Source organism: Magnolia sinica, chromosome 1 (assembly GCF_029962835.1).
Source record: "Magnolia sinica isolate HGM2019 chromosome 1, MsV1, whole genome shotgun sequence".
Classification (NCBI taxonomy): Eukaryota; Viridiplantae; Streptophyta; class Magnoliopsida; order Magnoliales; family Magnoliaceae; genus Magnolia; species Magnolia sinica.
In genome coordinates, this window is record NC_080573.1 from 127114241 (window position 1) to 127258419 (window position 144179).

General features: G+C 39.1%; 9 protein-coding genes across 22 annotated transcripts; 2 read left to right on the forward strand and 7 right to left on the reverse strand.

Annotated features, from left to right (window-relative positions):
- Nucleotides 1-761: 761 nt before the first annotated feature.
- LOC131257795 (nuclear pore complex protein NUP85) lies at nt 762-19659 on the reverse strand. Of its 3 annotated transcripts, none has more exons than XM_058258701.1 (19): nt 19168-19659; nt 18316-18418; nt 15509-15628; nt 15268-15351; nt 14379-14450; nt 14197-14253; nt 9064-9183; nt 8701-8901; nt 7397-7507; nt 7268-7305; nt 6931-7087; nt 4257-4358; nt 4080-4136; nt 3718-3864; nt 3440-3510; nt 3216-3303; nt 2501-2557; nt 1669-1875; nt 762-1154 (listed from the first exon to the last, which is right to left on the reverse strand). In XM_058258701.1, the coding sequence occupies exons 1-18, from the start codon at nt 19548-19550 to the stop codon at nt 1681-1683; spliced, it is 2163 nt and encodes a 720-aa protein (XP_058114684.1). In that variant the 5' UTR covers nt 19551-19659; the 3' UTR covers nt 762-1154; nt 1669-1680. The 3 variants fall into 3 exon arrangements, with proteins under 3 accessions (XP_058114684.1, XP_058114691.1, XP_058114679.1); XM_058258708.1 differs by having other exon boundaries at nt 1625-1875; nt 15509-15619; nt 19168-19657; XM_058258696.1 differs by having other exon boundaries at nt 1625-1875; nt 19168-19657.
- A 7482-nt stretch (nt 19660-27141) lies between these two features.
- Nucleotides 27142-28434, reverse strand: LOC131257838 (early nodulin-like protein 7). Its single transcript, XM_058258752.1, has 2 exons — nt 28023-28434; nt 27142-27691 (listed from the first exon to the last, which is right to left on the reverse strand). Exons 1-2 carry the CDS (start codon nt 28201-28203, stop codon nt 27330-27332), a joined length of 543 nt encoding a protein of 180 aa, XP_058114735.1. The 5' UTR covers nt 28204-28434; the 3' UTR covers nt 27142-27329.
- Nucleotides 28435-36628: 8194 nt separating this feature from the next.
- On the reverse strand, nt 36629-62648 carry LOC131257806 (probable inactive ATP-dependent zinc metalloprotease FTSHI 2, chloroplastic). Of its 8 annotated transcripts, XR_009177648.1 has the most exons (14): nt 60939-62628; nt 59999-60171; nt 59632-59733; nt 59376-59540; nt 58622-58762; nt 56952-57110; nt 49244-49329; nt 48955-49033; nt 39205-39327; nt 39048-39104; nt 38704-38962; nt 37175-37262; nt 36900-37007; nt 36629-36718 (listed from the first exon to the last, which is right to left on the reverse strand). XR_009177648.1 is itself a non-coding variant. In XM_058258721.1 (12 exons), the coding sequence occupies exons 1-11, from the start codon at nt 62254-62256 to the stop codon at nt 38747-38749; spliced, it is 2619 nt and encodes an 872-aa protein (XP_058114704.1). In that variant the 5' UTR covers nt 62257-62628; the 3' UTR covers nt 36629-37262; nt 38704-38746. The 8 variants fall into 8 exon arrangements, 3 of the variants coding, with proteins under 3 accessions (XP_058114704.1, XP_058114716.1, XP_058114722.1); XR_009177642.1 differs by having other exon boundaries at nt 36629-37007; XR_009177645.1 differs by having other exon boundaries at nt 36629-37053.
- A 21272-nt stretch (nt 62649-83920) lies between these two features.
- LOC131257845 (SNW/SKI-interacting protein A-like) lies at nt 83921-112572 on the reverse strand. Of its 2 annotated transcripts, XM_058258763.1 has the most exons (3): nt 112554-112572; nt 86210-86252; nt 83921-86128 (listed from the first exon to the last, which is right to left on the reverse strand). In XM_058258763.1, the coding sequence occupies exon 3, from the start codon at nt 86067-86069 to the stop codon at nt 84273-84275; it is 1797 nt and encodes a 598-aa protein (XP_058114746.1). In that variant the 5' UTR covers nt 86070-86128; nt 86210-86252; nt 112554-112572; the 3' UTR covers nt 83921-84272. The 2 variants fall into 2 exon arrangements, with proteins under 2 accessions (XP_058114746.1, XP_058114753.1); XM_058258770.1 differs by lacking the exon at nt 86210-86252 and having other exon boundaries at nt 112539-112571.
- Nucleotides 92158-105456, forward strand: LOC131257877 (putative tRNA (cytidine(32)/guanosine(34)-2'-O)-methyltransferase). 2 transcript variants are annotated; one of them, XM_058258804.1, is made up of 11 exons: nt 92158-92310; nt 92437-92530; nt 94100-94149; nt 96386-96435; nt 96514-96622; nt 99302-99362; nt 99474-99526; nt 100638-100730; nt 102106-102169; nt 102941-103048; nt 105013-105456. In XM_058258804.1, the coding sequence occupies exons 1-11, from the start codon at nt 92284-92286 to the stop codon at nt 105255-105257; spliced, it is 954 nt and encodes a 317-aa protein (XP_058114787.1). In that variant the 5' UTR covers nt 92158-92283; the 3' UTR covers nt 105258-105456. The 2 variants fall into 2 exon arrangements, with proteins under 2 accessions (XP_058114787.1, XP_058114793.1); XM_058258810.1 differs by lacking the exons at nt 96386-96435; nt 96514-96622.
- Nucleotides 107738-112574, reverse strand: LOC131257886 (phosphatidylinositol N-acetylglucosaminyltransferase subunit C). Of its 3 annotated transcripts, none has more exons than XM_058258824.1 (3): nt 112539-112574; nt 108827-108966; nt 107738-108735 (listed from the first exon to the last, which is right to left on the reverse strand). In XM_058258824.1, the coding sequence occupies exon 3, from the start codon at nt 108727-108729 to the stop codon at nt 107824-107826; it is 906 nt and encodes a 301-aa protein (XP_058114807.1). In that variant the 5' UTR covers nt 108730-108735; nt 108827-108966; nt 112539-112574; the 3' UTR covers nt 107738-107823. The 3 variants fall into 3 exon arrangements, with proteins under 3 accessions (XP_058114807.1, XP_058114813.1, XP_058114801.1); XM_058258830.1 differs by lacking the exon at nt 112539-112574 and adding an exon at nt 109177-111868; XM_058258818.1 differs by lacking the exon at nt 112539-112574 and having other exon boundaries at nt 108827-111868.
- A 4525-nt stretch (nt 112575-117099) lies between these two features.
- On the reverse strand, nt 117100-119843 carry LOC131257904 (uncharacterized). Its single transcript, XM_058258841.1, has 3 exons — nt 119685-119843; nt 119465-119558; nt 117100-117857 (listed from the first exon to the last, which is right to left on the reverse strand). Exons 1-3 carry the CDS (start codon nt 119709-119711, stop codon nt 117706-117708), a joined length of 273 nt encoding a protein of 90 aa, XP_058114824.1. The 5' UTR covers nt 119712-119843; the 3' UTR covers nt 117100-117705.
- Nucleotides 119844-129781: 9938 nt separating this feature from the next.
- On the forward strand, nt 129782-132175 carry LOC131257859 (SNW/SKI-interacting protein A-like). The gene is made up of 2 exons (XM_058258781.1): nt 129782-129887; nt 129969-132175. Exon 2 carries the CDS (start codon nt 130028-130030, stop codon nt 131822-131824), a length of 1797 nt encoding a protein of 598 aa, XP_058114764.1. The 5' UTR covers nt 129782-129887; nt 129969-130027; the 3' UTR covers nt 131825-132175.
- Nucleotides 132176-138955: 6780 nt separating this feature from the next.
- LOC131257867 (UPF0481 protein At3g47200-like) lies at nt 138956-142799 on the reverse strand. The gene is made up of 2 exons (XM_058258792.1): nt 142537-142799; nt 138956-140668 (listed from the first exon to the last, which is right to left on the reverse strand). The coding sequence occupies exon 2, from the start codon at nt 140460-140462 to the stop codon at nt 139113-139115; it is 1350 nt and encodes a 449-aa protein (XP_058114775.1). The 5' UTR covers nt 140463-140668; nt 142537-142799; the 3' UTR covers nt 138956-139112.
- Between the last annotated feature and the right edge of the window lie 1380 nt (nt 142800-144179).

Here is a 144179-nt window from a genome sequence, read left to right on the forward strand (position 1 = left end):
GAAAAATTAATTTTGGATGGTTGGTCGGTCGCCCTGTACAGTAACGACCATCTGGGATGATCAGGTAGGCTAGTAGATTGGTCAATTTTGGAGTGGTTGCTTGACTTGGGCACTTAAGACTGCATCATGACTTACAGCCTCATCATATCTATTCATCAACAGGCAATGGTTATGAGCCATCCCCCCACACCCCCCGCCGCCCCCACAAAAAAAAAAACCTGAAGAAATTAAGGGAAAAGAAGTGGGAAAAAGTGAACTTAAGCTATGGAAGCATTCATTACAAGCGGGCCTAGCCATCACAGTAATGGCTGCCCCATTGAACTGTCAAGATCATCCATAGATTCCCAGTCGAGATGGTTAGCAACACAAAAAACTGCAACAATCGTGAGACAGCCGATTGTCTGATACTAAAAAAAAATCTCCCAGATTTGAAGATACTAAACCTTTGATCAATGGCCAGCAATCTGTTGTTTACATAAATTAAACACAACAATAGCCCACATTTGAAAGGTCAGATGTTCCAATTTGGGATTCTTGGGCAATCATTCATCCATAAGATAAATGATCTGTATTCACAAACCAATGTAGGGAATCATGGGTAACTTTTTTTTTTCCCCTAATTCAGAAGAATTTTCGGCAGTCCTATTTCACAATGCCCATAAATGCCTTCTCTGCATGCCAATACCATGCAAGGCAAATGATTACTCAAACTAAGAAAATGAAACCACTCGCCCACCCTGCAATAGCTACAAACTGATGCATACACACGGAGTATCATATAGATGCATATCCAGTGTATGAAAGATACATGCCGAGCAGCGAATAATGAAGTTCACTCCTAACCAAATAACAGAACAATGAGTACATACATGCAAGATATGCTTAATGGATCTATAGAAATTACATTGACTGACACCCTAATTGCTGCAGGGACAATGATAGAATAGATTTCAATCCCCTCAATCATCCAAAAGCCATAGATACATTGGCAAGAATGACTGTCGTACTAATGACATACTCTTGTAGAAGAAGCAGACAATCTTTAGGAGACATTTTCTACTCTCTAATTCTCTATCTTTCCAGATACTGGAAACATAACATCATATATGAGCTCTTGCCCATGATTTGGAGGTCAGGTCATAATTCATGTCATCCTGCAAATGGTTTATAGAGGTGGCTTAGAGCATAATTAAAGTTCAGTGATGTTCAAAATTGCTAAGAACCCTGCTTTGGAGATCAGTGGAGGCAATTGAAAAGTATCAGGGCAGCATCTACCAGCATGGCACAGATTTGTGAGATCCAGGGCATTTGTCAGGTGAGGGTCCACCGTGAACATTCCCTGGCCCAAAAACAGGGCCATTCATTCGTTAGGTAGCCCACATCATATATCAAACGTAGACCGTTGGACAAGTTTTTAGTCAATTTCTCATATGCATGAGGCCAACCTGATGAATGGACCAGCCTTATTTTTTAGACCACAGTATGTTCAGTGGGTTCACAGGATGTTAGCCCGATCTTCCCAGCCACATTTGAAGATGTGCTGAAAAGATTCTCAATTGCATTCACATTTCTCAATGGGTACTTGGCGATGGAATTCTTGGCGTTTTGATAGGTGCATAAATACCAGCAAGAGCAGCATGAGAGGCAAGTACGGAAGCTGTAAATTACGGAGATTAGAAGTCACTCCTCGAGAATAGCCCGGCCGAGATTTGTGGCCAGAGCCAGTCTGACAGAACTCAGGGCCTGAGGCGGCAGGTCAGCATCACAGAAATCTGGGCGAAGCCTAGCCAAGGACAGCTCTTGCAGTTTGCCCAACAACAGGTTGGTTTCGGAAACATTCAGCAGAGGTCGCTCCCGCCAGTTAAGAAATTTCAACTGAGTACACACGAATTCAGTTAGCAAGTGAAAACATGCATACACATGAAACAACCTGCTGAGACATTGCATTTGAACATCTGCCGCATCTAACCATTTACATTTGATTTTTCAACATTTCACAGAAAATCTGAATAAATAAAAACTGAGAAAATATTGTAATATAATCAAATTGATGAATAAAGCATCGGCAGCCAAAAATAAAAAGATTGTCTACACAGAGTGCACTGAGAGTCAATGCACACACAATCTCCCCCTGTCCATTAATCTTGGGCAGGAATCTTGACACACTTGAAAATTCTCATTTGAAATGCTCGTATATTCTAGCCATCCATCTTTTAATGCTGTAAGATATTGCATGCACTGACTCTCAGTGTTCAGTGTGTGCATTGAAGTCGTGCTCGTAAGAAAGGTTACTCTGAGGATAAAAAAAGATGATTACCAATATTCATGAAAAAAAAAAAAAAACGACTATTACCTATAAAAAAAATAAAGCAAGAAATCCCTCATCTTCATTTAATATTTAATCACCCTGAGCATTTTATCTAGTATTTTATAGCTATAGGCAGGCCTTGGACAAATGATCTTTTAACAAAAGGCTCAGGAATGCTATGTCACAACTCACCGAATCATGAAGAAGAGGCAGCCAGAAACGCTCTGGTGTTGATGGGTTCTTCATGAGCTGCAAACAATAACACAAAGGAATTGCCATCAATGCAGCTTTTTAAGGATTGCATTCATATCAAGGCAATGACCTCAAACTCCTCCATCACCAGACAAATGCAAGATCCAAGAGAGCTTATCCCTTTGAAGAAGGGGACTTACAAACTCCTCAAAATCTCTCTATGACAAACCAAAATACAATGCTGAAAATGTATTACTAAGAAGAATGAACTGAATAACCAAAATAAAATGCTGAACAAAAGGCCCATATGCACTGGTAACAGGGCAGACAACAATCTCCACAGGTTAAGCGAAATGTTTAACCTAGGAAAGAGACCTGAGCAGTAGTCAACCAGATTCGACATTCATTTCCTATCCCAGATACAGACATCCCACAAAATTTCGAAGACAGAGACACCCATTCTATGATTGACCCTTTGATTTTCTCAATCAGTGGTTCTGAAGAAATTTGGACAGCCTTGAAAATTCTATTGCTGGTAACTGCAGAATCTTTTAGATGCAAAATTTTATCTAGGCCATCTAGTGCTGGATAGTACTCATGCTAGAGCTTTTAGACATGAAAATGTGTCCATATCCAATACCATATTCCTACAAGAAAGATAAAAGCATGAAATTATAGGTTTCATTATATGAGAAAGTCACCATTGTGCATATACCAATATAAGAGAGTCTATAGCTTGTCGAGCAGCATCAGAAGCCTTTTTATCTTGAACCTTCTGAAGGGATTTCTTGAAGTCCCTATACCTAATAGTCATATCAAAGGTTAGAGGTGGTGAAAGAAGAATTGAAAACTGAAGATAATAACTCGTCCACCATGTATCCATCATGTACTGCGACTAGATATATAAATAGAGCATGAGAAGAGAAGATAGAGAAGTACTTGTGAAGAAACTCAAGGCCACCAGCGGTCCTGGCTTCTGAACCCATTAATTCAATCAATCCTTCCCATTGCTGTTGTAAAGAGCAGAGAAAAAAAGATGCCATCCAAAAGCCAAGAATTCAATCAGCCATGAAGTAGACACCATCCAAAAGCCAAACTATGCGACCTTTTGTGACATATTGGAGCATCATTGCATATAAACCTTTCTAAGGTGCCATCCTCTGTTTAACTCATAGAACCAAAACTTTCAGACCAACCCAATTCCAGATAAAACTTACCTTGAAACTATCATCAGAAACTGACTTTCCGACAAACTCGAACAGCTGTTGAGCGATTCTATTGAGCCGAACTTCATCCTGAGCTTGCTTGAGCCAGAAAACTCCAGCCCCTTTCCTACCATGTTTCCAGTGATGCATTCCAGCTATCTATTCAATGAAATACTGGCACTTGAATAGGAACATCATTTGTAAATAAAGCACATTCTTGCCAGCTTTCTCCGCATCAATCAATCAAGCAGTCAAAAGAAATTTTCGAATTTCATGTATAATAAAATGAAATAGAAAGGAGTTCTGGGAGAGCTTGTTTGTCTCCTCTACAAAGTGAAAGAATCAAGTGAACCCGCTTTCGAGTCTGGAAATACCTTCATAATGCTTAAGCTGATGTTGTTGAGTTCGTATAAACGGCAAATGTCTAGAGTCTGCTCAAGATGCACATTTTCCAATTTAGTCAGAAACATAACTCAAGAAAAAAGTCAAATACCAAACATGAGAAAAGGCATCTAGAAACAGACTTGGTCAATAGACCAACTTCAATTCACCTTTAGCATCATCTGATTGTGTTGTACAGGCTGTGCATACAACAAAATCTCCAACAAACCCAAACCTTGCTTTTTGCATGATGCTAAATAAAAAGGAGCAATCTGTACGGACGGAACAAAGACAGGGTTATCAGAACTCAGTGAAATACCCTGGGGAGAACATTAGTGGGAAAAAAAAAAAAAGATACTGGCAAGCATAGGATAAAACAAAAGGTTTACGCTAGGTTTGGATGATTAAAACGCATTTAACTTGATATAATATCTCAAACAGAATATAAAAGTAAGCATGCTGCAAAAAAACTAAACATACAGGACAACTTGATCTTCTTCTTACAAATTGTAACACGAAACCGGTGTTCAATGTGTCAATAGTATTGGATGATATATTGGTAGATACTATTGACATCACAACCAATATGAGATACAGGGAGAATTGAAAATTCCCCCATATCCCTGGATATATTGCATATATCCTGTGATATTTTGTGATATGATGATATCTTGTATTGACAATACAGTTGGTACGTGTCATTGATACTCAGTGTGTTTGAGAAAAAACAAAAAAAAAACATTTCTTCTAAATATTTGTTGGTGAAATTGTTCATAGCTACATTTAGGCAATTCCACTCGAGTTGTTTACCAACAAATCTCCTTTTTTGGTGGAGAATTTGTGATCTGCAAGCTCTTGCACGCAGCGTTGTGTCCATAGACATCAGTGATGGGTAGGTGAGATCTTCTTCCATGCCACATTACGGATATGGATCATATGGATATGGGATGACCAACTCAAGCGCTATGGCATGTGTCGCAGTCATTCGTCTATGGATATGGTCAGGAGCATGCCTACGGATACGGATGTGGATATGGCTACGGGAAGATGTATCCAATATACTCAGATGGGTATGGAGGTGCCCCAGCCACAGCCGATGATCAGAATTATTGTCTCTATGCATTGTGCACCCATGGGCACATTGGTCTAGTTTGGAGAGGATGAGTACCAGCAACACATTAGACAGTACATGGCTTGGTACCATCAAGTAACGAACTGTCGTGCATATAGACATAATCCCTTTTTTTTTCAGATATTTAACAGAAATAGAAAAACATGAGTAAATGCACTATGTCATTGGGGGATTTAAGGGTGGGAATCAGCAGTCATCATCAACTGGTTTTGTATAAAACCTGTGGATAGCTTTAAAAACCCGTTTTGATTTTATTTTTATATTGTGATCTTATATATTAAAATCAGCCTTTTTCTACACCTTTTTTTCCTGTCAAAATCATATTAAATCCAAACACTTCATTCACCAACTTTTTGGCATTTTCGTTTCTTTACCAAACTTGTAACCATTTTCTTCATGATTAGGAGCTAAACTAAACCCGAATTTTTCTCATACACTTGTAACCATTTTATTCATGATTAGGAGCCATATGGTAATTTGCTACTATGGTCAAGATTGGACTGAGTGTTGGAACAAAGATTCCTTTTGATCTTGGACGAATTAGATTCATCTATGGAAATACACAGCTTGTTCTCTACATGGATGAGCTAGGTTCATCAATAGAAACTAGCATTGGTAACATGAAAAGCTTCTTCTTCGTTTGAAAACTGCAATTCTTTTGAATTCACCAGTCCTATGACATGGTATTTCCATCTTATGTTAACCCGTCAAAACAATGGCCCACACATTAGCTAAGTTCAACTGCCTCTTGGTAAAGGGAAAAAGCTGGTGTCCAATTTGTGGTTCACTTGGAGATTGAATGCTTCTAAGGTTATAAGGTAAGCCTACTTTCATGAAAACTAATCATGACAGCCAACAAAACATTTCTACCTCAAGCGATCAGGCAATTATGATCAAAAGATAGCTTGCAAGAGCAAATAAACGTTTCAGGGCCATATATAATGAACTAATCACCTGTGATCGGCTGTAGGCTAACTGACAACCCACTTTTACAAGCATCTTGCCCTTAAAAATATCTTATATTTTCGAGGTAAAGGTAGGAACAAAGATTCAGAAAGCATTAAAAAAGCAGGTTGTAGCGCACGACCAATCACAGGTCATCAGTACTCTAATATAAAATGTACAAAGTAAATATCATATGAGATTAATGTGGCAGGATAAACTAACCTCGGCACCAATCAAGAATTAGTGGTGTTTTTTTCTTTTTAAAGATGGAATTACTATTTTCTACCAATCAAAATTAGCATCTAAACACTCTTAGCCTCCACCAATTCAAGCACATGAGATTACTTGGCATGGATCTCATTTTTTTTTTTTTTCACTGGAAAGATTCACTAAATCATGCACCAGGAAAGATTTCTGAATCATTTGTTTCAGCATCAAAATGCTGTCAGGGTTAATCATAAAGCCAGAACAGGTTTAAACAATGCCAACACAAGCATTACATGCAACAGTGTGCATCATTAGATATCCCTTTAGACTAAACATAAGCATCTCTGTTCATAAAAAACGTCCTACGCTGGTAATCAAGAAGCCTTAATTTTATATGCTCCCATAGTGGACAGAACCCACTGCATTCTGTACAAACTTGAAGCCTAAAGATCAATCACCCTGCTTCAAAGTGGTTTGCCAACTGCCTCAAGATTAATGAACTCCTATGCAAATGATTTTTATTTTTTATTTTTTTTTCCTTTTGAATGATGGATACTCACTTGCCAAGTTAAAGCATTAGAAGATAGAACTTGAGCATAGACAAGTCGATGGAGCTCCTCTATGTTGATTCCTCCCAAATTGTAGCGCTCTTCATGTAAAAGAACCTCAGCTTGCCTGTTATCGGCCATCAACAACTCTATAGCATGGACAACCATCCTGTAAAGAAGAAAAGATGTACAATTGAACATAAGCAAATAGTAATGATAGAATACCCCAGGCAATGGTCCAAATACATCCAGTTTATACTTGTCAACATCTCCACTAAAAAATTCCATGGATCAACCAAATAAAATTAAATAGAAACATATATAATCTGACAGAAGTTTTATGGCTCACCAAGGGCCAAATGATCTAGAGCATTCTGCCAGAACAACCTGAAGCATACAGAAAAGGAACACATCATTTAGCCAAAGAAACCACAATAATGGTGCATGTATGGTAACAGAGAACATAACCTCTTCTCACCTCAGTATTTTCCCCAAGAATTCCAAGTATAAGCCCCATCAATCTATGGGAGGTGGACACTGGTTTCAACTGCATGCATTTCTGAGCTAAGCTATGCATGCCTTCTAAACCCTGATACGATACAAGAAACTATATATCACTTATCAGAAAGGGGGGAGAGAGAGAGGGAGAGAGAGAGTACAGATGTCTACCTCAATTGTCAAAAACAAGAAAAATCAAGAAAGATTGTCATTACTATAACATCAAAGGCCAAGCACAATACAGAAAGGCACACACTGAATCAAAACAGCTGCTGATGCTACAAATATAGATTTGAATAAAATCATCAAAGCATCAAGTGCACTCATAACATCCTTTAGAGCCTCAGTCAACACACAACTCCATGTTTCCTGAGAACCGGTTTTCTTTACAAGTTGTGTGATAGATAAGGAACTGAATTTGGCTAGTGGACTTGAGAAATCCCTCACTCCCTCAAACAATTCCATGTTTCCTGAAAACTGATTTTCTTTACAAACCGTGTGACAGATAAGGAACTAAATTTGGCTAGTAGACTTGGGAAACCCCTCCCCCTCCCCCTCCCCCTCCCGCAAACAACAAACAACTTTAAGTTTCCTGAGAACTGATTTTCTTTACAAGCTGTGTGACAGATACGGAACTGACTTTGGCTAGTCCCTCCCTCCCTCCTAAAAGGTTTGGAGACCAATCCATCTCCATAAAGCAGATCAGAGGGCTCTCTTATACAAACAGCCATGTGCCTCAAATAAACGCTTCCTCCAAAGCTTGATCTTCTTCTCTGCTAGCATCTTCGGTTCCTACGATGGAATTCTCTGAATGATGTTTGGAGGACTCAAAAATCATTCAGAGCTTTCAAGAATAAGGTTTTTATAGGCATGATATATCTGAAAAACAATCTGAGCAGATGACTCACTAGATGACTCGATTAAGTTTCCAACCATAAAATCACATGCTTAACCAACAACATACCAATTCAGCTAGAGGCAAATTAGTCTTTATTTAATGGGAAATCCTTTTTAGAATGCTTTAGCATTATCCATAGAAAAGGAATTTCTAGCATCCTCAATAGATGGCTGTTTGAAAAGGGAAGTCAGTGAAAAAAACAGTCAATTAAAACAAATGCACCCACTACTCAAGGTTCCTGAATCCAAGCAAATAAATTGTTAACAGAAAAATCGCTGTAGAAGAAAACATATCCTTCAAACTACACAAAACATTAGAAACTTGGCTGCAGAGCATCAAACAAGATACAAAACTTAAAGAACCAGTGGATGTTGATAGATGCTAACCACTGTGAATGGCCTAACATAGAGAAAGTGGGATATAAACAGCTCCATCCAATGGCACGTTGCAGCAGCAAGAATGCTAGTATTTCCCAACATGACTTGTAACAGATTCTTCAAACCTTCCTTGGTCTGTCGGTTTTCACATTGAATCCAAAATGCACTGCAGTCTAGCTTGGCTATTTGGCCACGCCACTTCTCCCAAGCCTGGGCAAGGGATGTAAAAGTATATGGCCAGCCACAAGAAAGGGCACAGAAACAGAATACTGTTAAGTACAGAACAGAAAATCACTGCAAGTACAGAACAAAAAAACACTGCAAGTACAGAACAGAAAAACACTGCATAGTGCATACAGAAGGCAATCATACCTTGATAAAATCTGGCTTGGTTTTAAAGCATTGACCTAATCCTTCAGCAGCTAACTTAGGACGCATGCGTGGCATTGTCGACACAAGAACAACGACTGCTTCCACCAGTCCGTTTTCTGTCTGTTCCGAGTACACACAGTCAGCATAGCATGCAGGTTTTTCTTACCGGATACTTCTGCTATAAATGGCCATCAATTGCTAAAGATATTCTGAGTTTTTCCCCCCCTCAAGTATAAATTTATCTGGAGCATTAGTTAATTCATGCATTAAATTAAACCAGTAGGGTGTGAGTGTAAAAGGGATTACCTATAAATGCAGGTGCATTTAAGAGTTAAGACCACCCTTCAGAAATTATTTGAGGGAAAAGGAGGCATAATGATTTTATATTATGATTGTAAAGACCAAAAAAATTATCATGCAGTGTTGACAATGTGTCAAGAATCTTGCAGGGTTTCTACCTGTGTCAAATGCAGCACCAGCGTCGACATACACGTTAAACAACTTTTTTTTTTTGAATAGTCACGAGATATATATTAGAAAAGAAACAGGAATACAAAAAAGGAGAAGAGGAAGTTCGCCAAGAGAGCAAACTCCACTAGACTCCAAGAAAGAGAAAATCACATTCCTTAAGACCCACTACATTAACAGCCCATTCTATCAATAAACGCTTGGCCTTGCTAGCTATAACCACTTCCAAATTAGAGGTGGCCCCGAAGCATCTCCCGTTTCTTTCTTCCCAAACCAACCACCAAATGGCAATAATGGCCATTCTCCATAAGCGAGTCTTTTGCTTGCCTAATCTAACCCCATGCCAAGCTTTAAGGACATGGGACACGGATCCAGGGAAGCACCACATGATGTTGAAGCGCTTAAGGAATTCTGACCAAATCCGGGAGATAAAAGGGCAAAAGAGAAGCAGATGATCAATCGATTCTCCATCCTTCACACAGCAGAGGCAGACATTCACTAGAGACATCCCCCTCTTTCTCAAGTTATCTATCGTGAGGATCCTCTTGTTTCCAACCAACCACCCAAAGGAGGCATATTTAGGAGGAACAACTGAGAATCAGAAATGGAGAGGATGAGGTACTAACTGCCTTCCTAAAAGTTCTTTATTCATAATGTCTCTTGTTGGCTCTCCAGCAGAATAAAAAAATCTAAGCAGAGAGGGACCAACTCTCAGACCCGCTAAAGATATTCTAAATCTTCAAGATGACTTTTTCCTATGCACTTCGAGATTTTACAACAACCAGATCGTTGTTAACGCCTAAATATGGCATATTTATCCCCTCTATCACATCACTTTTCCCATGCAAATACATGCTAATATGGCTTAATTAGATTGGTTTTCTATTGACAAGAAATTTGAGAGTCTAAGTCAATTTTGTGCTTAAAACACCGATTTAAAGCTCCAAAGAAATTAAAGAGAAGAATTGAAGACTTAAAGCCCAAGGGATGAAGATCAAGCATATTCAAGTATGTGGACCAAACGAGATCAAGTGGAAGTTGAATGATGCTTGAAAACAAGTGAAGAAATCAAGGAAACCAAGTCCTGAAATTTTAGGCCCAAAAAGACAGTTATGAAACTGCAAATTCAGATCGACAATCGATCGACAGACATGGCTGATCGATCGAAAATGGTTGAATTTAACAGAAAACTCGTTGGACAATTTCATGTAGGGGCATTTTCACACTAGGCTCGAGTGGAGTGACTCGTGGGATGTAGGGGCACACTCAGGGTGGGCGGCCCGTGTGAGGTGGTACCCATGTGATGTGGGGCCCACGAGAGGGGTTCGGCCGATGTCCTAACCTATGAGATGTGGAGCTTAGGCTATGAGATAAAGGGATTAATTCGCCATGATCTGGATTAATTCGCCATGATCTATCAGTTTGAGCTTTTAGAGCAAGTGGCTAATTGTCCCGCATCACAATTTTTGGACCTGTCGATGCATCAATGGGTAGAGTTCGATCGATCAGCAGTTAACAGATTTTTGAATTATGGTCACTAGAAGTTATCGGGATCCATCAATCGACGGTGGCGGTGACTGTATAAGTTCACAATTTTTCAAGGGCAATGTGGAAATCTAATTTATTTGAAGGATTGTTTTAGATGTTCCTGGGCATCTCTAGGGTGATGGAGAGAGAGAGAGAGAGAAGGCTTGGGTGGAGCGGCAACAACGCCACCCTACCTCAATTTCCTTCCGAGTTCTAGTGTGTGTGTGTGTGTGTGTGTGTGTGTGTGTGTAAGAACTATGACTAGCTAATCTCTTAGCTAACGATAAGGGGTGAAGCTTTCTAGTTAGTTTTGATGTTCTAGTTTGTCGATTTATACATTGGATTTGAATAATGATTAATTAATTGAATTAAATTTAAATTTACTTTAAAGCTTTTGGATTATTTATTTCTGGATCTGTTGTGAACTTAGGGTACATCGGATGCTTTGAAGTGCAATTGCTTAGCTTGATTAGAAAATAAATCAATCTGTAAAATTCCTTGATCTAGTGTAGACTCCAGGCACAATAGATGCTTTGAATTCCCTGCGATTGATGTCTGAGTGCTTCGTGAGAGAATCGTTCAATTAAAATCATACTTTATTGTATGCTTGTGATTAATTTAACTATTTAATCTTCCGATTATAACAAATTAGAATTCAATTCTAATTGAGTTATAAAAGATGAATCAATGAATTAAACATTGAGATGGCTAGAAGTGAATCCCTAGATCCTTAGTGTTTGCTATTATTGTTTTTAACCCATCTTAATTCGCTGGAATTCTTAACCTTACTTTAGACTAATTCTATTTGTGTTCTCACATTCTTTGTGGATCGACCTCAGTCTCACCGAGTTATTACTACTGCGCAGTATTGCACTAGGGATTATTCAACAACATTACCATATTTTTGTTCCAACTATCCAAAAGACAACAGGAATTACACCTCGAGTTTGAAGCACAAATGGAACTTTTTTTTTTTTAATCCTAGTTTCTACACCTTTGGGCACTCAGCCAAATTCCTTCGCTGAATTGTCTTGATTGCATGTTTTGCTCTTGAAAACAAACTAGAGTTATTAGCTTATCTTTCTTTTCTGGTGATATGGTATGTCCAGCATCCTTTCAACCTAAATCCAGGGCACAACAGTTCTTCCATCCATCAAACAAGAAGCTATGCAAATATTGTTTCCTTTTATGTTCCATTGTCAAGTGGCTCGACTATCACTCCATGCTCCCCTTCATTGGTAGAATGCAACAGTGCTGATAAGGTGCATTATAGGGCTTGCATGTGTAGGCATGTGAATCATGTTGGTAAGCATGTATTGGTGGGTTGCCACCTATTTTGTGCAGGCAACCACTCGAGAATGACCTTTCATGTGAGTGGGTGCTTCATGCTTAGTGGTTTGCCTTGGAACTGCCCCTCCACAACCCTACTTTGCTTGCTCACAGTTTGCAGCATGCATGCAATAGCTTGGCTGGGGGTCAATGGCATTTGAGTGGAGTCAATGTGAGCCTCTGCCATGGCCGATTCCAAGAGCTGGGTTAAAATATGGTCAAAAGCTTCTTCAAGTAATTGCCAACATGGTCCCTCCATCACCTGATTCTCAACAAAATACACCAAATAGATCATGCCTCACCAACACCCCCCAAATGTTTTGTACACAGCCCAACAACCTCAACTATTTGCCACTCATAATATCCAAACCTTACCTACGGCTGGGCAGTGAGATCAAGTTGATCTCAACTATTATGAGGAAGAAACTCATCTAGCTGCACCAAACTCAACAAGAGCAAAACTGCAAAAGTGTTTGTGGATCAATAAGAAAAGCATTTAAGAAACATTGAAGATAAGTGGAAGAAAATGCAGGAAGTGGATTTCCGCCCGACAAAGTTCACATGTAGATCGGCAATTGTTGACATCATTGGAGCAGTTGTGTGAACTTTTTCTCAACCAATATTCTTATAACTTTGATGCAAAACCTAAGAAGGGTGACTATTAGCCTTGGGTCAACAAAATAATGAAAGTTGTCGTGCCTATATTGAGCATGGAGAGTTATGACTACTCAAATGTAGGAAAAAACAGGGGAAGAGGAACAAATGGAATTGATAGTCCAATCTGCTCATCCAAGTATTTCAACCTTTTTTTATCATTCATTATCAACCCAATTTCCATGTCTCAAATGAATCGGATGCAGAATTGAAGCTACCATCAAGGCTGGAAAGCAGATCTTGCAGCCTTTTCCCCTGCAAATGATGAGCACAATTTTATAAAAGGGCAAAGGTGATACCAAGACCAACGAAAACAGGGGAACCCACTGCTCTAAGGAGATCACAACTACAAGTCAATCAACATTTAAGCCTTATGAGTCATCTATACCATCATCTTCTCATTCACCACAATAACATGATTCTTCAGAGCATGTTTCTCAAACATTGGGAAAGCAGAATCAAACTAGGGAAACCAGAGCCCAGAGTACACCCTTGGCATTGCCATAAAACAAAATTTTAACTATTTTGATTGAAAATAAATTGATTTTGCTGAAGCAACTGCAGCCACCACCGAACCACTTGCCCCGACATTATGATGCTAATGTGTAGTATCCATCATGTTGACACCTAGAAACCATGGTGTGCCGTAAAGGTAACGGTGGTAACCGTTACACGTTATGGGGTCGTAACGGCTGTAACAGCCATTATGGAAAAAACTGACTTGTAATCACCGTTAACAGCACGTTAGATCCCCTATAAAGGCCATAATAGCCCCAAAATGGTCTATTACGGGACATATACAGGTTTTTCATATTTTTTAATCAATATTACAGGGCAGATATAGGTTTTTCAGGGGTTTTTTCAATAAATAAAAAAATAAAAAAGAGAGACCGTAACGGCCGTAATAGCCGTTATGCCCCGTATCGTAAAGGTAACGGTGGTGGCCGTTACGGCCACCATTACCGTTACGGAACACCTTGCTAGAAACAGCTTGCAGTTTCTTGGTTGGATACTAACCATGAAAATAACTTAGTGACTGTATCTAGTTTTACATTCATGAAGTGCATGGGAAACATTTTGTTTGATAAATCATAGTCTTACATTGATCGATCATGGCTAATAATAAGGAATCAGCATTGTTACAGTGTTACAAACCTCACGATGGGCAAGCTGATCCAGTTGATAAGACCCATGCAATCTCAATAGTTTCACCTGCAAAACAGCTCTATAAATATTTTTTTACCGATGTTCCATAATTGGCATTGTGTTGATCTTCCCATAGTTCCTGAGTGCAGATGAATAATTTGGCAGAAAGGCAAACCATTGAAACTCCTTACCACAATGTCAAGCCAACCAACTGCCAGTGCTGATGACATCCCTTCCCAGTATTCAGGATCATCCTCAACAATCTGTATGGTATAAACCAGTCAATACAGCTATTGCTTTTCGTAAGATTAAGACCACATCATAAAGGTATATGCAACCAAGTGGATGTCAGTGCATAAAGGAAGCAACTTCAAAATGCAAAGTGAGGCAAATCTGCAAGAAAAATATACATAGCATCTAGTGAAGTGGACAAATAGAGACTAGAGAGTGAAGCAATAAAGAAACTATATCTAAGCAATCAATCAAAGAAATAACTCAACAAGTTTAAATCAGCATCAAAGAAAGCACAGAATCAGGGAAACTTGGAGCAAGATTCTCTCTGAGTAAGAAGAATATTATTTCAGGCCTAACAGATCTAAGAGCTTGATCAAGCTTTTTTTTTTTTAAAAAAAGAAGGGTTTCTCTCCTTTAGAAACTTGACTCATAGAAACATCTATATAAATGTATTGAAGTATTAAAATATTATATTTAAATAATAAATGTCAATTATTTATGTTAATAATCCCCAAAATAAGGCAACCTAAAATTTATTATTTACAATAACATATCCCCAAAATAAAGATCAAGAATATCCGACCTTAAAACTAGTTTTTCATGGAGCCATATCAAATAGAATGCTACACATGTCTGCGACCCCATGTGTCGAGAGGGCACCATTCTAAAAGTGCCATGTCCTTTTTACATGGTTTCTATTTTTATTTTTGCATTGACTGTTTCTTTCATTATAAAGTCCAGTAAATAAGCTGCAATGCTTAGCTTCAGTTCTTGAATATACATTCCAGACAATGTCACTAGAGAAGAAGCATGGTTCCTTTGCAAGGGATTTATTCCAAGTCAAACCTGTAAATTGACAAGTTTCTTCTGCAGGTTCACAAGCTTTGAATGAACAGTTGACTCTGTCCTGGAAAGGAGACTATCATAATCCTGCAGAAAGAAAGTATAGTCAGTTTTTTGAGGAAATTAAAACATACAAGTCCTTTTTCATAGCAATAGATGCTAAAAAGGAGAAAAAAAAATTTTTAAAAAAAATTAAAATCTAAAAGCAATAGTGCCATGAAAGCACAGGAAGAAAGATCATTACTGCTAACCAATCAACAAGGTGCTCTGGGAGCCAAGACAGCAATTGCTTGTCCACATAAAATATTTCCAACAGCTCCCATGCTGCCTTCAAACAGGTTGGCTCCTCATCTGACTGCAGAAACTGGGCCTTTTCGGTTAGAAACTGTACTTTTTCTCAATCTTATTTAAAAAATAATAAAAAAAAGAAGTAAAAAAGAAGATAAAGACGAGCATAGAATAAACTATGAAAGCATTCTCATAAAAATGCAATTTTTATAAATTATAATCACTTGGCGTCATGGTTTCAATAATAGCCAGTATATTGGTTTATACTAGTAATGGCACCCCTACTACATAGCAAGGTATACAAAAATGATTGCATAACGGCATAGGCTGTCACCTGATACAGGGTGGTAACGGCCCGCATGAAAAAATTCTAACCATAACAGGCCCATAACGTTCCATTATGACCATGTATAACGGCCCAAGGCTGTTATGACCATATTAGTCCCCTTTGGGGGGCTTCTTTTTTTTTTTTTTTCATTTTTTCCTTCTCTTTTTGACATTTTTTCTTATTGATATTATTTTTAACCCATTTTCAACTAGATCTTTGAAAATTTTGAAGATTAAGACACTTGATTTAACCCATTTTCTAATAATAAAATATCCGGGACCGAATTTAGGAAAAAAAAAAAGGTAAAAAATCTTTTTAAAAAATATATATATTTTTCCTCAATATAAATGTATTGATTCAACATTATATTACCAAATTGACCAAATCTTGTTAGATTTATGTTCGATCTAGACATGTTTCTTTTCTTTTCTTTTTTTTTCTTTTTTTTTTCTGGTTTTTAATATAATTTCCAAAAAATAAAATATTTGGTTTGTACTATGTAGATTGTTCAAATACATGTATGGCATTTAGATATACAAATACATCTACTAAATCAGTGTTTTTCAACTCCTTTTCCATTTTTTGGTTTTTTTTTTTTTTTTGTAAATTTGGGTCCTTTTTTCGAATGAATGGTGGCGGATTTTTTTCCCCCTCATGGATATGCATTAGTGGGATAAATCCTATGGACTACATGAATTTTGGTACATTTTGGAGACATTCAAGTGCTCGGAAATTGGCACGACACTAGTCATCCAAATTTTATTTTATTTTTTCCTCAAATTTCTTGATGGAAATGGTGTCAGATGCCGTTTTGAGGCATTTGAGTGAACCCAAATCAGCTTGACATATTTATCCAAATTTGATTTTTGAATTTTCCACAAATTTATATTGAATAACTTTTTAGATTTATATTGTAATTGTATAATTGATATTAAAATTTAAAGATAGGAGTTTGATGTTAGAATAAGCCTCTCAAGTAAATAATATCATTAGGCGACCGGAGACAACATTCTTACTAAAGAATGACCCATTACACCATCATTCTTTTTTGGAAGGTGATAAAATTTATAAACATGTCCAAACTAGAAGAGAATATCATTTGGAATCCTCTTTCTTTTTTTCTGATTTTTTCTAGTATTTTCACTTTTTTTCTTAAAAAACTTTGACCATTAAGGCTTGTAAAGTAACGGTTCAACCGCCGGTCATTACTGTTATTGAATAACCTGTACTATAGCATGGAGTGCTATCCCATTCCTCAGAGTCTGAATGTGGCCAATCTTTTTGGCCAGAACTGTCACCCATAATGGCATTATGATGTATAATATCATTTTGAAACTTTTTGTCAAGAGAAACAATGTGATACTATCATGGAGTACCTTGTATCTTAGCATGCCCAGTTCCAACCATAAACATGTCTTGCATATTAATCCAGGCCATCAGATAGAGCATGGGTTAAAATCTTACACTGATCAGATGATCATAGTCATCCAATCACTAGACATCAAAAGAACAGTTGAACAAAATGGTAAATGGTGCAAAATTGTTTATTGCTTTTATACATAATGCAAATCAAGGGCCAATTGAGGAAGCTATCTTACGCACCCACATTTACTTGCGTTTCATACATCTATAATGTTAGAACAACTGTACTAATACATACCGGCAAGTAATAATCACCAATTCAGCGAGTTATAATGGCCATTTACAAAATTAAATGGAAAAAAAGTCACACCCAACAGAACTGATATAAAGATCCATATCAGCAGTAGGGACTGGCTCATATGAGCTGGTACATTGGAACTAATCCCATGCATAGGTGTTTTTGGGTGCAGATTTGGTTAATATGAGATAACTAGAAATGTTAGCTAGAACTTAGAACTGTGTTGATTTGTAGAGTGAGTTCGTGCAAGTTGAAGGGTCTAAAAGGGCATAGGGAAGGAAAGTGCATGGGGAAGGAAAGAACGTCAGTAGAGGCAATAAGAAAACACTTAATGACCTATGGTTTAACTGTAGTCATGGCTCTTGATAGAGTGGAATGGTGGAAAAGGATTCATGTAGTTGACCCCAATTAGTTGGGATTAAGGCTTAGATAATGGCGATGATGACAATAAGAAATGTTAGTTCTATTGATATAATTACATTCTTCTTTTTTCTTCTTTTTTTCATTTTTCATTTTTCTTTCTTTCTTTCTTTTTTTTTTTTTAATTTTTTGAGAGAGAGAGAGATAACAACATACTTCATTCAAAAAGCATTGAGACTGCCAGAAAAAACTACAAAAACACACAAACAATCGAACCTGAGACTGGTTATTCACTCTAAATTAAGTCAAAAGTAACCCAACTTTGATGTTTAGACATCAAATTTCTCACAAAATAGTTATCGCAATTTAAGTAAATTGGAAATCCAACCACAGCTAAATGATGATGCAGAATCACCTTCATAACTGTCCTTGGGTCCTCGATCACTGACATTGTAGGAGGCTTTGGAGATCCTAGAAAAGAACTTATGTGCTTGCTGTACTCCAAAACATGCTGCCACCTGCTGGTCCCAGACAGATAGGTTATATTCATGTGCAAATGTAGAATCAATGCAGTGCGCACGCACACATGCATGCATCTACATGCATACGAAGACGTGCAAAAATAAGCATGGGTGACCCATAGTGACAAATTTCACTCTTGACAGTTTCTTAGTTCAAAAAGTTTCTCATGTGGTTTTCGGATTTTAAGGCTTTCCTCAAGATATTGTCGGAAAAAATCTTGCCGAAAATATAAAATTGAAAGTATTTGTTATAAAATTACTAAATCATTTTAAAATTTAAATATATGTGCATCTAATTCTTATTTAAAAAATATATTAAAAAAATCATGTTGATATCAAGACAATTTCACGATAGATTCGCGGATAATTAAAAACTAACGAGAATATGGAAATCTTGTATTAACAACACAATATCTTAATATTCCGCAGAAATATCGCAAGATTTTCAAAGTCTAGGTGATATTTGTCGCAGTGGTGCCACCTAGGATGCACGGCAGGTGAAAGTCATGCCAATTGAACAATCCGAACCGTCCAATCAATTACTCTAGCAAACTCAATGCCAACCATTGGCCATTTTAAAATTCCATTTTCAGCCAACGAACCACCATACAGAAGTTTCCATTTACAATGGATAACAGCAGAATATCAATTTGGGTAGTCATAACCAAACTCTAAAACTTATATAACTCAATAAAATGAAAGAAAAATATAGAAAAAAAAAAAGAAAAAAAGAAGCAAAGGATTACCACTCAGTGCGATATGAAGACGAACCAAACGGCATTTTCGACACTGCTGAGACAGAAATCCGCTGGCTCTGAAGGAGCGCGAAAGCTGGAGCCGATCCGTAAGCGATCCTCCGCTTCTGCGCGTCGTCGATTTCACCGTCTCCGGCACTGAGCTTCACCTCGACCACTTTCCCGCCGATTTCATCGCCGGAATCCTCGGCGCCGGATTCCGGAGATGGTTTCCGGAAGAAGGCGACGAGGAGGGAGTTTCCGCGGGACCAGGAGATGGAAAGGCGAGCAATTGGGGGTTTAAGACCATGGTGGAGAGTGTGGACGACCGGATCTTTAACTTCCGGCGAGAAAGGAACGAGAGAGTCGCCGGGATCTGACGCACGGCCTGGCATTTTGCCGTGGCTTGAGAGGAAGTAGGGTTGTGGGGTTTCTTCCGTTATTAAAGGGTTTTAGAAGGGCTTGCCTGAAGTGGAGATGAAAGGGGCGGAGCCGAAGGGTTTTTTAAAGGAGGCGAGGCTAACTTGCGCGTTGGGGGTAAATGCGCACCTCACCGCAATGTCAACGGGCCGGACGAAGCTCTATCAAGCCCATTCGGAATTTTTCAACATACACCCAAGCATGACCCAGCCCATGCAAGCCAAAATACTCTCACCTGAGTCCAGCCCAAAACAGTTATCTGGGCCCAAGTCCAACGGTCCAGTTGTAATTGAGAGGGAAAGATCAGAGGCGTAGGTTGGAATGGTAGCGTGAAGAGTAGATGGTGATTTTTATGGTATAAATTACAAAATTACTCTTACAAACCCTAATGGGTTGGCCCAAGCTGATGGGCTGTTGTACACCGTTCAAACCTGACTGACTTGAGGAATGGATATAAATTTTAAGCAAGAATCTGATACTCTATTCAGGCCTAGCCCAAGGCAGACGAGGCCTGAAAGCCTGATGGGACGTCCTGGCCCATAGACATGATGTGATTTTCCTATAGTCTTACCTGCCGCAAGTCCCACCATGGTGGGGTCGTTACTCTTGCCCTAGTGGTGGACTCACAAGAGTTTTAAACGGGTCATGGGTTCAAGTAGCCTCATGGGATGAAATCCCACCATGGCGTGCTTGGGGTGTGTCTACGGAAAATAAAGGTTAAAAACAAATACTTGTGGGGGTGTGTCTATGAAAGTAAAAGGTAAATAATAAATACCATCCCACCATTCATCAGTCATGTTAGGACATGAGCTCAAAAATAGGGCGCGCACACACACACACACAACCTCGGTCTCAATTCGGGGTGCTCACATCACCTGCCTGGTGATATGAGTAAGTTCATAAAGCTACAGAAGTACAAAGGAAGTGATGCGGTTGTGGCCACGGATAATTCAGTGTACCCCGTGAAGCACATGGGTGACCTTGCATTCTCGCCCTTCGAACGGAAATGCCCCTATATATATATATATATATATATATATATATATATATATATATATATATATATATATATATAATTTTGATTTATTTGTTTGCTAATTCGCTTCATCTTGTTCTAAGATCAGATGCGGTTGTAGATTGCCTCACTTTTGAGCTCATGTCTTAACCTGAGCTAGGAAAACTGATGGATTGAACGGATGTTGTTCACATAAAGCTTCCTTCACCAGGATTACCAAAAAGTGGGACATATATTGACCCTCGTGACAAATCTTGTTTTTGGCAATTTCTCCTAACGGCAATTTTCAAGAAGATATCCAGATTTTGATGTTTTCTTATGATGTCATTGGAAAATCTCACTCCAAATAAAATATTGAACATATTTATGATAAAGTTATAAATAATTTGAAAATTTTAAAGATATGGGTAAAAGTGAATTAATTTCAAATGCTGAATTTATTATGTTAAAATTGCAATAATTGCTCCATAACATTTCGAAAAATTAAAAATAGTCAGGGTTTCAAAAATCTTGTGGCATATCATGGTAATATTATTCGATGAATTTTTAAAAGGAATATGGTGAAATTTTAAAAATCTCCACGATATTTGTCATAATGAGTCTGACTGGCTCTAGTGTATCATTTTTCCATTTAAGGAGAGAGTAGTCATTCGATACTCTGGCTGCATATAATGCTTAATTGATCAATCCAATGCTGCGTTGGATATTTTCATTCCAAATCGTCCAACACATGTCCACTAGAGCATTAGAACATTTCTCTTTTAGATAGAGGGGGCTAGACTCCCTAATTAGTTTTAGCACCATTTGAAAGGGGTGGTGACTCATCCTCTTTTAGCGGCAGTGACGTATAGAAGCTATAAAGAACATGAAGATAGTGAGTTCAATTGTGGATGGATCATATCTCTAATATCACTCTGATCAAGCAATACTACCCATCCAATTAAAAGTTGCTAAGTGAATGTAATGGTAAAATGATGAGTTATCCAATTTTCATTATCTTGAATTGATAATTCACAAAGTAAGAGATTGGGAAAGATGTTGATCATAGAATTAGAGTTTAATAGATACAGCGGAGACGTGCATTTGGAGTTTTATCTTGATCTCCACATGCCAATCAAATTAAAGGAAGTTTTTACGCATTCCAGAGTGTGGCTTATAACCATGCAATGTATGCCATTAAAGAGTTACCACCATTTTTTAGATGATGATAAATTAATATGGGAGCCTATGCCATAAGTAAATAATATCCCATCATCACAAGCTCCCAATCAACAAGCATCATCACACACATCACATGGGCCAACACGCCAAGACGGTTAGACACCTGAGATTAAGGTAGGGGACGACAAGAAGATTATTATATTTAAAAAAAAAAAAAAAAACGTCTCTGTTTAATTAGAGAGCTGCACGTTTATATTAAATGTTGACTGATGATGAATTTCTCTAAATGGTCCATTCTTTTCATGCATGGTGGCCTACCAAGTAGACCATCTAATTTTCTATGTAGCCATTTTTGCCTTGTGAACCGACCTGACTCAGGATCATGATGTGTTGAGGTTATGTCTTGGAAAATCAATGTTTGTAGTCCTCACTTATTAATGATGTTTTTACTCATTCATTGTCTTGATTAATGTGTATAGAGCATGAAATTCATATTATGTAAATGGATTAGAGAAATAGACTCATCTGATTGTCGTTGAGGACTTCAAATTGGACATAATGCCCACCGGCTATAGGAGTTTTTGGTCAATAGATCTCAATACCTTATTTATCCATGACCACTTAGTAAGTTATAAGATAAATATGTAATTATTCTTATTTTTATCGTCCTATGTGAAGAACTGATAATTAGTAAGGATGAAAGGTCTCCACTATCGAGTATGATAATAATATTAGGAGCATGAGTGTGCTGTGAAAATAAGCTCCTGGTGTTAGACATTTATATATTGAGGATTGTTTCAAGTCTTTAGACCAAGAGAATTATCATACTTGGAATAAATCGACTCATAGATGTGCTTGCTTTGATTAATCCTTAAACATGAGGACATAAAAAAGTTAGTTTCTCGATGACATGTACTTTAGCTCATTTTATGAGATCATCTTACAGCTAACAAAAGTTGATGTATGTAGACACATACATTAAGGTTCAATTGAAGCTCACATGATTCAATAAAGGATCTACTAAGTTATCCAAGACGCTACTAGTAGACATATCTTATGGTTTGGATTGTGAACATTGTTTTATGGTTCTAAGAAATTATTGAAAAAGGTAATTATAGACGCTGGATGACAGGCGTATCGCACTTACAGGTGCCTTTTTCAGAGCTTTCATATGTATTTAGGATGTGGGGGTATTATATTTGACTTAGAGTTGCCACTGTTCAATTACTTGAATTTTCACAGTCAACTAAACCTTGTAGAAATATTAGGAGAAAGAATCCTTCCATTCAGAGTGAGATTGCCTGGCACGATATGGGCAATTGGATTGAGTGGTAAATGATGTAATTTTGAGCAAAGGTAAGGATAGAGCAGGTCATTCGATTCAACGTGATTGCCAATGCATGTACGCTGACATCATCACCCCCTCTAACCTCGTTGTAAAAGATGGCGAGTGTCTACGTGGCAGACGACACATCATGCGCCACCCACCACGTAGATGGGCCCATCTTTTTTGTGGGGGACCTCTTAGGATGGTATTTCCCTCCTATTCCACTTAGCTCTGCCTTATTGTGGTTGAAGTGTTAATGAGTTTGAACTTTGTTTTTAATTGGGCTTAGACTAAACTTTTAAGGAGATTCCTATTGTGCTCTGATCAACTTGTCAGGCATAGATGGGGTGCCTATTGTAATATGCATGCTTTTAAGATTTTATTCATTCTAAATCTTTGGTTGCATGTCATAGTGCCCTTGCATAGGAAAAAGGTCTTTTGAACCCAATGCTCAAGGGTTCATGAAGTATTGTAAAGGCCACAATTAGTCCATTAAAGCTTTTCTATTAATTAGTTGAGATTTTTTCAACCATTAACTTTTATTTTTTATCATTGATTTATTTTAAACTGCCCTTGAATCTAAAAATTCAATTATTAAGATTCAATAATCCGTGTCATAAGCTAGCATGGGATATTGGTTAAGAATGATGGGTCATGGTGAGTAAAGGGCTTTGGCCAATTGGGGTGTATGGTTAAAGTAGAGTTATAGACTCTTAATGTATCATGGCATACCATAATTTATATGCTATAGGGTGATGAAATACCATAATCGGTGTCTTCTCCATTAGCCTTTGATGCCACTAACCCCTTTTGGCATTACTTTAAGAGAGAAAAAGAGAAGAGAACAGAGAGAAGTACATTTCTCATCACACGTGGAATTTGTGAGGTCCAAAGTTGGACAACTCTCTTACATTAGCTCGACCCTATCGATACTCTTTAGTTATCAACAGCTTTCATTGAGGTAATCCTGGCCATAATATTCATGCTTTTGTCTTCTAAAAATTTAATGATGTCTAAACAGAAAGGTTAATTGAGATTAAATATGGATTTTTCAAAATCTTTTATCTTCCACTATATTTCAAAAAAAAAAAAAACTAAATGAATGTTCATTGGATAGCTTTCATGGTGAATGTTTCCTAGCCAAAGAATGCAATTGCTTCATTTATCTATTGAGGCACATAGAGAGTTAGATGGCTACAAAAATGATAACCAATGCTCTCCCCTTCATGTGCAAGGACTACTCCCCCACTGACATGGCTCCCTAAGGGCCTGTTTGGCCGGGTGGATTGGAAGGGATTGAATGGTATTAGGGTGGATAGCATGGATTTCTAGGTAATGATGGTATTGTCAGCGGATTGTCTTGAGATCCATGGGATTGCTATATCCCTGGATTGCTATATCCAGCCTGTTTGGCATGCTCGGCCAATCCCAGGATTAAACCTTCCCATCGCTTCCAATCCCTCGAACCAAACACGTCCCAGGCAAATTTGAACGGAGTAGGGTGGATTAGATGGGATTTAAAGGTAATGATGGTGTTGTTAGTGGATTGTCTTAAGATCCATGGGATTGGGATCAGATCACCGACTCTGTTTGGCACGCTAGGCCCAATCCCGGGATTTAACTTCCAATCCCTTCCAATCCCATCCAATCCCTTCCAATCCGACCGGCCAAACGGGCCCTAAAATCTTAAGGGCCTGTTTGGATTCGCATATAAGGGTGTATGGTATTGTATTAGCGGTGAACTTTTACATTATACGATGTTTGAATAAGAGTTGGCGTCCGTGGGTTACCATGCATGCGAATACATTAGCATCTCAAAATTTTCAAAAGGTGGTAGTGTAATTTCAGACAGCACTGCATTGTGCAGTGCAATGTAGTCATTGCATTGTATTTTCGCTAGACATCATAACTATCTCTTTGAACGTTTTCTATCTATGGAGAATGGAAATATCCTACACTAGCATCGCCCTGCATCATCTACATTCCATTGCATGTGGGCATTAACCTTCTCCGTTTCTTCTCTGAAGGTCTGAGGTTCGTTATATAGTTGAATCTCTCCTCCAGCTCTTGGAAGGGTAGAGATTCAGTGGTCAAATCGGGTGGGGCCCACTTTCCTACGATCACCTTTCGCAGGAAGTTCCTACACTGGTATGGGTGGGGCCCACTTTCATGTTTGTGAATGATCCGATTCGTCCATCGGTTCCATGAATTCATTTTAGGACATATTGCCATTTTAGATGTCATACATACTATTAATAACGTCATTCCTATTGGATGAACTGAAAATAATTCAATGTTAATATAAATCAAAACTTCCATGGCCTTATCCCAATTTCAACTGTGGACGTCGAATTATATTAGATTATACATACAAAGCTTTTGAGACGGTTCAGTTTTAGCAACATGTACTAAAATTCAATCACAAAATGGATGGATGGGTAAGATTATTCACAAACATGACAGTAGGCCCCACCTGGGTTTCCATTTTGAGAACTTAAAAATAGCCACCGTCACACAAGTGCTATCAATATTATATGTATATACAATACGTAGCCCTAATACGTCGTATCCAAACATTGATCTGTACTAGAATTTGTATACTTACCCGAATAATACCTCCAATACAAACATTGATTTATGGCAAGTTGATTTGGATGTATTCTAAAATTGATTGAACGTATACATAAACAATAGTTGAATACAATACAATACACATATATACACGAATCCAAACAAGCCCTAAAAGGGGTTGTGACTTTGTTTTCAAGTAAAAGAGATTGTTCTACAACACTTAGGTACTAGGAAAGCTATTCCCATAGGAGTCCAGTTTTGTGTTTAAATGCTAGGAAAGAGTTGTTGGGCAAGGAGAGATGCCTTCTTTTTCTTTTTTTCACTGAAAATTTACAAACCCATCTTAATTTTTAAAGATGGAAATCATAAAAAAAGGCAAATTTTAAAAACGGAGTTCCAATGAAAATTCAATTCCCAACATTTCCCAGGACCAAAACATAAATAAATGGTACCTAACGCCTTTGAAGATGGACTGCTACTCGATTAAAATTGGATTGTGACGCAGTTTGAGTGCATTTTATTTTGGGAATCAGATTGGCTGATGTACCACACACCACCGAACTGGCTGGTGTGGGTACGCGTGACACTTCTCCTGCTCCTACCTGTACTCACCATTCAAAGGAGATCAAAGTTATATGGCCCCAAAATGATGTATTTATTATATCCACACCGTTCATCCATTTAGAGAGTTCATTTTATAGCATAAGCCAAAAAAAGAAAGTCATATCCAAATCTCAACTGGACCACACCACAAATAGCAGGGGTAGAATGATTCTCACCGTTAAAACATTCGCAGGGCCCACCATAACGTTTATTTTCCATCCAATCCGTTCACAAGGTCACACAAACCTGTATGAAGAGGCAAAACAAATATCATATTGATCCAAAACTTCTGTGATGCTCAAAAGGCTTTCAATGGTAGACGTTCAATCCCCCGTTGCTTTTTGCAGTGTTGTCCAATTGATCTTTGCACCCATCTTAATTTTCGGATCAAGCCTTACAACGAGATCGCCAAATGGACTGACAGCTTGGATATAACACATACCTAATGGTCGGACCCACAGAACTTGGTGACGTCAACACACCAGCCAGTTCGGTGGTGTGTGGTACACCAGCCAATCCGCTTCCTTATTTTGATCCCATGAACCAGTCCTACAGTTCAAGTTTGAATAACAGACCCAAGTAGAAATGGGTCGATCTCAGGCTGACGTGGCCCATTGACGCCCGTACCTTTCATTGCCATGCACTGATCATCTACTTACATCTACGACAACAAGCGTTCATAGAATGGGCCACACATCTACGTTGGGGATGGACTCTTCATAATTTAATTTAAATGACCTGCCTGAATTTCAGGCCGTGGGATCCAACTAATGAATATAGTACCATTTTGGCATGTGCGGGCCCTTTCACTGCGAGGCCCACCGTCCATCCATTCAGATCACTTTCCCACATGCATCGCACGTGCCATCTACTAATGCTTATAAAACACATACAAGAACATGGTTATAATAACATAGATTAAAACTAATAAGGTTCCAAAGCACCTACTTACATATAAATATAATGAAATGACAAAAACATGAAATAGCACCGTCTCTTTTAGATCGATCTCAGCCATATTTCGATTCCCAGAGATTGAACCATGATCGATGAAAATCTAAATTGTGGGCCACACAGCTAAAACAGCCACACGTGGCCCACGAACGAGATTGGAAGGGTGATCAGAGCCATTAACACAATAGGAGATGTAGAGATGGTTAAGACCGCCGAGCTTGGAACGGGAGATGGTGATGGTGCATTTGTCCAGATGGAGGGTCGGTGAGGAATAGGCGATGGATGGAGCGTGATGACATCGACAATCAATCTCTGACCATTGTTGCAGTGATCATGGGCCCCACTTATGAAGTAGAATGGGCCAGGCCTATCAAGCTTAAAAACGGTTTTCCCATCATTGAAAGAAGAGATGGGATTGGTTGTATTGCAGTGGTAGTAGCTTCTTTTATCCACAACAAGAACCGAATCTTCCTTGTACTGGAAATCTGTAAAGTGAAAAGAGAGAAAAAGAAACCATTTCTTTGAAATTTGAAAGTGCTACAATGCAATGCAATGCACCGTGCGCAATGTAGATACCGCATGTATGGTTTCACTAACGTGCATTGTGAAGTGCTCATGAGTGTTGAGCATGTGGATGGTCCAGATTAATGGCCAGGATGTCATCAGGTGGGACCACCTTGGATCACTTCAAAAATGGGATTTTGTGTTGGGATTCCCAACAATAATATCAGGAACTCTTCTTGATAGACCATCATGCATGGATAAGAACACTGAAAGAAGAAATGAGAGAGGAAAGAAGAAAAAAGAAAGACTTACGCAGAGTATCTCCAACTTGGAATCTAATCTTGGAAGCCCATCGAGTGTAAATTTGGGTATCGTTGGAGTCGGGTTGTCGCCAACCGATGCCATCTCCGACACTGAATTGATTCGAAGCTCTGACGAGGACGGTGGAAGTGGTGGCGAAGAGGACAATGAAAAGGCCAAGGAAAGAAGCCATGTTCTTCTTTATTGATTGCAGTTCAGAAGGTTTGAGGCAGAGATTAAGAAGTTAATGGGTGATGAATGATGACTCTAACCTTCTGATTTAAGGCCTAATCGGAGAGGATTTGTTGGATGCGACTAGAAATGGTTTTAAACGTGTTGGAAGCAGTTACCGTCAGTTGATGGCAGTTAGATGAAGGTGGAGAACGTGGGTAGTTTTAGTCGCTTGGATATAATAGCCGTTTTATTTTTTAAATGGGAAGGGAGGTGACTTTGCCAGATGAATGCATCCTTAAACGATCCTGATCGAGCATTTGGTGGGACTTTACACGAATAGGGATCTGTTGAAAAGAGCGTAACAATGGGACCATCCTAGCCATCCATTTTTCCCATTTAAAATGGACCATCCATTGGATGCCATCTATCCTATTTACGGACACGGATTGTGGAGTGAGGAACTCACCAAGCTACAGCATTGTGAGTAAACTCTGTGGGGCCCACCGTGATGTATGTGTCATCATCCATGCCATCCATCTGTTGTTCTAGTTCATTTTAGGGCATAAGCCCAAAATTGAAGCATATCCAAAGCTCAAGTAGATCACACCACAGGAAACGGTGGTAATTGAACATCCACCATTAGAAACTTCTTGGGCGGCTACAAAATTTTTGGATCAAGCTTATATTTGTCTTTTCCATTCATCCATGTCTGTGTGACCTTATGAACAGGTTGGATGACAAATAAACATCACCGAGAACCCCAGGAAAGTTTCAACGGTGGAGGTCACTATCCCCACTTTTTTCTATGGGGTAGTCCACTTGAGCTTTGGATGTGCTTCAATTTTGGGCCCATGCTCTAAAATGACCTGGAAAAACGGATCGACGGTGTGGATAATGACAGATATCATGGTGGGCTCCACAGAGTTTACTCACTATGCTATAGCGTGGTGAGTTCCTCACCACACAATACGCGTCCCCTATTGCTGCCATCTTATCCTCCCAATCTGGAGAATTTTTGGTGAGTGGGCCATCTACAGTGGGGCACACAGTATTAACTGTTTGGATCACTGAACCATGGGCCCATTTGGCCTCCTTCTCAAAGAGTTTGATAAAATCTTCAGGTAGGGGTGGCGATGGGCGTGGCCAGGACTGGGGTGGGGTTGGCCCGAATGATCAAAAGTTTGAAATAAATCCAAATTTCAGAGACTTTTTAAGATATCATAGATGGGTTTGATCATAGAAACATGCCCCAAAACTGTATGTTCAATGGGAATTGCTCACTGGTATTGTTGAATCATCCATTCCTTTTATACAATGGGGACCCACTTATTGGACTGCGAACAGTCCGGCTGGACACCGGGCCAAGAAATGAAGCTCAGGCCCAAGCCCTGGCCCTACAAAGCCAGCAACGAGGGCCACGCTGCCCGTTGCCACCCCACCTCTAACTCCACGAAACCTCGAATATGGACTTAAGCCCACATATAACATCGACCTTTGGTGTGATATTGATGAGGTTCCTGACTTCCAACTATTTTGAGAGGAATGTCTCCTTGGCACATTTTAATTGCATCACAAGATATTGAAAGCGCACACATTGTTTGTATTGCACTGTTATTGTAATCAATGTTTAAAATATCAACAATATTTATCTTGTATCTCACATGTGCAGCACCAAACCCACAATGAGTGTAATGTATTTCACATGTTCAATTCAATTTTCGATACTTTTTTTTTTTTTTTAAATCATGTTAAATTAATGTCAAATTATTACAAATTCATTATTTTTTTATTTTTATTTTTCATGTTTTGGATAAAAGTCATGAAATGATAACTTGAATTTTAAGATTTGGAGGGGATAAAACTGAGTTGAAAATTGAAAAAAAAAAATTTCAAAAATTTCCAATTTTTCACATATCGATTGCAACCTTTATATTCAAACATAAAATTAAACATATATGTAACTTGATCAAGTAATTTGTTTTTTTTTTTTTTGCTTTTGAATGTATTATTTCTGTTTTCACGTCTTCTTACATTTATAAATTATATGAATAAATTTTGAATATACTTGGATCAATTTAATCAGACAATGCATATATTAGGACTCCATACAAAAAAAAAAAAAACAACTTTTTTAACAATTAATGATGTTTTGTTGAAAAATTCAACCAATTTTCCAATACACGGTACAACCAATATATCCCATACAATACTCAATACATATCAATTCATATCCGTATCCCAAGGGTGCGATACGTAACACGATACCAATATTTTAAACAATGATTGTGATCCCATGCATACATTCCCATGCTTTGAAATAGACGTGAAACTGCTTCAAAACTCTATCAAAGTGTGATGGATGATATACACGTAAGCAGGCACTTTAAAAAAATTACTTAGAAATTGCAAACTTGGCACACCAGCAATTCAAATTAAACTTTCCAAATTATGTGTCCCAGTTTAGATGTACCATCAACCAAAAATTAAATTATTTGATTATCTGACTATTGGATTTGTGGACATCTCTTAAAGACTGTTAATCATGAAAAGTATCCAATGGTCCTAATTAAACAAATTAAGAGCCTACGATTCAGCCATTTGGGACTGTTGTTTTAGTGATTGTGGCTTCCACAAATTACTTGGTTTAATCTGATTTGATGTTGCCAGTGTATCAAGCATCACATGCTGCCAGAGTATCAAATACCTCTGAAAATTTGTATCATATCACCAGCGGAAATAACCGCAATATATTCCTGACAAGATTAGCCTCCATTTGCTAAAAAACAAGTTCTTTTTGCCTTTGTCGCAATTCAGATTGCAAGCATATGTCACGGCATTGGGGCTCCAATGCTGAGGTGGTCCTGAGATTGGAACTGAGCCCGTTTGGTACTACAGTAAGTTATATGGTTACATAACCAAGATGATCCTGACATTTTATTTTCGGAGTTTAAAGTGAGCTTCTTTTCAATGTCATACACAGCTATGGTTCATCTGTTCGGCTTCCATTTCTTACAGTAGCACCTATATCATAGAAACCACAACGCAGAAGGTTCCGATCATCAGACCATCTCAACATTCGGGTCTGACGGGGCAACACATGGTAGGATCCTGAGTCGTGACAGAGGCAAAGCAGACTCTTAAGAAACATCGGTTGGCACTAATGAAGATTTTACTGACAATCCTCAGGATTCAGTGAATTTTGGGGCCACTGTCCATCCATAAGTACCATTGACCCAATGGACCTGGAAATTATCTAGACTGGAAGATCCCACGCCCCTTTGAACGAGGACTACTTTTCGTGCCTTGTCTCAACCATCCATTGCCAGTCCACCATATTAAAGGATTAGGATATTCCTATCCGGGAGATTACAGTCGCATTCCTAGTCCACACTGATAACCATGGGTCCCAACTGCCAAATGAACGTCATAAGCAAATTTATATGATTTCCTACAAAATAATATATATATATATATATATATATATATATATATAGAGAGAGAGAGAGAGAGAGAGAGAGAGAGAGAGAGAGAGAGAGAGAGAGAGAGAGTAATGGTCTCCTGCGTACCATACCGCAAGGAATTTATGTCCGAGCCTTCATGTAACCCATAAGATAATTGCAAGCAGATTTCACGCAAAAGCCTTTCGTTGAAAGATTTTGTGCAAGGATTTCGTGTGGGGCCCACTATGATATTTGTGATAAATATAACCCGTCCATCTATTTTTTGAAATCATTTTAAGACATACGACCAAAAATGAGGAGGATCCAAAAATTAAATGGGCCACATGAGAGGAAACAGTGGGGATTTAGTGATCACCGTTGAAACATTCGTATGACTACAAAAGTTTTGTATCGATTTATGTTCCCGGTGTTTTCATTTCATCTCAGTGAAAATGACCTTATACGGTTTGGATGGAATATAAACACTAAGGTGGAGCATATGAAGGTTTCAACGGTAAGCATTCCTTTCCCCACAGTTTCATCTCGTATGGCCCACTTGAATTTTGAATCCTCCTCATTTTTAGTATAATGTCCTAAAATGATATCTAAAAACGAATGAACGGGTTGGATTTCCCACAAAGATCACAGTGAGCCCCACACAAAATCCTTCCAGATCTTGGAAAGGCTTTAGCAGGAAATCCGTGTCCCTTAGGTTTGAGAAAGGGACCGGCTACTCCCCCGCCACCAGCCAATGGCGGGTGGTCGGTGCTATGTGGGTCCCACCATGATGTATGTTTCATCCATGCTGTCTATCTGTTTTTCTAGATCATTTTATGGTATGAGACCAAAAATGGGGTATATCCCAATCTCAAGTGGACCACATTACAGGAAACAGTGTTGAATGGACGTCAACCATTAAATTTTTTTGGGGGGCCATAAAAGTTTTTAATCAAGCTGATCTTTGTTTTTTCCCTTCATATGGGTCTGTATGACCTAATCAACAAATTGGATGTCAAATAAACAGTACAGTGGGCCTTAGGATGATTTCAACCATGGGCATCACTCTCCCCACTTTTTTGTGGTGGGTCCACTAGAGCTTTTGATCCGCCTCATTCTCTGGATACTGCCATAATATGATCTCTCAAAATGGATGGATGTGTGGATATAATACATCATGGTGGGACCCACAGAACTTGGTAATGTCACTTCAGCTACTCAACCTCTCATTAGGTAATCCATGTCCCACTCCGAGACGGAAGCGGGTGTACCACACACCAGCTATATAGCTGGTGTATTAACGTCAACAAGTTCCGTGGGCCCCATCATGAGGTATGTGTTATATCTAAAACGCCCATTCATTTGGCAAGCTCGTCTTAAGGCTTGAGCCGAAAGATAAGACAGATATAAAGATCAAGTGGACCACACTGCAAAAAGCAGTTGGGGATTGAACGTCTACCATTGAAACCCTTTTGGGGGTCACAGAAGTTTCTGATCATTATGAAATTTGCTTTTCATCTTCATCTATGTATTTGTGATCTTATTAACAGATTGGATGGGAAATAAACCTTATGATGGAAAATAAACCTTATGGTATGCCCTACAAATGTTTTAACGGTGAAAATCATTGTCCTTGCTGCTATTTTTGGTGTGGTCCATTTGAGCTTAGGATATGATTCATTTTTTTGTTTAATGGTCTAAATTGATCTCAAAAAATGGATGAACAGTGTGGATATAATAAATAAGCATGTAACTTTGATCTCCTTTGAACCATAAGTACAACTCAGAGCTCGAGGCGCGTCGGCGCTTGTCTAAGTGCGACACGTATCTACACCAGCTATATAGCTGGTGTGTGGTACACCAGCCAATCCGCTTCCCTCCTAGACTGAAGGGGTTTGCTTAGCTTATTGAGTAAACTGTGTGAGGTCCACCATGATTTATGTATTTTATCTTCTCCATCCATCCATTTTCCCATATAATTTTATGGCTTGATCCCAAAAATGAAGTATATACAATGTTCAAATGGACAACACCACATTTTTGTTTTCCATTCATCCATGCCTGTAAGATCTTATGAATAGGTTGGATGACAAATAAACATCACTATGGGGCCTAACAAGGTTTCAACGGTGGAAATCATTATCCTCACTTTTTCCACTGACATGATCCACTTGATCTTTGGATATGCTTCAATTGTGGGCTCAACCCCTTAAATTAGATGGAAAAATGATGAAACACATACATCATGGTGGGGCCCACATAGCACCGACCACCTCCCATTGGCCGGTGGCGGAGGAGTAGCCAGTCCGTTTCTTAAACCCAGCAACACGAATTTCCTACTAAAGCCTTTCCTACAAAGATCTACGAAGGGATTCTGTGTGGGGCCCACTGTGATCTTTGTATGAAATCCAACCCATCCATTCGTTTTTAATATCATTTTAGTACATTATACGAAAAATGAGGAGGATCCAAAATTCAAGTGGGCCATACGAGATGAAACAGTGGGGAAAGGAATGCTTACCATTGAAACTTTTGTGGGCTCCACCTTGATGTTTATATTCCATCCAAACCATTTATAATGTCATTTTCACTAAGATGAAATGAAAACACTGGGAACATAAACCGATACAAAACTTTTGTAGCCATATGAATGTTTCAACGGTGGTCACTAAATCCCCACTGTTTCCTCTCATGTGACCCAGTTAATTTTTGGATCCTCCTCATTTTTGGTCGCATGTCCTAAAATGATTTCGAAAAATGGATGGACGGGTTAGATTTATCACAAACATCATAGTAGGCCCCACACAGAATCCTTACACGGGATCTTCCAAGGAAAGGCTTTCGTGTGAAACCCACTTGCAATTCAAAGGGTGTCTCCATGAGTGTGGGAAAGAGGTTTTTTTTTTTTAAGACTCCCCCTCTCTCAATGTAGTTGAATTCCAACCGCTCTCCTCATCTTACGACATACATAAAGGCTCACACATAAATTATTTACGGTATGGTTTGCAGGAGACTATTACTATATATGAGTAGCGGTCTCCTGCGAACCATCCAGCATGATACCTTGGTGCGGTCCAATTCCCACCGCAAGAGACCCTTGTGATCGACTACCAGCATGATACCTTGGTGCGGTCCAATTCCCACCGCAAGAGACCCTTGTGATCGGCTACTGACTGGTTGACTAGCGAGACTACTACTGAATTTGTGGCCCCACCATGATATATGTTTTGTATCCACACCGTCCATTCATCTGAAGAGATCATTTTAGGGTGAAATCCAAAGAATGGGTCACATCCAAAGCTCCAGTGGACCCCACTACAGAAAACAGTGGGGAGAGCAATGCCTTCGTTAAAAACTTCTAAAGGCCACAAAAAGTTTTCGATCAAGCCTATATTTATATTTTCCTTTCTTTAATGTCTTTGTTAACGTTGAACAGGTTGGATTTTTAAAAAATATCATGGTGGGCCTTAGAAAGGTTTCAACGGTGAGCATCAATCTTCCTGCTATTTTTTGTGGTGGGGTCCACTAAAGCTTTGGATCTGCCTCATTCTCTTGCTCATGGCTTAAAATAATATCTCCAACTGGATGGACATTGTGGATACAACACATACATCACAGTGGGGTCCACAGAACTTGGTGACGTCACTTACGTAGAGTGAGGTCCGGTGTTAGGAACCAGATTGCGTAGTAACTCACGCTTAGCGTACTGAGGAAACTCTGTGAGGTCCACCATGTTTTATTTATTTTATCCACTCCGTTCATACATTTTAACAGATAATTTTAGTACTTGAACCAAAAACTGAGCTATATTCAATTTTTAAATGGACCACACCACAGGAAACAGTTGAATTGAATGTCTACGGTTGAAAAATACTTAAGAGGGCCACAAGAGTTTTGGATCAAGCTTATATTTGTTTTTTTCCCTTCATCCGTGTCTGTATGACCTTATGAATAGGTTGGATGAAAAATAAACATCACTGTGGGGCCTAGAAAGGTTTCAACGGTGGAAATCATTATCCCCACTGTTTCCAGTGGTATGAACCACTTGATCTTTGGATATGCATCAATTTTGGGCTCAACCCCTTAAATTAGATGGAAAGACGGATGGACGGCGTAGATAGACCACATACATTCAACGTTGCCCAACTTTGTTTACTCAGTACGAGAAGAGCGTACTGAGTAACTCAGTACGCAATCTGATTTCCGTACGGATTGGCTTGGCTGGTTGTCGGTGCTCTATAGGCCCCACCATCATGTATGTGTTTCATCCACTCCGTTCATCCATTTTTAAAGAAGGGAAAATATATATATATATATATATATATATATATATATATATATATATATATATATATGAGCTTGATCGAAAACTTTTCATGGCCTTAAAAAGTTTTTAACGGTGGCATCACCCTCCCCACTGTTTTACGTAGTGGATCCACTGGAGCTTTGGATGTCACTCATTCTTTGGATTTCACCCTAAAATGATCTCTCCATATGGATGGACGGCATGGATACAAAACATATATCAATAGTGGAGCCACAAATTCAGTAGCAGCTAGCCAATCCGTGCCAGCACAAGAGTCTCTTGGGATGGGAATTGGACTGCAAAGGTACCATGCCGGATGGTTTGCAGGAGACCATTACTCTCTCTCTCTCTCTCTCTGCAAAGGTACCATGCCGGATGATTTGCAGGAGACCATTACTCTCTCTCTCTCTCTCTCTCTCTCTCTCTCTCTCTCTCTATATATATATATATATATCCATTTTTCCCAACATATATGGACTGTTCCATAGATGTTTGATGTGGAAAAACTAGCATGCCTTTCTAGACCCAAAATCCAACATCTCAATTGGAGTTAGTCTAGACAAAGCTCAAATCATCTGCCTCCACAGTAATGACAGTATGGTACATTTTGGCATGGTCCTCCTGGTTTCCCTGACTTAATGTGTGCTTAACACACGGGAGATTATTTTTCAACATCACAAACCGAAATTCCAAATGAGACATACGTGAAAACAGGAGCATACGCCCATTCTGATTCACATCCCAGTAGAAATATTGAATCCGGTACAACCTTCATGGGAAAGAAAACCGCCCTACATATCCAAAAAAGGATTTGAAGTTTTTCAAAGCTAAGCTAGGATTGAAGTATCACAGGTTAGAGAGCGTATCAGTTTAGGTTTTGGGACTTGTCAATACCTTGACAAAAATTTCTCAGTCTTTTTTCTTTTTGAATGCAATGAAAATAATTGAAAATTCCAAAGGAAGGCAATTTACAAGTCTTCAAAAATCAGCCAGTCATGCCTACTTTGCTGAATTAAGAGAGCCACCACAGACAACTAAAGATATCTCATGCAAAGCTTGTTGGGACTCTGGGTTGCACCGCTGCAAAAGAGGTCAGGAGTTGATAATGCAAACGTGAATGGATGACCTTGAGAGAAAAAATGGTGATGATTCAAATGCTCCATAAGACTTTCACAGCATGGACAAACCCAAAAAACAAGTAATGGAAAAAAGAAAAAGAAAAAAGAAGGTTAGTGGGAAAGAGCTACCGCATTAATTTTAGCAATTGGACAAGGCCCTATTGCACAGAATGCCAGACATGAATCCGACCATTACCTGAGATTGTCATACCCTGACCTGCAAAAGAACAACACATTCTTCAAATTCATAAGAAAAAAGGAAAAGGTCGCGCAAGCAACTTTGATTCTAGAATGAAGTTTAACATCATCGTGGATTGTTGCATATCAGTGTGTTTTTTTTTATGAAACGAAGCAGGAATGCAGTTCTTGATGGTGTTTTGTCTACTGTCATCAACTACCCAACAACCCTGGCATGCTAGCACCCCTGACCTTCCAACCTCACAAACAGTCCACATTTCTATCAATAATGTGATCATGAATAGGGGCTGAGTCCCCTTCGTCAACCCCTTTATTAGCGCACACAAAAAAAAAAGGCAAAATCATCAACCCAAAATTTGAAGCTGTGGATTCTGTAGTTAATATAGATATTTACAGGTGGGCACAGTTCAAAAACCAGACTGCATCATCTAAGCTCTATGATTAAAATGGAATTTTTCCTGTTGAATATAGAACGTTGCCCGTCTTGTTTTACCACCTATTATCAGACCATCAGTAGCACACAAGGTATGCTGTATCGGTAACAATGGCCGCAACAGTCACCACTGCTACTGATACGGATGTGTATTGACCGTTACAACCCCCGTAATGGTTGGCTAAAAAATTTGCCCGAAAAGATCTGAAAAGTATTTTAAAAATTCAGAATACTTTAAATATTCCAAATATGTATATATTTTTTTAACATGTTTATGATAGCGTAACAGTCCACTCTTTGGTGAGAGTGTTGTGTCTGGTTATACGGTGAATTTATGAACACAGTTGTGTTTCTAATATTTACACATCACAATCAAGCATTAGAACTAGAAATCAGAAGAAGAAGAAAAAAAAAAAAAAAAAAAGAAGAAGAAGAAGAAGGCATAAATACCACTTTTTTCGATTTTTTTTTTTTGAAATGGCCCTCGGAACTTCTCTTCGCCCAAATCACTTTAATCTATAGTTTTAATCCTAAAAACTATAATAGTGGTCGAAATCTCCTATAGAATAATTTAGGAAAGTTTTTAGAATGAGAAAAGTTGAAAAATGAGGACAAAAATGAATTAAATAGAAAAAAGTGACCGTTTTTTAACCATTATGGGGCAACGGTCATTATGTCTTGTAACAACCGATAGTCCCAAAAAACCAGCTGCCCTGTTTCATCCCTGTATCACGTAACGGTCTCGGCCTTTACCTATACGTATCGGCCTTTACGGCTGTATCGTAACAGATACAGAACACCTTGGTAGCACGGTAAGATTCTCTTATTGGTGTGGTTTTTGGGGAGTGATTCCATGGTCTGGCCCACCAGATCAATGGTCAAGGTAAGTGAACCACATCCAGGCCACATGATAAGGAGCACATGCCTGCTGCACGAATTATCCTCGAAGTAAGAGGATAGAATCTAGAGAAACCAGATAACCAACAAGCTCATCTCATTGGCAGAGAACAGAAAGTGAAACATTTACCATGAGGTGGCAAGCACAGCCAACAAAATGTTCTCTTGGCATCTCATGTACTGCTCGAAGTAACAGCTTCCTTCTTGGACATCATCATTTCTTGGAATTGTGTGCGTTTGGCAATCCTGATGTCAATGATATTAGGTGGCAAAGGTTCAAGGTGGCCATTCTCCTTGACCAACCGAAAGAACTCCTGCTTGGTAAGACTCTTCTTCCGGATGAGTTCATCAACCACAGCATCCATGAGACTTCGATTGCGCTGTAGGATCTACAAAAGGTGCATGAAATACTAATTGCGGGAATTTATGACAACCATTTGCAACCAGCAGGTTTCTTTCACATATAATAAGTACCTGTTTTGTGCGTTCATAACATATATTCAGAATGCGCAATGCCTCCAAGTCGATTTCCTGTTAATGAAAAAGATGATACCGTGAGACCATATGCAAATCATTAATAACCCAATCACTACAAGAAATACAGAAAGAAATGCCGATCTGTCCAACATACATTAAGCCGATCTGCGACCCAAAAATCGGATAACCCATAATGTTTCTCAGAAAGGCCACCCAGAACGTAGCTTCGTGCAGCTGACCTGGCATTATCTGCTGTTTCTGCCCAGATGGTGCTCAACTGCAGAATACATTTTCTTCGCATTACAAATCTTTCATGTGCATCATAGTAGCTGCTGGACTAATAAGAACATAAAGCCCCAAAAGTACAAGACACCCGTGTCTCCTGTTATTATAAATAAACTCAAAATTGATGCTTTATCCTCTCATATTAAGCCAGAAAGAAATCAAATCCAAACACTTTAAGCAGTGAGAAACTAATATTTTAATCATCAAAGAAATATAACAACAATTAACTGGTTCATCAAAGCTAGTAAAAGAGAAGAAAGTAAATTCTAAAGCTACAATAGGAGATAGTTCACTTGCAATGAATCTTACCATGTTTTTTTGGGGAGAGAGGTCAGATTTTGGAAAACAAGGAATAAGAGTTGATGAAGGCTGCTATGTTATCAAGGCGAGGAATCGGTGGACCATCTTTTCGTACATTGTCCGTTTGCAAGAAGGCTATGGGATAGTTTCTTCATCTTATTTTGTGTAGCATGGGCAATGCTGAGTTCTATTGATCACTTAATTTTGATGTGGCATGGTGGGGGAAAAGGGGAAATTGGAATAAAGGTTTGGCAGTTAAGTCTATTAGCAGGGATTGGGTCCATATGGAAGGAAAGGAATGAGAGATGTTTCAGGAATCGTCGGAATCAAGTATAGGAGGTATTTTGGCAGGCTAAATCATATGTAACGGAGTGGGTTCTTTCAGTAAAAGTTTTAGGTCAATTTCCTAATAGTTGGCTTGAGCTTTAACTTTACGTTGTTTGGGGGTGCATGTATTCTTTTGGCATCGGCCTCATATCAATAAAATTATCAATGTTCAATAAAAAAAACAGTTGATGATGTGGTCACAGAAACAGTAATTATTAGAGAAAATTAACTTATCATTCTTACATCGATTAATTGTAACTTATCATTCTTTCATCAACAAATTAATTTACATGTGGGCATTAGTTAGGAAGAATTTTTTAGCAAACTGCTACGATCTACGTAGCAATTGGTTACTGGTTGCTGAAAGTGGGATAGGACATAAAAAGAAGCTGGCATCATCAAAAGACCTGGTGAGCTCCATCAAACCTAGTTTTGATGGAAATTGATACGGTGGCCAACTGGTATTGGCGGTGCGAATAGAGATGGCAGTTGGAAGTTGTTCTTGCACTTCCCAGGCAGTAGGTATCAAGGATTATAATGAAGTTGAAGGAACAACATACTACAAGGTTTAAAAATTTTCAAGGCAATGTTGGACTCTACAGTGGAAATTGATTCAATCAGTGCTTTTTTGCATAACCACTAGCAAGAGTAGTTCATTTTCTAAGGTGGATCAAGGGGGTGCCGGGTTAAGAAGTTTGGAGGTAGTGAATGCAGCCTTGCTAGGAAAATGGGTGTGGAGGTTTGGCGTGGAGGAGGGGAGTTTATGGAGGGACGTGGTGGGTAGGAGTGACTTGGTCCTCATTGATGTATAGGTCTTCTTGCCTTTGGAAAGTGGTAAATTCGATTAGAAGGTATGGGAAGGGGTGGGGTTCGCCTTAGGAAATGTGATGCGGAACCAATGCATGAACTCAAATAATGTGAGAGATCAATCAGCAAATTAATTTCAATAATTAAAAATCACAAGCATGCTAAATACCATCTCACATTCCATGATTCTAACAAAAAGTTATAAAAAATTCAAACTTAAATTAACGAGCATACGTCCCGCATGACATTAAATACATGAAACTAGGATCTAATGGATGTAGGAACATCCAAATAGCATAGAGATTATCCTAAATTAAAAGGGAAAATCTAAAACTACCTAGGGCTATCTCGATTTGGGTGTGGGTAAGGCTAGGGTTTAGGGAAATCGGGGAAAAGTTGAAATTAAAGTTTAATTGGGTAAAGGGAATGGTTATTTAGGCTTTAAGTAAAGGGGAATTAGAGTTCTGGATGGTTGATGTCTAGGGATTTGAGATGAATGAGGGGAATTTGGGTTTGAAAAAATTGTTGAAACTGGGGATTTTTGAAAACGGGTATTAGGGTTTAGGTTTGGATGAGGGAATGGAGAGGGTTTTGATGGGAAAAGATAAGGAAACAAAAAGGGATGAAGGGGGACCGTACAGCCAGCCCTACGGGCTCACACATGTGGTCATACGGTCACACACGTGGGTTTGGTAGGGTAGGGTTTTGGGCTCCAAGGTTGGCTTTGATATGGGAACAATGAAGGAGAAAGATTGGAAGAATTTGGAAGGGGATGTGAGGAATCTGAATGAGAGAAATCGAAAGCTGTAACAAATACCTTGTAAAGAAGAAACTCAAAATGGATAAATGAGAACCTCGCGCCCTCGTTGATGGAAGATCGGCATCGCACCAATCACTCTTCCAAATCACATGGAAGACTTCTTCGCATCTCATGAAGATAAGAGAAAAGAAAGAGAATTTTCTTCTTTCTTTCTTTTTTAAAATGAGCAAAACACATAAGAGAGGTCCCACCCCCTCTTTATATAGTCTTAAGAACTTTAGAAAATGACAAACTAGTCCTTGTTTTATGTCTTTTAACTAAAATAACCCTAGTCTATATATATATATATATATATATATAAAACCACTCATAAAGTGTCCAAAGCATAAATCAAACATAAACTAGATCCTAAAACATGTCCTATGATGACAAGAATGGTCCACGATGAACAGCCTGATCATGTAATCCATGCGATCCAACGATCCAATCGCCGCGTCCTGCAAATCCAACAATCCAAATCACTCTTTAAAGCAATGTGCATTTTCCCAATGTGGGGTCTTCTAGATGCTCCTACATGCACTATGGGGTCTTCAACACAAATACTCGCCTAGCCACAAAGAAACTGGGACCCGCCTCCTCCTTTGGTACGTACACGAAGGCATACGCAATGTGATGTCCTCATCAAAATGGCTTGAAGATTAGGTTATGAGATGATATATGAGTGGGGGAGTATTTGGGTGAGGTTTTTCCTAGGCTAGCATGGTTATCAAAGGGGGAGGGTACAATAGTTGCAAGTTATTTTTCCTTTCAAGTTGAGGAAGTAATATGGGCTCCACTATGAAGAAGGAATTTAGACGATGAAGAGTTTGAGTTGGTAAATTTGTTGAAGCTTCTCTCCAAGGTGAGGCCGGTGCAACCAGAATCGGAGTCGATGGTGTGGTTAAAAGAGAAGTTAGGAAAATTCTCTGTAAAATCTTTTTTCAAGATGCTTAGTGGAGGGGGATCCAATGATGGGGTTAATCCATCCGTTTTTGTTTGGTGTAATGGTGCACCTCTAAAGGTGGAGGCTTTAGCATGGCCTGTGGGATGTGACAAGGTGCTCAGGATTGATAAACTCCGCAAAAGAAAGATGGTCCTCCCAAATGTATGTGTCATGTGTCTTCATGATGAGGATTTGGTGGATCACTTGACTTTGCACAGCAACCGTGGGAAAACTTTCTAAATCTCTTTGGAGTATCGTGGGTGTGACCAAAATTTATTGGGCAATTCAACATGATGTGGCACGGTGGTGTTTCAAGCAAATTGCAATCAAAAGTTTGGTAGCTAACCCTTCTTGCAGGGGTTTGGTTCCTATGGCTAGAAAGGAATAATCAGTGCTTTAGGAACTGGACAGGGTGATTGGTGGAGGCTTTTGGTAGGGCTAAATTGCATGTGATTGAATGGGCAAAGGCATCAAAGGCTATTGATCATTTTCCCAATAGTTGGTTTGAGTTGTAATTGTTTTTCTTTTGTTTCTGTATAGTGCATCTCTATATATTCTGGTTGTGGCCTTCTTTTTTAATAAAATGTCTTGCAATGTTTAAAATAATAATAATAATAATAATAATAAATTTCGAAGGTGTATATCAAACAATTCTTTCTTCTGCAGCTTATAAAATATCCCTCATAAGATCACTCTATTACACATCAGTTGTGAGTTTTTGGATTATTGTGGACGACGGATTAAGAATTGTGTTTCATCTGCAAAACTCTATGTGCTTATGAATGGTTCACAGAAAGGTTTTTTTGGGGGATCTAGAGGGCTAAGCCAGGAGGACCCATTAACTTCAATTATCTTTGTCATGGTGGATGTAGTGTTGAGCAAAATGACGGATAAAGGGGGAAGGGAAGGTCTTTTGAGAGGCTTTAGAGTGAATTAAATCAGAATTCCAAATCAAACACTTATAGTTTGCATATATACATTGATTCTTTGTGACAAAGAAAGTCAACAGTTAAATTTGGAATGCATTCTGAGATGTTTTGAAGCAATTTCAGGCATTACGGTCAATCTGTCAAATGGCATCAAGCTGGGGATAGAGAGGTAAGTACAGGGTGTAAGGATGACTCTCTCCCATCTACTTATCTGAGATTGCTGCTATGTATTGAGATACCTAACAAGTGGTCGTGGGATCCCGTTATTGAAAGGGTTCAATGAAGATCGTTGGCCTGGAAGGGGAGATGCCTATCATTAGATATGACATGGTCCACTCATCTTAAATCACTTATGTTGATGAACCATATGCTAGTAGTAAAGAAGAGAGTCTGCTATCAAAAGCAGCGTTGATTAAGTATAGAATGCGCAATAACTGGTAGAGTGCAGCCGCTTCTTCTAGATAGGTATCTTCAAGGATCTGGAAAATATCTTATCCTTGGAAGATTCTATTGATAACAGCATGTGTTTTTCTCTAGGATATGGGAGTAAGATAAGGTATTGCGAAGATGAGTGCCATGGCGATTACCTGTTTAATAGCAAGCTTGCCTCCTCGTATGGTTTAATCTCTCTCCATGAGGTTAGTGTCAATGAGGTATTGATGTAGAGCAGATCACGGACACTTTCATGTCCAAGATGGATCAGAGAAGGCCCGATCAGAGGCAGAAGTCATCAAGACCGTCAGAACCTTAAAACAGGCATATCTCGCAAACCGGAATGAGTTACTTGACGTACCATATATGATTTTGGGGTAGGACGAGCTACTTTATCCAACCAACCCAGCTATGCCGGGTTGCCCATTCCAAATTTGCGAGATTCCATCAGATCGACGGTCAAATTCCATGATTATTTCCGTTTTTACTATTTATAGTAAGTTTTAGTTTGATTATAACTCTTCATCTGTTGGGCTTTAGGAGTTGTGTCCAACATGAAAAGTGCTTAGAATAATTAGGAGAATAACGTGGTTAAGCCACATAGGACACTTACTATAAAAGTAAATTTACTATTTATAGTAAGTTACGAATTTTAGGGAGTTTTAGTTATAGTTTGCTTCTGATTTCTCTCCCATTGCTTGGTATCCCTATTTAAAGGGTTGTGAACTCATTTATTTCATCTATCAATCAATCATTCAAGAAGTTTTTCATATATCTTAAAATAATTTCTATTTCTTTTCCTCGTGGATTCGAGAAGTCTCTGTGAGGAGTCCAAAGAAGCTCCGTGGATTCGGAGTAGAGGAAGACGGTGATCGACCTCATCACGTTCATCCCTGCGTCAAGTATTCAAACGGATTGGAGAGAAAATTGTATGGGTGCCTCTCTAGTCTTTTTAGAAGAAAATTAAGGGAGGAGGAAGATTTTATTAGGTTCTTAGCTTGTCTTGAAGGGGGTAAGAATCAATCGGGAAGAAAGGGCAAGAGGGTGTGGAAATGGGCAAAGATTGGATGGTTCCATGATGATTGATGGCAGAGGGGTAGAGCCGTAGAGGACCAGAGGTAGAGAAGCTTCGACAAAGTGGGTTTAGGTTGTGAAGCACAATTCAAAAGAGTTATTGCCTTTGGATGGATTGTGGGCAGAAATAGAATCATCACAATTGAAAATTATGCATCAACCGTTGTTGCATGTGCCTAAGGAATGAGGAGACAATCAGTTACTCATACATTGTGCTTTCACTTCTATGGTATGGGAAAGGCTTTTACAGGTATTTAGGGTGGCATGGATGATGAATGTGCTGATAGAGTATTAGAGGGAATTCATGGCAAAGAAAGAAGAGTGGATTTTGAGCTTCCTCACGACAATATGGTCAATCGGGCAAGGGATCCTTTGCAAACTGGATCTTGAAAAAGCATACAATCATGTCAACTGGGCATTCCTTTATTATATGCTAGAGAGGATGGGCTTTGGATTCAAATGGAGGGCATGGATAAGAATTTGTCTCTTCCCCTAAATTCTCTGTATTGATTAATGGGTTTCCTTTTGGCTATTTTAGGACATCCAGGTGCCTCAGGCTAGGTGACCCCCTATCCCCTTTTTCCTTTTGTCATAGTGAATGAAGCTTTAAGCAAAATGTTGACGAGGGGTTAGGAGGTAGGCCCGTTTAGGGGGTTTGTAGTGGAGAATTTTCCTTATCCTATTAGCCACCCACAGTTTGCAGATGATACGCTTCCTTTTTGTGAGGTTGATGACAACATGGTCTCCTTTCTGAGTATGACTACATGTTGGTTCGAGATAGTTTCAGACTTGAAAGTCGATCTTTCAAAAAGCGAAATTTTTGGTAGTTTCAAACCTAAAAGTCAATCTTTCAAAAAGTGAAATTTTGGGGGTTAATTTGGCCCCTCAAGTATGTTCTTCCTTTGCGGATTCTTTTGGTTGTAAGGTGGTGTCTCTTCCCACTCTTTATCGGGGTTTGCGATTGTGTATTGGTAGGCTGCCCCCTGGTTTTATGGGACAAGATTGTTGAGAGAATGGAAAGGAAGCCCTCTACCTATAAAAAAAAAAAAATTTGTTATCCCTGGGAGGAAGATTAAATTTGATAAAGGCCTCCCTCTCTAATCTCCCAATCAACTTCTTGTCCCTGTTCCAGTGCCTTAAGTTTGTGGATGGTGGATAAAAGACTCTTCCCTTTATTGGGCCTCCTACATTTGGAAAGGAATAGCCAGGGTGGCCCCGGTTGCTTTGATAGGGTTTCCTTCTTGTTGGGAAATGGTTCACAAACCAAATTCTGCCTGGACATGTGGTGTGCTTACCCCACCCTAGTTGTATCTTTCCCAGCTCTGTTCACCATTGTTCCCAATTCTAATGTCTTGGTGTGGTGGGTGACTATTTTTCTATGGATCTTTGGAGGGGGTTGGCTACCCTCCTATAGAAATATATCGGATTCAAATTTGCATGAATTTATAGGCCTTCTTTCCTGATTGCAGGTTTTCTCACTCTTCACTGGCCTTTTCGGTTGGATCTCTTTATAAATCACTCTCTACGCCAGCAATTTCCTCTGCTTGCTGCCATTCAGGTTCCCTATGGTTTTATAGGGTGCTCCCTAGGGTTTTATAGGGTGCTCCCTAAGGCAGCGGCGTTCGGGTGGCTAGTGGGGCAGAATAGAGTGCAAACAATTGATAGCTTGAGAAAAAGAGGTCTACCTCTCCCGAATGTGTCTTCTTTGTCTCAAGGCGGAGGAATCAATGGATCATCTTTTCATCCATTGCAACTTCTTTTCGGATATTTGGTGGAGCATTCTACATTTAGCTGGGGCGTCATGAGTAATGCCCGAGTCAATGGATCATCTCTTTTGTATGTGGCACGCCGACTTAGGAGGAGCTCTAAGAAAAAGAAAAATGGCATATCATCCTAATGGCCTTTCTTTGGACTCTATGGGTTGGAAGGAATAACCGTTGCTTTTGGAACCAGAGTTCTACATCAGCAAGAGTGTTCTCGAGAGTGTTAGTTTTGTTTAGGGACTGGGCTTCATAATCATTTGTAGTGGGTCTGCTAGGGGGTCTGGGGTCTTTGTATTTTCTTTATTTCTTCTTTTTTCTTTTTATTTCTTCTTTTTTACTCGTAGCTCTTTCCTTTGCTTAATAAATTTCTATTCTTTCAATATATATATATATATATATGGTCAATATGAAAGAAGAGGAACGTAATGGAAGTTTCAACAACCGTGAGACGCCAGTCACCCAAGTGATAGATAGGACTCATAATCAAGAGTCTTTTTGGGCTAAATCTTTGAAAGAGTTTGCAAAGGCATTGATGAGAATGTTTGGGCTGTGATGGGTAGGGAATTGAACTTGAGGTTGCAGGGCTATCCCCCTATTTAGTTGTGAATTTGCCTTGCGAGTTGGGGCCTTGTTTAATAAAATTCATTTACTGATAAGAAAGATCATTCCATTACACACACATGTCGGTTTTATCCATTTTTATTTTTTTTTCCCTATAACCTTACAAGATTAGGGTATGGCACATGTGATGCCCGTGGAGTGAGGAAGGGATAGAGAGAGAAAAGGGACAGAAATTGGGAGGGAAAGAGAAAATAGGAGAGAGGAGGGGAGTGTAGTCCTCTGCAACATATGTTTCATGCATCACGTGAAACATCCAAGTTTGTATGGCCCAACATGTTTTAAATGTATATAATCCACTCTGTCCATCAGGTTCTATACTTGATGTTAGGTACTGAGATAAAAAATCAGCTAGATCCACAACTCAGATAGGCCAAACCACATGGAATAGTTGGAATGGAATGCCAACCATAGGTTTGTGTGTGGGCCAACATATGGTGTATCTTTCATCAAATCCGTTATTTAATCATGTCCCAACTCACCAGGATGAAGAGAAGATACAAAAATCAGCCTGATAAAAACTCAAGTGGCCCATAAAATGTGAACTTAGCAGTTTTGGGAGCAAATTTACATTGGTGTGGCTCATGTGAGTTTTTAATCCAGATTATCTTTTGTACGGTTCAAATAATGATTCTCACCTGATGGACAGAGTGATTTTATATATACAACATGGTGGGCCCCATAGAGAGCTTGGCATGGTCTCCCCTTAGTGCCAGCTACATGGGCTGCACACATTAAAAGAAGAAGGAAGTGGGTTCAGTCTAAGCTGTCCTTGGTGTGGTCAAATCTCAACCGTTCCTTGCCAAGCAGTTACATTTTTATGAAAAATTTACACACCCTTAAACAGTGTTTTGAACATCAATTGTGAGGGCAAAAATGTCCAAAGCTATCGGCATTATATAAAGTAGAGATGAGATATGTTGCAGATATGGTCTGTTAATTTTTAGCTGCATGTCTTCTGTTTCTTGCTTTTGGTAGGTACCTGGATTAGGCACTAGATCCAAGGATATGAGTAGAGAGCCATAAGAAATTAAGGGCCTGTCTTTTTTTTCAAAGCCAGTGTAAATACACTGTAAATAGGTAATTATTACGTTTTCACCGTGTTTGAAAATTCATAGGAATTTGTGCCTTTGAAACCGGTTCAAAAGAGATAATTTTAATTTTTGAACTGTACGGTAATGGATATGATATATCCGTTCCGTCCATCTCTTTTACTACAATATTTTGAAGCATGAGACAAAAAATGAAGCAGATCCAACACTCAAGTGGCCTACACTAAAAGAAACAGTGGCCCCACAAAGTTTTTAAGGGTAAGTATTCGATTCCCTTTTTCATATGGCATGGTCCACTTGAGTTTTGGATATGCCTCATTTTTTTCTCATGCTATAAATTCAGCTAGCATAATGGATGAACGGTGTGGATAAGCAAAATGCATCACAGTGGGACCCACAGATATTTTGTAATGTTCTCGGTTTTCGTTTCAAAAAAGTAGGTAGTCACATCAGGTACGGATGAAAATGCTGTAAATGCATGAGGAAATAATTATTACTCTTCTACATGGTATTTACCAGTGCACTGGAAAATCAAACAAGCCCTAATAAAGCCAGAATGGTGTATGTTACCTTACCTTATCCTCACCATACCAAATTTCATCTGCTGCACGTGGCGCTAATTGAACTGTGATATGATCCAGGAGAGATTGTCGACTGCACAAAATAAAAAGGAAAAAAGAAAATAAGATTGAGATGATACTTTCAAGTAGTGAAGGAAAAGAAATGCTGCTAAAAAAACTCCCTGATGATCTCAGACACTATCCCCTTTTAAAGGGCAATTAGTACTTCTATTATTTGAAGAAATATTCCAAAATTGGGGCTGAGGAAGTTTTTGGAAGAAATTTAAAATACAATGTCACCCACCTAAGCATCCCTTCTTTAAATTTCATGTGATCCATCTTCACTCGCACGTAGCCTAGTTCTCTGCCAGCCCTAGGTGATATTGTGACCTATTCATAACAATCATGACGTCATGATGTCTATCATTCAATTTTATTTTTTTAAAAAAAAAAAAAAAACAACAACAACAGCAATCATGATGTCATTAAATTTACAATTAGCACATAACTCTGAATACTACTGATATGCAAACAAGCAGAGGCAAGAGGAAACAAGTTTTTGAGATAAGCCATATTGGTAGACAAACCAAACTCATAGCAACAACTAAATCAAAATTTTCAGAGCTCTCTATGTAACATTTACAAGATTCCCTTGTGTGGAAGCTGTCCAGCTCGGGAGTTTTCTCTGTCAAGTCTCTTTCCTCCTCGATCAACCATTCTTCCTGCTGTCATACGGGTGCAATTTCGTCATACGGCATTCTTCCTAAGGTGGCGGCCTTTGGCTGGCTAGCAGGAAGAAATAGAATCCTCACAGTAGACAATTTGAAAAAGAGAGGGATGGTCTTGCCAAACGCTTGTCTTCTATGTCTCAAGGGTGAAGAAACTGTGGACCATCTCCTCATCCACTGTCCCTTTACTTCAGATATCTGGTGGAGCGTTCTCCATCTCACAGGAGTGTCCTGGGCCATGCCTTTCTCACTTGACCAGCTCCTCTGCCTGTGGCATGCGGAGGATGGTGGTGCGATTGGGAAGAAAAAATGGCGCTCTATCTTCACTGTTGTTCTTTGGGCAGTGTGGGTGGAGAGAAACAACCACATTTTTAGGAATCAAAGCCTCTCCTCTTCTGCTGTTTTCTCTAAGGTTCTCATTTTCTTTAGGGATTGGGCGCCATGATCCTATCTTGCAGCCTCAGGGTGTGGCCTTTGTATTTGCTTCTTTGTTTTCTTTTCTTCTTCTTTTTTTCTATGTTCTGTTTTGTTCTGTCCTTGTAGTCCTTCTGGCTGGCTTTTGCCGCCCTTCTAATAAATTTCTTATCTTTCAAAAAAAAAAAAAAACACACATTTAGTTATGGAATTAACAAGCATTCAGTAGAATTTGGGATGAGAATGTTAATATGATTTCTGAACACAGTCCATCTCCACTGATGAGAATATCAGAAGCAAATCATGCTTATAGTAACTATGTGTATGATTCAACCTCTCCATGCCTAGCTTGGTTGGGAAATAATGTCAACTGATGATTCCTAGTAACCTTACTCTTTCACTAGTACTCATGGCATGCATGGTATTGATGACTTGGTCCTGCTCCATCAAAATCCATGATCGTCTAGCTCCAGTAGTTCCTTTAAAATTTGTCTTAAATGGTCATCGTCTCCTTCCATGCAGGTGTGAAAAGGCTGCCCATCAAACTCTGAGAATGTACAAATGCCCTCTATGGACATGGAAGTGAAACAACACAGTCAGCAAATTTGATTCAGGTGGCAAGGATGAAAGAGAAAGGGGATTGATAATAAAAATGATTAAACCGAGGGAAGTATCTTCCTTATGGGTTTAAGGTTAAGCCTCCTCTCTACAGTTCAACCTCAAATGAAAAGGCAACACAAAGAGGCTTGTTGCGGAAAACCCCAAAGACACTCCACACTCCAGAACTCAAATCCAATGCTAGATACATGGTTCACTACCCCTAATAAACAAAATCAAAAACACATCTTGAACCATTAAGAAATATGCCTCATGCACATATTCATTACTGATAAGCAGTTGTTCCAATCAATAAATCATATGAACTATTGCATGCAGGTCTTGCATAGTTGAACCACACATGAGATTATGGAAAGGAGTTTTAAGACATTAGGTTTAATTTGTGCACATGAAGCATGTCTTGAAACCCAAATTTTGAAACTGACCTGTCTATTTAGATTTCAAACACTTTGGGATTTTCTGAACTTCCATGTTAAACATTCGAGTTATTTTTTTTATTTATTTTTTCTCAAGAGGTCATTTGAGTTATTATCTTGAATTACATTACCACAGAAGTTAAATGCCCTAGGTCATTTGATGATAATTACAGGCCAGTCAAATGAAAAATATAAAGTTTGTCCACGTTGCATATATGATGTAGGATGATGGAAACTACCCTAGGATGCAAGATGAGAGATTGATTTACACATTAATTTCAGTAATAAACATGTAAAATTAAACATAACCACATAATAGATACGAAAATTCAGATGTATGACACGAAGTTCCTATGTTATCACATACGCGGTACACAAAAATATAAAATAATTCAAGAATGGCCCACTTGGAAGTAGGGACTTCCAATCTAGCATGGATAGTGCAACAACCACGTGGATAAATGATTATGAAATCAAAATTCTGATTTAGGAAAAGTTTAACAAAAAATTAGACTTTCATTAGGGTTTTTGGTTCATGGATGGAGGTTGATGATTGGGGTTTTTTTAGGAACTCAGAGGATCTAGGAATTATGGAGGTTTGGAGGAAAATCAAAGAGGGAAAACTCCAAATGGGGGCCCACATGTGGCTGCCCATACAGACGCATGTGTGTGCGTATGCACATGCGAGTCCACATGTGTCTAGGTAAAGGGAAAGAAATAGAGGGAGGATTGAGTGGGGTTTTGATGGGTTTAGAAAGTTATAATGTAAGGAGGAGGAGGAAGACAAGAGAAGAAAAAGAATACCTTTTGAAGAAGAGAAAGATGAATGATGCACCCTGGGGAATCTACCACCAAACAAGCTTCTACCCTTCCACAATTCAATTGGAATGGAGGGTTTCTCACAAACTCTAAAACACAAGGAGGAAAATTCCTTCACACAAGAGAGCTTCTCTCTTTTTTCTTTCTTCTCAATAGCACCATTAGGGTTGGACCTCCACCCCCCTGTGCTTTTATAATTAAAAATTCAAAATAATTACAACTATGTCACTCACTTAAGTGAAATGACCCATCATCCAAGATAAGAAAACTAAAACACTTATTATCAATCTCAACCATCAAATAAATCCTAAAAATAACAAAAAAAAAAAAAAAACATAAATGAAGCAAGATCAGAGTCCATGAGGCTCAGATCTAAAAGATCTAGCAGCACGATGGCCTGATCGACAAGATCCAACGGTCAGATCAACACAAAATAAAAATCTTATGACTACAATGGTCTCTTGCGTAGTCCACATACATCATCCCAAAGTGGGATTTTCCTGATGCATGTCCAATGCATGTGGGGTCTTCAAAATAGCCCGGCGGGTCCCATCTGGAACTTATCTCTCATCCACAAAGAAAGTTGCGTTGATGTGGGTGGTTGTCTCCATCTCTGGTATACCTGAATAGGTCCTTTGATGTCCCCATTAATATATGTACCTTTCATGCTAAGCCAATATGCATCTATGCTTTTTCACATGGGCTTTATCTCATTTTCCAAATACTCATAGGTAGTGATGAACCACTAAGCATATTACTGCAGCATATCCTACTAGGTGATTCATAGAAGAAAATGATTTAACACAGGACATGATTTCGTATGGAGTACTTCCCAACAAAATATGACATGAATCAACAAATGTTACTCATAAGCACAACCATAAGCTCAGCTAGGAAGATTTCTGCTTTACAGTCTTTTGATGAAATTCAGTCACTTTAGCGATTTGAAGAGGGGGGAAAAAAAGAAATCCATTCATGTAGAGCCTCCTAACAAGGATGGTTAGTTTCAGTAAAGATCCATGAGCATGCTCTACTCGTGGAAGGACCCAAGCAGTAAGGGTGCAGTTAGTCATTTGGTCTCTGATCTGATCAACTAATCCAATTAAGTTTGCTTCGCATCATAAGCATCAATATGAACATTAGGAAGTGAGCAAATGGTCAATGCTTAGAAGATAGGATATTCCCAACCCCAAATAGCTGGGACAAGGCTATGATGGTGAGGATATGATATTGACACATCAAATCACGATCCAGGGATAATCTAGGGATTCTAGATCTCCTTCTACAAGGGTTTCTACGAAGGGCCCCAACCCGCAGATCTTCCAAAGGTTTATTCAAAAGGCCGGATTAAATACCCTTGGCGTCTAGCATGAGGATCTTGGGGGAGCAATGGAAAAGAAGAAATGAAAGTGTCTTCTCCTTGCAGTTTGCTGGGCTATATGAGAAGAAAGAAACAATAGATGTTTCAGGAATAAGAGTGTTTCTTCAACGGGCTTTTTTCCAGGGTTCTTGCCCTCTTTAGGGATTGGGCTCCTTAAGGGTTTTTTGGCCTCATTTGCCATGCATGGGCTTGCTGTTGTTTTTCTTTATAGCTCTTTTAGTTTTTTTTTTAGTCTTGTTCTTGCTGTTTTTCCTTTTCTTGTAGGGAGAGGATCTCCCTCTCCTTCTGCTTTTATTAATAAATTTCTCATCTTTCAAATTTATTTATAATTTAAAAAAAAAAACACCAAAGGAAACTTTACAAAAGAATAATTCTAGCCACATAGAAGGTGTAACAAAAAGAAATTCTTAAATTCTAAAGACTACTTGAATCCTATAATAGAAAAACTAGAACTAACTACACAAAATTCCAGAACTGTCCCTGAGATCAGGCAAAGGCTAACCTACTTAAATTACCATTGTGTAGAAAACAAAATATCCATCAACTCTGTGGATTGGACTGCCACATCACGAAGATAAATCATCACCATCATCTAAGCCTTATCCCAATTAATTGGGGTCGGCTACGTGAATCTTGTTCTGCCATTCCATTCTAAAGGGCCGTGCTTTCAATTAGATCATAGGTTGTCAAGACTTTTCTTACTACTTCTATCCACGTTCTTTTGGGCCTACCCCTTTGCCCTTTTAGAGATTTCAGCTTGTGCCAGCTCACTCCTAACTAGCACAATTCTTGGTCTAACTTGCACATGAGTAAACCATGCTAGTAGACTTTCCCTCATCTTATTACTTATTGATGCTACTCGTACGTTCCCTCCAATGCATTCATGTCTAATTCTATCCTTCCTCGTCTTGCCACTCATCCATCTCAACATGCTCATTTCAGCCACACTCATCCTATGAACATGTTCCTTAACTGCCCAACATTTTGTCCCGTAAAGCATGGCTGATCTAATAGCTATCCTATAAAATTTCCCATTCGATTTGAGTTGCACATGACAATTACATTAAACTCTATAGGCACATCTCCATTTCGTCGACCCAAATTGATTTCTATGGGCAACATCCCTTCTCAATCTCTCCACTCTCATGAATTATTGACCTACGATATCGCAAGTGGTCATTTTGGGAAACTTCTTGGTCAGCAATCGTAACTAATTCCTTGTTTTCACTCCTATTGTTACTAAAATTACACTCCATATACTCCGTTTTAGTCCAATTAATTTTAAATCCTTTAGATTCTCAAACACCCCTCCATAAATCTAGCTTTGCGTTTATGCCCTCCCGCGTCTTTTCAATCAAAACTATGTCATTTGCAAATGATGTACACCATGGGATCTGGATTCATATTTAAAATCATGTAAGTTATCTTATTTACAATACAATGAAATAGATATATAACCTTTCTTAGAAAGGGGCAAAAAGATCCTGTCGAAATCTACTTGGGAAAGGGTTATGTGGTTATTGGGCACAAAATAATGGAGCTCAAAGTCCACGGGAAATCAACCATGTCCAGAAAGCCAAACAGGACCATGCTGCTTCCTCTTTTTCCTTTTTAACATAAAACTTCTTCCCCATAAGAAAATGTCCCTGTTCAAAGTTAAAATACATAGGTTCACTATGTTTGGGTGAATTATGATTAACCAAAAGGCTAAGGTCGTCCTCTAGCTTTTAGCACTCCATTAATGGGTGAGAGGGATTCTATGGTATAGAAAATTGACAAGTCGGGTCGGTTCTTTGCCCACTCTTTTTACAAGGCTCTCCAAAAGTCTCCAATGGGTGAGAGTAAATCATACAGCCAAGATTTTGTTCTATGGCGCTCCCCCCTTGAGGTTGCGGCTTTTGTTTGGCTACTGGGAAGGAAGAAGGTGCTAAATATTGACAACCTCCAAAAAAGATCATTGTTGCTTCCCAACATTTGTGTCATGTGTATGGAAAACACGGAATCCAGTAATCAACTTTTCGTTTAATGCCCTTTTGCTCGAAAGGTGTGGGAGGGCTCCTTGTAGTCTTCAATATGGCATGGGTAATGTTGGGGACAATAGAAGATCTCCTCTTGGCTTGGCACGGAGGGGTTATACAACAAGATAGAATTTTTTGGCAGTTGGTCCGTATGGTAGTTCTCTAGGCTGTTTGGGGGGAGAGAAATAGTCACACGAATCACATGGCACGCACAATCCTATCCTATCCGAGTCCAAATTTACCCCGGCACCTTCATCTGATCTTGTCTTGATTTGCAAAAATTGACAGCAGCTCATATCCATCATGTTTTCAAAATACAAGTGGGTTGATGGGGGAAGTTGATTAGGAGGATCAAGTTTGATGGGGACCTCAGTCTTAAGGGCAAGTGATATATGCTTGTTGTATAGTTCATTTGGGACGTAGCCTTGTGTTGGCTTGGCGTGATCCTTTAATAAAATATCATTGTCTTTTTATATTTATTTAAAAAAAAAAAAAAAAAAACATGTGACATGAGGTGGTCCTTTCTTCTACAATTAGAAGCATGGTCTTAAGACTAGGATGAGTCAGATGACTTGAGTCAACTCGGATCTGGTAGTACTCGATCCTGTTCGATACTGTGAGTTTGGCCAATTCAGCCCCGACTAGGGTGAGTCCCAACCCACCTTAGGGCTGAACAAGTCAATCCGAATCGCTGAGTCTTTTAACCAATGATTAGAAGTAATCCGTAAGCCGAAAACAGATACCTCAAAGAGGACATGCTGAAGCAAACAAAGAAGAATAAGAAGAAGAAAAGCATCCACTAGATGTACATTTCCATTTGGTTCGGTGTGAACATAATGCAGGGACATCTTCACACCGGGCACGAGTGGGGTGGCCTGTGGGATGCAAGGGCACACTCAGGGTGAGCGGCCCATGTGAGGCGGGTGGCTCATGTGAAGCAGAACCCGTGTGAAGTCGGGCCCAAGAGGGGGGTTCGGTTCAGGTCCTAACCCATGGGATGTGGGGTCCTGGGCTATGAGATAAAGGGATTAATTCGTCATGCTCTATCAGTTCGAGCTTTTAGAGCAAGTGGTTAATTATCCTGTATCAAATTGGTATCAGAGTGGGAGGTCTCGTGTTCGAGACTCCTTACCGGGGGTGATTAATGCAGGGGCATCCTCACACCGAGCTCGAGTGAGGTGGCCTGTGGGATGCAGGGGCACACTCGAGGTGGGCGGCCCTTGTGAGACGGGTGGCTCGTGTGAAGTGGGGCCCACGAGGGGGGTTCGACCGAGGTCCTAACCCATGGGATGTGAGGCCTAGGCTATGAGATGAAGGGATTAATTCGCCATGCTCTATCAGTTCAAGCTTTTAGAGCAGGTGGTTGATTGTACTGCTGGTATCTCCATGGGTTTAGGGAACATGACATCCATTTAGGGAATATGACATCCATTAGGCCTAAAAAATCCACATGATAATTAAATTTGTTTAACAATGTAGAGCCGGTAGTGGAAAGCCATTTTCATGAATATAAAAATACAATTTGTAAACTATGATGTCAATGCCATTTTATTTTTTTTGGAGGTGTGAATGTGATAAGTAGCACCAAAAAAAACCCAAAGTTGGATGCTGGACATACAAACTCAATGTTCTTTAGATCAGGAAAATTCACAGCTACAACCGCCATGGCTGCTTCATTGAGAGCTAGCTGCTTCCACATCTCCAAGCTTCTGTCCTTCTTATCAAGCATTCCTCTTTCTTCTATTTGTGCAGCTTGTAGCAAGTCATCAGTTGTAATCTGCACAAAGAACAAGAGAACCTTTATCAAGATCTGCAGGGAGGGATCTAATAGAGTTGCAGAATTAATATGACATGGAAATTTCTTTTCTTTTTCTTTTGTTGGAACAATTTGAAATGTCTTCAAAGTAAAATAAAGCTTTTTTTTTCTGAAAGATAAAATGAAGTTATTTTGAGTGAAAGATTTTATCATCCTGTGATAAGCTGGAATATTTCCTGTACATGCACATCTAAAGAAATTAAATGACCTTAAAGATATCATACAGAATTTTCATCTCCCATTCCACCTCAGGTCTCAACAAAGGAAGGATTTTGTCCATAAAGTGCACCCCCACAACCGCCAACTCTATTTGTGCAACTCCCCATGGGAGAGGCAGAGGCAATGTCTTAACGAGAGAAGCAGGTGGAAGAGGGAGTCGATACTATTTACTAGGATGCGGGAGTGATCAATATGTAAACACCATTAATAGAAAAAGGTGGCATTATTTAACGAAACTAGCATCAAATTTTGACTAAATGAAAATTGTACAAGTGGGGAAATGGTGATATCCTTAAATTAAATATTCTTTAATCTTCTTATTAGCTTAAATTAAAGAGTCTTCAATCTTCATATTAGCTTGTGAATTCGCCACCAAACGCTTGAAATAGGGCAACCTTTTCTTTTCAGTTCCATGTTAAAAATAAAGCACACTGTAATATATTTCAGGCACACAAGTGCAGATTTTCCTAAAATTTTGGCATTGCACCACAGATTCACAGATCAAAATGAAGTATACCAGTTTTTGGTCCATAGTATTTCTATAGAAACTCTGCTTTAAATAAAATTGAAGCTTATGGTCATTTTCATTTTGGCCATAGTTTGACTTTTCTGGGTTTTTCCCCCCTCCTCCAGCAGCAGTAATTTACAGGTATTTCAAATGTGCAGATTTCCAAATATCATAAAAAAATTCAACATAAACTTTTGTTCCATTCAGGTTTTGTAGCATTTCATTGCCAGTCTTAGACATCCACTCTGTAGACTCTAGCTTATGAAGTGCCCACTCGAGCAGAAAAAGTTTACTTGGAGCATTTAATTGCAACAGCTCCATGTAACATCTGAAAGGTTGGAAAGTGCACTCTTTATCAAGAGAACATCTATGGACAAGAATAATAGTAATTATAACAATAGGACTACTGATTAAAAAAATACTTATAATAGTACAACTTAGTTGATTCATAATGCTTTTAACAGGAAATAACTGTGAATTTCAAGCATCGGCTTCAAATCACTCGCTAACCATGCATCCCACGAATAGCTTCTGCCTGCACTCCACACACTGCATGCAACTTCAGATTACTAAGTGTGGAAGGTATTACCCATGGGCATTGAGATGAGAACATATGAATAAGATGAGAATGCATGATTGCATAGCTTAAACAAAGGCTTGCATTCAAGATCTTTTATGGTTGTCAGGAACTCAGCCACGAACAAATAAACATGAAGTAAAAAACTTGGAAGGACTTGAGACATACCTCGGACCTACTGTCGCGCATCATATTGATGGCAGCAATCTCGATTATGTTGGCTAGCTCAGCACCGACCATTCCCTCAGTCATACTCGCAACAGCCATATAGTCTACATCATCAACCATTGGCTTCTTTCGGGCATGGACCTGTGCCCAGAAACATTCAGATGTTACCATTTTTATTTTTATTTTATTATTATTATTATTTTAATTATTACAGAAGAAGAAGAAATAATAGCAGTGCTAGAAATTTCTATTAGGATTCATGAACCTGACCCCAAATAGCTGGGGCAAGCCTGTGATGATAATGATGTTTACATATTAGAAATAATATATATGTGCCATTATCAGATATTCCACAGATGGTATATCTATCAAGAGACTGTAGTGTCTTTGCCTCTTGGCTGGCCCATGGGCAATATGGGAAGAGTGGAATGGAAGATGCTTTCAAAATTCAAGCCACATTTCTGATTGGGTGACTTTGAGAGTGAGGGGTTTAGTTAGCAATGTTCTTTTTTCAGTTACAAAATTCATGAAGTTCATGATTTCCTGCTCTCGCTGAGCAAGAAGTGTACATCAAACATTGAACCACATCTGAAGGTACTTAAAAGCCACAAGAATGGGTCAAAAAGATGAGAAGCTACCTGTAGAACTTTCTAAGACCAAATACAAATAATATGTAGTAATGTGACTCATGTCAACCTTAAGCATTATAAGTAACCATAAGAAATTAGTGCATAATGATAATAGCAAGCCCTACCTTCAGAATCTCAATTCGACCTATGAGGCCAGGTTTAGGAATATAGATTTTTCGATCGAATCGTCCAGGTCTCACGAGTGCTGGATCAAGAATATCTGGTCTATTTGTGGCAGCAATTGTGATCACATTGCCTCTTCCTTCAAACCCATCCAAGCATACAAGAAGCTACAATGGGTACAAGCAAACAATAAAGTCAAAAGTATAGAACTTATGTGATATTCCACAGATGGTATATATATCAGATATTCCTACCAACCTGATTGAGTGTAGCATCACGTTCTTGTCCACCAGAACCCTTGATCAGACCACGCTCTCTCCCAACAGCATCCAGCTCATCAATGAAGACAACAGATGGTGCCTGCACAAATTAACGTGTTGAAAATCATTTACAAAATAACATACATATCCAACACCTGATGAAGTAGCCCAGTCACTAGCCGGAAGTATCAAAATTAATGTGACTGAAAGAGCAAATACTGTGATGCAGAGGAACCTCAGACATGGTGAAAAAATTGTGCAAGCATCACCATACTTGAAAACAGAAGATACTTTGATGCAGAGGAAGAAGGCCAACACTCATGAATATGGAAAGAAAGCTTTTGGCTAGAGCACTTTGCACGTACATTCTCTTTTGCTTCTTGGTAAAGTGCTCGCACACGGGAAGCACCAACACCAACATATATTTCCACAAACTGGGAAGCAGAGATCGAAAAGAAGTTCACACCTGCCTCGCCGGCTACAGCTTTCGCTAACAGTGTCTTGCCTACTCCAGGGGGTCCACAAAGAAGTATGCCACCTGAAGAGGCAACATATCACATGACGAGACATCTCAAGTAAAAATGAGTTCACTGCAGAGAGGACATATAATAAACTATAATAGAACTTTGAATGTTAACCAAATCTTTGGTAAATCACAAGGCTTAACATTTTACTGGTTTGTTATGAAATTCACCACCACAATTCAAGGCTAAACATATCTTTTGCCTATCTAGGAAGGGATGTGAATAGCTGGGCCGATGTTTTGGCCAGAGGTGGTAAGTCTCAGACTTATTTATGTATTGGGAATTTGTTCCTATAAAAGAATGTATGTGTTTGTGTGTGAATCCCCCTCACCCGTTTTCCTAGTTATTTGTGGTTAGCTTTACAAATTGTGTTTCCCCAGTCATCGAGATACGAAGCTGGAATTCTCATGATTGCTTGGAGAAGTCAATGGCCAACTGCCTACTTGACATCAATCCTCCTCCACCCAGGCTGGGGTGGCTGCATCGAACCAAGCAATGTTCCTTATATGTAAGTATATATGTGTGTTGGTATGTAGATACACACACACACAAGGGAGAACCGATGATGGGAACTCACAAAAATATTTGGCATCAGTTATAACTAACCTTTGGCTCCTCGAAGTACTTTCCAAACGAGAAGCATATGGAATAAAATATGCAATTGGAGCAATTTCATATTCACAAGTTTTTTTTTTTTTTTTTCGCAAGTTGAATACTCATTCCGAAAAAAATAAATAAATAATGGAGGTTGTGATTGTAATGAGTAAAACAAAATCCGAACCTGGTATTTTCACTCCACGGCGACGGTACATATCTCCATGTGTGAAGAACTTCACGACTTCTTCAAGTTCAAGCCGTATCTTCCCGAGCCCTGCAACATCCGTGAACTTCACATCTACACCTCTCTCCAAGTACTGAGGCAACCGTTTGCTGCGGGCCCGCCGGACACGGGCCCCTGATTGCATGAATTTCATAATCTGACGGTATGGGTCCTTCTCATTCGCCTCAGTCTCGTCTCCCTCATCCTCTATCCCAGCCATCTCCTTCTCCAACTCCCTCATCTTCCTCTTCTCCTCAGCCTCCGCTTTCTCAATCTTCCTCCGATCTTCATAGTCCTTCTGGTTCCTCCTGTAATTAAACACAACTGTCCGATAAAAAATGAAAAAGAAAACAAACCCGAGTGCAGTCGCCACATTCTGATCGCGGGCCAGGTTGGCCCACACCAGTGCCATGTACTGATAATTCTTCCGCGCCTGACGCAGCGACTGCTCGTACTGGGCCTTCTTCAGCTCCCTATTCCTCTTCCTATCCTCCACCTTCTTCTGGGCCTTGATAGCCTTCTCCATCATCTCCCTCTCCTCCCGTACTCTCGCCAGCTCAGCCTTACGTGTCCGCTGCAGCTCCTTTCGGGCCATCTTGAACTCCAATGCCCGCTTTGACTGTGGCTTCGTCTTCACGAATGACAGCAGAAACAATGGAAACTTTGACAAAAACCCCAAATACGGCGACGGGACCTCTGGTTTCTTAATTGGTGGAGTATATGCGCTAACGCAAGCAGAATTTAAATCCAACTGATCCCACGCATCCCAGAACTTCGCATCCCTCTCAACTGACGGAAGGACAGTTCTCAAAACCCTAGAATCATCTAGAACTACTAGAATCGCATCCGGTCGTTGCTTCAGATTCAAAGATGGAAGCTTGATGATGTGCTTGAGCTTACCTTCTCGTTTCAAATTGAGGATTTCAGTGTACGGAATCCGATCGGCGACGGTCGGAAGATCGCGGGACCATGATTTAAGCTCTTCGGGCGACAGAGCTTCGGTTTTCGGAGATTTTCGTTTCTTTTCAGTTGTTCTCGTGGCAGCGGCAATGGCGGGAGAGAGAGGGAGGGAAGAAGAGATTATGGTTAGGGTTACAGAGAGTTCGAGCAGTTTGGAGGGGTTTCGTTCCGGTTTTCTGCGATCGGACGGTTCGGATTGGTCTGAAATGCAGGAGATTGAAAATGGAGGGTGAAGATGGCGTTTCCGGGTGGGGATTTGGAAGGGATTTATAGGAAAGAGAGGAGCAAATCGGGAGGAGGTAAGGGTAAAGCAATCCATGATTTTATTTTATTTTTTAGGGGGGAGGGGGAGAGGTATGTATATTTTCAGAAAGGAAGGGGTTTTTTGTGAGGGTTTTGGAGAAAGAGGGGGTTATATTCCATGGTATTTTCGGAGAACGGGAATTGGTGTTTCTGGATTTTTGCCGTTGATGGAGAATGGAGAAGGTAATCTGTGGTGTTGACGATTATCGTTTCGCGGGTAATGAGAAAAAGGAGAGGAGAGGGAGGAAGGAGGCGAGAGCGAAAAATTACCGGAATGCCCTTCTGAGATTCTCGACTGGACAAAGGTACTCGTGCCTCACGTACGTGCGGACTGCTGTGATCGGATGTCGGATTGCCTCTCGCTACTGGACGGTGCTCTACGATTTCTACCATGATGCATGTGTTATCCTGGACGTTCATCCATTTTTACAGCTCATTTTAGCGCATAAGCCCGAATTTGAGGCAGATCAAAATCTCAAGCGGACGACACCATAGGAAATAGGGACTCAGTTTGGCTAGTGACGCTGCCACTAGCCAGGTGGCTAGTGGTCGGTGCTCGGTAGGCCCCACTGTGATTTATGTGTTTTATCCACACCGTCCATCCATTTTTAAATATCATTTTAGACTTATACGAAATGAGGCAGATCTAAATCTCATGTGGACCACACCACTAGAAAACAATAGTTATTGAATGTCCACCGTTTAAAACCTCCTGAGGGCCGATTGTACTGTTTATCTGACATCCAGCCTGTTGATTATGTCAAGGGGAAAATTAAATATTAACTTGATTCAAAACTTTAGTGGCATCTATGAAGTTTTTAACAGTGGGAGTTCAATCAACGCTCCATGGTCCACTTGAGATTTTGATCTACCTTATTTTTATTTGCATGCATAAAATGATTTTTAAAAAAATTGATGCCCAGCATTGATGAACACATACATCACTGTGGGGCCATAAAGCACTGCACATGTGTGAATATCAGAATTGAAATTGCGGCCTCAATTCAAATGAATCAGACAACAATAACCCCAAGCGTCAAGATAGACATACATGTCATGTATGACTAAGATCCGATGAAATTGGTTGTCCATTTAGTCATTCGCTCAACGTGTAAAATTAGATCAAGTGATATTCAGAACGTGGGGTTCGGGTTCGTCCTCCGATAATGGGTTGCACATTCATATTTCGTACGAAATGACTTTTTTAATACGAATAAAATGAAATAGAAAAAATGATTCTTACAATCAATCACAAAGAATGGTTGCAGAATGCCTTTGCGATGGATAAATTGAATCCTGCGAGCGAGCTTAAACTCAAATTACAGCTAAAAATTAGCAACTACTTGGTTACTACTACATATTACACTACGAAATGTAAAACAACAAGCTGAAAAGTAAAGAATGCACTAAGAAATGTAACTTGCTTAATAGGGAAAAATAAAATATTACACTATGGAATGTAATTTGATCAGTAAATTGACTAGAAAATCGAAAGATATATTTGGTTTGTTTTTGTTAGTATAAAACATTTTTCCTTCTTGTGTTGCTCTTATATTTATAGCTTTGATCCAATCATTCTGGATCTTTCTCACATGCTGATGGTTGTTGTAGCTGTTCTCCACTACTTCCAACTCTTATGCTTCTCATCTTTGTCACTTGTCCTATAACCATTCGCGCACGATTGCTTCTTCATCGGCCACTTAAGCAATACATAGCATCATTTAATACACTTCAACTACGCTTAACAAGAAATCTTCTCCGTATACATCTATAAATCTTCAAATGCACCATGCAGATCCGTAGGGAATGGCAATAATAGGGATGAACAACATGTAATGTGTGCGGATGTGCGAGAATCAATCTAGCGGCTCAATTTAAACCTATCAACCATGACTCGAAGCACCAAAATATGCAAATACATGTATAATATGAACCTTTCTCTCACAAGAAATGACTTTTTAGTCTAATATGAACCTTCCTTTCACAAGAAAGGACTTTTTAGTCTAATATGAACGTTCCTTTTACAAGAAAATTTTTTTTAGCGTACCAATGCAATCAGATAAAAGGAAAAACTCACAATCAGTCTCTTAAAAGAACTGCTGGATATTAGATAAAAGACAAATAAACATATGAGTGTAGACTTGGATTGTAACTAAAAAATATAGCTAAGAGTTTTCGTTACTTGATTATCGCTACTCTAAAGATAAAATGAGATAAAAGATAGATTTGTTTTAATTTAGTTATGTGTTGAATTGTAGACGATCTGTAGACTTCCACTGTTATTTATAGAGCCATGCTACTTAGCTTATTCTTCTAAATATTTATGTGGTCGAAGAACATCTTTCTAGATCCTTCTCTTGTCTAGATCCTTCTCCTACTACGTGTCTTCCTTCTAATCGTTCTCCTTCCATCGATTGCATTTCGCTTCCAGTTATTTAGCCACATCTTGCAACTCCTCACACTCTGCTTTTGACTTCTTGGCTAGGTCGTCCGCTTTCCAAAGTCTTTGGCCGCATCCTGAGAATCTTGATTGTACTTAAATACCCTCAAAGATCTCCCGCATACTTTATCTTTCCATGTAAGAACATGTGTCCTTTTCTCTTTATCTATCTCAAGAACGCTCGAAATAGGGTACATTATTGCCTCCAAGTCGTCTCACCTTTGGCTGAAAAAGTGAGAGCGATGTTGATTTGTTGTTTAGACAATAAATGTTATTGTTCGGCTGAGCAAAAACATCAATTTCACCCATCTTGGTCAAAAAACATCAAATTTGTTCGTCTTGGTTGAACTTGACCATTTTAGTTGAAAACACAACAAATTCGGCCATTTTGGTTAGACTTGAACATCTTAGTTGAACAAACATCAAAGTCAGTCATTTTGGTAAAAAATAATCATAGTCGGTCATCTTGGTTGAACTCAACCATCTTGGTTTTAAAATATTAAAATCACTCATCGTGGTTGAAAAACAACAAAATTGGTTGTCTTGATCAGCTTCAACTATTTTGGTCAAAGATCATCAAAGTCACCCATCTTGGTTAAACTTGGCTATCTTAGTTGAAAAAAATTAAAATTAGTTGTCTTGGTAAAAAAAAACAAATTCGGCCATCTTAATCAAAAAATAGCAAATTCGGGCACGGCAATGAAGATTGTCAGTCAATCCATTCCGAATAAGGCTTATGATAGATTAGAGTGGTAGTTCGGGGGCGAGAACTTGACCTATTACTTTTTAAACCAATTACATGATTCAGATGGTGTGGTTCAGCCACCGGCGGTGGTTCCATACCTACCTGCCCCCTAATCCCCTCCCATCCATCAATTTCTTTCTTCAAGGAACCTCCCATTCTGATGGTTTAAACTCAATAGGTAGCGGAAGAATCCGTACTTCTTGCACTAGAGTACGAGGTCTTATCATTAAGGCGCCACAGGTTCTTTCAACAAAGAGAGACATAATCCGATTCATGTTTTCGACATGATTGACCATCCATTTGCTTAATGTTTCAACCTAAACTCATGACTGTTCAGCAATATGCTGGATTATTCTTTGTATATCGAGTCACATTCATGATTAAGGTTGACTGTGGGTAAAAATAGTATGTAGGGAGACGGTCACCATCCAAACTTTTTAACTGGCTTTGGTACACGTAAATCATGTATGGGCCTAATATTTGGTCCAAATGTATAACTTGTCCTGAGGAAGCTAAGGGTTGAAGTGGATTTCAAATAAAAATTATGGTAGGCCCGGTAAAAAATTAATGGTGGACATGCTCTCAAAATTGTTTTATTTTTTGTGGCCTACCAAAATTGCGTGACAACCTAATTTTTGGGATCTAGATATGGCTATGTCTGACTTAACTGTTTGTCAGAGTGGATTGTCCATAAACATCACTATGCGCCTGAAAAAAATAAAGGGTCGGGATCCACCTCTTCCATTGTTTGGCCTGGTTTGGCCTACTTGAATCACAAATCTATTTATATTTTTAGCTATATCATTAAAATTCTACCATTCACATAATGGTTGGAGTGGATTTCACATGCACATCACGGTGGGATGCCAAGCCCACTCCGTCTCCTGCGGTTTGGAGAGATTTTTGAACATTGATTTCCTTTTAAACATGAGAAATGAGAAGAATTTTAAAAGCAGAGAGAAAGTAACAAATTAAAAGAAGGGAGAGAGTGATGAGAGTATAGCCTTGTTTTGAAACATTATTTGCTATATTTTAAGATTTTTATAGTTGTGATGCATTTGGATGAAGCACCGTATGTGAGAGATCTAGTTAATGCATTACACCAAAATCGTTATTTAGGAATGGTTTTAAACTGTTCCTAAATGATTCAGGAACGGTATAGAACTGTTCTTAAATGAGGCTTCGCAGAAAAACAGGAACGGTTCCTTCAAGAGCCCAAGTGCTTTAACAACAGATGGGAAGCACGAACCTACTATGACTGAGAAGATGAGATCGAAAAAGAGGGAGATTGTGAGAGGGAGAGAGGGAGAGGGAGATCGAGATCAAGAGGGAGCGAGAGGGAGACGGTTGAAATGAGGGTTTAGGCAAATTTGGCGTAAGGAAATGATGAAAATATTTCGGTAGTCTATGGCAAATTTACAGTAATGTGACTCTCGGGCCATGTGAGGTCCACTTAGAGGGTTCTAATAGAATCCATTCTGTCCACCTGTTTCAAAATAAAACAATAAAACACAATACTAACAAATAAGAAGATCCAACACTCAATTGGAACACACCAACAAAACAGTGGAAATAACGGTAGAAAACAGTGACAAATTTGAGTATGGTTCATTACCGTTTCAAATCAGAAACGGCTTAAAGTCGTTCCTGAACAAAAAGGCCCAACCGTTCCAGTTTAAGGTTTTTGGTGTAGTGATAAATCAAGTAGGGCACCTTGTAAGAATATAATGAACCAATTTTTTTTTCTCTTCCAATCAATAGTATAGCTTTTTTAGGAGAAATTTGGAGTGGTTAGAAATGCATTACATAATTAATTTAAATTTAACTTTCATGTGTGGCTTAAATAACTAGTATATTTAAATAAATTTTAGTAAATAATATCTAATTAATGGGTCCTATTTAATGAACGGGCAGGATCTTTAATATTTGTTACCATCTTACTTGAGTAGGACATGATATTACATCATCTATTATCATCTTTTATGAAGAAGCATTACATGTGAATCAAAAGAGACATTTATATTATTTAATGACAACTAATTGAACTAATTTGAAAGGTCCAACTAGTCGTGTGTGAGCATTTCTTTATAAGGTGAAAGTTGGGCCTCGGGCACTCACACAATGTGTGTATATATATGTGTGTGTGTGTGTTATTCATAACCCCAAGTGTAGGGTCGTGATGTAGTAATAATCTCGGTAAGACTGAGGTCGAATTCATAGGGACTAATCTCGTGTGTCTTCTGAAAGCAACTAGAACTAGAACTAGAAGATGAAAAACTAAATCTAGAATATGTGAGAGAATAATTATGAAAAACTTAATAAAAAACTCGTGAAATTCAAAAGTGGAAAACTATGGATTTAAAGATCTACTTGTAAAGATCATGGAGATTTATGCTTGATTCACGAACACAACTGGAATCAAAGTCTCATCTTTATCAAATTAGAAGATATTTCATTAAAAATCAAATCTGAACTTCGTTTAATCTAGTTCTTAATGGATGAAAGGTATTAGAACTATAAGTGATTCCATCACAAAACCATGCCCATGAGACAGAGCAAATAATAGAATTTACTAATCTACAGTTAGTTTGAGAGAATTATGAGAGTTAGGGAGGATTCCATCATTCAACCATGCCCAGGGGATGATGGTGAACAACAAGATTTCCTAAAATCACAATCTTAATAATGAAAAGAACATACTCAAAGCTATCGCAGATCCATTATAATTTAAATCACAATAAATCATTAAAAACTAAAAATATTCTTTATAATCAAACTAGAATTAAAGAGAGTTCAATATAAACATGAATCAAGCAATAGAAAACATCTCATTACGTTACAAGCTTCACTTCTTAGCCCTAGCTAAGAGGTTTAGCCAACCATAAACATGATTGATTAGGATCTCTTAAGAAAACTTAAACAAAATCTAAGGGAAGGGAGGAAAAACTCTTGGTGACAGCCTCTCGACGCCTTTTCTCCCGGCTTCCTGGTGCATCCGGCAGGAGAACGGACCAGCCGATTGCTCACGTTCTCTCTCTCCTCTTACTGCCCTGGCCGTTGCTCTCTCCCTTACTGTCCTCTTCCGAGTGCTGGGTGAGGGCCTTTTATAGCGTTTGGGAAGGTTGCTAGGTCGGTTGCACTCCTTGCACCGACCCTGTTTACGCAAGGAAAAAATCTAAAAATCTCTTACGTAGGTCCCTGTTTTGGTGCAGCGGAACTTGGAAACCGACTTGCGTCGGGTCGGATTTGTGGTGGCTGATCGTCCCGGATTTCTGATCCGACTTCGTGGACAGGGTAGGGACTCACGTCTCATGAGTTTAGACGGTCAGGATCATGTTCCTGATTCCCTGTTTTAACGCTCATCGCACCGGATCGCCTGTACTTCTCGGACGCTCGCAGTATGTGTATTGCCGATTGCGGTGATACCTGCAGGGCCCATATTCTCTGCTGTTTTGGGAAATCAATTCCGTCCATTGGATTCCCCTTGGAATCCCGGCTCCGGAGAGTGTGATATGGGTCGACCTTGTAGTGGCCCACGGGATCTTTCTTGCTGTCGTCCCTCTTACGTTTGAATGGTCGAGGACCATCTTCGTTGTCCTTCTGCAATTTCTTCACCTAGGTCTTGATCAGACGGTACTTTGGAAGCTAATGGACGGTCCGGATCGGACGTTTGAGCCGACATTGGTGGCCCATCAGGACCGTCCGCAGGTCCCTGTTTCGGTCGTTTCGCAGCGGGAGGAAGGATTTTTGAATCCTTTGCGTGGGGGAGCACGGTCAGCGTGCTTTGACCGGGAGTCCCGGTCCAGTTTACTGCGGCTGTGCCGTGTTATGTACGCACTCCATACTAAGTGGGGTCCGCTGGGATGTTACGGAGAAATCTACTCCATCCATCTGCTTTCCCATCTAATAATAGGGGTTGAATCCAAAATTGAGGCCTATCCATAGATCAGGTGGGTCCAAATCAGTGATTAACGGCTGATTGGATGATCTGTCCACTGGCTTTAGTGATTCTTGAGCATTAAATCTATGCTTTTAGCATCTTTTTCAATCCAAGCTTTTGAATTCACCTTGCAACACAAACATGATTAAAATAGAACATTAAGCATTACCACGTGCATTAAACCATGTAATAAGTAGGGTCTAATATGCAATGTTTGACCCTCAACATGTGTACATCTGTGTGTGTGTGTGTGTGTGTATAATTTGATGCAGGACAATTAATCACTTGCTCTAAAGGCTTGAACTAATAGAGCATTACGAATTGATCCATTTATCTCATAGTCCATGCCCCAAATAAATGGGTTAGGTCTTTGGTCGAACCCTCCTCGTGGGTCCCAAGTTCATGGGTTCCACGGGCCACCCACCCCAAGTGTGCCCCTGCATCCCACAAGTCACCCCACTCGAGCCCGATGTAAAAATGTCTCCGAATTAATCACCCCTAATGAGGAGTCTCAGACACAAGACATCCTGCTCTGATACCAATTTGATGCAGGACAAATAGTTATTATGTCATAAGTATCGCATCATATATATATATATATATATATATATATATATATATATATATATATATATATATATATATAAAATGTTTAATGTTTGTCATGTGAGCTTGATGCACATTTACTACAAATATGGGCCATCATTTCCTTGATTGGTGTCGTGATTCCATGATTTCCTATTTCCCAGTCAAAGTTAGATGATCCACCCCACCATCATGGCAATCCATTTTCAATCTCTTGCTACTAGTGAGTATAAATGTTGTATTATATAAAAATAAAAATAAAATGTATGTATTGTACCCTATTTTTGGAAATTCTAGGAAAGCCAATAGGAAAGAGACATGTGGCAACATAGAAGAAATAAGAAGGGGATAAAAAGATCTTTAAACATCTGAAGTGCTTTTTGCAGGTTTACAGCTGGCGCAATCCTAATTCTACACATTAATATATGGTTGATAGGATGATCGACACACAAGAAGCGCGATTGAGCTGTTTAAGACAAAAAGGCGACCGATGACAACTAAAACAAAACCTTGGCCGACAAAGGCAAAGCAAGTGGCCGAGAGGCATCTGGAAGAGGAATAGTCAAGGAAAAAAAAAACATAATAGAAAGAATGATGTATAGAAAGACGCTTAGGAGAAGAGAGACAATAAAATAGAAGGATCTAGAAAGATTGTTCGACTACTGTAACCGTTGCAATAATGAAGGATATGAAAAAGCAAGCTTCAACAAAGCTCTATAAATGACAAGGGAATGTGATGGAGAAAGAGATCCAATATCCAATATCAATCAAAACATAACAAACAAACAAACAAGCTTATCTTATCAATTTATTTTTTATCTCAACTTATCTTAGGATTAACGATATTCTAGTATCGGTAATTCTTAGCTATAATATTTAGTTGTAATCTAAGTCTACGCTTATATGCTGGATTTATTCTCTATCCAATTCAAGAGATATATTCTTGCAGTTGCTCTTAGTGACCGATTGTGAGTTTTTCATTTTATTTGATTTACACTGGTATTCTGAAAGTCCTTTCTTGTGGAAGGCACAAAGTAACTCATCTTCTAAGGAAGAACCTCACCCTCCAATTATCACTTGATTGTTATAAAATTTTGTAAGTGGCTGAGTACATGATCGATTTTTTCATAATATGGTTATATATGTTCATATTGGATATATATGCTTATTTTGCCGTTTAGGGTCAAATTTGATCAATTCAAATTGTGTCGCTATATCGATTCCGGCACGCCTACATAATTAAAAACAGACTGAGCAACCAACATTTGGTTACCTTAACATTTTGATTGACTTAAGTTTATTTGTTGGTGCAGTAATTATCTGGAATTATGAGCCAAAGGGGTGCTCGTAATTCTTCAACAATCGCTATTGCGGCTAATGAGCTTCCCACTAATGGGGAGGAAGTGCAAGTCCAATAAGTACCTGAGCAAGGAGATACACCACCTAGTTTGGTGCCTGTTCCTCCAAACCCAGACAGACCATCGACATCTTGGGTTGAACCTCTTGAGATTATGTCAACCGGATTGGTTGATGTAGAGAGGGGAATTTAGCACATCGCAAAACTATTGTGGATTCAAGCAGAACAATCGCGAGTATAGGTTGAGGCTTTCAATAGGTGGATGGTTGGTCACATCGAGATCATGAATCGGCTAGTAGCTTTGTTAGCTGGTAAAGCATTTGTTGCACCTCAGCAACATGTCGATGCAAGTTCTAATGGAAATCGAGCACCTGTACCACCAGTTCAGCCAATGCCACAAACACTTCCATTACAACAAAATTTACCACTTGGTTTTAACTATGGTCTGATTCAGAATGTGTGAAATTCACTGATCTTATGGAAGGCACAATCTAAGAATTTAATCACATCCATTCACAATTCAGCATAAAAACCTTAAACATTCATTGAAAAATGAATTAAATATTAAATATCCATTAAAAGGTTCATCCCTTAGCCTTAGCTAAGAGATTAGCTAAACATGATTAACATCTTAAAGAAAAATAGAAGGAAAGCAAGAAAAACAAACTAGAAATGAAGGATTGAAGTAGAAGGACGATTCCGCCTCAATTCATACATAGGATAGTCTAAAACACATCCTTAAATAGGAAAAATTCAAATGGACTTTTGACCTACTTCAGAATTCTACACTTTTGTTATGCTTTGGTTACACCAATGGTAACCTTTGGTTGCACCAAACCTTTCCTCGGTTACAGCGAATGGGTCTTCCGGTTGTAGCTAAATTTCCTCAATATTCATCTGAAGTCTCTGTTTCCCTTAGTCGGACCAAACCCTCTTTCGGTCGCACCAAATTGTCGAGCCAAATTAAGTTTGGTTGTATCCGAATTAGGTCTGAAAATAATAATTTCTTGCTGGACTATTCTTGGCACTTTCAGTCGAACTAAACCAACCTCAAGTGGGGCTGAACAATCTATTATTTTTGTTATTGGACTGTGTAATTTTTCAATCTTTTCTCCATTTTTTGTACTTAGTCTCCTTGGATCTTTGGCATGCGAATTCTTCAATATTGACCTCTAAACATCCAATTCTTCACTTGATTAGTCTTTGAGCTTAATCCTTCCTTCTAAATCATAATTTCATCTTTGTCTTGTAAATTACCTTGTATGTACAAAACATATATTAGCGAATCAATTTAGCACTCGAATGCATGGAACTAATGCAATTCAGAGGGTAAATATGTAATATTTAGGCTCGATCAAGTTCTGGTCGACAATGGAATTGCTGTTAACATTCTACTTAGCAGGATGATGGCGAAACTTAGAAAGACTCGAGATGACCTCATCCCGAGTGAGGTTATAATGAGTAATTTTGCCTAAGGAATAATGCAAACATAGGGTGTTTCACCGGGAACTAAGAGGGTCCTAGCCACTTTCTTCGTGGTTGATACTTCCTCAAATTACAATGCCTTATGTAACACCTCGTACTTTTTCGCACTTGGGTATTACAATGTTCGATATCCGTTGGGGCGGATTTAACGAGTTTTGCTCCAAAATATTTGTGAAACCATATCTAGACAAGTCAGATAGGTCCACTAGGTTGGTAGAATCCTTTAGTTGTTGCTTCGTACATGCTACGATAAAGGTGGTCGAGCACGAAAGGGGCAAGGGCAAGTTGGCATCCCCGAGCGAGCGCCTCGGCCAAGCAAATATATTCCTTAGTGATTTGCAGAGTGCTCACACATAACAGAAAACTATAGATCCACATCTACAAGAACGTTGTATATTCTTGTTCATCTACTTCATCCCGAGATTTGCATTAAAGAGCCATGAAGGTAAAATATGCATTGCTGTTCTTGTTTGGGGGAATAAAGGGATGTGGATTTTTTTAGAGCGAAGCCCATGTAGACAGGATCACCAAAGGGAAGAAGGTGAGTAAATGCACATACATCCAAAATTGATGGACCACATCTGAAATGGAATGTATTAGTTGATCGACTCCAGAAAGTCGATGCTACTATAAGAAGGATGTGATTGGCTGAAAATTCATGTAGAGAAAGTTTAATACACTCGTAAATTCCTACTTGCTTCCACATATCATTAGATTGTGCTTCAGTGCAAGCAAACCATTCAGCCCATCCATTCATCGGTTTCGGCCATGCTCATGGAGACTTGAATACATTGGTGGGATTCGGAAGACCGTCCGATTGGACAAGCAAAACCTCATCAGGGCACTTCGAAAAGCTGTGTTTGATTTTCTGAAGGTGTTCATATGTGATTGCTGGATGGAAAGCAGTACCAAATGTCAGCACTGTGGTGAGTAAATGCACATACATCCAAAATCGATGGAGCCATGGGGCCGCATCTGAAATGGAATGTATTAGGTGATCGACTCCAGAAGGTCGATGCTACTGTAAGAAGGAATTGATTGACTGGAAATTCATGCAGAGAAAGTTTAATACACTCATAAATTCCTACTTGCTTCCACGTATTACCATATTGTGCTTTAGTGCAAGCAAACCATTCAGCCCATCCATTTATCGCTTTCGGCCATGCTCGTGGAGACTGGAATGCATTGGTGGGATCCGGAAGACAGTCTGATTGGATAAGCAAAACCTCATCAGGGCACTTCGAAAAGCTGTGTTTGATTTTCTGAAGGTGTTCATATGTGATTGCCAGATGGAAAGCAGGACCAAGTGTCAGCACTGTAGTGCCTAGGTCAGTTAGAGTATTGAAGAGGAGATCATTAATCACACCAGATGACAAGAAATCAAGGTCTTTAATGAAGCATTTCAAGTGAAAACGACCCCATCTTCATGCAGTGCTGGCTCATATCGAAGTTGCAAATTGACTTGCTGATGCTCCATAACCAAATTCCATTCTGTGTTCTCAAATGTTTATTCGATCTAATTAAATTTCCACTCCTACCGGGCGACTCTCTCACAAGCATCATCCTCAACTTCTTCAGGGATAGGTGGCCAAGAAGAAACACAATAACAGTTGGAGACAATCCGAATTCCGATCCCAATCACAAATGCGAAACCCAGCATTTGCTCCACCTATTTCACTCAAGCTTCGTTCTGGAAATCAATCTACTCAAAGACAGCCGGCTAGTAGGAGAGAATGAATCATTCAAGCGATTTCCATGCGCGACAAATTTTCGTGAGGCAGGGATGAAGTTCTAGGCAGGTAATGCTAATAGCTTCTTAGATATTAAATTTGGAAAAGGGGTGGTCGAAATTCCGCCCTTATCCATTGAAGATGGTATGAACTCAGTCTTCCTAAACCTCGTCGCCTTCGAACAATGCTATTCTTATTGCAGTAACCACATTACCACTTACACCACCTTCATGGATTGTTTCATCAACTCTGCAACAGATGTTGGGATTCTATGCCACAATGGAATCATCGCTAACTGGTTGGGCAGTGATGAAGAGGTAGCTGATCTCTTCAACAAGCTCGGCAGAGATGTAACCATTCATCCCCACGATTTCTATCTTTCAGATATTTTTAAGGGCATAGATGAGTATTACAGGACCCCGTGGCATGCTTGGCCTGCAAACTTGATGCACAAGTAGTTCAATAATCCATGGGCCATCATTTCCCTGATTGGTGCTGTGATTCTCCTTGTCTTTACATTCATACAAACATTCTTTGCTCCATTTTCATATTTCCGCCCACCATCACAGACCCATGCTTGAACTGGAAGATGTGCTATGGACGATTCATTTCCTTTTCAATTTCTTGTTTCTCAGTGGCTTAATGTTCCATTTATCAAAGAAAAATGATGTATTATGTCTGAAAATGATTTCTATATTTAGCATCTCCAATGTATGAGTCCTTTCATGGTAAGGTTTTTTTTTTTTTTTTTTTTTTAAATTCTTCTTCTTTAAATGTGCTTGCTTGTTGAAGATTTGGATGATTAAGATTAAACTCCCGACAGAATTAAAACTTGTATGTATTGCAGAGATGGACTGTAAAAGTGGAAGAGGTTTCCTATGGTAGAGAATGGCAAAGAAATGTCTCTTGGAAATGTCATCTTTCATTTCTTCAAGCACATGCCATCCTTCACTTCTTCAAGCACATGGCGTTGATGAGCTTCGAGGGCTTTGCGTCATGGAGCATCCTCAACTTTTTCAAGTATTTAGCTGAGTGTCTTTAAATTCTTTTAGTACTCAGTGATCAGCTACACAAAAATCATAAGAGTCGGTTCCAATTCCAACAGAAAAGCCTAGCAAGGGTAACTTCCTAATCTAAATTACCTGTTACAATTTTTATTTTTATTTTGAAAGATAACTGATTAAATTAAAGAAAGAAACGGAACTACAACAAAGTTAAAATCTGCTGAGGGAGCAGAAATTAACTAGGCCCCAAAAAGTGTAAATCTACATCTTTAAGAACATCAAAATGGGAGGCCCATTCAGCAATAAGACATTTGACATTGGAACCCACTAAGTGAGACGGTTTTGATTCGTTTCGGAAGCATCGGTTATTTCTTTCTGTCCACACAGACCACCATGTGGCAAGAATCGCCATCCGCCATAGCCGAGTTTTCGAGATGCCTAATCTGATACCATGCCAAGCTTTCAGGAAGAGATCCACGTCTTTGGGAAAACACCAACTAATTTTGAAGCAAGAAAAGATATCTGACCAAATGCTGGAGACAAACAGACAGTGAATAAGCAAATGCTCTACTGTTTCTTCCGCCTTTAAGCAGCACATGCAAACGTTGGTTAGGATCATTCCTTTTCTTCTAAGGTTATCCACAGTTGGGATTTTCCTGTTCCCTGCCAGCCATCCAAAGACCTGTAACTTTGGGGGAACCGGGTACTTCCATATGAAGTGAAGGCCATGAGAGATTGCTAAATATAAATCTTAAAATCTAGTTAGGGGTAATTAATAGATGTGTACAGATTTACAATCTAATACTCCCCATCAAGGTGGAGAATGAGCATTGAGAATGCCCAACTGGGAGCTTAATCAACCGGAAGGCTCCTTGCCTGATGGTTTGGTAAATAAATTTGCAAGCTGAAGTTGCGATGAGACATAAGAAGGCTGAATTAACCCTGATTGAATCTTTTCATGAACAAGGTGACAATTAAGCTCAATGTGCACATTCATGAAAGATTGGATTTGCAGCAATGTGAAGGGTGACTTGATTATCACAAAACAGGAGGGTCAGCTGAATATTTTGAATATGAAAGTCTTGAAGAAGATAAAGAAGCCATGTGAGTTCACAACTGATAGTAGCCATGGAGCGATACTCAGCTTCAGCCGAGTAGCGAAAAATAGTTGTTTACTTCTTTGTTTTCCATGATAGAGAATATTTGCCAAGAAGGTGCAATAGCCAGTGAGAGAGCAGCGTGTCATGAGACAACTAGCCCAATTAGAATCACAATATCCCTTCAGACACAAGGAACTAGAAGAAGACATAAATAGTCCTCAGCTTCTTTTTTTTTTTAATAGATAACAAAATAATTTTATTGAAAAAGAGAAGAGAACATAGAGATAGGAGGCTGGATGACTGAGATAGCTGACCAATTAATCTCCTAAAAAGAAAAGGTTACAATCCTGAAATATATCAGAAGAAGAAGCCCATTCCCATTCGACTAAAAGATGAATCACCCTGAGAATTGTAGCCTGCAATGATTTAGAAGTATCGTTAAAGCATCTATTATTCATTTCTTCCCACACGGCCCACCAAATGGCCAGAAGGGACATTCTCCATAGCTTAGATCTTTGCTTCCCACATCTTACTCCATGTCAGGCTTGAAGAAGGCCATTAGCAGACTCCGGAAAGCTCCAAGGGACCTTAAAGTGGACTAGAATGGCTATCCAAATCTGATATGTGAACTGGCAGTGAATAAAGAGATGATCCACCATTTCTTCTTGCGCCATACAGCATAAACAGATGTTAGTGATGATCATACCCCTCTTTCTCAGATTATCAACTGTGAGAACCTTATCCTTGCCAACCAACCATCCAAAAACTGCAATTTTGGGGGGAACTTGGTACTTCCATCCATGATATAATGAAGTCCCTTCGCTTGGAGTAGGGCTGTTCACAAGATGACTATAAAGAGATTTCACAGTGAATTTACCATTTTTGTCCAGACGCCAATCTAAATTGTCTGCCACATGCTGATTTGGGCTGACGCTGTAAATCCGATTAAGGAGGGCAGCACATTCTTCAATCTCCCTATCTTGGAGAAATCTTCTACACTCTATGTTCCACACCACGACTCCTATTATCGAATAGCAAGCATCCACTGTGATGTTTTGATTTTTGACGATACGAAAGATACGTGGGAAAGCGACGCAGAGGGCTATCTCCCCCATCCAAATATCTACCCAAAACTGAGTACGTTTGCCATTGCCAACAACGACACCGGCACATTTGATAACCTCTGCCTTGGTGGAAAGAACTCCTTTCCAAAGAGCCGAAGCTTTGTAATTGGAGGAGTTCTTTGTCCACCAACCCCCATCTGAGCGTCCATATTTGCTTTTGATTAAATCATTCCAAAGGGTCACGTCCTCTGTCCCTAGTCTCCATATCCATTTACCTAATAGAGCTCGATTCATTTGTTTTAGATCTTTTACACCTGCTCCTCCTTCTTGAACACTCTTACACGTTTCCTTCCAACTGACCGGATGAAATTTTTTCTTATTTTCCTTGCCATGTCATAGAAAATACCGTCTAAGCCTTTCCATGATTACCAAGATCGATGCCAGGCATTTGAAGAGAGACATAAAATAGAGGGGGAGGTTTGACTATGCCGCCTTGATTAGAGCGAGCCGACCACCCAATGAGAGATATCTGCTTTTCCATCTAGCGAGATAAGAGCCAAATCTGTCGATGACCTTGTCCCATAAAGACTTCAGGGGTTTGCCAATACACAATGGAAGACCCACAAATGTAGAAGGGAAGCGTCCCACTGAACAACGGAAGAAGGCTGCATGGGACTTAAGCTCGTCTTCCTCCATGTTTACCCCAAACATTTTGGATTTAGCCATATTAACCCGGAGACCCGAAACAGCTTCGAAACATCTTATTATAATTAGCAAGTTATTAATTTTAACCTGATCAACTTCACTGAATAATAGTGTATCGTCCGCGAACTAAATATGAGAGATCGGAAGAGAAATTCCTTCCACTCTAAACCCGCTAATGATGCCTTCAGACTGTCCTTTTGAGAGCATTCTAGGAAAGGCCTCCCCCACAATAAGAAATAAGAATGGGGACAATGGATCTCCTTGGCGCAGGCCCCTGGAACTACGAAAGAAACCTTTGGGGGATCCGTTAATTAAGACAAAAAAGAACGTCGAACCCACACATTCCTTTATCCATGTTCTCCATTTGTCTCCAAAGCCCATTCGGGTTAACATATATTGAAGGAATTCCCAATCTACGTGATCATACGCCTTCTCTAGATCCAATTTGCATAGAGGACCCTTAGATTTGGATCTATGTCTCGAATCCAGGGATTCAAACGTAATGAGAGCGCTGTCCACAATCTGACGTCCTGGTATGAATCCACTTTGATTATGAGAGATGATTGATCCTATCACCCTTATTAATCGAGAAGCCAAAACCTTTGCCAAAATCTGGTACGGCCCCCGAGAAGACTAATCGGCCTGAAGTCATTAAAGGATTCGGCCCCCACTATCTTGGGAATCGGCACTACAAACGAAGCCCCAATGTCTTTGGACAGCCCGCTTCTCTCGTAGAATTCAGAGATAAATTCCATCACATCTCCTTGAAGCATATCCCAAAAACTTTGAAAGAAGGCGATTGGAAAACTGTCTGGCCCGGTGGCCTTGTCTCCACCCAATTTATCAATAGCTCTTTTCACCTCAAGAGACGAGAAAGGGGATTCCAGTACAGAGGCGTCCTCTTCGGTGATGCGATCAAAATGGAGATGGTCTAATTTAGGCCTTGTCCAACCCTCTCCACGAAGAAGGTTACTGAAGTAGCGGGTAGCCTCCTCGGATATGCCATCCTTATCTTCAATATGGACACCATCCAACACTATACTCCTAATCTTGTTCACTCTAGCATGCACTCTAGCCATGCAATGGAAAATTTTGGTATTTTTATCTCCTTCTTTGATCCACTTGCATCTTGATTTCTGTCTCCAAGAAATTTCCTCTTCCTTCATTCGATCCGAGTAGGATTGAATCAGCTGAATTATTTTGTGTAGAGTCTATGAAGTATTTTGTCCCTCTTCCACTGACTGATCAATCGATTGCAGTTCGGCCAGAATAGCATCAGTTTCGGAATCTCTTTTTAGGAACTCTTCCACTCTCCATTTCTTGATCTTTCCTTTAAGAGTCTCAACTTACTATAAATAGTCATCAGCTTGAAGTTTCTTTCAGAAAATGAAGAACACGAAGCGATGTATCCTAATGAGGACGTTGCGGTTTGTTCATGAACTGATTAATAGTCTGTACAGAATATACAATATTTGGCCTGAGTAATAGTAAGATAAAGAAGACGCCCAACCAAGCGACAATATGGAGTTAGATCGGTGAGAAGTTTACCTTCCTCACCAGAGAGTTTGGAGGTTCGATCCATAGGTAAGTCTATCAGATAGGCATCAAGCACACCAAGTAAACCAACATCGGATAAGATATCAATAGTTTATTTATGTTGGCTTATGTAGATGCCTCGACAGGAACAAGCTATCTCAATTCCAAAATATATTTAAGTGGTTTGAGGTCTTTAATGTAAATTTAACGTTGTAAGAAAGTCTTCAAAGTGGATATGGCATTGTTATCATTACTAGTTACAATAACATCATCAACATAGACCAAGACCGTAGTAAAAGTGGTGCCATGATGCCTGATGAAAAAGTAGTAGTCGGTCTTGGACTGAATACAACCTGCACAATATAATGCTATGGAGAATTTAGCAAACCATTGTCTTGAGGCTTGTTTGAGCCCATAAAGAGTGTTGAAATTTGGATGGTTAAGATCAGACTCCGACTGAACTAAACTAAAGCTTGTCTTGCAAAGATGGGCTGTAAAAGTGGAAGAGGTGTCCTAAGGTTGAGAATGGCAAAGAAATGTCTCTCGCAAATGTTGTCCTTCACTTTGTCAACCACATGTCGTCCTTCACTTCTTCAAGCACATGGCGCTATGAGCTTCAAGGACTGAGTGCCATGGAGCATACTTAACATTTTCAAGTATTTTGCTAAGTGTCCATAAATTCTTTTAGTACTTGGCAATCAGTTGCACAAAAATCATAAAAGTCGACTCCAATTCCAATTAAATAGCCTAGCCAAACAGCAACAATACATTTTGTTACAGCAGGAGTATTGGCTGCTGCAGATCATTTGATCAGAAAGAAATTTGGATTGGGCACACTAGACAATAAGAATCACCTGAAATATAAATGTAGTAATTACCAACCTATTACAGGATCAATTCAGATTAGCTCTAGCTCATTTAGAAAATGCATAACTCCATCAATAGGAATCGTCTTTCCACCTCAACCTTCAAGTTTTGGACTCCTGTTTCTCTCCAGTTCCCTACACTCTGTTTTTTTTTTTTTTTTCACTAGGTAAACATAAATCTCATTAAATGAAGAAAGAAAATACAGCGAGAAGGGCCCTACCACAAGAGACAGACACAAACTAGGCCATTAAACCCATACCAACCGAAGAGGCCAAGGACAACGGCCCAATAATGGAAAATAGATAAACCCAAGGATGACTAAATCTCAAAGCATGACAAATGCAGCTCCACTTTGAACAAGCCTACAATCCAGGGAGATAAATAGACCAAACCAACCAAAGGCATCACAAATGTAGCTCCACTTCAAACGAGCCTACAATCCACGGAGACAAATCGATTCCAAATAGAAACACAATGAGCTGCATCGCAACCAGATAACATAGGCATGAAAAAGCAGCCCATGTGGGGAGGAGAGGGGCGGTTGCGGGCGGGAATGGCAGCACCATGAAGACTTCACAAGAGCGGCCAGACTTAGTCATAGCTACTCTCTGCCAAATCGCAGAAGCTCTAAGAAGCAAAGAAGAATTCCAAACACAGCCCAATCTGAATAGCAGGTGATCCTAAAACCCCTATATGCAGGGATGTATTGGAATACATAAGGGTCCGGAAGAATAATCCAACACAATGTACAGAAGAATAAGAATTCCAATTACCTTTCTCATAGAAGGGCCCAAAATCAGCACAAACCAGCTGAGAGTAGAATCTTCCCGCACAAACTCTGCAATAGAGATTTCATTGCCAACCAAGGGGGCCAAAATGCCAACTACAATAGACAAAATCAAAGGGTCCAAGGACCAATCAGATAACAAGGAAAAACAAAAGTACTGGTTCTGTATTGTATTGCTGCCTTTACCAGATGAGAGTCCTCCAAAAGCCTGCAATAGGAACTGAGGAATAACCACCCAAAAGGGGTAATGGAAATTCTGCCTTTACCATCAAACCAACTTGCTCGTCCGAGTGCTATTATTGCCGCAGTCACCTCATTACAGCTTACACACATTCACAGATGGCTCTTAAATCCCTTCAGATGGCATCAAGCTTCTATGTTGCAATGGAATATTGGCAATTGGTAGGCAACCATGAAGAGGTGGCTGACCTCTTCAACAATCGAGGCATGAGTAGCCATCTATAATAAAGATTTGTCCTTCAATCTCTGCGACATATGACACTATGGCAAGTTTGGCATGTGAGCTTGATTACCTGGTTGGTTTCCCCTAGTTCGCAGTCAAAGTTAGATGACCCACGTTTTGATTATCCACCATCACTGCCATCCTTTTCAATCTCTTGCTGCTCAATGACTATAAAATTCTACCCACAGGATAAAATGTTATATTATATTTGAAACAGAAATGTATGTATAGCATCTCTGATGCGCAAGTTGCTTCGCAGATAGAGAATTTCTTTTAGACAAGGATATTCTGAGCATATAGTCCACCCACAACGGTTTTCATTGGATCAGTGCCCTGGATCAGAAAACCATGAATCCATCATGTATCTGGTACATAAATCCTATTTATTCTTATGGCCCTTGCGACCAAGGCCATTGTTCAGATGGACCCACTATGGATGGACCTTGTCCCAATTCTTCACTTGATCATTAGTAATTGTTCAACTGCAAATAGACAATTAAGAAGAGGACAAGAATGACCTACCATTCAACTGAGAAAAGGCCCAATGGCAACTGTGATCCTCCAATAGGAAGTTTTTGGGGCATGGTCCAGGCCTAACAAATCATCAAACCATGGGCCCCACTTGTACAAAATTCCAGGCTGTTGTTGCATGTGTCTGAGTGGAGAATTGAGAGGATTACGTGAACCTAGACCCAAGGATATCCACAGTGCATTTGATTCTTGATTTATATAACTGGAGCCCATGGTTCAGCAATCCAAATGAATAGGCTGCAGCAAGGCTGACCATGAATAGCCTTTCTTCAGTTTAATGTGGGCCATTGATGCACACTTTTGAGTTGGTCCTGCAAAGAACCATACATAACTAGGACAAACTGTTGCTAATTAGAACTTCTTCTATACCATTCCCTGCTCATTGTACATGATGCAAACATCCATGGCTGTTGATTTGGTGGGCCACCTTGTCAATAGGGAATATGCAAAAACTCAACAGCAATTGCATGAAGTAGTGGCCTGCGGCTATAATAGTTCCTTTTGCAGCACACTGATCAAAGGCCGACCACAGCCCAACTGCCGCTGTCCACTGAGCTGGCATATCCAACTGGTGGCACACTAAAAGCGACACTCCAGAATCTCCAAATCCCCAACTGAATTGCTAAGCACAGTAATATATTCACAGGAAAAGAAGAACAGCAACAACTACAACAGTCCACAACAACAAGAAGAAGATACCAGCTGCTTGGAGATTGGAATAGCTGAGTACTTCCAAATCTAAATGGAACTCCATCACCAGGATTTGCAAGCTGCCAAAAGGGGGTTGTCTGAATTGCTGATAAAAGTGAAACAATATGAGCCACAAATTGCCTCAAACCTGTTCCGATTGATTTCAAGTTGTGATGAACGATCGATATCATTGAATTGGAGCATCCGAACTGTGAATTAGAACACTCAAAACCGCACATGTAGAGTAAATTAGGTAATTTAGATTTGAATCACTGAGCTTAATCCCCACTTCACAAACTTAAGAACCGAATATTATAGCCGAAGATTCTCTGGAAAAAGCCACCAAATATCAAACTTGAAAGCATGCATCCTGCTAAAGCTAGTGCTCGCTCATAAACACAGGTTGTCCACTCGTTTTCCAAAGTTTCTCAGAAGGATTTTTATTAGCGTCTTTTTTCCCCTTCTTATCAATTAGGAGGCGTGGGATTGAAATTGAGCAAAAACAAGCGATAAACATGATGTCAAGGAGCATGATTTTTCCTCTCTTTTTTTTTTTTTGGGTGTTAAACGTAGCCCGTGATATTTTTCAACCAACGTATTAGATTCAGCTACAATATGAAAGATCCATCTAGTTCAAAAGAGAAAGAAAGCTAAAGAAACCACCATTAATATATCATTGTAGCTAATACAGTAAGAATACAGCATTCCACAGATTCTTACTCACACCAAAGTTCATTTCAAATGTAAGAAAACATACATAGGTGGGTCCATTTAGCATAGTTGGACATCAGAAGATCGAGCCAATTGATTTGCTGATTTGCCTGGTAGAGGGCAATAGGTACTGGCATGGAACAGCATGCCAGTCCCTAAAACAACCTCTTACAAAGAAAACGCAAAATTCCCTCCTCGAACCTAGTCAACAGATTTCAGACATCAGGAGAGCAAGAGCAAGCTAAGATAGGCATGGAAAAGGATTTTATCTGAATGAACAGCTCAGCTGTCTTCAGTGCCCCCTTTCAAACCCAATTCGAGTTCTGCCTGACCCTCCTCCCTCATAGCCATCTCTCATTGAAGACCCTGCGCTTGCCTTCATAGTCCCTCCACTCCCTATTTTCTCCATCGCCTTCTTACCCCCCTTCTTCACCTCCGTCAAGAACAGGTCCAATCCAAATGGATCAGCCTCTTCAACGTGTTTGTCAAACTCAACCGGCCTATCTCTAGGACCTGTCCTCTCAGACGCACCTCCAAATGCCTTGTCAGGCTTGAACCGATCTGTCTTCAGAACCTTCTCGAGCTGCTCATCCGCACCTCCATACATTTCGGCATCTGCATCTTTCTTAGGCCTGTACAGGCTAGACAACGTTGATTGTGCTGTAAAGAGACCCTTGTCATATATATTGTATTGGTCGTCCGTAGTAAAACCAGACTCCATTCCTTTCTCCTGGTTAAATAGCCTCTGGTCATACATGACTTCACCCGTGCGACCTGCTCCGGTACTAGCCATCCCGAGTGCAACCTTCTCGCTAATATCACGATCTCTATCCCTGGTGATCTTGCTCTTCTTCCCCATTGCAGCATCCTTAGCCTCCAACCTTCTCTCCCTCTCCCTCTCCCGTCGTCGCTCCTCACGAACTTTTTCACGCTGCAACCTCTCTTCCCTTTCCTCCTTTGTCTCCCTTGGCATATCCTTCACGCGCTCATTCTCCATTCTGATCTCACCTCCCTCAGCCATGCTTTTCTCAGCAGGAACAGGAACGGCCGCAGGAGGTGCACCACCAGTTCTTTCCGACCGTGCCTTCTGTGCCAGAGCCCGCAATTCTTGTTCCTTCCTATCCTTTTCCTTCAACAACAGTTCCCTCTGAACTTTCGACCGCATAGCAACAGCTTCTCTAGCTTTCTGCTCTGCAACATACAATGCTTCTGAGAGCTTGGCAAAGTTGTCATTGATCTGAACATCCTGAAGACCCCTTCCGTCTGCCGCAAGACGCTTATCCAATGGGATAGTGTAACCTTTCTGATTCTTCCAATTCGAGATGCACGGTGGGATTTTCCAGTCTTGCTGATCTTTTACAGTAACTGGACGAGGTGGAGAGTGCATGACTGGAACGGGCGGGGACCCAGATGCCTTTGGGACCCGCTTGTGCTTGAACTTGGGTGGCTCGAGTGGATCCACAGGCATCTCCACCATTCGTATAATCCTCTCCTTCGCACCTGAATTGAATGCTGCCGACTGCTGCGAAGGCTTGTACTTAATAAACTTAGAATCTGATGACTGTGTTGGAACATTCTTCGGCTGGGCCGCACTCAATCTGACATTGACAATTTTCTCCAAAGCAGCCTTTGTGCTTTGGGTCGTCTCCTCGATCTCCTTCTCTAACTCTTCAGATTTGCTCTCTTCTTCAGATATCATTTTCGGGATGAGGTCCCTGTGCTGCGAGTACACAATCTTCGATGCATTCTCATTCTGCTTAACGATCGCATCAAAGGCAATGTTACCTTGAGAGTCAACGGTGAGGGGAAGGATTTTCGATCCGGGCTTCTCATCCTTCCTGCCCATTCCAAGTGGGTACTGGGCAACATGAATCTCAGGGAACGCACCGCCATCCCCAAAATCCTCAGGCTTTCGGGGGATGAAGCCTGACCGCTTCCCATAGGGAGGGACTGGATTGGTTTTGACGACGACAGAACGATCGGACACAGAGGAATTGAAGCGTTCTTTGAACCATGGGTCCTTTGAGTGGTCATAGAATGAAGATGATGTTGATTTCGCAGGCGGGAGGAGGTCCTTGAGTGCCGCCATGGCAAGATCGTTTGATCAGTGGAGATCAAAACCCCAATCCAAGCCTTGAATTTGATGACCTGGGCAAAGAAAGAAATAAAATAAATCAACTCATGCCAAAAAATCCAAAACCGGGATTGAAAAACATATAAAAGAAATACCTGCTCTGAAAGCGTCTCTCTCTCTCTCTCTCTCTCTCTCTCTCTGCTCTGGCAAGTTAAGCCCAAACCCTCATTCGTTTTTCGTTTTTCTTTTTTCTTTTTCCTCTCCTTCAGTTTTATCCTTTCGCGCAAGTGCGGAACGGCGCTGCTTGGCAGGGGCGGTTTCGGATGCCTAACTGCGGGACCCACGTTGATGTACTTTCCTTACATCCACACCGTCCATCCGTATTGAAAGCTCACGATCCCAACACTGAAGCTGATCCAAATCTTAAGTGGGCCACACCACAAGAAACAATCTTAACTAAATTCCTACCATTAAAAACATCGCGAGTCCACTGAAATAGTTATTTGCCATCAACCTATTGACAAGGAAATCGGACTGCGTGCTGAGTTTACAGTATGCTCTTATCGTACGGAGTAAACTCAGTTGGGCCCATGGTGAATGTATGTGGTTTATCCACGCCGTCCATCCGATTTTTTTCTGCTCATTTAATAGGTTGAGACCAAATCAAGAGCTCAAGTGGATCATACTATAGGAAACGGTGGGAATAATGACTTCCACCATTGAAATCTTGCTAGGCCCCATGGTGATGTTTATTTGTCATCCAACCTGTTCATAGGATCATACAAACATGGATGAAGGGAAAAATCAAATACTGGCTTGATCCAAAACTTACGTTGCCCTAAGAATTTTTCAACGGTTGAAGTTCAATTCACACTGTTTCATGTGGCGTGGTTCATTTGATCTTTGAAAATTCTTTATTTTTGGGATCGTGACTTAAAATTATATGGTAGAATGAATGGATTGAGTGGATATACTATATAAATCATGGTGAGCCTTGAAGAGTTTACTTGGTATGCAATCCCACTTCTCTTAAGGCAACAAAGGATTGGATGAATAAACCAAATAGATATCATCTTGATCCAAAAACTTTTGTGGCCACGGTAAGTTTTTAATGATCAATTACTATTGCTTCTTGTACTTTGGTCATATTAGATTCATATTATTTTTAAATTTTTTGGATCATGTCCTAAAATGAGCTTTCAACATGGATGTGAGAAAAATGCATCACAATGGGCTTGATAATTTGGGATCTCACACACCTCGATAGATCTACTTTAGTTTGACTAGCGGCATTAGCTAATAACTAGATCACTACTAGTTGGTGCTTTGTAGGCCTTACCATGTTGCATGCGTTTTATTCATTTTATTCATAAATTTTTTTTATATTATTTTAGGGCTTGATTCCAAAATGAGCAAAAGAGACAGATCTCAATCTTAGGCGTTCATGATTAAAAACTTCTTAGTACCGATTATAATGTTTATTGATGTCTTACCTCATGATTAAATACATAAAGACTTAGATGAAGGGAAAAACAAATATTAATTTGATTTTAAACTTGTGGCCCTCAAGAAGTTTTTAAGTTACATATAAGCGGGCCCACTTTTACATATTTTTTAATACGCTGGCCCACTTTTAAGACCCAACTAATGATTAGGTTTCCTCAAAAATCAGTCCAACTATTCATCAAAGTGGGTTTAATAAAATTCCCTACTTTTATTCAAGTTTTTTTTTTTTTTTTTTGCATCGATTTGATTTTTAAACAAATCTATACTCTAGACTCAAGTTGATGTGAATAAACTATATCTTAACCATAACTAACTTACGGGTTATCCAAATACAAAAAGTAAGTTATCTATAAGTAAATTACAGCTTACATCTAGATAGAATTACCTGTAACTTTTTTTCACTTGTAAATAGGTTACCAGTAACTTATAATTTCAAAAACTTATAGGTATCTGAACGCAGCCTAAATGACTTATATGCCGACATTCTAATTTTTCAAAGATAAGGGAAGAGGGGAAAATGCACCTTTGTGCTCTCTTGAACTATGACTGGTCGAGTGTCCATCCCACTAGATGGACGGTACAGAGAGAGGCGTACATGGATTTGGAAAATGAGAAATTGGTGATTTCAAGAGAAGGGGAAGGGTTTCTTGCAGGAAGAAGTAGGGATTTCTGACTCATTTACCTAACTTTCTTCAAATCTTATCTTCCTCACCAGGAGTCAAAATGGCAAAGATATTATCTTCCTCTAAATAAATCTAAAGTCTTTCGCTTAAAGTTACTGTGTTAGGAAGCTAGGTGGGGCCCAACAGTAAGTTAGGAAATCATCACTATATGCTTTAAACTCTATGGAGCCCACCATGATTTATGTATTTTATCCACCATGTCCATTTATTTTATCAGATAATTTAAGGGCTTTAGTACAAAAATGAAACGCATCCAAAGCTCAAGTGGACATTATGAATTGAATGTTTACATACCGTATAAAATTTCTTAAGAGCAAAAAAAGTTTTAGATTAAGCTATATTTGTGTTTTCCCTTCATTCATGTCTTCCTGATCTTATGAATAGGTTGGGTGACAAATAAATTTGTGGGCCCAATGGCGGAAATCAATATTCCCACGTTTCTTGTAGTGTAGTTCACTTGAGCTTGGAATATGCTACAATTTTGGAATCAACCCTTAAAATGAGTTGGAAAAATGGATGGACAACACGGAAAAACCACATTCATTCTTAGTGCACCCAACGAATCTTGCTTAGTACGATGAGAGCATTATGAGTAACTCAAGACACTATTTGATCCATGTGGATCACAAATAAATAATGTACAAGGTAACACCTACTCTCTAAACTGTTTTTCTTTACATGGGCACCTTAAGTTATAAATATAACTAAATTTGAGTCCTGCATTTTATATAATTACCATAGTGGTCTCTAAAATAAATCAAGAGTGAATGATCTTCTCTAAGTATTTCGAGGGTAAACGTCTCATTCAAATTGTTTCCATTTCAATGGGCTGTCTGAATCATGAATGCGGTTGATTTTTATACATTACAATTAAAATGTAATGATTCACCTGATGACTGATGTAGATATCACTAAAACAATATAATGCGACCTACTTTAACCAGCCACATGTTAAGACAATAGCGAAGGTTTTATGTAGATAAGTGTATGAGACTTAGTTAATAAGTTAATCATTTTAACATTCCATAACTAAAAATTATTTTTCCCTGAGTGCGTTTCAATATCATACTTAGAGCCTGTTCGTTAACGCTGAATTTTTGTACTTAACGCAAAATTTGAAAAATGTTTCATGTTCAGTGGTGTTTGTTAATGTATAAGAAGGAAAGCGCTTCACGATTTTATGTTGAAAATTTTCCGTGATAGGAGTCCTTTATGTTGAAATTTTTCCGTGATGGGAGTCTATCTTAACCGGGAATGAAGAATGCGCTACGTGATAAATATTTTTTTAATCCAAAATTATCCTTTGCGAGAGAGATTTTCTCCCTTGCGTTATACACATCCCAACTTTTAACATGGGGCACTTCTCTAAGCCCACCATGATGTATGTGTTTCTTCCATATTAAAAGATCATTTTAGGGCTTGATATAAAAAATGAGAGGAATATAAATCACAGGTGGACCACACCACAGGAAAACAATAGTGATTGGGTATCCACCATTAAAATTCTCCTAAGGCCCAATGTACTGTTTATTTGACATCCAATCCGTTAATTAGGTCATATAGACCCAAATGAATGGAAAAGTCAAAGATCAGCTTGATCCAAAACTTTTATGGCCCCCAAAAAGTTTTTAATGGTCAACGTTCATTCAACACTATTTTCCTGTAATGTGGTCGATTTGAGATTGCGATATACCTCTTTTCTGGTCTCATACCATAACATGATATAGAAACATAGATGGACAGCATGGATGAAAAACATATATCATGGTGGGGCCCACATAGCACCGACCACCTGCCACAGGCTGGTGCCAGGGGAGTAGCCAAGGATGGGATACTGACAGGTTTCCTTGGCAAGGATTCTGTGTGGGGCCAACTTAGATGTTTGTGAGAAATCCAACCCCTCTATCCGTTTTTTAAGCTCATTTTATGATGTGAGACCAAAAATGAGGAGGATCCAAAACTCAAGTCCGCCACACGAGAGGAAACAGTGGAGATTTAGTGATCACTATTGAAATATTTATATGGTGATAAAAGTTTTGTAACGATCTATTTTTTTGGTGCTTTCACTTTATTTGAATGAAAATGACCTTATAAATGGTTTAGATGATATATAAACAGCAAGGTGGAGCCTAGGAAGGTTTCAACGATAGGCATTCCTCTCCCCACTGTTTCATCTCCTATGGCCCACTTGACTTTTGGATCCTCTTCATTTTTTGTAGCATGTCTTAAAATGATGTCAAAAAATAGATGAACAGGTTTGGCAAGACTCCCTGCTGACTTCACCAAGTTTTGTGGGCCCATCATGATGTATGTTTTGTATCCATGATGTCCATCCATTTGGGAAGATAATTTTAAGTAAAGGTTCAAAGAATGAATCAAATCCAAAGCTTCAGTGGACCTCACTGGAGAAAACGGTGGAGAGAGTGACGCCCACCATTAAAAACTTAAATAGGCCACGAAAGTTTTTGATCAAGTTGATATTTGTTTTTTTTTTCCCTCTTTCATGTATGTGTTAAACTTGTGAACATGTTGGATTTCAAATAAAAATCATGGTAAGCCTTAGGAAGGTTTCAATGGTAGGCATCAATCTCCCCACTGTTTTTGTGGCAGGTGAACTAAATTTTTGAATCTACTTGATTCTTTAACTCATGCCCTAAAATTATATCTCCAAATAGATGGACGGTCTAGATAAATCACATACATCATAGTGGGGCCCACATCATCATAGTGGGCCCACATAACTTGGTGATGTCACTTCGGTAGCGAGTCTCACCATTTGTCTCAGCATTGTCTCATGTGGGCCTTATTTGAAGGTTTTGTTGCCAACGGTGCTCAATTCTACACGACACATGGTGACAATCTTCTTAGGAACTAAGGGCGTGATATTTTAATTTTCTATTAAGTATTTTAGTTTATTTAAATTAAATATAATGAGTTTATTCTCAATTAATAAAAAAATATTTCCTTATAATGTAAAACATTTTTAAATAGGAGATACATGTCAAATTAACATATTTCATACATTTCATATGTTTGTTAACAAACAGGTTGTTTCAAATTTAATACTTAATTTTCAGACTTCAACCATAATTACACCCAGTTCCATAGCTCGAATGGTAGACTAAGTGGAGATGCCTCGTTTCAACACTTGAGGTCTTGGTATCGATCCCTAGTGGTGGTGGCTAACATGGAGTGTGTGTACTGACATGGCTGCTCTAGATTTCAGGCTCAGGCATTAGGTTTTAGATTCAGTCTTCATATTTCAAATTCAGCCATTAGACTTTAGATTTAACAAATGGGGCCTTAGTGTTTCGCATTGATTGACTTCCTCTTTACTTTTTCTCTAGATATTTTCTTTTAAAAAATTATTTATACAGTTAGAGCACCGAATAAAAGAGGCTGGATTCTTCTTTATCACAATGGACTCGCTTTTATTATTTGCTCTTAAAGTAAGTCCCTCTTATACTGGATTTGAAAATAGATCTAGTGATGGATTGATCCGCCAATCAATGTATTTATTCTCTTGTTTAGTTAGTAATTATTTATAATTTCATTGTAGTAAAATAGTGACCATGTGTTACTGGGTTGTTCCAGCCCAAGATATTTAAACCATCCGTGATATGGGCTCACCTATTCGCATGGTCTACATTTTGGACTCAGATCCATTTATGGTGGGGTCTGATCAGATTGACTAAATCCATCTGTGCCCCTAATTAAGAAATTCCTCCAAATCAGTCGATATCAAATCATTGCCGTCCACTATCAGATCCATCATAAAATCAGCTTGGATTATTCAAACATGCCCACACTAGAAATACATGGAGACGTGTTGCAGCAAACCTCTTCTTCAACCTAATCCCAACCGGTTCACTTGAGTGGCCCGGCTCTGCGAGTCGACTCGCCCGGACCCGACCTGACCCGTCTGCTTAGCAACGGCGCATCCCTCCTACAAACTCAAGACCTAGGTGCTGAGGGTGGTTTGTGTATCCTCAGCTTCTGTTGCTAGCTTTTTATCTTCCCGCGGCCGCAGGAGAGAGCTGATGGGAAAGGCTTCCAGAGATAAGAGGGTACTCTTCCCAAACTCACTTCCCTTCTTTCTCAAATCGGTGCTTTTGTTTCCGATTTTTTTCTTTTATTTTCTTTTTCTTTTTCTTACACAGATTTTTAAATATTTTTTTGAAAAATCATTTTAGGATATATATTACAGGAAAGCAAAAGAAGAAGGATGGCGCGCTCGGAGTGCCTTCAAACTCCTTCAAATCGACGAAGAGTTCAACATCTTCCATGGTCCCCCCTTCTCTCTCTCTCTCTCTCTCGGGTTGGAATAAAGAGGAACTGTTTGGGTGCCACTTAAAAATAAGTTCATCTGATTTTAGTTAATCGGAATTATGTATTACAGATTGTCCAAACATACCGTGAAATTTAAGAGTGAGGGAGGGATTTGAATTAACCATTTCTGGATAAGGGATACAATAATCTGATGTGGGGGAGTGCCTGTGTTGGATAGGTGGAGTCTGTCTCGATCAATCTGGATCATCCGGTTGCTTTTTCCCAATCAGATGGTTCCCAACCGTGGTTAAGAGCCTGCAAATTGATGATATGAGAAGGGTATTAGCGAGTATGCATGTAGAGTGTCCAAGAAAATTCATTGATCAGACCGTTAGGATTGTGGGGTCACCTCGGCCTGTGAGCCTTGGCAATCCAATGCAGGGCTGTCCAGGTGGGGAACAGTCTGGATCGATCAAGATGGCCCACCTCTAAATACAGGCAGGCATCATCAGAATCATTACACTGGAACATTCAACTTCCAACATTGTATTTTAAAATTTGTATGTTTATAAATGGGATTTCATATATAGCAAGAAACCACATGGATCATACATTGCATTTTGAAATTTGTATGTTTATAAATGGGATTTCCTATCTAGCAAGAAACTATATGCATCGTCCTCACAAACCCACTGAACATGATAGAGAAGTCAACTCTCTCAATATGTTATTTCATCTTCTGTCTTTCTCCAATATGTAACATGCTGTCAGGATAGCCTGTTGTTTGCCCAATGAGACTGTGATGACAATGACGGGTTTTTGGTCCTCCTTTGAGGATGGCAGCTTTTAGCACATTCCGGATCTGTCAAACAACCGCACTCCCCTAAAAGGCAAATGGCGGGATGCGCCTTTAATTCGATCCACATTTGAGGGAACATCCAAACAGGCCCTTAATCATACTCCATGTGCATGGCAATGCCAAATAGGATTCCCATGGGATCCCGATTGAATTGCAAGACTTGAACTGTAAATTATAGGATATTAAGAACAGTGGAAGCATTTTGTTCACGGTTGCCACGGACCACTTATTGCGCTCAGATTAAATCATGGTTGAAATAAGAACCAACCTTCCCATTCTCATCTCAACCAAGATCTGGGTTGGAAGAAGTGGGAGAACACTAGCCTACCTAATGCAGGTTGTGTTTCGAGTGATGTGCCAAACACCAACATGTTAAAGGTGCTTGAAAACCCTGCTACTAGCCATGATTTGGCAGTACATTCAAATGCTTCCTGAGTTTGCTTGCTTCGGTGGGTAATCCATAGACAATTAAGTTCAGATCACTATGGTATCAGTGAGAGGCTGAACTTGGTGCACTGGTTGTTTTCTTAATGGAAGGATTGTATCTTGCCATTTCCTTTTTCCAGAGAAGTCTCTTTCTTTTCTGTAATTCACTCAAATTTTCAAGCTTTGACTTTATGCATAACGACATCTGTTATTCTTCCTTTGGCTTTGTTGTTCATTGTAGATATTCTTTAGCTTGCCGCCAGTATATCGGTATTTAAGTCTCAAGGAATCTTGATGTGCAGGAGTGAAGCGTGTAGTTGATCTTTGTGCAGCTCCCGGCAGCTGGAGCCAGGTACCTTTAAGCAAGGAGCAACTAGCTATATTGTCCCTTTGGAGATTATTTGATTCACTATATTTCATACATGTCATCATGATTAAACTACCTGCATCTTGATCCCAACTTTTTTTATGAGTCCAGTTATTTGTTCTATTTGGTTAGCTTTTGAGATTAGAAGAATGTGGAGTAGATTCTTGTATAATTCTGCTTATCTAACTCCATGTTCCTGTTGATTACAACTTGCAATTCCTTTCTGTAACAAGATACCATACTTGCCAGTGCCTGTAAATAGAATCTTGTCAGTTTGGAATATTGGAAGTATATATGCTTCCTTTCATTTTATTTGAACCCCTGCAGTTCAGCTAAACTGTTCATAGCAGGTATCGGACCACTGAACGATTTCTACCAAAGAGTTATCGGGTCTTGATGCAGCAGGAAGTGAATAATGTCCTGACTCCTGACGTGCCCCTTCCGCACGGGGGGTTACAGTGGATGGGGATGCCCCAAGATCTCTCAGACAGCAACAACCAAATCTTTGGCCAGTGGCATATAGACAGTTTAGGAAAATACAGGAACTATTTGGAAAGGTCATGGATCGTACACTAGGATCTTCTGATCTGGAATCTTCATTCAATGTGGGTCCCTTCAGATTGATGGTATGGATGTCGAACCATCAGTCCCACGACAGAATGGGCACATCAGGAGTAAATTTTGAAACTGATATTCCCCATTTTTATTTCTTCCTTTGAAACTTTTTTTTTTTTTTTATAAACTTTATATATATATATATATATATATAAAATGAATAAATTTTGTTAAATCTAGAACAAAGATGCAAAAGCTACAAAATAGGGACAGAGTCATAGAGGATATAGTGACTCTTGTCAATCGTCACTCCTTAAGCAAGTGTATATTAGAGTCTTCTGCATGAAATAGTTTTATCCAACAACTCTATTTTAGGGTCTTTGGTACAGACTGGGTTTGTCAGACCACTGAATCGGGGGTCTTTTGTCCCGATGGGGTTTGCGCCAGCCACCAAACTGGGGGTTTCCACTCTGCAAACCCATCCACCTCCTTTTGAAGACTTAGAATGCGTCATTAAATCAGTAGGGCTGCTACTCTCCATATCCAGTGACCCTTACAATCCAAAGGGGCTGATGCCACAGCTCTCGAAACTAGACCCACATTTCCAATTTGACTGAAGTTGCCACTCATCTTCTGTATTTCTTTTGCTTTCTTGACCCGTAGACTAGGCCAATTTTGAGCCTTCGTCCTATCGGCTTGCTACCTTGTAGCTTGACCTTGCAGGTTTACACTCTGGGCTGAGAGTGTCCTGCTTTGAGGCTTATGTTTGAGACTTCCACGCCGATGAGGTTATCGGGCCACCTGGGTTGGGATTTTCTTCACCATGGGGTTCATCCGACCCTTAGATTAAGGTTCTCTGCACACTCTGGGTTCATTCAACCTACTAAATATGAGGTCCATCTCACCCCCCAGTTTGGAATATTTTATACCAACAGGGTTGTCCAACCACCTTAGGCCGGGGGTTTGCCATCTTTGGACTTGTCGATTACTAAGTACGAGGTTTGATCTCACATAGCCAACAACACTTGAAAGAAATGATTCAGATTTTTAGACAGGTTTGGCACAAAATTGTTTGTTTCGATTACCATCACAACATCTTGTTTCTAGACTCTATATTCCATTGGATGATCCAAGGGATCTCCAAAACATTCTGTTTTTTTTTGGTTTTGGATTGGTGGATACCAAAACATGGATATGGAAAGCCAAATGTTACATTAGAGGAAAGTTAAATGTGCAGAAAGGAATCCACGTTAACTTTTTTGTTTTATGACACAAGATTTCAATGGAAATGTCAAAAGGTGAATGGTAAAAAAGCAAGAGCTGTCTCTGGTAACTGTGGAAATCTCCATGTAATATTTATTTATTTTCCTGTCTTATCCTTTTTTTTTTGGAAATGGAAATCATCCTTGTTCAAGGAAAACTGTGGAAGTGGAAACAATTTCCACAGCTAAAAATGTTTTTGCAAACAGGTGAAACGTCACATCTGAGTGAATCAATTTCTGTTCCACATCTGAAAACATGATTCCACGAATCCAAACAGCCTAAAATGTGAAATTTCCACATCCTGTTGAAATTAGACATTTTAAAAGTAATTGATGTCTGTGTTGATTAAAGAAATAGTGGTATAATGTTGATATGTAGCTGATTTCAAGTATCTGACCTGTAGGTGTTGAGCCGAAAATTATATCTTCCAGCCAAAATTACACCTGAGGCAAGGTGGGGTCCCAGCCAAGTTAAATCATTCTGTTGCTTGCTGGCAATACCATAATTACCTAACTTTGTACTGTTGCACAGGGATGGCGATCTTCCTCTGATTGTTGCAATTGACTTGCAGCCAATGGCTCCTATAGATGGTGTTATTCAAGTGCAGGGAGATATCACGAATGCTCGAACAGCTGAAGTGGTAAAAATGCGGGCATATTTCTTATCATTCCACCTGCAGTTACATAAATACATTATGTTCTTGGATAATGCTGTCTATAATCTGTTACTTTATTAATGGTTGGGTGCTAAAGAACTTGTAGTAGTTTAAGATCCAGGTCTTGTTTCTTGTCCAAACTGGTTCTTGCCTTCTTGATTCTTGTTTGTAAGGTTGCACATGGGCTAAACTTTTTCAAATTAAAAAAAAAAAAAAAGGTTGCACATTGGTTAATATAAAGCATCATTATCATTGTCATGGTCATCATAGCCTCGTCCCATCTATTTGAGGTAGGCTTTATGAATCTAGTTTTGCCATCGAAACGACAATTCTCATGGCAGCTTAGCAAAAGTTCAATGACTGGTTGCTAACTTGACATACCCTTCTTTACCTGGGCTGGGGATCAGCTGGTTTACTGCCACCAGGCAGAGTAATAATGCAAATGGCTCCACTGATTCCATGTATAGGGGTCCAGATAACGAGCTCTTCTTAGCTTTTTGATTGGACTATTTGAGTTTTTTTTTTTTTTTTTTGGAAGATGCTGAATTTATTAGAAGGACAAAAGGACCAAACAAAACAGAACAGCAATATACAGACATTTACAGGACCCAAGGCCACCAGCCACAAAGAAAAAACAAGAAATTACAAAGCATCCCAAACAGGAGAAGAAAGAGAGCACTCTTGCGGCTAGTGGCAGACTGCTACCCACTCCATAATAGAGCATTTTGCCTTGCGGAAGACTCCCAAAGGGCAGCCCAAAATATTGTTGACTCACTGATTATTCCTTTCCTGCCAAATCACCCACAGACCTGTGAGCAAAGCCAATCTCCAAACGCGGCTTCTAACTTTCCCGACCCCTCCGCCGTGCCAAGCCTGAAAGAAGTTGAAAATGGAATTTGGCAACACCCAAAAGATTTATTTTTTTTTTGGTTTGTTTGAAAGATGACAAACGGTATATATTAACAAGGCGCTGCAGCGATGCAAAGAATACAAAGAACATGAGGCAAATAACCACCCACTATCTATAAAAAAGAAAGGATACATGTTTTCCCCTCCCAAAGAAGAAGCCCGTTCAACAACCAGGCTCCTCCCACTAAGAATAATCCACTCTGGAGAATGCCTCACATTTTGAAAGCATCTCCCATTTCTTTCCTCCCAAATCGACATAACTGCCACACGCTTTTTGATGCAGGACAATTAACCACTTGCTCTAAAAGCTCGAACTGATAGAGCATGGTGAATTAATCCCTTTATCTCATAGTGCGATTGTTGAGGAATGAAGCATCTTATAGAATGAGCAAACTGTAAGGCAACCGGAGCTATCCAAATGCCAACACATCTTGTCTTTTTCGCCATGAATTGGATGGCAAAGCTTAATGTCATTAAGTAAAGAGACCATATCCACAATCTCCTCTTCTAGTAGGAAAAGTTGGCAAGGAGGGGACCACACCAGTGTTACCACTCATCGAGAAGCAATGGGCCACGAAAACATTTTGATCCACAAGATTCCAAACATCAAAAAGAATTTAACCCAAACCTCCCTTGAAAACTAACTATGCATGACGTGGTGGTCTACTAATTTGTTAACCTTCCAATAAAGAAAGCAATCGTTGACTAGAATTAACCCTCTCTTGTGAAGATAATCAATCATGAGTACCTTGTTCCAACCCATTAACCAAATGAAAACCACAACTACATGGGTCTCATATCTTACAATATTTTAATTGCATATCCAGGTTCATGTCATGGGTCATGCCTGGTTCCTCTTCCAAGATTCTTTGGGCATGGTATGGTGGGTGTATGGTTAAGCATCTCAAATCGATTTGGTTCCTCGTTCTCTCGGCCGTATTGTGGGCCATTTGGTTTGAGCGGAATAGCCGTTGTTTTCGGAACAACTTCAAGGCGGAGGATGTATTCTTTTCCTGCTTGTAGGCTTCCCAATAAAATTTTATTTCCTCTATAAAAAAATTCCAGGCTCATGATGGCCGCAATGTACAGTTTGTTTGTTTGTTTATTTCTTTCTTTCTTTCTTTTTTCCCCTTAATAGGATTGCCGTGATCTTCTTTATCTTGAGTTGGGTTTGTATTTGCACCCATTTGGTTTGTTTTAGTCCTCAAGGTGCCATCCTCCCTTGATCAACTATTCTGCTCTTGGCATGCGGAGCCTGGTGGAATGTTAGGCAAGAGAAAATGGCGGTGTATCCTGTTAGCAGTGCTTTGGGCAGTTTGGGCGGAGAGAAATAATCGTGTTTTTAGGAACCGGAGCCTCTCCTCCACAGCTATCTTTTCTAAGGTTCTCGTTCTATTCAAGGATTGGGCACCATCAGTTGGGTGCCTTTCTGGGATGTGGCTAGGAATGCAACGTTTTTATTTTTTTTCTTTTTCCTTTTTTTTTTTTTTCCCCTTTCTTCTCTTTCGTTCCCTCTTTTCCCTTTGTAGGGCTTTTGCTCCTTTCGGCAGTTTTTCTGCCCTTTAATAAAGTCACTTATCTTTCAAAACGACAAAAAAAAAGGGTTTGATGTTGCAAGATAAAGACTTTTTAGTTCTGCCCCACTATTTATTTTAGCATGCCAGTTTTAACGGGCTTTTCCAGTGAAGTGATACAATAATCATGACTAGAAATGTCGAACCAGAATCATTTACTTGATATTACATGTCTTTTCAGGTCATCAAACATTTTGATGGTTGCAAAGCTGACTTGGTTGTCTGTGATGGCGCACCTGACGGTTAGAAAGAGTTGCTGTTTACATTTGGCTTAGCTTTGCATGTTATTTTGTTGCTGTTGCCAATGGTATTAATGCATGATTTTAAGTAAAGTTACTGCTTGCTGAATGCAGTTACTGGACTTCATGACATGGATGAATTTGTTCAGTCACAGCTTATACTAGCGGTGAGTCTAAAACCTTTTTGTTATTGTTATATAACTTCAGTGCCAAACTTTCATTAACCAGATATTATGGAATGAAGAATGTGTTAGCCTTTAGTAACTTTTCTTTTTTAAAATAAATTTATAGCTTTTAGTCGCATTGGAGCGAGGGAATGCGAAGAGTTTGAAGCTCTCTCTCTCTCTCTCTCTCTCTCTCTCTCTCTCTCTCTCTCCCCGTGAAAAGAATACTGCACATTTTGACAGTTTCTTTTGGCGTTGCACGGGATGTGAATATGATGCTTATAAGATTGCACAAAACTACTTAGGGTTGCTCTACTTGAGCTTCAGAATCTCACCCTTTTTTTTTTTCCTTCTATTTTTTACTTTGGGATCGGTTTAGAATCTCATCACTACTGGATGCTTGGAGTCTTAAAGTAGCTTATTCTGTACTTTTTGCTGCTTCTCCTTCACCAATTCCTACATCTTGCATCTTTTTGCAGCAAATCTGAACCACAAATACACCCTTTGGTTGCTGAATTGTCTCCTGCATCTAAAATTATCTTAAGCTATAAATTCAAGTATGAAAAGTAAAATATTACAATAATGTTGGAACTCTGACTTCTACTTTACCCACGGCACTTGCTATTTGATCCTAGAGTTTTGCTAGGCCCACATGTGGTGCCGACCTTGTATTTGACATCTGAGCCACGCATCAGGTGGGGCCCATAATGTAAATGACCTGGCCCAAACATCAGATTCGCATCTGCTTATCAAGTCAGCCACATGTGTATGTTCAATGTGGATCTTTGGAAAACCTTAAAAAAAGTCGGTTGATTTCTTATATGTGTGCCCTACTTGATGAGTTGACTACCTGATAGATCAGGTCAGCTATGTGTTGGGCACACCTGATGCATAACCTAGATGTCCCACACAAACACCTGTTTGGCACATTTGGTTTCATGTGGAGATACATGTGGACCTAGAAAAGCTTTGGATCCTCAGCCAGCCGCAAGGACATTTCTAATTGTTGCTTGCAATCTAAATATGTGCATTTATGAGTGATCGCTTAGATGCAAGATTGATTGTGTAGATTGTATGATATTTATCACATAGCTGATGGTTGAGTTGCATGCAGGCTCTAACTATTGTTACTCATGTACTTCGAGTGGGTGGTAAATTTATTGCAAAGATTTTTCGGGGTAAAGATACAAGCCTCCTCTACTGCCAAGTAAGATATTTTTCTCATTTTCTTTTGCCCTAAACATACAATTCAATGAGTTAGGAATTTCATTCACGAGACTAGAGTCTTTGTGTGGATTAAATAGAGGATTTATTTTGCTCAATGCTCGCTTACTAGTTCAAGATTTGTTGTTACCTCTCCAAAGCCCATTTTGCCCATTCTGATTCTGCTTCTCAATGTTGGCTATCTTTCAGAGTTAATTAGAAATTAAAATCCTTGCTGTAGGGTCAAGGAACCTTCCCCAGCTCATGTGGGTCCCATCTTCTCCAGCTTAACACACTCCCCTGCCATTTTGCAGGGTTCTCCTGTCAAAAGGCTAACAGCATCCCGGAAAGCACTGACATCGGAATATCTATGAAGCTGAAGCTTAGAAATCCTATTGTTAGCTTTTTGAAGGAAGAAATGTGCAAAACAACAGGGGACTGATGAACTGGCGAAGGTGGGGCTCACCTGGTTTGGTAAGATTCCATCTGAGGTATCCGACCAAACTAGCCCATCTACATGGATGTAGATCTATTCTTTGAAAATTTGGGGTGAATATGAACACTAGCAAGTGTCTTGCACTGCAAAGAATGACAAAACCATATTTTATAAATGTATAGAATCTTCAGCTGCAACCAAAAGTGACAAATGATGTTTGAGAAGTTCCATTATGAGCTTACAGTCTTTGAAGAAGCTGGAAATTGTAAGAACGAGATCTTTAGTGATGATGGGCCAACATGTGGAAGAATCCAATAAAGCTGTATGGGGCGCAACGCTATCTTCTTCTGTTGAGAACATGAGTCTCTGAGGGCAGGGGACTTCATTAGACTTGTCATCAATTGGATTGGTTGCATGCTAAAAACATTGAAGGAATATCATACAAAATTTAAACTTTCTTCTCCTGCTCATTAGCTAACAAACCTTCAATGGTTCTGTGAGGATATACGATTTGTAGAATGATCACCTACAACCGGTTGTTTGCTACAAACCATGTTTTTATGCCCTTCAGAATCTTGGTTTCCGATTTTGCCCATGAAAAATCACATATTTTCAAGTGCAGATAGTTGTAAAAATGAGTTGTATGTGAAGTTAATCTACAACCAGTTTTAGGTGATCTGTCCTTGATTTTGTGATTGCTCATCTTGCTCTGACTGTGGCATGAATTATGTCTCAGTTCCTGTCCTTCTGTGGCTTCAGTTGGAATCTGGACTCTGGGCTCTAGATTTTCTTCATTTTACATAATAATGAGGTTACACTGGCGATTTTTAGCTGGTTATTTATGTTGCATTTTCAGTCTTTTTATTTCATGCCTTTGTTAACTTCACTTTTTACTGGATGATTTGACACTCTCCCAGGGAATCACCTTTCTTTTTCTTTGCAGCTGAAACTATTTTTCCCTGTTGTGACTTTTGCAAAACCAAAGAGCAGCCGCAACTCCAGCATAGGTGAGTAGCTGTCTTCTTTTGCTTATGTTTTCTTCTTCTGGTAGCTTTTATCAACCAATTTCCCTTGCTGGCATTATATGATCATTGACTGGAGGATATGCATACTATACATCCTCAGGGTCTCAGTTCCTATTAGCATGGCCCATGGTCCAGGATTGCTGATTTGACAGGTTCCACCATGTGTGCTCCATGCTTAATTAATCTCCCCAATGGGACATTCCTAACCCCTCAATCTCTAGCTGCTAATCGACAGGTAAGAAAGATTACAGCAACTGTCGACATTCAAGAAAAAATTCAAGTGAAAACAATGCCAAAGATTGGATGGCTAGGATCTTCTAATCTAGGGGGTTCAATGGGGCATGGTCAATCCATGGTGGGTCCTAATCTAGGGGGTTCAATGGGGCATGGTCAATCCATGGTGGGTCCATTAGATGGTATGGCTTGGATCACCAAAACCATGGGTTCTATAAACTGGGGGCCCGAGGATAGTAGAGTATACTGGTGTCAGGGATCATATAATGCCTCATTCTGTTGAAACTCTTTGACAATATCCAGTGTTAAATAATTGGAAAGCAATCTTCTGATATCCAAGTTTGAATTGGCCAAGTCAATGAAAAACTTGCTCATTCTATAAATGATGGGATGGTGAATTTTTTAGTTGGGGATTTTGAGTTCCAAATCAATCATCAAGTTTCTAATATTTGCTATAAGAAGTGGTATATGGTTTGACCACATGGCTTAAATCAGCTTATTTTATCGTTTGTGATACAGAAGCATTTGCAGTTTGTGAGAACTATTCGCCTCCCGAAGGATTCAACGAGAAAGATTTACATCGCCTCCTGGAAAAGGTGGGCAGTCCTTCCGGAGAAGATGATCTAGGTAAACCAATAATCTCAGATCATATCTGAATCCAACTTATCAGACATCTTTCAATCACATTAGGTTGAAGTTTATTGGCCTTGATGTTCACAAACTAGTTGACTTGGAAATATTGGCCGCAAATTCAATTTCTGCAAACCAAGAATTCTCAGTTTGGCCTCAAATTCAATTTCTGCAAACCAAGTATTCTCGGTTTGGCCTCACTCCATGTACTGCCCCAAACTCATTTTTCCTTTTCTAATGGAAACATTAACCGACTGAGGTGACAATTGAGTTGATCTCTTTTTATAATCTCGGCAAGTTTCTCACTTACTCGGATGAGTCAAAATTGAAAAACCGATTTCTGAGTCAAGTCCAAGTTTTTAAGTGTAGATTAGGCTACTGGCCCATCTTCTGGCTTTACGTCTTTCTTGGCCTTTAGGTGCCTGTTTGGATAGGATGAAAAGGGTTTGCACTGATGAAAATTAAGGAGTTTTCCCTGATTGGATGATTACACCTGATTGGGAATGCAAACCACCAAGTAAATGTGTTTCCCTTTCCACCTGTAAAAAGGAAAATGCTTGCATACCTTAACTAGGTATCAACCAGGATTACTTTCTTTAGCATGGGAAAATGACTTAACGTGCATGGAATCTACCCCATCCATCAGGTACACCACCCCTTGTTTGGTCTTGATCTAAAAAATCAGGCTGATTCAATGCTCACATGGGCACTCCATAAAATTATAAAAACTCTTAATTCATGTGGTATGGCCCTCCTGAGTTCTGAAATACTGTAATTTTGGAATAAATCTTTTGTCCTGATGAGGTGCATCAGATGAATCAATTGGATGGTGTAAGACATGATTTTTTTCTGAGTAACATAGTATGGGTACATATGTATAAACATGATTGTTTTGCAGCACTTGTATAATATTGGGTCGGATTCCACACTTTTGCATGCCAATCCAAACAGATGAAATGGAAGGTGGAAGGGAAATAGTTTTACCTAGGGAATCCATGATTCAGTTTCACCTAGGGAGTCCATTTCCCCCTCTTGTTTTCACACTATCCAAACAGGCCCTAAAGTACAATTTCTTTGTACTTTTGGTAGATTATGAAGCCCTTCCTACTATAAAATGGAGAATAGCTGACAAAATCCTCCTTGGTACTGGAGATGATAGAGATACCCGTAGAGAGTGGAAGTGGTCTAATATGATTTGAAATTATCAATGGCGCCCTTGTAATTTCATGCGCACTTGTATGTATATTTTAGTTCATTAAGGTTCTAAATTCCCCTATAGTTTTGAAACTTCTAAAAGTACCTTCAATGTATTTTAGGGAATGGTCCTGCACTAGACACTGGGCAAAGTTCTGTTATCTCTCGTCAATGTCAATGAGAGACAGTTGTAGGGGGGCTATCTTTGCTATTTTTAGCATGTGTTGGGAAGTACTGAGGCCCCAATCCTATCAGCACAAGATATTGATCAGCTATATGAGGTTCATCAATAGCAATGTCACCCTCCCCAATCCTATCAGCACAGGATATCGATGAGCGATATGAGGTTCATCAATAGCAATGTCACCCTCTGGATCGTTCCCCATGTCATAACCTGCTGGGATGTGTAAGCATGATGGTTATGCTGGGGTTGTCATGTTTGACACCTTGAATCCGTGGCTGACACTAGCAAATATGTTCTATTCCAAGTCATATCATAGAATCAAAGTATTCTACATAAAGATTATTTATCCCTGCCATTTAGAGGCTTTTCTTGTTTTAGTTCTGAATCTGGTTGGTGAAGGTAATCTGTAAAGAACACTCATCTGTTTCACAAAATCCAGACACTCGCCTTCACTCAGCTGGAGTTTTGGACCAATTTCTTAAATCTATTTTGTAAGAGTTTCATCTTAGGTGGCCAAGCAATTAGTAACTACTAATTCATCATGTTCTATGACAGCATGGATTTTGATAAATTTCCATTGCAGATTGCAGTAGCGGGTGGCTAGAAGGGCCAAATAAGGTTTACATTCCATTTTTGGCTTGTGGAGACCTCAGTGGCTATGATTCGGACCGTTCATATCCCCTTCCTGCTGTTGCGGAAGGCACTTCTTACCAGAGCTTGGATCCAGTACAGCCCCCAATCGCCCCACCTTATAAAACAGCTCTGGAGTTGAAGAAAGCTTCCAGTCATGGAATCAGAGAACTTGAAAAGCTGTCTCTAGATTCCTGATAGTATGTTATTTCTTTCTTCCTCTTTCCTTTGTTGGCAATTGTCTGCCTTGGGAAGGAAGTTTTTTTAAAAAAAAAAAAATAATTATGTCTAACAGGGAATTTGGTAAATGTTAATGATCAATGATTATTTATCACAGATCGTTAATCATTGTCAACATTTCCAATTTTCATCTATTTGTAATGAGGTCAAGTTGCTAGATCTTTTTATTTATTTTACTCTGTTAGGAACTTGGAAGATACTTATGTTGACTGGTCAATTCCCAGTGGTGCAGGGTAATTGAAATATCTAAAATACCCTCCCTCTGCTGAGTGTGTGTAAAAAGGAATTTGACAAGGTACGCTAGGAACATGTAACCCTAATGTTGTGGCTGTTGTGCTTGAATCCTTGTATGATCATAAAGATCGTTGTGACCCGAATATTACGCACCTCGTCACTCTGAACTGGTTAGGCTAGGATCCTACCCATGACCTTGATGTTGTGTGACCCATATCCCTAATCAGGTAAGCTAGGTTGCGGCCTCAAAAGACAATGAAATACCACACTATGATGGTCTTAGGAAAAGAGCTTTGCTAAACCCAGAGTTGTACAAGTCAGCTAATGCACCTGCTACCAGGTGCCAACATGGCGGACAGGTGAAATATCCAATCCATCAATCAGGTGGACGTTACTGCTAAAAGATAAAGGTGATCTATTCAGTAGGTGTGCCCTGATATTAGAAATAAGTTGACAGGTTAGAAAACTTGAGTTGATTTTTTTTGTTCACAATCATACATTCGTTCCCTTAATTATGTTCCACCTAACTAGTGGACTGACCTGATTTTTCGGATCTGCATAGTAGTACCCTTCTGATGGATGGCTTAGATATCGCACCTGTCTGCCATGCTGGCACTTGTGGTGGCATGTGCAGTAGCTGACTTCTACAGGTTTGTGGGCTTAACAATTAGAAAAGTATTGTAGCTGCGCACATGAAAAAACTGTAACGGTCCTAAAAGTGTTGAAGTGTGAAACACTCCGAAAGTATATTTATCACAACCATTTCTGCTGAAAAGCTGATGTAGGACAATTAACCACTTGCTCTAAAAGCTCGAACTGTTAGAGTATGGCGAATTAATCCATTTATCTCATAGCCCAGGCCTCACATTGCATGTGTTAGGACCTCGGCCGAACCCCCTTCGTGGGCCCTAAATCACATGGGCTGCCCACTTCGAGCGTATCCCCGCATCCTACAGGATACCCCACTAGAGCCCGGTGTGAAATGCACATTAATAATCCCTGGTGAGGAGTCTCGAACACGAGACCTCCCTTGTGGGCCCCAAGTCGCATGGGTCACCCACCCAGAGTGTGCCCTACATCCCACAGGCGACCCCACTCGAGCCCAGTGTGAAAATGCCCCTGCATTAAAAGCACCTTTTTTTTTTCCAGCACCAGCCATTAGAGGTTATGGCAATATTGCACCAGGTATAATTGATCAACCGGCTGATAATGTACTTTTTCCCATCCAGACACAACCCGGGCAAAGGCGGTAGTACACGACAGACATTTTTCCTGGCTGTTATATTACTTCATTACATTTTGCATTCCATTCAAGGACTGTAAGTGAACTAGTTCAGTTTAGTTGGACGTGTGAGATCTGTTTGGTTCGTCAGGTAGGGTGTATTGTCAAGCATGCCATGGACAAACATAGTATCATCCGATCAAAGACAGGTAGGCCACAGGTATGCCTTGGAGATGGCCTATTGGTCATCTTGTCATCCGATCAACTACTTTGGCTTCCTTGTTGAGTAGACCAGTTTTTTTTTTTAAATGACCAGGGCAACCAGCTCCATACATCACACGTCCCATGACAAAGGAGATGGGCAACAGCAGTTTATCCCTTCTTTCAATGTATCTATCTGCTCATACAAAGCCTGCCTTTCAACGGTCATAAGTTACAGATGTTGGTTCAAAAGAAATGTCCATTGATCAGATTACCAGGATTGGGGTTTGGACCATAGTGTATGTTAGAGATGGCCCACTAATTTGAAGGTTAATTTCATTTTCCATGGTAAAATAAATAAAGAACCATATGTCACTGGCTCATTTGTAGAGCTGTTAGAGACAGTTTAGTGTGTGTGAGTGAATCAGTTCCACCCCAGGTGGTCTTAACTTGTAAACCTTTCTAAGCACCAAAAAGAAAGAAATAAAAAATGAGAGTCATATCTAATATTGAAGATAAATAATCATTTGGATGGATGTTACTGCCTCTGAACTTTTATTCTTAGATGGAAGTAATGCTCGTCGAGATATTTTCCATTAATAGAAACATTAATGAAGTTCATTACAAACTTAGGACATAAGTACCACTTTCAATAAAAGTTACGTTACTAACCCTTTAACCAATTCACAAATCAGAGAAAGATGAAAACTCAACCAATCAGTACAGTAGCGAAATAATCATCAAACCCACTTATATGATGCTAAAAATTGAAAAAGAATCATACCCAAATAATAAATGAATTTGAATTTCTGTTTCTTGTTGGTCTCACCATACAGAAATTTGCAACAATGATGCAAAGGTGACTGCTTAATCTGTTATGTCAAAACAGAGCTTTGCCTCATCCCAAGGACCATTTATCTCCACCTTGTATTCCTGTATCTTTATAAGCCAGTAGGGACAGACAACTGTAATGAAAAGCAACAGACCCAAGAACAGAGCAAACAGCAACCGATGCAATGGAAAAACGATGCCCAAAGTAGCACTTGCCAATACAAATGAAAAACAAAGATGCAGCTTGAAAGAGTACTTTTTTATGCAGTACATGACCAGCGGTGCAAAGAGGAAGACCTGTAAGGAGAAGAGCATGATCGCAAACACGTGAAGCCTCGATGGGAGACGGGAGGCGATGAGAACTGAAGCCACTATGGATGCATTCAAAGAGATGTTGCTAGTTAAGGTTGGATTGTTTAGAGCCCCAGGGGGTCTGATTGTCGAACCCGAATAATCGTGCAAGAAGAGATGAACGATGAGAAGCGAAACAGTTAAAGCCCAAATGGAGTCTGAGCTGATGGACCTAGTAAGAGTATAGTAGATAGGAGCCAAGACATACAGCCCACTTATGAAGAAGGAGATGTTAAGGAGATATTTGGAGAGGAGCTGAAGGGAAAGCCTCTTTGCTGTTAGCGAGAGTACTAGGAAGCCAAGTACTAGAAGACCCACATCCAGGAAAAGGAGGGAAGTCTCGTCGATTATGGAGCCCAACATGTAGGTCCAAACACAAACCACAAGAGCTACGATGCAGAGGTATTGAGAAATGGAAACAGAATCCTGCATCACTCTCAACATGTCTCTCTTTACAACATTGGCATTCATGACCATGTCTTCAAGGAAAGACTCATCGCTGTAGTTGTCATCATACCCGGGTTGCATGCCTCCATATGCCACTTTTCTCCATTTCTGTCGAGGTGGGTTGTCTTTGATTTTGTTCTCCATTGATACCTAACAATCCAATGAGGAAAAAAATATTTGAGTTGAAAACTATAATGAAGCACAAATCCAGATCCTGTGAAAATTTTGTATTGTCAACCACCTGCTAGGCGTCCCAAGCTTGAGCAGTAAACTGATGGAAGAAATCCTCTCTAACTAGGGTGATAGATGTTGCAATGGACTTGTAGAGGAAAAGGGAAGACATCAGATTCCAAACCATGGTCCATGACACCACATGAACACCTGCATGAGAAATGTGATGCTATTCATGAGAGTGGGGCCAAATCTATCCTCTCCATGTGGCACGTGTGTGCGATCAGGTTGTTGTTCATCTGATTGCCCCCAGGGTATAAGTGCCATGGCTCAAAAGTAGGTTGCTCCATCATCATGTTGCTATACATGTGTGAATAAATGGTTTAGAAAATATTAACCAATGGTCTGCACTCATCATACATGTGGTCCACCAGATGATCTGACCAGCCTGATTTGAGCAATGACACATTCATGATGAGGCCCACCAATGGGCTGGATCTTGCACAAACATCCGACTTGAGGAGAACAGGTCCTACTGTAATTGTGCACACAAAGTCATGAAGATTGAAGAAACAAAGAGCAAGAGACAATAAATGAATATTTGAAAAGATGAAAAATAAATAAAATTCCAGATAACAAGGACTGCGTTTAGACTGTATAATTTGCAGACAAAGACGTGGCCCATGCTTTTCCAATTGAAATCTAGAAAAAGTTAAAAAAAATAATAAAATAAAATAAATAAAATAAAATACATGATGCTTCACTTGTAAGCATTAACAGTGATGTAAGGACATGATATACATGCATACATGCATACATACAATACATATACTTTTTTGAAAGAACATACAATACATATACAGCATAAAAACTATCTCACACGAGACAGCAAGCGATGATGAGATATTCCCACATTATAGAAAGTACCAAAGTTCTAGAAGTTTAATAACAAAGAACAGCAAGATTAAAATTATCGTCATCATAGCCCTGTACCAGCTATTTGGGGTTGGCTAGGCAGTAAGATAAAAACCTGAAACCAAATTCATTGAACAAAAGGGGCTAAAATACTTGAACCCCAGTTCCAGATGCTAACATTCTCAATTACGGCTATGCCCCAGTAACATTAAGGGCCCGTTTGGAAGTCAACCAAACCCCAGCTCCCTGCCACTACTTCATTTACCCTCAATCCAAGCACACATGCTGTGTGCTACTTGGCTTTCATGATGTAAGCTTTTTCTGAGGCTTATCTTTTTGTTTTTTTTTTTCCCGGCTCCAAATTGCAAGTGTGTTTAGAACAACTCAAGAGTCGACCGAACCCACTAGCAATCTGGGCGGAGCACATCCAGCATGTCACTTTTTGGGAAACTTCTAACCCAACCCCTATAACAAATCCTGACATTCTAAACCCAAATACCAAATTCTATTAAACACGGACCATATGAAAAAGGTCAGGTGACCGGTATCATGACCGATGTTGTTCTCAAACCAAAATTGCCACCATATTATATAAAACAAAATGAATAAAAAAATGTTTTAGTGATGGAAAACTAGATTACAAGATGCATCAAGCAATTCTATAACTGAGCCTGTGCTTATCAACAAAGCTAATGCGTGACAGTCCTGTTATTTATTGCTATATTTGCTACATTTTTAATTGATGAGAAATGATGGGAGCGACAAACGTTCTGGGTTGTTTCCCCCTTAATGTTTTGTGCAGATCAATCTGTCTATTCTAGAGACGAGAGGATCACTAGAAGACTGGTTTCACTTCGCTCTTGACTTTCTTATCTTTGAATAAATAAAATTTTGTCACTATTCAAAACAAAAAAGTAAAAAAGAAAAAGATGGGAGTGACGAATGAATACCACTCCAGGAAAAAAAATTTGAATTTCTATAAAAGCGTGGGAAGAATTAAACTAGATAGAAGGCCTATACTGCATATGTGATCTGCTTCATGTCTTTAAAACATAAATACAAAACATAGGTGCAATTGCTGTTCAGATTTAATGCTGAATGCTGACTTCTTCTAATGCATTTGATAGTAATAGATTGAAAATCTAAAGAACATGCAATAATCATAAGAATTAAAGAGACAATGAAAAGAAGAAACCCCCGATCCACAAAAGTCCTGATCCTATCAAAGGAAACTAGTTTCAACAAACCATAGGATGAAACATAATCACTGTGATCCAATAGACATTCCACTGAAACTGATGTTATCTTAATACCCAGGGTGACGAAGGATTGAATTTCACTATGTTTCAGCAAAATAAATCATGTTACCACCCACAATCGAAAATGATCGAAATCTGCACTCTGTGAGCAAGATTTGAGATTTTATTGCAATGCATGCATGTTTCTAATTACAATTCAGCCATCACTTGGTGCTAAAGATTTTGAATTCATCATTTCAAACATATCAAATGCAAAATCTAATATTTTCCTTCCAATCTCATTAGCAATAAATATTCTTCGCATGCAAAAATACAAAGGTATATAAATACCTGCAACAAAGAAAGAACAAATTACTCATCTGCTGAGGGAAATATAGAACCGTAACACTGATTAGGTCCTAATCTCAAATCAATGATCATTCCATTCACCAACTAAAGATTTAAATTTGCAGTTCCAACATTCTCAAGTCAAGAAATCTACAATTTACTATTCCAAAATTTTAAGGAAGAACCTGAAAACCAAGTGATATGTAAATATACATATATACCCACAAAAAGAAAAAAGAAAAAAAAAAAAAGCAAAGAAAATTCCCAAATCCAAATAATCTTCGATGTTATCAAAATACACAGTTTGGACTAATACCATTGCTACAAAGCTAGTATTTGGGAGATTGGTCCTGATGTAGAAAAAATACGGAAAGATAAAATAAAAATTTCAGGAAAATTTTGAATACTTTCTAAGGCTATGTTTGGTTGAAGCCAAATTTCATGGAACATCATGATTTTTTCCATGAAATTAGACTGATTAATCATGAAAATTTTTAATTGAGTGCAACCAAACACACCCTCAAGAATTACAAAAAATCTTTTCAACTGTTTTAGAGCATCTAGACTGTTGAATAACTTGGGAGGATCCCGAATGATACATGTATCATTCTCAATAAAAAATAAAAAATAAAAATAAAAATAAAAAAAATAAAATTTGCTATGTATCCATTTTCTGAAAATTTCAAAATAAAGTGCAGTTAAAAAAAAAATACGGCAGAAGCATTTTATAGGTATGATCAAAACCATACGATGAAATGATTTAAGTGCATTCAACAAGCAATTACATTGAAGAATGGTCAAGATCATCTGATAAGCACCACTTTCAGACCCCGGCCCACCAAAAATGGATGATCCAGCTCATCAGGCTTTGCAGCCACACATACAATGGTAATGGGTACCCAAATGAACTTGATTTGCAGTCCAAATTCAACATTACTTTGCTTGCTGATAAAGATCCAAATTCCTCTTTTCAGATAGCATATAATTGATTATTCGACACCCTGTCATTTTATACACAAACCCTTTTATTTCTACTTTTACGTAACTTCTGTAAAATGTAAGAAAGTTACAGGTGACTTTCTTACAGTTTGTGTTTGGGGGAGAAATGTTACAGGTAACAAAGTCTCAACCTGTAACTTCCTATCAGGTAAGATTGCAAGAAATGTAACAGAGGAATTAGGTGCTTTTCAAGTCAAAGGTTACTTTGTTACAGGCAACGGCTATCCATTTCGAAGTTGGGAGAGGGAGGTGGAAATGCAGCTGCATTGAAAGTGCACCTACCTGCTCTGACCCAACGTCTCCTTCCCTCTCTCTGCTTTGGCAAGGTAAGCCCTAACCCTCATTCGTTTTTCTTCTTTCTTTTTTCTTTTTATTTCTCTCTTTTTTCCAGTTCATTTTTGTCCTTTTGCGTAACTGCGGAACGGCGCTGTTAGGCAGTGGCGGCTTCGGATGCCTAACTGCGGTCCCACAGTGATGTACTTTCCTTACATTCACACCGTCCATTGAAGGCTCATACTAGGGTATGATTTAAAAAATGAAGCTGATCCAAATCTTAAGTGGGCCACATCACAAGAAACAATCTTAACTAAATTATTACCATTAAAAACATCATGGGTCTGAAATATTTATTTGCCATGAGTTACTCCTTGCGTTCTTATAGTACTGGGTAAACTTGGTTAGGCCCACAGTGAATGTATATGGTTTATCCACGTGGTTCATCCGTTTTATTAGCTTGTTTAAGGGGTTGAGATCAGAATTGAAGCAAATCAAGAACTAGATCATACCACTTGAAACACTAGGAATAATAATTTCCGCCATTGAAACCTTGCTAGGCCCCACAGTGATGTTTATTTGTCATCTAACCTATTCATAAGATCATACAAACATAAATGAAAAGAAAAATCAAATATAGGCTTGATCCAAAACTTATGTGGCCCTCAAGAATTTTTCAATGGTAGAAGTTCAATTCACACAAGAAACTGCGGTGTGGTCTACTTGATGTTTGGATATTCTTTATTTTAGCAATCGAGACTTAAAATTATATGATAAAATGGATGAACGGAGTGGACACAATACATAAATCATGGTGAGGCTTAAAGAGTTTGCTCAGCACACGGTCCATCTCCTTTGATAAAGTAACAAAGACTTGCGCCCTAATGTCCCTGATCCCTGGTCCATAGCTCAACTGGTAAACTGAGTGGAGATTCCTCGTTTCAACACTTGGGGTCTTGGTATCGACCTCTAGTAGGGGTGGCTAACAGTGCCTGTACATATAGTGGGCGCCGAGATGTGGTTCACAAATTCAGCCCATCTATTATATTTGTCTCATGCCCAGCTAAATGTTTTTAGGATATCCCATAATTTAAAAGGGACTCATCAAATGCACGGTGTTGATGTTTGACATACATCATGGTGGGGCTCACACAGCTCGACCTCAGAGAACCTTCCCCCCCCCCTCCCCGGGCGCACACACACACACATATATATAGTTATGCTCACCTACGCACGTGCGCACCTCTGCACATGTGTCATGTGCGTCTAATCCAAACAATCCATGTGATGTGGAATCCCATGAAACTCTAAGGGATAATTTTTCATCCCGATATAAAATTTCTAGTGGGCCATAGCAAAGGGAAATGCAAATTAAGGGAGGAAATTGTTTTTATTTTCATGGCCCACCGAAGTTTTGGATCAAAGTAAAAATTGAGCTTAGGGGGTGTTATGAGGTGCTACTTCACATGAATAGTCCAAATTTTAGAATCACATTACGTGTGATAAGTCCTCAAAAATGTCGACATGAGTTCCGTACTACGTAGTGGGTATATTAGCATTATATATATATATATATATATATATATATATATATATATATATATATAGGGAAAAGGTACTATACGCTCGACCTTACCGGAGCATTCCGTAAGGTCGAGCGTTGTCATATTGCTGGCCGTCGGATGTGGCAAATTTGAAATCAACGGCGATGCTCGAGACGGGATTTGAAGGAGAGAGACCGGTCGTACCGGTTATGTTGAGGCCGAACATGTACACGGCCATGTAAATAGGGATGTTTTTTACCCCTTCGAATCCCTGGCCGTGCAGCCATCTCACTCTCCCCTTCAATCCCTACCAGTAGCCACACCCCGTGCAGCCCTCTCTCTCCCTCAATCCCTACCACCAGCCACGTCTGCGTGCAGCCCTCTCTTTCCCTCAATCCCTACCACCAGCCACGTTCGCCTCCACCTCTCTCTCTCTCCTCTCCCTCAATCGGTACCACCAGCCGCGACCGCCTCCACCTCTCTCTCCCTCATTCCCTACCACCACGCTGTGCAGCCTCAGATTGAGCGTTACAGGTAAGGCCTCTGTTTTTTGGTATGGTTTCTGTTTTACATCGTGAGCACTTGCATCCGGATCACACATCATCGTCATGAGTTTTTTTTTTTTTTTTTTTATGTATTTGTAAAAAAATAAAAAATAAAAGTACAATTGACCATTTTCTCCGATTTAATAAAGTGAACTCATGAATTTGCTACTATAAAAAAGAAATCTCAACTTGTAAATGTAGTGCTCTACAAAAGTAGGCTGCATCTGGCAGTGCCAACTAATTCAATTGCATTAATTACTCAGTGAAGTGGAAACAACCAAACTAATTCAATTGGGTGAGCGTTTGCAATTCCACTTAGTTTCATAAAGGAAGTTCCAAATGCATCCTTATGAAATCAGTGTGCTTAATTGAATTGATAGAAATCTGAACTAAGCCAATTACTTAGAAAAAGGTTGTTTATTGATTGGATGAGTGTTTATCAGTTGTGTATCTAAATGCAGTCTCAGAATCAGTGTTCTAAACTAAATTGATAGTGAACTAAACTCAGAAATTTAGTTACAATTCTATTGTTTATTGATTGTGTTTGTAATTCAAATCACTTGCATATACGAAGTTCCAAACACAGAATTAGAGAATCAGTGCACTGAATTGAATCAACACTGAACTAAACTCAGCAAATTTCATAGTATGAGCAAAAGGTTAAACAGAGATGTCGACAGCCAAACAATAAATACAATTACTGATCAATTCCTTAACATAAATATCACACATAAAACTTGTTTGATTACTTGTAATAAGCATAACAGTTAGACTGCAGATCTGTTTTACATACATTGGCTTTCTAACTGAATACATGGATAAAGCTACAAATAGCTAGTGAAGTGATCATTCTAGCTGATGAACTCACAAGCGATGAGGAACATCTATGCTCAATTTGAAGAATCCCTTTTGAAGAAAAAAATTGCCCATCCTTGACAAACAAGAGACGTATTGACTCATTTTCAATTTGGAGCTTGCCCTTATGCCTAAGGGTCGACTGCTTGACTGGGCCTGCACGGCCCATAGGTGTATTATCTGGTATGTCAATCTTGTAAGCCTGATGAAAAGATTCAGCCAATAGTCTACACTCAGTAGAGAAAATCAGACAGGTAATGATTCTCCTATCCGCATTTTTTTTTGTACAATCACCCACAAGCGATAGATGAGAGCGGACGTGTGGTCTTCATAATTTTAAGTATGAATACTTTTTTTCAGTAACTAGAAAAACAAGGCCATCAAAAAGAAATCTAAAAAAATTAAAAAAACAAAAAAAAAAAAACAAAAATTAAAGAAAAGTTGGTGATAATCAGCATCCTTAGAACCTGCTAAGCAGGTTGTTGCCATCTCTGTGACATAAAACCATGATTTTATCTTTATCTTTTTTTTTATTTGTCTTTATAATGGTGCTGACATCAACAACATGATAATAAACACTATCCCTCTCAGCTAATATGGAATCGTCGACAAGAAAGAATTAAATCAAAGAAATCTAATAATCAGCATCATTAATACAATGAAGAATTAGAAATCTTAACAGAGACTACAAATACTGTAAATCACAACCATTTAAACTATCAACAAGAGATTATCAAGAACATAATGCCAAAAACTTGTCGTGAAAAGAAAAGAAAAACCGAATGGAATATAAGAAAAATGATGAATGCATAAAAATCATTGGTAACGTGCTTGGTGAGAATAAACCAATAGCAAATTCCAAGTCTAATAGCTATGGACCGTCCCAAATCACTGCCCAAATCCAGAACTTGGATCCAGAGCCAGAGTCTGATCCATGCCCAGACCCAGAACCTGGGTCCAAAGCATCTCAATCTGAAAATAAAATAAAATAAAATAAAATAAAAATTCATGACGATGATGTGTGATCCGGATGCAAGTGCTCATGATGTAAAACAGAAACCATACCAAAAAACAGAGGCCTTACCTGTAACGCTCAATCTGAGGCTGCACAGCGTGGTGGTAGGGAATGAGGGAGAGAGAGGTGGAGGCGATCGCGACTGGTGGTACCGATTGAGGGAGAGGAGAGAGAGAGAGGTGGAGGCGAACGTGGCTGGTGGTAGGGATTGAGGGAAAGAGAGGGCTGCATGCAGACGTGGCTGGTGGTAGGGATTGAGGGAGAGAGAGGGCTGCACGGGGTGTGGCTACTGGTAGGGATTGAAGGGGAGAGTGAGATGGCTGCATGGCTAGGGATTCGAAGGGGTAAAAAAATCCCTATTTACATGGCCGTGTACATGTTCGGCCTCAACATAACTGGTACGACCAGTCTCTCTCCTTCAAATCCCGTCTCGAGCATCGCCGTTGATTTCAAATTTGCCACATCCGACGGCCAGCAATATGACAACGCTCGACCTTACGGAATGCTCCGGTAAGGTCAAGCGTATAGTACCTTTTCCCATATATATATATATATATAAAGTTTATAAAAAAAAAAAAAAAAGTTTCAAAGGAAGAAATAAAAATGGGGAATATCAGTTTCAAAATTTACTCCTGATGTGCCCATTCTGTCGTGGGACTGATGGTTCGACATCCATACCATCAATCTGAAGGGACCCACATTGAATGAAGATTCTAGATCAGAAGATCCTAGTGTACGATCCATGACCTTTCCAAATAGTTCCTGTATTTTCCTAAACTGTCTGTATGCCACTGGCCAAAGATTTGGTTGTTGCTGTCTGAGAGATCTTGGGGCATCCCCATCCACTGTAACCCCCCGTGCGGAAGGGGCACGTCAGGAGTCAGGACATTATTCACTTCATGCTGCATCAAGACCCGATAACTCTTTGGTAGAAATCGTTCAGTGGTCCGATACCTGCTATGAACAGTTTAGCTGAACTGCAGGGGTTCAAATAAAATGAAAGGAAGCATATATACTTCCAATATTCCAAACTGACAAGATTCTATTTACAGGCACTGGCAAGTATGGTATCTTGTTACAGAAAGTAATTGCAAGTTGTAATCAACAGGAACATGGAGTTAGATAAGCAGAATTATACAAGAATCTACTTCACATTCTTCTAATCTCAAAAGCTAACCAAATAGAACAAATAACTGGACTCATAAAAAAAGTTGGGATCAAGATGCAGGTAGTTTAATCATGATGACATGTATGAAATATAGTGAATCAAATAATATCCAAAGGGACAATATAGCTAGTTGCTCCTTGCTTAAAGGTACCTGGCTCCAGCTGCCGGGAGCTGCACAAAGATCAACTACACGCTTCACTCCTGCACATCAAGATTCCTTGAGACTTAAATACCAATATACTGGCGGCAAGCTAAAGAATATCTACAATGAACAACAAAGCCAAAGGAAGAATAACAGATGTCGTTATGCATAAAGTCAAAGCTTGAAAATTTGAATGAATTACAGAAAAGAAAGAGAGTTCTCTGGAAAAAGGAAATGGCAAGATACAATCCTTCCATTAAGAAAACAACCAGTGCACCAAGTTCAGCCTCTCACTGATACCATAGTGATCTGAACTTAATTGTCTATGGATTACCCACCGAAGCAAGCAAACTCAGGAAGCATTTGAATGTACTACCAAATCATGGCTAGTAGCAGGGTTTTCAAGCACCTTTAACATGTTGGTGTTTGGCACATCACTCGAAACACAACCTGCATTAGGTAGGCTAGTGTTCTCCCACTTCTTCCAACCCAGATCTTGGTTGAGATGAGAATGGGAAGGTTGGTTCTTATTTCAACCATGATTTAATCTGAGCGCAATAAGTGGTCCGTGGCAACCGTGAACAAAATGCTTCCACTGTTCTTAATATCCTATAATTTACAGTTCAAGTCTTGCAATTCAATCGGGATCCCATGGGAATCCTATTTGGCATTGCCATGCACATGGAGTATGATTAAGGGCCTGTTTGGATGTTCCCTCAAATGTGGATCGAATTAAAGGCGCATCCCGCCATTTGCCTTTTAGGGGAGTGCGGTTGTTTGACAGATCCGGAATGTGCTAAAAGCTGCCATCCTCAAAGGAGGACCAAAAACCCGTCATTGTCATCACAGTCTCATTGGGCAAACAACAGGCTATCCTGACAGCATGTTACATACTGGAGAAAGACAGAAGAGGAAATAACATATTGAGAGAGTTGACTTCTCTATCATGTTCAGTGGGTTTGTGAGGACGATGCATATAGTTTCTTGCTAGATAGGAAATCCCATTTATAAACATACAAATTTCAAAATGCAATGTATGATCCATGTGGTTTCTTGCTATATATGAAATCCCATTTATAAACATACAAATTTTAAAATACAATGTTGGAAGTTGAATGTTCCAGTGTAATGATTCTGATGATGCCTGCCTGTATTTAGAGGTGGGCCATCTTGATCGATCCAGACTGTTCCCCACCTGGACAGCCCTGCATTGGATTGCCAAGGCTCACAGGCCGAGGTGACCCCACAATCCTAACGGTCTGATCAATGAATTTTCTTGGACACTCTACATGCATACTCGCTAATACCCTTCTCATATCATCAATTTGCAGGCTCTTAACCACGGTTGGGAACCATCTGATTGGGAAAAAGCAACCGGATGATCCAGATTGATCGAGACAGACTCCACCTATCCAACACAGGCACTCCCCCACATCAGATTATTGTATCCCTTATCCAGAAATGGTTAATTCAAATCCCTCCCTCACTCTTAAATTTCACGGTATGTTTGGACAATCTGTAATACATAATTCCGATTAACTAAAATCAGATGAACTTATTTTTAAGTGGCACCCAAACAGTTCCTGTTTATTCCAACCCGAGAGAGAGAGAGAGAGAGAGAGAGAGAGAGAGAGAGAGAGAGAGAGAGAGAGAGAGAAGGGGGGACCATGGAAGATGTTGAACTCTTCGTCGATTTGAAGGAGTTTGAAGGCACTCCGAGCGCGCCATCCTTCTTCTTTTGCTTTCCTGTAATATATATCCTAAAATGATTTTTCAAAAAAATATTTAAAAATCTGTGTAAGAAAAAGAAAAAGAAAATAAAAGAAAAAAATCGGAAACAAAAGCACCGATTTGAGAAAGAAGGGAAGTGAGTTTGGGAAGAGTACCCTCTTATCTCTGGAAGCCTTTCCCATCAGCTCTCTCCTGCGGCCGCGGGAAGATAAAAAGCTAGCAACAGAAGCTGAGGATACACAAACCACCCTCAGCACCTAGGTCTTGAGTTTGTAGGAGGGATGCGCCGTTGCTAAGCAGACGGGTCAGGTCGGGTCCGGGCGAGTCGACTCGCAGAGCCGGGCCACTCAAGTGAACCGGTTGGGATTAGGTTGAAGAAGAGGTTTGCTGCAACACGTCTCCATGTATTTCTAGTGTGGGCATGTTTGAATAATCCAAGCTGATTTTATGATGGATCTGATAGTGGACGGCAATGATTTGATATCGACTGATTTGGAGGAATTTCTTAATTAGGGGCACAGATGGATTTAGTCAATCTGATCAGACCCCACCATAAATGGATCTGAGTCCAAAATGTAGACCATGCGAATAGGTGAGCCCATATCACGGATGGTTTAAATATCTTGGGCTGGAACAACCCAGTAACACATGGTTACTATTTTACTATAATGAAATTATAAATAATTACTAACTAAACAAGAGAATAAATACATTGATTGGCGGATCAATCCATCACTAGATCTATTTTCAAATCCAGTATAAGAGGGACTTACTTCAAGAGAAAATAATAAAAGCGAGTCCATTGTGATAAAGAAGAATCCAGCCTCTTTTATTCGGTGCTCTAACTGTATAAATAATTTTTTAAAAGAAAATATCTAGAGAAAAAGTAAAGAGGAAGCCAATCAATGCGAAACACTAAGGCCCCATTTGTTAAATCTAAAGTCTAATGGCTGAATTTGAAATATGAAGTCTGAATCTAAAACCTAATGCCTGAGCCTGAAATCTAGAGCACCCATGTCAGTACACACACTCCATGTTAGCCACCCTCACTAGGGATCGATACCAAGACCTCAAGTGTTGAAACGAGGCATCTCCACTTAGTCTACCATTCGAGCTATGGAACTGGGTGTAATTATGGTTGAAGTCTGAAAATTAAGTATTAAATTTGAAACAACTTGTTTGTTAACAAACATATGAAATGTATGAAATATGTTAATTTGACATGTATCTCCTATTTGAAAATGTTTTACATTGTAAAGAAATATTTTTTTTATTAATTGAGAATAAACTCATTATATTTAATTTAAATAAACTAAAATACTTACTAGAAAATTAAAATATCACGCTCTTAGTTCTCAAGAAGATTGTCACCATGTGTCGTGTAGAATTGAGCACCGTTAGCAACAAAACCTTCAAATAAGGCCCACATGAGACAATGCTGAGACAAATGGTGAGACTCGCTACCGAAGTGACATCACCAAGTTATGTGGGCCCACTATGATGGATGTGGGCCCCACTATGATGTATGTGCTTTATCTAGACCGTCCATCTATTTGGATATATAATTTTAGGGCATGAGTTAAAGAATCAAGTAGATTCAAAAATTTAGTTCACCCGCCACAAAAAACAGTGGGGAGATTGATGCCTAGCATTGAAACCTTCCTAAGGCTTACCATGATTTTTATTTGAAATCCAATATGTTCACAAGTTAACACATACATGAAAGAGGGAAAAAAAAAAATATCAGCTTGATCAAAAACTTTCGTGGCCTATTTAAGTTTTTAATGGTGGGCGTCACTCTCCCCACCGTTTTCTCCGGTGAGGTCCACTGAAGCTTTGGATTTGATTCATTCTCTGAACCTTTACTTAAAATTATCTTCCCAAATGGATGGACATCGTGGATACAAAAGGTGAAGTTAGCAGGGAGTCTTGCCAAACTTGTTCATCTATTTTTTGACATCATTTTAAGACATGCTACAAAAAATGAAGAGGATCCAAAACTCAAGTGGGCCATAGGAGATGAAACAGTGGGGAGATGAATGCCTATCGTTGAAACCTTCCTAGGCTCCACCTTGCTGTTTATATATCATCTAAACCATTTATAAGGTCCATTTATAAGGTCATTTTCATTCAAATAAAGTGAAAGCACCAAAAAAATAGATCGTTACAAAACTTTTATCACCATATAAATGTTTCAATAGTGATCACTAAATCTCCACTGTTTCCTCTCGTGTGGCGCACTTGAGTTTTGGACCCTCCTCATTTTTGGTCTCACATCATAAAATGAGCTTAAAAAACGGATAGAGGGGTTGGATTTCTCACAAACATCTAAGTTGGCCCCACACAGTATCCTTGCCAAGGAAACCTGTCAGTATCCCATCCTTGGCTACTCCCCTGGCACCAGCCTGTGGCAGGTGGTCGGTGCTATGTGGGCCTCACCATGATATATGTTTTTCATCCATGCCGTCCATCTATGTTTCTATATCATGTTATGGTATGAGACCAAAAAAGAGGTATATCCCAATCTCAAATCGACCACATTACAGGAAAATAGTGTTGAATGAACGTTGACCATTAAAAACTTTTTGGGGGCCATAAAAGTTTTGGATCAAGTTGATCTTTGACTTTTCCATTCATTTGGGTCTATATGACCTAATTAACGGATTGGATGTCAAATAAACAGTACATTGGGCCTTATGAGAATTTTAATGGTGGATATCTAATCATTATTGTTTTCCTGTGGTGTGGTCCACCTGTGATTTATATTCCTCTCGTTTTTGATATCAAGCCCTAAAATGATCTTTAAAAATGGAAGAAACACATACATCATGGTGGGCTTAGAGAAGTGCCCCATGTTAAAAGTTGGGATGTGTATAACGCAAGGGAGAAAATCTCTCTCGCAAAGGACAATTTTGGATTAAAAAAATATTTATCATGTAGCGCATTCTTCATTCCCGGTTAAGCTAGACTCCCATCACGGAAAAATTTCAACATAAAGGACTCCTATCACGGAAAATTTTCAACATAAAATCGTGAAGCGCTTTCCTTCTTATGCATTAACAAATACCACTGAACATGAAACATTTTTCAAATTTCGTTAAGTACAAAAATTCAGCATTAACGAACAGGCTCTAAGTATGATATTGAAACGCACTCAGGGAAAAATAATTTTTAGTTATGGGATGTTAAAATGATTAACTTATTAACTAAGTCTCATACACTTATCTACATAAAACCTTCGCTATTGTCTTAACATGTGGCTGGTTAAAGTAGGTCGCATTATATTGTTTTAGTGAAATCTACATCAGTCATCAGGTGAATCATTACATTTTAATTGTAATGTATAAAAATCAACCGCATTCATGATTCAGACAGCCCATTGAAATGGAAACAATTTGAATGAGACGTTTACCCTCAAAATACTTAGAGAAGATCATTCACTCTTGATTTATTTTAGAGACCACTATGGTAATTATATAAAATGCAGGACTCAAATTTAGTTATATTTATAACTTAAGTTGCCCACGTAAAGAAAAACAGTTTAGAGAGTAGGTGTTACCTTGTACATTATTTGTTTGTGATCCACATGGATCAAATGGTGTCTTGAGTTACTCATAATGCTCTCATCGTACTAAGCAAGATTCGTTGGGTGCACTAAGAATGAATGTGGTTTATCCGTGTTGTCCATCCATTTTTCCAACTCATTTTAAGGGTTGAATCCAAAATTGTAGCATATTCCAAGCTCAAGTGAACTACACTGCAAGAAACGTGGGAATATTGATTTCCGCCATTGGGCCCACAAATTTGTCACCCAACCTATTCATAAGATCAGGAAGACATGAATGAAGGGAAAACACAAATATAGCTTGATCTAAAACTTTTTTTGCTCTTAAGAAATTTTATACGGTAGGTAAACATTCAATTCATAATGTCCACTTGAGCTTTGGATGTGTTTCATTTTTGCACTAAAGCCCTTAAATTATCTGGTAAAATAAATGGACATGGTGGATAAAATACATAAATCATGGTGGGCTCCATAGAGTTTAAAGCATATAGTGATGATTTCCTAACTTACTGTTGGGCCCCACCTAGCTTCCTAACACAACAACTTTAAGCGAAAGACTATAGATTTATTTAGAGGAAGATAATATCCTTGCCATTTTGACTCCTAGTGAGGAAGATAAGATTTAAAGAAAGTTAGGTAAATGAGTCAGAAATCCCTACTTCTTCCTGCAAGAAACCCATCCCCTTCTCTTGAAATCACCAAATTCTCATTTTCCAAATCCATGTACGCCTCTCTCTGTACCGTCCATCTAGTGGGATGGACACTCTGTAATGACCCAGAATTTTGGTACACGTGCGTACACATACATGTATGTATAATTGCCTTCATTGGAGTATACACACATAGACCCATGCATACATCCACGCACCCATGCACATATGCATCTATCGGCTCATATAAATTGTGACCGTTGATGTGTGATCGTTTTGCTTAGTGTGAACTATTAATTAATGTCATTAATGATTACATGATTTTGGTAAAATATATTTAAGTTTATTTATAATGCACTCTCTCAATTCATATACTTAAGGCCACGTGTTTAATTATTAACTAATCCAAATCTAGCCAACATCAACTATTGACTGTGCACTGAGATTAATCTGATCTTAACCACTAGATTGTTGTTAAAAAATAAAATAAAAATCGAGAACAACCCATTTTTTTTGTGGGAACCAACCCCACCGTCCGCTTGTGTGTGGCCCACCTGAGTTTCAGATCAGCCTCATTTTTTTTGCTTTATATCTTCTCTTAACCAGGCCGAGATGATGGACGGATTAGATTTAAATTATTGTTAATGGGACCCACTATATCTTAAAAAATAAAAATAAAATAAAAAATAAAAGTTACATCTTCCGCACGACTAAACCACCTTCTCCACTTTCCTTCCGTTTTGTACGGTAATGGCCGCCGAACCTCCCACTAAATGAAACCGTCCCAAAATTCTCAATCCTCCATTCCATTACGCATCCTTTTATAAAAAAAGAGAGAGAGAAAGAATTGAAAGAATCAATCAAATAAAAAAAATTTGAGTGGGAGAGAGAGAGAGCGCTGTAAATCGAGAGAGAGAGATTAAAGCGAGACCGGATCGTCAGACTTTAAGGTAGGTGATCTTAACCTGAAATTTACCATTTTCAATTTTATTATATCTATTTAATCCAAATTTTCGTAGAAATATTATTGTTAGTTAATTTAATTTAATTTTTTTATGTAGGGAATCTACGCATTTAGAAATTTCTATTTTATTCTATTTTAAATATTTAATACTGAAATAATTTATACATAAATAAAATAAAATAAAATAAATTTACAGAATAAAATAAATAGTTTATTTAAGATTATTTTATTAATTCTTAAATGTTTTGTTAAGAGGAAAAATTATTAAATTAAATTTCAAATAAATTATAATATCCTACAATATTTTACAGTACAAATAGAATATATAATTAATTATTTAAAGTATTGATAATTCATTATATAGAATGGTGAATATAAGTGATGTAAGATTGATAAGTATATATAAGCAAATATGATTATAAAAATAAAATAATAATATATAATAATAATAACAAATTATAAATTATATAATTGTAATATGTAATCAGTATTAATATGATATATAATAAGATATATAATAAAATAAAATAAAATAAAAAGGTTTATAAGATCATTAATGTATAGTAAAATATAAATATTATGTTACATAATAATATAGTAGTAATACAATATAATTGTATGTTAAAAAAAAAAAAAAATAATGAAAAAATATATAACATAATTAAAGTAAACATGTGTAAGATAATATTATATTACATAATTAATACATAAGTATTTAATATTATTTATATGATTATGTTATAAGTCAAAAGGTTTTATCTGATAATATATAAAAATTTTAATAAATATAATTTATTATTTCTAAAAAAAAAATTATGTAAATGATGATATTAACAATTTAACATAAAAGTAATATAATAATTATATTAAATGTATCAAACAAAAGTAAATTTATTAATTTAGATAGTCAACTATAAAATAAGGTTAATCATACTGACATAATGTTGTAACAAATAATTTATATAATAATAATAGTATTCAAATTCCAAATTAATATCTTTCTTAACCTTATTTAATTTAGATTTAAAAATAAATAATAATAAAATTCTGAATTTAGATTTAAATAATTAGATAAATAATAATAATAATAATAAATTTTAAATTATCAAATAATAATTTAATTACATTATTAATGTTATATTATATAAATCAGTGTGATAATTTTTGTTATGTAAAGATTAAAATTCAAATTTTATTTCTAAAATTTGAAGAGTTAATTAAATTAAATTTAAATGAACTTAAGTTTAAGAAAATTTTCAAAATTTTGGAATTGAAACTAAATTGATTAGATTTCTATATTTTGAAATTCTAGTGATTAATGTATATTTAAAACTTTATTAAATTAAAATTTTAATAAAATATAATATTAGATTTTTAACTTAAAAAAAAATGTTTTCCTTGTAGTTCAAAATTTTTGTTTAAATTAAAATTTAAATAATTTATCGATTAAACCTAAATATACATTCTCAATGAATTATCAAAAGAAATTAAAATTTGTTATAAAATAATCAAGTTATTTCAATATATATGTGTGTATGTATGTATTTGTTAAGTTGATGTGATAAATAAAATAAAAATTTTACTTTGAAAATTTAGTGAATAAAAATAATAAATATTTTTATGCTAATATTTAACATTATTTAAGTGAAAAAAAATTAATTTAATTAAAGTTAGAATTTAAATAAAGTTTCTTGTACATTACAAACCATTCATTAAATAGACCACTTAGGTGTTATTTTCTTTTGGTAGATGGTGTCCTGAAACTCAACTTCTCACGCATCCAGCGAGTGTAGACAGCAACTTAATGCTATGTGTTGCGTCAGTGGGAGAAACTTGTTAAGAGCGTAAGCGTGGGTCACGTCTAGCATGCAACGCTAAGTAGGTCGTCGGCGTATGGTTTAGTCCAGAAATCGACGGTCCAAATATCAGGTGGGTGATTCTCCTCCATTTATGAACTTTCTGATTTTATGTATTTTAGAATATTTATTTATTTATTTATTTATTTGACATAATGACTTCAAATTAATATTGTTAAATTCCTTTATACCTAATATCTACTTTTCTAAATTTTAGCATGTACTGAATCTGATTAACTTGTAGAGTTAGATTTTAATCTAACTTTTATTTCTGAAATTTGGTGTTAAGATCTTAAATCTGTGTTAAAGTAATTGATTTAAATTAATTGGTTTAAAATAATATTAATAATTTGATTCTAAATTTTGGTATTTTTTTTAAGGGCAAAGAAAATAGCTTGATGTTTCAGTAAATTTCAGGAATTGAATTTTTACGGCATCGAATTTCTACACATTTGTATAGAACTTGCATTGTTGTATCAGGATTTAAATAATTAAATTATTTCGCTACTGATTTTGGAATAATTCATGACATGCATTCATCTCTACTGATTACGGAATTATAGAAAAAGAAAGAAAAATGAGAAAATGATTGTGGTATTAGCAAGTAGGGCAATCGTGTCCCTTGGGTGAGAGACCCTAAAGCCAGCAAGTAGGGCAATCGTGTCCCTTGGGTGAGAGACCCTAAAGCTAGCAAGTAGGGCAATCGTGTCCCTTGGGTGAAAGACCCTAGAACCCGTTGGATCCTTCGGAGTCTCCTTTGTGTACGGCGTATGAGTACAATTGTGTGCGCGGACATACGTCAGAGGTACAACTGGAGCAGTAGTCTGACTAGCTAACGTATAAATGAGTCCCTCACCATGAGGTACTGGTGTATAGGCGTTAATGCAACGTGGTCATACACCTAGGTACGGTGTTGTAAGATGTGATGATTATTTAATTTTATTCTTGAATTCATGATAGTGTGGCATTCAGTACGTCTTTATGATTCTAGCATCGCATTCATGTCATATGAAATATTTAATATTTTGATTCATGTTTTGGAATTTCAGAAAGTACTTTTATTATTTATTTGTTTGATATAAATCTAGAAATTTCATATTTGGTTGGATAAGATCCCACGAGCGGTTGTGCTCATACCCAAAATAACAGTGTTTCAGGGCATCAGAGTTTAGTCAAAGGCAAAGTGGAGTGAAGATCCAATCATCAATTTACTTATCTTTTATTTGTACCGATGGAAAAAAAAATGTATAATAAGAACTTAGAAATGAGTTTAGGCTGTAATAGTTAAAGATTGTATTTGATGAATATTGTTTATTGTAATGAGTTTTAATTAAGTGTGGTTGTGAATGTTTAAAATTGAATCATGACCTGAGATTCGGACCTGGGTCTAGTCAACTCGAGTACCGAATTTCAGGGCGTGACACACTCGACCAGTCATAGTTCAAGAGAGCACAAAGGTGCATTTTCCCCTCTTTCCTTATCTTTGAAAAATTAGAATGTCGGCATATAAGTCATTTAGGCTGCGCTCAGATACCTATAAGTTTTTGAAATTATAAGTTACGGGTAACCTATTTACAAGTGAAACAAAGTTACAGGTAATTCTATCTGGATGTAAGATGTAATTTACTTATAGATAACTTACTTTTTGTATTTGGATAACCCATAAGTTAGTTACGGTTAAGATATAGTTTATTCACATCAACTTGAGTCTAGAGTATAGATTTGTTTAAAAATCAAATCGATGCAAAAAAAAAAACTTGAAAAAAAGTAGGGAATTTTATTGAACCCACTTCGATGAATAGTTGGACTGATTTTTGAGGAAAACCAATCATTAGTTGGGTCTTAAAAGTGGGCCCGCGTATTAAAAAACATGTAAAAGTGGGCCTGCTTATATGTAACTTAAAAACTTCTTGAGGGCCACAAGTTTAAAATCAAATTAATATTTGTTTTTCCCTTCATCTAAGTCTTTATGTCTTTAATCATGAGGTAAGACATCACATAAACATTATAATCGGTACTAAAAAGTTTTTAATCATGAACGCCTAAGATTGAGATCTATCTCTTTTGCTCATTTTGGAATCAAGCCCTAAAATAATATGAAAAAAATTTATGAATAAAATGGATAAAACACATGCAACATGGTAAGGCCTACAAAGCACCAACTAGTAGTGATCTAGTTATTAGCTAATGCCGCTAGTCAAACTAAAGTAGATCTATCGAGGTGTGTGAGATCCCAAATTATCAAGCCCATTGTGATGCATTTTTCTCACATCCATGTTGAAAGCTCATTTTAGGACATGATCCAAAAATTTAAAAAACAATATGAATCTAATATGACCAAAGTACAAGAAACAATAGTAATTGATCATTAAAAACTTACCGTGGCCGCAAAAGTTTTTGGATCAAGATGATATCTATTTGGTTTATTCATCCAATCCTTTGTTGCCTTAAGAGGAGTGGGATTGTATACCAAGTAAACTCTTCAAGGCTCACCATGATTTATATACTATATCCACTCAATCCATTCATTCTACTATATAATTTTAAGTCTCGATCCCAAAAATAAAGAATATTCAAAGATCAAATGAACCACACCACATGAAACAGTGTGAATTGAACTTCTATTCTTAGGGCTACTTAAGTTTTGGATCAAGCCAGTATTTGATTTTTCCCTTCATCCATGTTTGTATGATCCTATGAACAGGTTGGATGACAAATAAACATCACCATGGGGCCTAGCAAGATTTCAATGGTGGAAGTCATTATTCCCACCGTTTCCTATAGTATGATCCACTTGAGCCCTTGATCTGGTCTCAACCCCTTAAATGAGCTGGAAAAAATCGGATGGACGGCGTGGATAAACCACATACATTCACCATGGGCCCAACTGAGTTTACTCCGTACGATAAGAGCGTACTGAGTAAACTCAGCACGCAGTCCGATTTCCTTGTCAATAGGTTGATGGCAAATAACTATTTCAGTGGACTCGCGATGTTTTTAATGGTAGGAATTTAGTTAAGATTGTTTCTTGTGGTGTGGCCCACTTAAGATTTGGATCAGCTTCAGTGTTGGGATCGTGAGCTTTCAATACGGATGGACGGTGTGGATGTAAGGAAAGTACATCAACGTGGGTCCCGTAGTTAGGCATCCGAAACCGCCCCTGCCAAACAGCGCCGTTCCGCACTGGCGCGAAAGGATAAAACTGAAGGAGAGGAAAAAGAAAAACGAAAAACGAAAAACGAATGAGGGTTTGGGCTTAACTTGCCAGAGCAGAGAGAGAGAGAGAGAGAGAAGAGAGAGAGAGAGAGACGCTTTCAGAGCAGGTATTTCTTTTATATGTTTTTCAATCCCGGTTTTGGATTTTTTGGCATGAGTTGATTTATTTTATTTCTTTCTTTGCCCAGGTCATCAAATTCAAGGCTTGAATTGGGGTTTTGATCTCCACTGATCAAACGATCTTGCCATGGCGGCACTTAAGGACCTCCTCCCGCCTGCGAAATCAACATCATCTTCATTCTATGACCACTCAAAGGACCCATGGTTCAAAGAACGCTTCAATTCCTCTGTGTCCGATCGTTCTGTCGTCGTCAAAACCAATCCAGTCCCTCCCTATGGGAAGCGGTCAGGCTTCATCCCCCGAAAGCCTGAGGATTTTGGGGATGGCGGTGCGTTCCCTGAGATTCATGTTGCCCAGTACCCACTTGGAATGGGCAGGAAGGATGAGAAGCCCGGATCGAAAATCCTTCCCCTCACCGTTGACTCTCAAGGTAACATTGCCTTTGATGCGATCGTTAAGCAGAATGAGAATGCATCGAAGATTGTGTACTCGCAGCACAGGGACCTCATCCCGAAAATGATATCTGAAGAAGAGAGCAAATCTGAAGAGTTAGAGAAGGAGATCGAGGAGACGACCCAAAGCACAAAGGCTGCTTTGGAGAAAATTGTCAATGTCAGATTGAGTGCGGCGCAGCCGAAGAATGTTCCAACACAGTCATCAGATTCTAAGTTTATTAAGTACAAGCCTTCGCAGCAGTCGGCAGCATTCAATTCAGGTGCGAAGGAGAGGATTATACGAATGGTGGAGATGCCTGTGGATCCACTCGAGCCACCCAAGTTCAAGCACAAGCGGGTCCCAAAGGCATCTGGGTCCCCGCCCGTTCCAGTCATGCACTCTCCACCTCGTCCAGTTACTGTAAAAGATCAGCAAGACTGGAAAATCCCACCGTGCATCTCGAATTGGAAGAATCAGAAAGGTTACACTATCCCATTGGATAAGCGTCTTGCGGCAGACGGAAGGGGTCTTCAGGATGTTCAGATCAATGACAACTTTGCCAAGCTCTCGGAAGCATTGTATGTTGCAGAGCAGAAAGCTAGAGAAGCTGTTGCTATGCGGTCGAAAGTTCAGAGGGAACTGTTGTTGAAGGAGAAGGATAGGAAGGAACAAGAGTTGCGGGCTCTGGCACAGAAGGCACGGTCAGAAAGAACTGGTGGTGCACCTCCTGCGGCCGTTCCTGTTCCTGCTGAGAAAAGCATGGCTGAGGGAGGTGAGATCAGAATGGAGAATGAGCGCGTGAAGGATATGCCAAGGGAGACAAAGGAGGAAAGGGAAGAGAGGTTGCAGCGTGAAAAAGTTCGTGAGGAGCGACGGCGGGAGAGGGAGAGGGAGAGAAGGTTGGAGGCTAAGGATGCTGCAATGGGGAAGAAGAGCAAGATCACCAGGGATAGAGATCGTGATATCAGCGAGAAGGTTGCACTTGGGATGGCTAGTACCGGAGCAGGTCGCACGGGTGAAGTCATGTATGACCAGAGGCTGTTTAACCAGGAGAAAGGAATGGAGTCTGGTTTTACTACGGACGACCAATACAATATATATGACAAGGGTCTCTTTACAGCACAATCAACGTTGTCTAGCCTGTACAGGCCTAAGAAAGATGCAGATGCCGAAATGTATGGAGGTGCGGATGAGCAGCTCGAGAAGGTTCTGAAGACAGATCGGTTCAAGCCTGACAAGGCATTTGGAGGTGCGTCTGAGAGGACAGGTCCTAGAGATAGGCCGGTTGAGTTTGACAAACACGTTGAAGAGGCTGATCCATTTGGATTGGACCTGTTCTTGACGGAGGTGAAGAAGGGGGGTAAGAAGGCGATGGAGAAAATAGGGAGTGGAGGGACTATGAAGGCAAGCGCAGGGTCTTCAATGAGAGATGGCTATGAGGGAGGAGGGTCCGGCAGAACTCGAATTGGGTTTGAAAGGGGGCACTGAAGACAGCTGAGCTGTTCATTCAGATAAAATCCTCTTCCATGCCTATCTTAGCTTGCTCTTGCTCTCCTGATGTCCGAAATCTGTTGACTAGGTTCGAGGAGGGAATTTTGCGTTTTCTTTGTAAGAGGTTGTTTTAGGGACTGGCATGCTGTTCCATGCCAGTGCCTATTGCCCTCTACCAGGCAAATCAGCAAATCAATTGGCTCGATCTTCTGACGTCCAACTATGCTAAATGGACCCACCTATGTATGTTTTCTTACATTTGAAATGAACTTGGTGTGAGTAAGAGTCTGTGGAATGCTGTATTCTTACTGTATTAGCTACAATGAGATATTAATGGTGGTTTCTTTAGCTTTCTTTCTCTTTTGAACTAGATGGATCTTTCATATTGTAGCTGAATCTAATACGTTGGTTGAAAAATATCATGGGCTACGTTTAGCACCAAAAAAAAAAAAAAAGGAGGAAAAAATCATGCTTCTTGACATCATCATGTTTATCGCTTGTTTTTGCTCAATTTCAATCCCACGCATCCTAATTGATAAGAAGGGGAAAAAAAACGCTAACAAAAATCCTTCTGAGAAACTTTGGAAGCACTAGCTTTAGCATGATGCATGCTTTCAAGTTTGATATTTGGTGGCTTTTTCCAGAGGATCTTCGGCTATAATATTTGGGTTCTTAAGTTTGTGAAGTGGGGATTAAGCTCAGTGATTCAAATCTTAGTTACCTAATTTACTCTACATGTGTGGTTTTGAGTGTTCTAATTCACAGTTCGGATGCTCCAATTCAATGATATTGATCGTTCATCACAACTTAAAAAGCAATCGGAACAGGTTTGAGGCAGTTTGTGGCTCATATTGTTGCACTTTTATCAGCAATTCAGGCCCTTTTTTGTGTGTGTGTGTGTGTGTGTGTGGCAGCTTGCAAATCCTGGTGGAGTTCCATTTAGATTTGGAAGTACTCAGCTATTCCAATATCGAAGCAGCTGGTATCTTCTTCTTCTTGTTGTGGACTGTTGTAGTTGTTGCTCTTCTTCTTTTTCTTGTGAATATATCATTGTGCTTAGTAATTCAGTTGGGGATTTGGAGATTCTGGAGTGTTGCTTTTAGTTTGCCACCGGGTGGATACGCCAGCTCAGTGGACAGCGACAGTTGGGCTGTGGTCGGCCTTTGATCAGTGTGCTGCAAAAGGAACTATTATGGCAGCAGGCTACAACTTCATGCAATTGCTGTTGAGTTTTTGCATATTGCCTATCGACAGGTTGTCCCGCCAAATCAACAACCATGGATGTTTGCATCATGTACAATGAGCAGGGAATGGTATAGAAGTTCTAATTAGCGACTGTTTGTCCTAGTGATGTATAGTTCTTTGCGTGACCAACTCAAAAGTGTACATCAATGGCCCACATTAAACTGAAAATGCTATCCATGGTCAGCCCTGCTGCGGCCTATTCATCTGGATTGCTGAACCATGGCTCCAGTTATAGAAATCAAGAATCAAATGTACTGTGGATATCCTTGGGTCTAGGTTCACGTAATCCTCTCAATCCTCTGCTCAGACACATTCAACAACAGCCTGGAATTTTGATTCGCACAAGTGGGGCCCATGGTTTGATGATTTGTTAGGCCTGGACCATGCCCCAAAAACTTCCTATTGGAGGATCACAGTTGCCATCGGGCCTTTTCTCAGTTGAATGGTAGGTCATTCTTGTCCTCTTCTTATTTGTCTATTTGCAGTTGAACAGTTACTATTGATCAAGTGAAGAGTTGGGACATGGTCCATCCATGGTGGGTCCATCTGAACAATGGCCTTGGTTGCAAGGGCCATAAGAATAAATAGGATTTATGTACCAGATACATGATGGATTCATGGTTTTCTGATCCAGGCCACCTGTCCAATGAAAACCGTTGTGGGTGGACCATATGCTCAGAATATCCTCTTGTCCTGTTTGGATGCCTGTAAGTTGGGGTAAGTGGGAAGTGACTTACAGGGAAGTCACTTACAGGTGGTGTTTGGGGGAGGAAATTCACCTGTAAGTCACGCGCGCAATCAGCGTCCTCTCCTTCTCCGCAATTAGGGTTGCCGGAACCTGTCTTCCCCTCTCTCCCTCTGTGCAGCTAGGGTTATGACTTTCTTTTTTCATTTCCTTTTTTAAACTTTTATTTAAAGTGGGCCCAATTCGGTGAGGCTGTGAAAGTGGGACCCACACCTTAATGTATTTTTGGTATATCCACACCACCCATCAGTTTTGCCAGCTCGTTTTGGCACTTGGGCCCAAACATGAAGCAGATCCAAATCTCAGTTGGGCCACGCCAAGAGAAACAATGGTGATTGAACGTCGGCCATTAAGAAATTCCTGGGGGCCACCATAATGTTTATTTGTTGTCCAACCTGTTGATGAGGTCACACATACCTGGACGAAGAGTAAACATGAATATCAGCTTGATCCAAAACTTTTGTAGCCTATAAGAAGTTTTATTGGTGAGTATTCAATCACCGTTGTTTCCCATGGTGTGCCCCACCTGAGATTTGGATCTACTTTATTTTTGGGCCCAAGCCCTTAAATGAGTTGTCAAAACTGATGGGCGGCATGGATCTGGAACTTGGCCTTTTTTCTTCTAGCCATTGCTTTTTCAATCCATGGATGATATGGTTAGGAGCATATAGTCGAAGGAGTTGTTTACAACCATAAGCAATCAACTATGGTCCCTCCAAATGGATGTTTGGAATTCTTGATTAGACCTATTATTTGTATAAACATTTTTTTTTTTTTTTTACTTTCCATTTTCTGACAATTTTTTGGCTATTGACTGGATGGTTACAATCATTTGACTGGCGTGATTTTTTCTAAATGTTCATTAATTGTGGGCTGAACTTGATGGAAAGGTTCGAATCAATTGATTGTACTGTCCATGTGTCCCTATGCAACTTTTGTTGTGCAAGCAATTGATCTTGTCTCATTTTACATGGTCCTATCTAAGTGGGGCCCACCAGGTCAATAGTCTAGGTTAGGGAGCCATGAATTCTAGTTGTAGCATCTGATTATGTAATATAGCTCTATTGTAGGAATTTTGAATTCATGGGCCCATTTTTATGAGCCACTTGATGATTGGTTTAGCCTTAATAATTTGCTTAAATATTCATCTAGATGGACTTAATAAAATGGCATATTTGGTGTCAAGATTTCTTCTGTGATCATAACATTTTGGAACGATTTCTTGCTCCAAGCTTTGCTTGGTATGAATATATAGCTTCTTACCGTAACTAACTTATAGGTTACTCAAACACAAAAACCAACTTACCTGTAAGTGACTTACAGCTTACATCCAAACAGGATAACCTGTAAGTGACTTTCAGGTGTAAGTAACTTACCTGTAAGTCACTTACAACTTCAAAAAACTTACAGGCATCCAAACAAGCCCTAAAAGCAATTCTCTATCCACGAAGCAACTTGTGCATCAGAGATGCTAAACATACATTTCCGTTTCAAATATAATATAACATTTTATCCTGTAGGTAGAATGTTATAGTCATTGAGCAGCAAGAATTGAGAAGGATGGTAGTGATGGTGGGTAATCAAAATGTGGGTCATCTAACTTTGACTGCGAACTAGGGGAATCACGGCACCAATCAGGTAAATGATGTCCCATGTTTGAAGTGCTTGTGCATCGACCTCGCATGCCAAACATGCCACAGTGTCATATGTCGCAGAGATTGAAGGACAAATCTTTATTATAGATGGCTGCTCATGCCTAGATTGTTGAAGAGATCAGCCACCTCTTCATGGTTGCCTACCAATTGCCAATATTCCATTGCAACATAGAAGCTTGATGCCATCTGAAGGGATTTGAGAGCCATCTGTGAATCTGTGAATGTATGTAAGCTGGAATGAGGTAACTGCAGCAATAATAGCACTTGGACGAGCAAGTTGGTTTGATGGTAAGGGCAGAATTTCCATTACCCCCATTGGGTGGTTATTCGTTAGTTCCTATTGCAGGCTTTTGGAGGACTCTCGTCTGGTAATTTGATGGGCAGCAATACAATACAGAACCAGTACTCTTGTTTTTCCTTGTTATCTGAATGATCCTTGGACCCTTTGATTTTGTCTAGATCTCTATTGCTGAGTTTGTGCAGGAAGATTCCAGTCTCAGCTGGTTTGTGCTGATTTTGGGCCCTTCTATGAGAAATGTAATTGGAATTCTTATTCTTCTGTACATTGTGTTGGATTATTCTTCTGGACCCTTATGCATTCCAATACATTGCTGCATATAGGGGTTTCTAGGATCACCTGCTATTCGGATTGGGCCATGATTGGAATTCTTCCTTGCTTATAGTCTGTCCGCTCTTGAGAAGTCTTCATGGTGCTGCTGATTTTATTTTTTTTCCATGTAGGCTGCTTTTCTGTGCCTATGCAGCTCATTGTGTTTCTGTTTGGAATCGATTTGTCTCCGTGGATTGTAGGCTCATTCGAAGTGGAGCTGCATTTGTGATGCCTTGAGATTTGGTCAGTTTGGTCTATTTATCTCCTTGGATTGTAGGCTTGTTCTAAGCGGAGCTGCATTTGTCGTGCTTTGAGATTTAGTCATCCTTGGGTTTATCTATTTTCCATTATTGGGCTGTTGTCCTTGTCTCTTTGGTTGTTATGGGTTTAATGGCCTAGTTTATGTCTGTATGTGTCTCTTGTGGTACGGCCCTTCTCACTGTATTTTCTTTCTTCATTTAATAAAATTTATGTTTACCTAGTGAAAACAAAAACCCCCAGAAAAGGTAGGAAACTGGAGAGAAATTGGAGTCCAAAACTTGAAGGTTGAGGTGGAAAAACGATTCTTATTGATGAAGAAGTTATGGAATTCTGGGCAGTTGGTACCGGATTGTTCCACGAACAATATTGCCCTAAACTGCATTTTCTAAATGAGCTAGAGCTAATCTGAATTGATCCTGTAACAGGTTGGTAATTACTACATTTATATTTCAGCTGATTCTTATTGTCAGGTGTGCCCAATCCAAATTTCTTTCTGATCAAATGATCTGCAGCAGCCAATACTCCTGCAGTAACAACATGTATTGTTGCTGTTTTGCTAGGCTTTTTAATTGGATTTGGAGTCGACTTTTATGATTTTTGTGCAACTGATTGCCAAGTACTAAAAGAATTGAAGGACACTTAGCAAAATACTTGAAAATGTTAAGGATGCTCCATGGCACTTAGTCCTCCAAGCTCATAGCGCCATGTGCTTGAAGAAGTGAAGGACGACATGTGCTTGATGAAGTGAAGGACAACATTTGCAAGAGACATTTCTTTGCCATTCTCAACCTTATGACACCTCTTCCCCTTTTACAGCCCATCTTTGCAATACAAGCTTTAGTTTAGTTCAGTCGGAGTTTGATCTTAACCATCCAAAATTTCACCACTCTTTATGGGCTCAAACAAGCCTCAAGACAATGGTTTGCTAAATTCTCGGTAGCATTATATTGTGCGGGTTGTATTCAGTCCAAGACTGACTACTCCTTTTTCATCAGGCATCGTGGCACCACTTTTACTACAGTATTGGTCTATGTTGATGATGTTATTGTAACTAGTAACGACGACAATGCGATATCCACTTTGAAGACTTTCTTACATCGTCAATTTTACATTAAAGACCTCAGACCACTTAAATATATTTTGGAATTGAGATAGCTTGTTCCCATCGAGGCATCTACATAAGCCAATGTAAATACACTATTGATATCTTATCCGATGTTGGTTTACTTGGTGTACTTGATGCCTAATTGATAGACTTACCTATGGATCGGAACTCCAAACTCTCTGGTGAGGAAGGTAAACTTCTCACCGATCTAACTCCATATTATCACTTGGTTGGGCATCTTCTTTATCTTACTATTACTCGGCCAAATATTGTATAATCTGTACAGACTCTTAATCAGTTCAGGAACAAACCGCGACATCCTCATTAGGATGCAACACTTCGTGTTCTTCATTTTCTGAAAGAAACTTCAAGCTAAGGACTATTTATGTCTTCTTCTAGTTCCTTTTGTCTGAAGGGATATTATAATTCTAATTGGGCTAGTTTTCTCATGACAAACAGCTCTCTCACTGGCTATTGCACCTTTCTTGGCAAATATTCTCTATCATGGAAAACAAAGAAGTAAACAACTGTTTTTCGCTCCTCGGCCGAAACTGAGTATCACTCCATTGCTACTATCAGTTGTGAACTCACATGGTTTCTTTATCTTCTTCATGACTTTCGTATTCGAAATATTCAGCCGACCCTCCTGTTTTGTGATAATCAAGTCACCCTTCACATAGCTGGAAATCCAATCTTTCATGAACGTGCACATTGAGCTTAATTGGCACCTTGTTCGTGGAAAGATTCAATCAGGGTTAATTCAGCCCTCTTATGTATCATCGCGACTTCAGCCTGCAAATTTATTTACCAAACCATTGGGCAAGGAAACTTTCCTACGATTAAGCTCCTAGTTGGGCATTCTTCAATGCTCATTCTCCACCTTGAGGGGGAGTATTAGATTGTAAATCTGTACACATCTATTAATTACCCCTAACTAGATTTTAAGATTTATATTTAGCAATTATACAGGTAATTTAGATTAGGAAGTTACCCAAAATACTTTGTATCTTCTCTATAAGAAGATCATTCCTCCTTCAATCTAAAATCATCAGAGACATTCCTTCATCTCACATCTTTCAGGTCAAATGATCCGCAGCAGCCAATACTCCAGCGGTAACTAAATGCATTGTTGCTGCCTTGCTAGGCTTTTCTATTGGAATTGGAACTGACTCTTATGATTTTTGTGTTGCTGATCACCAAGTACTAAAGAATTTAAAGATACTCAGCTAAATACTTGAAAAAGTTGAGGATGCTCCATGACACAAAGCCCTTGAAGCTCATCAGCATCATGTGCTTGAAGAAGTGAAGGATGGCGTGTGCTTGAAGAAATGAAAGATGACATTTCCAAGAGACATTTCTTTGCCATTCTCTACCATAGGAAACCTCTTCCACTTTTACGGTCCATCTCTGCAATACAAGTTTTAGTTCTGTCGGGAGTTTAATCTTAATCATCCAAATCTTCAACAAGCAAGCACATTTAAAGAAGAAGAAAAAAAAAACCTTACCATGAAAGGACTCACACATTGGAGATGCTAAATATAGAAATCATTGTCAGACATAATACATCATTTTTCTTTGATAAATGGAACATTAAGCCACTGAGAAACAAGAAATTGAAAAGGAAATGAATCGTCCATAGCACATCTTCCAGTTCAAGCATGGGTCTATGATGGTGAGTGGAAATATGAAAATGGAGCAAAGAATGTCTGTATGAATGTAAGGACAAGGAATATCACAGCACCAATCAGGGAAATGATGGCCCATGGATTATTGAAGTACTTGTGCATCAAGCTTGCACGCCAAGCATGCCACGGGGTCCTGTAATATTCATCTATTCCCTTAGAAACATCAGAAAGATAGAAATCGTTGGAATCAACGATTACATCTCTGCCAAGCTTGTTGAAGAGATCAGCTACCTCTTCATCACTGCCCAACCAGTTCTTGATGATTCCATTGTGGCATAGAATCCCAACATCTGTTGCAGAGTTGATGAGACAATCCATGAAGGTGGCGTAAGTCGTAATGTGGTTACTGCAATAAGAATAGCATTGTTCGAAGGCGATGAGGTTTAGGAAGACTGAGTTGGTACCATCTTCAATGGATAAGGGCGGAATTTCTATCACCCCTTTTCCAAATTTAATATCTAAGAAGTTACTAGCATTACCTGCCTTGAACTTCACCCCTGCCTCACGAAGTTTTGTCGCGCATGGAAATGGATTGAACGATTCATTCTCTCCTTCTGTCTGGCTTTTTTTATGTAGATTGATTTCAAGAACGAGACTTGAGTGAAATAGGTGGAGCAAATGCTGGATTTCGCATTTGTGATTGGGATCGGAAATCGGATTGTCTTCTACTGTTATTGTGTTTCTACTTGGCCAAATATCGTTGAAGAAGTTGAGGATGATGCTTGTGAAAGAGTTGTCCAGTAGGAGTGGAAATTTAATTAGATCGAATAAACGTTTGAGAACACAGAATGGAATTTGGTTATCGAGCATCAGCAAGTCAATTTGCAACTTCCATGTGAGCCAGCTCTGCATGAAGATGGGGTCGTTTTTTCTACCCTTACGGCTGTACTGCTTGTAAAGGAGCTGGAGAATGAAGCAACCATCAACCACCATCATCTCAACAAATTGGTTGCTGTTGAGGTGGATGGTTTCTGAATAACACTCCCTTGCACGTTGCTCCAACTCCTTGATGGCCATCAAATACCTCTCCAATCCGATGTCACTGTCCCGAGAGAGGACCTCATGCAAGTACCTATGTTTGTGCTGTTCCATGGCCTCTAGCATTTTCTCACCATGGTGGAATGGGCCCACAGAGACAGAATGAGGGGTGTAGGCCGTTTTGTCAGCTTCACGTAAGCAATGGGGGACTCTGTAAATGGAACAACAATTACTACATGCTGACGCTTTTAGTTTTTGCAAATCAGCCTGGATCTTCCCTTTTAAAGAACTCACCCATATTGGATCTAGGGCCATGGTCTCCATGGAAATTGATGAACTGCTTACTGCCATTCTTGGATTTTGATAGAGATCGGATCCAATGAAAATAGAAGAACAACACACTTAAAGATAGACTTAACGTGCATTACGGTGTCACTATCTTGAAGGCGATATTTGCACCCGATGTTTAAACCGGCTTACAAGGGGATATCGTAACAAATCCACCTCTAGTATACAATAAGCTTCCTTTCTCGAACCAGAGAAATGTGAGCTTTGACCTGTAAAATCATACAATAAGGAACACACATTTGAAATTTACAAACCTAATTTCTTTATTTTTTGCAATATACACCTTGACTTCTTCACTTCTACAATTTCTGCAGATTTTTTGAAATGTCTCAAAATTAGAAAATGGTGGAGAGAGAGGAGAATGTGGTTGTTGTGGTAAGACCCACGATTATATTTTATAGACATTAAAGGAGTGTTTGAATCCCTTTCATAAAAATATATATTCATTTACGGTGCCTATTCATTTAATTGTAACTTCCTTTCACAATTTGAATTTAAAATTGTTACATTTCACCTCTAGTCACTAAGAATCATCAAGACCCACGTTCATATATATATATGAAAACACACATCCAATACAAAGCTTTGTATTTCCAAACATGGGCAATTTTATCCTACAATGATTAAAAAAAAAAAGAAAAAAAGAAGCTAGTTGCTTAAGTGCAACAAGTGGAGAACTTTGATACTCGGTAAATGCGTGATGATAGGCATGCAATTACAAATTATACAACGAAGGCAATTCAAGCGGCTTGACAAGATTGATAAAGAACATATGCATTGTTTGCATGGGTTTGCTGAAGCAGTATATCCAATTAGAATGAATGCATTGATTTTCATCCATGATAATGAACTTGTTTTTGCTTCAGCTAGCCGTACATTCGCTTATAGAAAAGATATATAAAAATGCGCTTTTGAAATCAGTTAAACTGAAGCTGGTAAACCACGGCACCTTGGGACGCGGATTTCCCACGGAAGCCTCTTCGCACAAAGGATGCTGCGTGGGGCCCACTGCAATGTTTGTGAGAAATCCACCACGTCCATCCGTTTTTTGAGATCATTTTAGGACGTGTGAAAAAAAATTGAGGTGGATCAAAAACTAAAGTGGGTCACAAGATAGGAAACAGTGGGGATTCAGTGAACACCTTGAAACATTCTTATGGCCATCAAAGTTTTTTATAAGGCTAATATTTTGGTGATTTCACTTCATCCCATTGGGAATGAACTTATAAACGGTTTGGATGGCATATAAACATCAAGTTGGAGACCAGGAAGATTTCAATGGTAGGAATTTCTTTCCCCAATTTTCCCTCTGGTGTGACCCACTTGAGTTTTCGATCCACCTCACTTTTAGTCTCACGTTCTAAAATGATCTCGAAAAACGGATGGACGCGGTGGATTTCTCACAAACATCACGGTGGGCCCCACGCAGCATCCTTGTGCATGAACTTCCTGCCAAAGACTTTAACAGGAGATCCGCGACTCAAAAGGATGGCCGATTGATTATTATTATTATTTTTTAAAATTTATAATTTACAAACTAGATCGTGAATTTCAAGAACCTATGATCATCACGTGGACCACACATGTAGACACAATCTGCGCCCTTGTTGGCAGTTGAAGGGCACATAGATCGATTCAGGTAACTATAATGCTCAAGCTGATCTCCAACTGTACACGTGGCATGTAACTCGAAACTGAACCGTCATGGATTATAAAATAAACTTTTAAAATGAAATTTGATAATAACGGGTCTGATTGGTATACATACAATGGACAGTTGAATAAAATGGTACACTGTCCAGATTCAACGTCTAAATGTCCATTAATCAGTTGTCAGGCTTTCGTTCGTGATCCCTTTGAATTTTGGCACATGAACGATGTATAGTGGCTCCCACTACTTGGACGGTTAGGATATGAGCTTGTGTCACGTAGATAGTTGGAGAAGGCCCTACACTGCAGCGGCGTAGTCTGTAGCACCCTTCTAAACCCCTTTCCCACGATGGTCGAATCCAACCTCCCCATACATTCGCAATGGAAAAAAAAAAAAAAGAATCTCAAATGGAAGGAACTGCATTACCTTTGAATGGAAGGAGCTATGAAGGGGGCTGTTGCAGGGAGAGAGAAGAGGTATGTCGGTGGGAGACGACGGTAGATTCCGGCGGGTGGCAGAGCTACCGCAAGGGCTGTTTCAGGGAGTTGTGAAGGGGCTGCGCTGGTGGATACCGGCAATGATTGGAGAGAGAGAGTGGGCTATGCGGGGCTTTACAGCTGGAAGGTGATAAATGTGGGATAAATTGAAATCTGTGTTTTACAATGATCAAGGCTATGTGGGGCTTTACAAACGGGAGCGGATTGCATACTGAACTGGCAAATTGTCGTTGGTGGAATACCGATAGGCTGTTCCTGTAATGAATGCTCCCGCACGCCACATCCGTTAGCCTCTGTTTCCCCGTGAACAGGTGATGTGTTTAATTTCAACGGCCCGAGAGAATTTTGGTTGGCATTTTCAAACTGGTGGTCTGACTTTATTTGATTTGCTTTCTTAGATGTGGGGCCCACCTAAATCTTGCCGCCTTTCACGGCTGGGATATGCTCCAATCTGCGGACGGATGAAGTATGTTAGTTTGATATGCTAACATAGAATAACTGTGATAGATCCTGACCATTCACAATATACAAAAATCATTTACAATTCATAATAATCAAAGTCGTTTTGGTAAACTTAAAATAGAGGCTATGTTTTTTTTTATTTTTTTATTTTTATTGCATATGTACCGTTGGATCTTCTCGTTCAGATATTCTTAGAACAAAACCTCGATCCAATTGATGGAATGTTGACAGTGAAACTTACCTGGTTAGTAGCACATTGGAATATATCTTGCAGATGCTCTCACCCTTCTCAAACTGAGACAGAGTGAAGAAAAAAAATTAAAAAAAAACTGAAAATGGAGTTTACCTGTTCATGGCAGAAACGGAGGCTAACGGAAGTGACATGCAGGAGCATTTATTACGGAAACAGTCTATTGGTATTCCACCAACAATAATTTGCCATGTCACTTCAGTAGCCAAAAAGGCTACTGAAGTGTTCAATATCTAATCCGCTCCATTTACAAACAGGTTTTATAGAAAATAAACGTCACGGTGAGCAATAGGAAGGTTTCACCGGTAGATGTCATTATTACCTCTTCTTCTTGTACTGTGGCTCACGTGAGCCTTTCATCCGCTTCTTTTTTGAATTATATCCGTTGGTAATTCGGTTTGTAGCTCGATCAAAACTGATCAAATTTTACATATTATATATATATATATATATATATATATATATATATATATATATATATATATGGAAAAGGTTCTAAGCGGTCGAGCTCATGCAAACTTCCTATGAGGTTGAGCTGTGTGGGCCCCACCGTGATGCGTGTTGAACATCCACCCCATTAGTCACATGCACCATTCCATGGTGTGCATGGGCCCTGAAAATCAAGTCAATCTGTGACTTTTGTTGGCCACACCACATACAAAAGTTGAGAGGGGTTACCCTTCTTTAAAACATTCATAATCATTTGTTGGGCCCACTGAGATATGGTTCACAAATCCAGCCTATCTAGTATGTGTGTTCCACTTGGATGAGGGGTCGGACCAAATTTCAGACACATCCAAATTTCAGGTGGGCTCCACCAAGGGCTTTTATATGTTTTAGGCATGTCTTCACGTGATTTT

Bases quoted from the DNA above. Each gene is read 5' to 3' on its own strand.
- LOC131257795 (XM_058258701.1), bottom strand. From the start codon at position 19,550: ATGCCAGGCCGTGCGTCAGATCCCGGCGACTCTCTCGTTCCTTTCTCG. The intron at 18,419-19,167 runs GTAATCCTTTGC...TGGGACCAGCAG, and splicing joins TCTTCATATCGCACTGAGTG to GTGGCAGCATGTTTTGGAGT. The intron at 14,451-15,267 runs GTTTGACTTGGA...TATACCATACAG, and splicing joins AGAAACTTGTCAATTTACAG to ATTGTTGAGGATGATCCTGA.
- LOC131257838 (XM_058258752.1), bottom strand. From the start codon at position 28,203: ATGGCTTCTTTCCTTGGCCTTTTCATTGTCCTCTTCGCCACCACTTCC. The intron at 27,692-28,022 runs GTAAGTCTTTCT...TTCACTTTACAG, and splicing joins CCAAGTTGGAGATACTCTGC to ATTTCCAGTACAAGGAAGAT.
- LOC131257806 (XM_058258721.1), bottom strand. From the start codon at position 62,256: ATGGATTGCTTTACCCTTACCTCCTCCCGATTTGCTCCTCTCTTTCCT. The intron at 49,330-56,951 runs GTATGTCCAGCA...TGTTATGAATAG, and splicing joins ATCTAAAGAACATTGAGTTT to GTCACAATATCACCTAGGGC. The intron at 49,034-49,243 runs GTGGGTGACATT...TATTTTGTGCAG, and splicing joins TTTAAAGAAGGGATGCTTAG to TCGACAATCTCTCCTGGATC.
- LOC131257845 (XM_058258763.1), bottom strand. From the start codon at position 86,069: ATGGCGGCACTCAAGGACCTCCTCCCGCCTGCGAAATCAACATCATCT.
- LOC131257877 (XM_058258804.1), top strand. From the start codon at position 92,284: ATGGGAAAGGCTTCCAGAGATAAGAGG. The intron at 96,436-96,513 runs GTGGGGTCCCAG...ACTGTTGCACAG, and splicing joins AAAATTACACCTGAGGCAAG to GGATGGCGATCTTCCTCTGA. The intron at 99,527-100,637 runs GTGAGTCTAAAA...AGTTGCATGCAG, and splicing joins AGTCACAGCTTATACTAGCG to GCTCTAACTATTGTTACTCA.
- LOC131257886 (XM_058258824.1), bottom strand. From the start codon at position 108,729: ATGGAGAACAAAATCAAAGACAACCCACCTCGACAGAAATGGAGAAAA.
- LOC131257904 (XM_058258841.1), bottom strand. From the start codon at position 119,711: ATGGGAAAGGCTTCCAGAGATAAGAGG. The intron at 119,559-119,684 runs GTACTCTTCCCA...AAATCATTTTAG, and splicing joins AGGCTTCCAGAGATAAGAGG to GATATATATTACAGGAAAGC. The intron at 117,858-119,464 runs GTCCCCCCTTCT...CTTGATGTGCAG, and splicing joins AGAGTTCAACATCTTCCATG to GAGTGAAGCGTGTAGTTGAT.
- LOC131257859 (XM_058258781.1), top strand. From the start codon at position 130,028: ATGGCGGCACTTAAGGACCTCCTCCCGCCTGCGAAATCAACATCATCT.
- LOC131257867 (XM_058258792.1), bottom strand. From the start codon at position 140,462: ATGGCAGTAAGCAGTTCATCAATTTCCATGGAGACCATGGCCCTAGAT.